At 42.8% G+C, this 144179-nt stretch overlaps 3 protein-coding genes and 1 long non-coding RNA gene across 4 annotated transcripts; 2 read left to right on the top strand and 2 right to left on the bottom strand.

Annotated features, from left to right (window-relative positions):
• Positions 1-31820: 31820 nt before the first annotated feature.
• LOC139833203 (uncharacterized) lies at positions 31821-35038 on the bottom strand. Its single transcript, XR_011748535.1, has 3 exons — positions 34347-35038; positions 33969-34258; positions 31821-32114 (listed from the first exon to the last, which is right to left on the bottom strand). It is a non-coding gene; the product is annotated as an uncharacterized lncRNA (long non-coding RNA).
• A 163-nt stretch (positions 35039-35201) lies between these two features.
• Positions 35202-66895, top strand: LOC139833829 (uncharacterized). Its single transcript, XM_071824181.1, has 5 exons — positions 35202-35387; positions 62420-63097; positions 63269-63476; positions 64762-66217; positions 66706-66895. Exons 1-5 carry the CDS (start codon positions 35202-35204, stop codon positions 66893-66895), a joined length of 2718 nt encoding a protein of 905 aa, XP_071680282.1.
• Positions 66896-70347: 3452 nt separating this feature from the next.
• Positions 70348-72258, bottom strand: LOC127321793 (protein neprosin-like). Its single transcript, XM_051350761.2, has 6 exons — positions 72160-72258; positions 72000-72053; positions 71505-71921; positions 71239-71292; positions 70916-71062; positions 70348-70813 (listed from the first exon to the last, which is right to left on the bottom strand). The coding sequence occupies exons 1-6, from the start codon at positions 72256-72258 to the stop codon at positions 70433-70435; spliced, it is 1152 nt and encodes a 383-aa protein (XP_051206721.1). The 3' UTR covers positions 70348-70432.
• A 14172-nt stretch (positions 72259-86430) lies between these two features.
• On the top strand, positions 86431-90638 carry LOC139833828 (uncharacterized). Its single transcript, XM_071824180.1, has 6 exons — positions 86431-87175; positions 87255-87443; positions 89139-89223; positions 89302-89355; positions 89441-89519; positions 90617-90638. Exons 1-6 carry the CDS (start codon positions 86576-86578, stop codon positions 90636-90638), a joined length of 1029 nt encoding a protein of 342 aa, XP_071680281.1. The 5' UTR covers positions 86431-86575.
• The last annotated feature ends 53541 nt before the right edge of the window (positions 90639-144179 follow it).

Raw genomic sequence — 144179 nt, 5'->3', positions numbered from 1 at the left:
CTACGCCAAGTACTAATACGGATGCACACACTATCACCATTACACCGTGCAGGAGGAATAAAACTACTTTAATAACATCACTAGAGTAGCACATAGATAAATTGTGATACAAAACATATTGCAATCATAAAGAGATATAAATAAGCACTTCACTATGCCATTCATAACAGTGAATAAGTATTCTGTGAAATATAGCCTAAGAGACCCACACGGTGCACACACTGTCACCTTTACACACGTGGGACAAGGAGTCTCCGGAGATCACATAAGTAAAATTCACTTGACTAGCATAATGACATCTAGATTACAAGCATCATCATATGAATCTCAATCATGTAAGGCAGCTCATGAGATTATTGTATTGAAGTACATAGGAGAGAGATGAACCACATAGCTACCGGTACAGCCCCGAGCCTCGATGGAGAACTACTCCCTCCTCATGGGAGCAGCAGCGGTGATGAAGATGGCGGTGGAGATGGCAGCGGTGTCGATGGAGAAGCCTTCCGGGGGCACTTCGCCGTTCCGGCGGCGTGCCGGAACAGAGACTCCTGTCCCCCAGATCTTGGCTTCACGATGGCGGTGGCTCTGGAAGGTTTCTGTGGGTTTCGTCGAACATATCAGGGTTTTCGCGACGGAGGCTTTAAATAGGCGGAAGGGCAAGGTCGGTGGACTTCTGGGGGGCCCACACTATAGGGGGCGCGGTCCCCCCTTTGGCCGTGCCGGCCTAGGGTTTGGTGGCCCTGTGCCCCCTCTCTGGCGGTTCTCGGGTGTTCTGGATGCTTCCGGGCAAAATAGGAACCTGGGCGTTGATTTCGTCCAATTCCGAGAATATTTCTTTACTAGGATTTCTGAAACCAAAAACAGCAGAAAACAGAGCGGCACTTCGGCATCTTGTTAATAGGTTAGTTCCAGAAAATGCACGAATATGACATAAAGTGTGCATAAAACATGTAGATATCATCAATAATGTGGCATGGAACATAAGAAATTATCGATACGTCGGAGACGTATCAGCATCCCCAAGCTTAGTTCTGCTCGTCCCGAGCAGATAAAACGATAACAAAGATAATTTCTGGAGTGACATGCCATCATAACCTTGATCATACTATTTGTAAAGCATATGTAGTGAATGCAGCGATCAAAACAATGTAAATGACATGAGTAAACAAGTGAATCATACAGCAAAGACTTTTCATGAATAGTACTTCAAGACAAGCATCAATAAGTCTTGCATAAGAGTTAACTCATAAAGCAATAATTCAAAGTAAAGGCATTGAAGCAACACAAAGGAAGATTAAGTTTCAGCGGTTGCTTTCAACTTATAACATGTATATCTCATGGATAATTGTCAACATAGAGTAATATAACAAGTGCAATATGCAAGTATGTAGGAATCAATGCATAGTTCACACAAGTGTTTGCTTCTTGAGGTGGAGAGAAATAGGTGAACTGACTCAACATAAAAGTAAAAAGAATGGTCCTTCAAAGAGGAAAGCATCGATTGCTATATTTGTGCTTAGAGCTTTTATTTTGAAAACATGAAACAATTTTGTCAACGGTAGTAATAAAGCATATGTATCATGTAAATTATATCTTACAAGTTGCAAGCCTCATGCATAGTATACTAATAGTGCCCGCACCTTGTCCTAATTAGCTTGGACTACCGGATCATCGCAATACACATGTTTTAACCAAGTGTCACAATGGGGTACCTCCATGCCGCCTGTACAAAGGTCTAAGGAGAAAGCTCGCATTTTGGATTTCTCGCTTTTGATTATTCTCAACTTAGACATCCATACCGGGACAACATGGACAACAGATAATGGACTCCTCTTTTATGCATAAGCATGTAACAACAATTAATTTTCTCATATGAGATTGAGGATATATGTCCAAAACTGAAACTTCCACCATGAATCATGGCTTTAGTTAGCGGCCCAATGTTCTTCTCTAACAATATGCATGCTTAACCATAAGGTGGTAGATCTCTCTTACTTCAGACAAGACGGACATGCATAGCAACTCACATGATATTCAACAAAGAATAGTTGATGGCGTCCCCAGAAACATGGTTATCGCACAACAAGCAACTTAATAAGAGATAAAGTGCATAAGTACATATTCAATACCACAATAGTTTTTAAGCTATTTGTCCCATGAGCTATATATTGCAAAGGCGAATGATGGAATTTTAAAGGTAGCACTCAAGCAATTTACTTTGGAATGGCGGAGAAATACCATGTAGTAGGTAGGTATGGTGGACACAAATGGCATAGTGGTTCGCTCAAGGATTTTGGATGCATGAGAAGTATTCCCTCTCGATACAAGGTTTAGGCTAGCAAGGTTATTTGAAACAAACACAAGGATGAACGGTGCAGCAAAACTCACATAAAAGACACATTGTAAACATTATAAGACTCTACACCGTCTTCCTTGTTGTTCAAACCCAATACTAGAAATTATCTAGACTTTAGAGAGACCAAATATGCAAACCAAATTTTAGCTTGCTCTATGTATTTCTTCATTAATGGGTGCAAAGTATATGATGCAAGAGCTTAAACATGAGCACAACAATTGCCAAGTATCACATTATCCAAGACATTATAGCAATTACTACATGTATCATTTTCCAATTCCAACCATATAACAATTTAACGAAGAAGAAACTTTGCCATGAATACTATGAGTAAAGCCTAAGGACATACTTGTCCATATGCTACAGCGGAGCGTGTCTCTCTCCCATATAATGAATGCTAGGATCCATTTTATTCAAACAAAAACAAAAAACGACAACAAACCGACGCTCCAAGCAAAGCACATAAGATGTGATGGAATAAAAATATAGTTTCAGGGGAGGAACCTGATAATGTTGTCGATGAAGAAGGGGATGCCTTGGGCATCCCCAAGCTTAGACGCTTGAGTCTTCTTAGAATATGCAGGGGTGAACCACCGGGGCATCCCCAAGCTTAGAGCTTTCACTCTCCTTGATCATATTGTATCATCTCCCTCTCTTGATCCTTGAAAACTTCCTCCACACAAAACTCGAAACAACTCATTAGAGGGTTAGTGCACAATAAAAATTAACATGTTCAGAGGTGACACAATCATTCTTAACACTTCTGGACATTGCATAAAGCTACTGGACATTAATGGATCAAAGAAATTCATCCAATATAGCAAAAGAGGCAATGCGAAATAAAAGGCAGAATCTGTCAAAACAGAACAGTTCGTATTGACGAATTTTAAAATGGCACCATACTTGCTCAAATGAAAATGCCCAAATTGAATGAAAGTTGCGTACATATCTGTGGATCACGCACGTAAATTGGCATATTTTTCTGAGCTACCTACAGAGAGGCAGGTCGGAATTCGTGACAGCAAAGAAATCTGAAACTGCGCAGTAATCCAAATCTAGTATGAACTTTACTGTCAACGACTTTACTTGGCACAACAAAACACAAAACTAAGATAAGGAGAGGTTGCTACAGTAGTAAACAACTTCCAAGACACAAAATAAAAACAAAGTACTGTAGCAAAATAACACATGGGTTATCTCCCAAGAAGTTCTTTCTTTATAGCCATTAAGATGGGCTCAGCTGTTTTAATGATGCACTCGCAAGAAATAATATTTGAAGCAAAAGAGAGCATCAAGAGGCAAATTCAAAACACATTTAAGTCTAACATGCTTCCTATGCATAGGAATCTTGTAAATAAACAAGTTCATGAAGAGCAAAGTAACAAGCATAGGAAGATAGAACAAGTGTAGCTTCAAAAATTTCAGCACATAGAGAGGTGTTTTAGTAACATGAAAATTTCTACAACCATATTTTCCTCTCTCATAATAACTTTCAGTAGCATCATGGGCAAACTCAACAATATAACTATCACATAAATCATGAGTCTCATGCATAAAATTATTACTCTCCACATAAGCATAATCAATTTTATTAGTTGTAGTGGGAGCAAATTTAACAAAGTAGCTATGATCAAATATAGGAGGCGTATTGTAATCATAATCAAATTTATCCTCCATAACAGGTGGCAACAAAAGACTACTATCATTATAATCATCATAAATAGGAGGTAAACAATCATCAAAGTAAATTTCCTCCTCAATTCTTGGGGGACTAAAAAGATCATGCTCATCAAAACCAGCTTCCCCAAGCTTAGAATTTTCCATAGCATTAGCAACAATAGTGTTCAAAGCATTTATATCAATAACATTCCCATTAGCATGCATATAAAGTTCCATGGGTTTTTTAATTTTCTCTTCAAACACATCATGTCCTAATTCAAGATAAAGTTCATAAAGATCTCTCATATTTTTGTTGTTTTCCATTATGCCTTACTAGTGTAAACAAGAAACAAAAAGATGCAATTGCAGGATCTAAAGGAAACAGCTTCGAGTACTTACGGCGCCGGAAAATAGCTTAGCAGCCGAGATCCGGAGTGTGAGTACCTTTTACCTTTCCTCCCCGGCAACGGCGCCAGAAAATAGCTTGATGTCTACGCCCCCTCCTTTTCCTGTAGACAGTGTTGGGCCTCCAAGAGCAGAGGTTTGTAGAACAGCAGCAAGTTTCCCTTAAGTGGATCACCCAAGGTTTATCGAACTCAGGGAGGAAGAGGTCAAAGATATCCCTCTCATGCAACCCTGCAACCACAAAGCAAGAAGTCTCTTGTGTCCCCAACACACCTAATAGGTGTACTAGTTCGGCGAAGAGATAGTGAAATACAGGTGGTATGAATATATATGAGCAGTGGCAACGGCACCAGAAAAGTGCTTTGCCCAGGACAGTAAACAAGCAGTAGTAACGCAGCAGTAGTAACGCAGTAACAAGAAACAAGCAGCGATAGCAGTATTTAGGAACAAGGCCTAGGGATTAGACTTTCACTAGTGGACACTCTCAACTTTGATCACATAACAGAATAGATAAATGCATACTCTACACTCTTGTTGGATGATGAACACATTGCGTAGGATTACACGAACCCTCAATGCCGGAGTTAACAAGCTCCACAATTCAATGTTCATATTTAAATAACCTTAGAGTGCATGAAAGATCAATTCGACTAAACCAAGTACTAACATAGTATGCACACTGTCACCTTCACACTATGTAGGAGGAATAGATCACATCAATACCATCATAGCAATAGTTAACTTCATAATCTACAACAGATCATAATCATAGCCTACGCCAAGTACTAACACGGATGCACACACTGTCACCATTACACCGTGCAGGAGGAATAAAACTACTTTAATAACATCACTAGAGTAGCACATAGATAAATTGTGATACAAAACATATTGCAATCATAAAGAGATATAAATAAGCACTTCACTATGCCATTCATAACAGTGAATAAGTATTCTGTGAAATATAGCCTAAGAGACCCACACGGTGCACACACTGTCACCTTTACACACGTGGGACAAGGAGTCTCTGGAGATCACATAAGTAAAATTCACTTGACTAGCATAATGACATCTAGATTACAAGCATCATCATATGAATCTCAATCATGTAAGGCAGCTCATGAGATTATTGTATTGAAGTACATAGGAGAGAGATGAACTACATAGCTACCGGTACAGCCCCGAGCCTCGATGGAGAACTACTCCCTCCTCATGGGAGCAGCAGCGGTGATGAAGATGGCGGTGGAGATGGCAGCGGTGTCGATGGAGAAGTCTTCCGGGGGCACTTCCCCGTTCCGGCGACGTGCCGGAACAGAGACTCCTGTCCCCCAGATCTTGGCTTCGCGATGGCGGCGGCTCTGGAAGGTTTCTGTGGGTTTCGTCGAACATATCAGGGTTTTCGCGACGGAGGCTTTAAATAGGCGGAAGGGCAAGGTCGGTGGACTTCTGGGGGGCCCACACTATAGGGGGGCGTGGCCCCCCCTTTGGCCGTGCCGGCCTAGGGTTTGGTGGCCCTGTGCCCCCTCTCTGGCGGTTCTCGGGTGTTCTGGATGCTTCCGGGCAAAATAGGAACCTGGGCGTTGATTTCGTCCAATTCCGAGAATATTTCTTTACTAGGATTTCTGAAACCAAAAACAGCAGAAAACTGGAACTGGCACTTCGGCATCTTGTTAATAGGTTAGTTCCAGAAAATGCACGAATATGACATAAAGTGTGCATAAAACATGTAGATATCATCAATAATGTGGCATGGAACATAAGAAATTATCGATACGTCGGAGACGTATCAAAGACCACCATCACTTGTTATGAGTGTGGTGTAGTGGGGCACTACTCCAACGAGTGTCCCAAGCGTCTCGCCAAGCTCGCCGGCAACACCGCTGCACCTGCTCAGCAGCAACGCCGTGTCTCCACCGGCAAGAAGTTCGCCCCCAACAACCCCAATAACCGCAACGGCCGCCTCTACCACATGAACGCCGAAGAAGCCCAGGAAGCACCAGATGTTGTACTGGGTATGTTTTCTGTCAACCACATCCCTGCCAGAGTGTTGTTTGATTCCAGAGCATCTCATTCTTTTCTCACTGAAGACTTTTCATCAACAAGTAAAATTCAACCCCTCAGTTTGAAGCATGTTATGATAGTTCAAATTCCCGGATCAACCACCAAAGCCAGAAAATTTTGCAAAAATGTACCTATCAAAATCCATGATGTAGATTTCTATGCCAATCTAATCATTCTAGGAACCAAAGGTTTGGAAGTCGTACTAGGAATGGACTGGATGTCAAAGCACAATGGATTGATAGACTGTGCCAAGAAAGCCATAACCATGACTAGCAGCACTGAAATCGTAGTAGAGCACGTCTCTGAAAAACTACCCAGAAAATTCACCTGCAACCAAAGTGTATCCAAGCCAACTCTGGATCAAATCAGGGTCGTTTGTCGCTACCTTGATGTGTTTCCGGATGATCTACCCGGTATGCCCCCGGATCGGGATATCGAGTTCATCATCGAGTTAATCCGCGGAACTGGACCCATAGCCCAGAGAGCCTACAGCATGAACGCAACAGAGCTTGTGGAGCTGAAGAAACAAATAGATGATATGTTAGCCAAAGGTCTGATTAGACCAAGTGCATCCCCCTGGAGATCACCAGTTTTGTTTGTGGACAAGAAGGATGGTGCAAATCATTTATGTACGGACTATCGTAAACTTAACGATGTCACCATCAAAAACAAATACCCCTTACCCAAGATAGAAGACTTGTTTGATCAACTCACCGGAGCCAGAGTTTTCTCCAAGATAGATCTTAGAACTGGATATCATCAGCTGAAAATCCGAGCCACCGACATTCCAAAAACAGCCTTCACCACCAGATATGGGTTGTATGAGTACAACGTCATGTCGTTTGGACTAACCAATGCCCCCGCTTATTTCATGAATCTCATGAATAAGATCTTCATGAACTTTTTGGACAAGTTTGTCGTTGTTTTCATCGATGACATCCTCGTGTACTCCAAGTCCGAAGAGGAACATGAACAGCATTTGGAGACTGTCCTAGAAACACTTAGGCATCACCAGTTGTATGCCAAGTTCAGCAAGTGTGAGTTCTGGTTGGAAGAAGTTGGATTCCTGGGACACATCTTGTCTGCAGGAGGAATTGCCGTAGATCCCGCCAAAATCAAAACTGTTATTGGAATGGCAAGCCCCAACCACCCAAACCGAGGTCCGCGCTTTTCTTGGATTAGCCGGATATTACCGCAGATTTGTAGAAGGCTTTTCGAGCATCGCTCGACCAATGACCCAATTGTTGAAGAAGGACAGAAAGTTGGAGTGGACCGACAAGTGTGAAGAGAGCTTTCAACAGCTCAAGAGTAGACTGACAACAGCCCCAATCCTGATCATGCCAGATATCACGAAGCCCTTTGACGTATATTGCGACGCTTCCAAGACTGGTCTTGGATGCGTGCTTATGCAAGAAGGCAAGGTTGTATCCTACCTTTCAAGACAGCTAAAGCAGCATGAACAGAACTACCCAACCCATGACCTCGAGCTTGCAGCCGTGGTCTTAGCCTTGAAAGTTTGGTGTCATTACCTCATGGGTAATCGATGCGAGATCTACTCCGACCAGAAGAGCCTGAAATATATCTTCACCCAGAAGGAGCTGAACATGACACAACGCCGATGGATCGAATTGATCAAGGATTACGACATGGAGATTCACTACCACCCCGGCAAGGCCAATGTGGTAGCGGATGCTTTGAGTAGACTGCCGTGTCAGTTGAACTCCATGCTCGCAACCGAACAGCCCAGCTTGCATCAAGAGTTTGAACAATTCAGACTTGAACTTGTTCGTGAAGGATTCTTAGCCAGCATAGAACTGCAACCCACCTTGGTTAGCCAGATCAAGGAAGCCCAGAAGGACAACGCTAGCATTGACGGAATCAAGAAGCAGATTGCCGCAGGAAAAGCCCCCGGATTCACCGTAGACGAAGCCGGAGTTCTTTGGTACAAAGAACGTCTCTGCGTACCATCGGACTCAGACTTGAAGCAAGTCATCCTGCAAGAAGCCCATGACACCCTTTATTCAATCCACCCCGGAGGTACCAAGATGTACCAAGACCTGAAGGAGCAATTCTGGTGGCACGGAATGAAGAGAGAAATCAGCAGCTACATCACCAAGTGTGACATCTGTCAGAGAGTCAAGGCAGAACATCAACGACCCGCCGGACTGCTACAACCACTCCAGATTCCAGAATGGAAATGGGACTCCGTAGGAATGGACTTTATCACCGGACTGCCCAAATCCAGCAAAGGCAATGATTCAATATGGGTAGTTGTCGATAGATTGACCAAAGTCGCCCATTTCATCGCCGTCAAATGCACTTACCAAGGCCCAAAGTTAGCTGAACTATACATCTCCAGAATAGTCGCCCTGCACGGAACCCCGAAATCGATAGTGTCAGATAGAGGATCACAGTTCACCTCAAGATTCTGGCAGAAAGTGCACGAAGGACTAGGAACCCGTCTGAATTTCAGCACCGCCTATCACCCTCAGACCGACGGACAGATGGAGAGAGTCAACCAGATACTGGAGGACATGCTGAGAGCATGTGTACTGGAATACGGATCCAAGTTGGAAGACTGCTTACCTTACGCAGAATTCTCTTACAACAACAGCTACCAAGCTAGCCTACAGATGGCCCCCTTTGAAGCCTTGTACGGAAGGAAATGCCGTACCCCCCTGAACTGGTCAGAAGTCGGAGAAAGCCAAGTCTTTGGCCCAGATGTTCTTCGTGAAGCCGAAGAGAAAGTACACAAGATCCGAGAGTACCTCAAGACGGCGCAATCAAGACAGAAGAGCTACGCCGACAAGAGACGTCGGGAGATGACCTTCGAGATCGGAGACTTCGTCTATCTCAAGGTATCCCCCTTGAAAGGAATGCAGAGATTCCAGCTGTAAGGAAAGCTCGCACCCCGATATGTCGGACCCTTCAAAGTCCTCAGCCGCCGAGGAGAAGTATCTTATCAACTGGAGCTACCGGAAGAGATGTCGGCTGTACACGACGTGTTTCATATCTCACTCCTCTGGAAATGCCTTGATGTTCCTGAGAAGACCGAAGTGTTCAAGAACATCGATCACCGATCGGTGGATATCAACAAGGATCTGACTTACCGCGAAGTGCCAATTCGCATCCTGGAGGAAGCTTACCGAACCACCCGCACCCGAAGCATCAAGTTTCTGAAGATACAGTGGAGCAATCATACCGAGGATGAAGCCACATGGGAACGCGAAGACTTCATGAAGAAGGAGTACCCAGATCTCTTTAATACCTAACTTTCTTTTCGATCTCGGGACGAGATCTTTTGTAAGGGGGAAGGGTTTGTAACATCCCAAATTTCAATAAAAGAAGTTAGAAGAATTCCAGAGAGCAAAATTTCAAATCAACAAAAACTTTTTAAATTGCATATAGTGCCATGCATAGGACTTGTGCATTTGATTGATATGCCATGATGATTCTTATTATGTGTATATGATAAACCCTAAAACCCTAATGTGATCATGAGAAGATCACAAACCAAATAAATTAAAAAGAGGAAGAAAATCAAATAAAAGCAAAACCCTAAAAACCCTCACATATGCCCTATGGCATTTTTATAAATTTTGACCCTAGACCAATTTGGTCTTCACCATTAGTTGAATAATGTTACTAAACACTTATTACAACTTTTGGAATCAAAGAATCAAAATTCAAATGAATTTTCAAATGCAAAACTTGCTCACATATGATAATGGTCAAAACTGCAAATTATAGTCTGATCACTACTTTGAGCCATTGCAATTCAATTTTCTCAAACCAAACCTTGCTAACTCTTTGCACCACATCAAAGTCAACATCAAGGTGAACACTTTTTGTAAAGATCACCATGCCAAATTCATTCTTGATCATTAGCTATGCTCAACCAAAGTTGCAACTTTTTAACATATGTAACAATCTTCCACTTATCAATTTTTGCAAAACTTTGAATTCAACAATTCCACCACCACCTCTCATCATCTCTGATCATTTAGAACTCAACCAAACACACACAATTCAAATTGGTCAACCATTTGAATTCAAACAAATTTGGACAAAATTCCCAAATTCCAAATATGGAACTATTTGACACTATTTGAAATAGTGATCTACCACCATCCTAATCTACCCCAACCTATTCTAAATGGTCCCCCTGCCCCCTCTAACCAATCAAGGATCAATAGAAACCCTAGGAGGGAGGAGGAGCAAGGTAGGGCATGGCCATGCCGGCCATGTCGCCACCCCGACAACCTCCCCCTCTCCTCCTTCACTCTCAGGCCCGGCCCTGGTGTCCAGCGTCGCCACCGTGCGCCTCTACCTCGCCTAGCACCGACCAGCTCGCCGTAGACGCCGTAGCCTCGCCGGAGAAAGTGTGCCACGGTCGCCCCTGGATGCCGCTCGCGTCGCACGTGGGCAAGCACTGGACACGCGCCGTCCCGCTCGCTCGCGCTCGCCCTGGCCCCGCTTGCTAGCCGTTGAGCATCACCACGCCACCTCGACGCCGCCAGACACGCTCGGAACCAGACCCTGGACCGCCGCCGCCGGAGAAGGAGAAGGAAATCCCGTGAACGCCGCAGTCTGACATGGAAACAATGCGAGCTATTCCGACATCGCCCGACCGCGCCGTCACCACCATTAGCTTCGCCTGGACGTGTAGAGCACCGCTGCACCCTCGCCTAGCTCGACCGCTCGCCGGAATCGCCGCGCCCATGTCGACCACCTCACTGCCCCGCAACCCTTACTCGATTCTATAAATAGGGAGTTCCCTGGAAGCAACGGAGCACACCACCTCACTCCCCACTCTTCACTGCCTCTCCTCAACCACTTAGCTCACTCGATCGTCGCCGGAGCAAGCTCAATCGGGAGATCACCGCCGCGGAAGCCCTGCAGCAATCGCCGGCGATCCCGACTACCTCAGGCGACGCCACCTGTACCAGGAGAACCGCCGTCGTCCACAACTTCGTCAAGCATACTGCCAACCCTTGCTGGAGCCGCCGTAAGCCCTCCGACCCCCTACCTGAGCCGTCGGCGAACTCTCTCTCTCGCCGGCGAGACGATGAACCTGAGCCGTTGATCCGTGTTCTAATCCAACGCGCCAGAGTGATCCATACCGCTTCGGGTTTTAAGACTCGCTGACGGGTGGCCCCCTGCTGTCAGGCAGCCCACGCGGGCACAGACACGTGGTGGGCTGGCTTGGGCCGTTTTAAATCATTTCGGCCCGTTAGCTTTTCCCGCCGGCCTGTTTAATTCAAATCCTATTTAAACAATTCCAAACAATTTCAATACTGCCCAAACTTTGAAATTCAATAGATTTAAATTGGCTCAACCAAATTTAATGAACTTTATATTGTTGGAAAGCTAAGAAAAATATCTACACAATTCCACTGGTCCCATGCCAAGATTTTTTGTAGAATTAATTTGATAAAAAGAAGAAGGCAGGGACTTTTCCCTATTCAAACAATTATTAAAAATCAACCAAAATAGATATTAAGTTAATTCCAACTCTAATAGCTCACATTTGACTTACACTAATTGATTATGCAATAAAATGGTGTGGTCACTTTGCATGATCATGCCCTAGTTTAATTAATGGATAATATGGCTAGTTTAACTAGTGGATATTGTCCAAAACTATTAAGAAATTCATATGAAGTCTTATACTTCATTTAAACTTTGTCTCAAATGAATTCATGTGACGTTTGGACCCCTGGTCCAAACTCTCTTATATGAATTACTTAGAGATTTAAATCATATGAAGTATTATTAAATGATATGAGGTGATCTACCTCATTTAAATCATTTTCTCAAATGATAATGATGAATGTTTGACTTAGGTCAATATAAGTTCATCTATGATTGTTGGAGAAATTAAATCTTAAGAAGATTTCAATGAGAGGAAATTATTTCTCAAGAACCCTATGGAAACTATCAATTACAGATTAAATAAAAAGAAGTGAATTATCCTCAAGCAACACAACCCATGCACCCTAATTAGATTAATTGTGTGCATAGAATAGTTTGTGTGTTTATATGTGATGCATGGAATAGCCATTGAATTAGTGAGTAATTATACTCGTATTCAAATTTAGACGCTAGCACCGGAGAGTACACCGAAGAAGAAGCTTGCTACCAAGAGGATGAGGAGGAGAATTTTGAGAACTACCAAGGCAAGCTAATATTCTTGCAAAGTGCAAAGCCCCTTGGGGCAAGGTACCATGAATCTTACCTTTTCTTACATAAGCCTATCCCAAGTTATACATTACAAGTTCTTACTTGTTTTCTCAAAGAGTTACTTTTATAGTTAACTTTGGTCAAAGTAAAGAAGTTTACTAGAGTAGTAAAGTTAGTCTCCATCAAGCAAAGCAAGATAGCACCCCTCATGATTTAGAGCTAGTGCTAATGAATAAAACTTGACTAATCTAGATGGGAACAATGTGAATTGAAATGAATTTGAAACCTTGGAATGATGATGCATTCCATTGAATGATTTTTGAAGGTGAATATGACAAAGAGAAGATGGTGATTTTTGATAAACATGATGTTGGTTTGAATGCGATACCTTTCCAATTAGTAAGTACCCCCACAATACCTGATTATGGGTAGGGCTTAACTGGAAGTTTATGCATCTTAGTATGGGTTCCCTCTGAACACACGTCATAGGGGTTACGCTTGAGGCTGCCTCCGTTGTTGAGCAATGATGTGAAATTGAGGTGAATTGTACGGCCAAGCCCTGTGCAGTTCCCAGGTTGACAGTTGGTCTTCACTGGGAGGCCAAGCTCATGGGGAGAGGTGCTCATACTAGGATTTGTAAGTGAAAGGTTATGGTTGATGATCCGCGTACTGTGTTACGATGATTCGGGGTAATCCCGACGGATGAAATCAAATGTTGTGGCACAAGTGTGCAACCTCTGCAGAGTGTAAATCTATTCGAATAGCCGCGTCCAGGATTACGGACGGTTGGAAAGGCCATACAGTTTCCGATGTCATATCTTTGAAAATGATGTTGAAAGATGAGGATGAAATGACTTGTGGTGAATTGAATTGAAATCACCACTTGAATGGTGGGAATGACACTAATGTTCCCATTTGAGTTAGTTAGCACTTGGATAAGCTTTTCTCAAATACTTGTGAACTAAAATTGGCTTTATGCAAATAAACTAGAGCTTAGCAAACCATACTAGAAATGTCTAGCACTTACTTTAGTATTAGTTTGCGAGTACTTAAAGTACTCACGGCTTTGTCCCTGGCTATTCAAATGGCCAGAGTATGAAGATGAACAAGGAGATGACCAGCATGACGCCTACGACAACTAGGAGTCTTCCGACGTCAAGCGTTGGCCTGTGGACTAGAGAGTCCTTGTATCTTACGCTTCCGCTATGAACTTGTGTTTGTCGTTGATCAATAGATCAACTATTCGTGTAATATGGATCATGTGATTCCAATTTGTAAGACTTATGGTTTGTAATGAATGATGACTATGATACTTAACTATTATGCCTCGCAACAACAATATTCCTGGGATTGCGATGTATGACATAATAGGCATTCGGACTTAAAAACCCGGGTGTTGACAATTGTCATGCCATCTTTATTTGTCAATTGCCCAACTGTAATTTGTTCACCCAACATGCTATTTCTTATGGGAGAGACACCACTAGTGAAATGTGGACCCCGGTCCATTCTTTTACATCGAATACAATCTACTGCAATACTCGTTTTACTGTTTTCTGCAAACATCATCATCCACACTATACATCTAATCCTTTGTTACAGCAAGCCGGTGAGATTGACAACCTCACTGTCACGTTGGGGCAAAGTAATTTGGTTGTGTTGTGCAGGTTCCATGTTGGCGCCGGAATCCCTGGTGTTGCGCCGCACTACCCTCCGCTGCCATCAACCTTCAACGTGCTTCTTGGCTCCTACTAGTTCGATAAACTTGGTTTCTTACTGAGGGAAACTTACTGCTGTACGCATCACACCTTCCACTTGGGGTTCCCAATGGTCGCGTGTTGTACGCGTGTCAAGCTAAATTTCTGGCGCCGTTGCCGGGGAGATCAAGACACGCTACAAGGGGAGTCTCCACTTCCAATCTCTTTACTTTGTTTTTGTCTTGCTTTACTTTATTTTTATTTACTACTTTGTTTGCTGCATTATATCAAAATACAAAAAAATTAGTTACTAGCTTTACTTTATTTACTATCTTGTTTGCGTTCTCCATATTAAAAACACAAAAAAATTAGTTACTTGCATTTACTTTATCTAGTTTGCTTTATTTACTGTTGCTAAAATGGGTACTCTTGAAAATACTAAGTTGTGTGACTTCACTAGCACAAATAATAATGATTTCTTATGCACACCTATTGCTCCACCTGCTACTACAGCAGAATTCTTTGAAATTAAACCTGCTTTACTGAATCTTGTTATGAGAGAGCAATTTTCTGGTGTTAGTTCTGATGATGCTGCCGCCCATCTTAATAATTTTGTTGAACTATGTGAAATGCAAAAGTATAAAGATGTAGATGGTGACATTATAAAATTAAAATTGTTTCCTTTCTCATTAAGAGGAAGAGCTAAAGATTGGTTGCTATCTTTGCCTAAGAATAGTATTGATTCATGGACTAAATGTAAGGATGCTTTCATTGGTAGATATTATCCTCCTGCTAAAATTATATCTTTGAGAAGTAGTATAATGAATTTTAAGCAATTGGATAATGAGCATGTTGCCCAAGCATGGGAAAGAATGAAATATTTGGTTAAAAATTGCCCTACCCATGGACTGACTACTTGGATGATCATCCAAACCGTTTATGCAGGATTGAATTTTTCTTCGCGGAACCTATTGGATTCAGCTGCTGGAGGTACTTTTATGTCCATCACTCTAGGCACCGCAACAAAGCTTCTTGATAATATGATGATTAATTACTCTGAATGGCACACGGAAAGAGCTCCACAAGGTAAGAAGGTAAATTCTGTTGAAGAAACCTCCTCCTTGAGTGATAAGATCGATGCTATTATGTCTATGCTTGTGAATGGTAGGACTAATGTTGATCCTAATAATGTTCCGTTAGCTTCATTGGTTGCTCAAGAAGAACATGTTGATGTGAACTTCATTAAAAATAATAATTTCAACAATAATGCTTATCAGAATAATTCTAGTAACAACTATAGGCCATATCCTTATAATAATGGTAACGGTTATAGTAATTCTTATGGGAATTGTTACAACAATAATAGGAATGTGCCCCCTGGACTTGAAGCCATGCTTAAAGAATTTATTAGTACACAAACTGCTTTTAACAAATCTATTGAAGAAAAGCTTGGGAAAATTGATATACTTGCTTCTAAAGTCGATAGTCTTGCTGCTGATGTTGATCTTTTGAAATCGAAAGTTATGCCTAACGAAAATAAAGATAATCATTCATTTGCTACAGCAAGCTCCATCCAAGTTAGAATTAATGAGAATATAAGATTGATGGCCGAATTGCGTGCTAGGTGGGAGAAAGAAGAAAATGCTAAAGATAATAATGTAGCTAAAGTTTGGACTATTAGCACCACTAGTAATGCTAATGCTTCACATGTTGCTACACCTCCTACTATCAATGGTAAAATAATTGGTGTTGGCAATGTTTCTACTTCTAATGCAAAGCTTGCAAAACCGCCTGAGCCTGCTAAAACTGCTGAAATTGCTTGTGATAAAACTGCTGAATTTTTTTCCAATATTGGGGATAATGATCCCATTGCTTTAGATCATAATGGTTTAGATTTTGATGATTGTCATATCTCTGAAGTTATAAAGTTCTTACAAAAACTTGCTAAAAGTCCTAATGCTAGTGCTATAAATTTGGCCTTTACGAAACATATTACAAATGCTCTCATAAAAGCTAGAGAAGAGAAACTAAATCGTGAAACTTCTATTCCTAGGAAGTTAGAGGATGGTTGGGAGCCCATCATTAAGATGAAGGTCAATGATTTTGATTGTAATGCTTTATGTGATCTTGGTGCAAGTATTTCTGTTATGCCTAGGAAAATCTATAACATGCTTGACTTGCCACCATTGAAAAATTGTTATTTGGATGTTAATCTTGCTGATAATTCTACAAAGAAACCTTTGGGGAGGATTGATAATGTTCGCATTATGGTTAACAATAAACTTTTCCCCGTTGATTTTGTTGTGTTGGATATTGAATGCAATGCATCTTGTCCCATTATATTGGGAAGACCTTTTCTTCGAACTGTTGGTGCTATTATTGATATGAAGGAAGGTAATATTAAATATCAATTTCCTCTCAAGAAAGGTATGGAACACTTACCTAGAAAGAGAATGAAGTTACCTTTTGATTCTATCATTAGAACAAATTATGATGTTGATGCTTCATCTCTTGATAATACTTGATACATACTTTCTGCGCCTAGCTGAAAGGCGTTAAAGAAAAGCGCTTATGGGAGACAACCCATGATTTTACTTCTGCACTTTGTTTTATATTTGAGTCTCGAAAGTTGTTACTACTGTAGCAACCTATCCTTATCTTTATTTTATTGCATTGTTGTGCCAAGTAAAGTCTTTGATAGTACCGTTCATACAAGATTTGGATTACTGCACAGAAACAGATTTCTTGCTGTCACGAATTTGAGCAGTGTTCTCTGTAGGTAACTCAGAAAAATCTGCCAATTTACGTGAGTAATCCTCATATATGTACGCAACTTTCAATCAATTTGAGCATTTTCATTTGAGCAAGTCTGGTGCACCTAAAAAATTCGTCTTTACGGACTATTCTGTTTTGACAGATTCTGCCTTTTATTTCACATTGCATGTTTTGCTATGTTTGATGGATTTCTTTATTTCATTAACTTTCAGTAGCTTTGTGCAATCTCCAGAAGTGTTAAGAATGATTATGTCACCTCTGAACATGTGAATTTTGATTATGCACTAACCCTCTAATGAGTTGTTTTGAGTTTGGTGTGGAGGAAGTTTTCAAGGATCAAGAGAGGAGGATGATACAATATGATCAAGGAGAGTGAAAGCTCTAAGCTTGGGGATGCCCCGGTGGTTCATCCCTGCATATTTCAAGAATACTCAAGCATCTAAGCTTGGGGATGCCCAAGGCATCCCCTTCTTCATCGACAACATTATCAGGTTCCTCTAGTGAAACTATATTTTTATTCTATCACATCTTATGTGCTTTACTTGGAGCGTCTGTATGTTTTTGTTTTTGTTTTGTTTGAATAAAGTTGGATCCTAGCATTCATTGTGTGGGAGAGAGACACGCTCCGCTGTTGCATATGGACAAATATGTCCTTAGCTTTACTCATAATGTTCATGGCGAAGGTTGAAACTGCTTCGTTAATTGTTATATGGTTGGAAACAGGAAATGTTGCATGTGGTAGTGTATAATTAAATACTTGTAGATCATTGAGCTTTGATGATCTGATTCCTTGAAAATGTTTTGAGGTATTTAGATGGTGAGGCTTGCTGGATAAATAAGTTAAAATTAGTAGTGGATTGTTGTCTTTAAGCTTGTGTCGTACTACAAACTCTATTTAAATAGTTGAAGGTGTAGTTGGACTTGATAGCTTTCCATGTCTAAGAGTTCATCGTAATAACTAAGTTGTGCTGAAGGTCGAGGGAGTTAGCGGGGTACTTGTGCCACCGTGAACGGCCCTCCTTGGAGTAAATTTTAATCATGCTCTTAATGTTGAACCTGCTAGATGTTTGCAATAAGCTTGTGAGTTCTTTTTGACTAATGTTAAGCTACGGTTCTTGGCACTTCCACCATCCAAATTTGCTAGCCCCTTCGGTACTGTGCATTGCCTTTGGCTCATGTTGAGAATTGTGCATACTTCGCCAATACATCCAAACCCGTGGGAGGACTTTCTCTTGTTCTCCTACACATAAGCCCATACATCTCCTCAAAACAGCCACCATACCTACCTACCACAGCATTTCCATAGCTGTTCCGAGATATATTGCCATGCAACTTCCATTTTACATTACATGCCATGTTGTCATTTATTATTTATATATTGCTTTGCATGATCATATACAGCTGATGTGTGGTTTACCCATGTTACGCTAGATCATTGCACATCCTGCTACACTGGCATAGGCATACAATTTTATACATCATGTTTCATTCATTATGAGTTATTTGTACCAAAAAGTGTGTTGTCATATTAGGATGTTGCCCATAAAAGTGAAAAGAGCCATGGAGGCCATCAAAAAGAGAAAAAGAAAAGAAAGAAAAAATAGAAAAAAAGAAAAAAAGAAAAAAAGAAGAAGAAAAAAAGAGAATAAAGAAAAAGGGGGCAGCATTACAATCTTTTATCCACACTTGTGCTCATGTTTTAGCACCCGCATTATTCATAGTCATCATTTGTGCTCATGTTTAGCACCTACACTTCATATGAGAGAGTTTTCATGTTTTACTAGTATAACTATGTGGGGAATTTACACTATAGAACTTGGGTTGTATATTCCAATGATGAGCCTCCTAAAAAGTGCTCTAGGTCTTCGTGAGCAACCAAGTTGGATGCACCCCCACTAGTTCCATTGGAGAGCTTTCATACACATATAGCTCTATGTGCATCCGTTGCATGGCAATCACTACTCCTTGCATAGCTTCGATCATAAGGCTTCCTCTTGTCTAATGATCACTTATAGCTTTGTAAGACTTTCTTCCATTTGGCCTTCCAAACCCCCATTAACGTTCTGTATGCCATAACATCCTGGTGCTAATACCAAATGCTTGCGCTCACCGGTTGAGTAGACTTCGAAACAGTTGATTCATGACGTTCATGTTTATGTTTACTTGACTGAATCCTTCTTATGTTGTGAAAATTTACTTGATGCTTGGAATGAAGGATAGAACTTCTACGCTGGATACTTAACACATCTTTAATAAACTTTGTATGGTTTCATGTCTTTAAAGCAATAGTTCATGAAAACTTCCAGCTTGTTTAACTCTTGCATTATCATCTCTTATATCAATATAGATATTTGCTTTGAATGATTTGATCTCAGCACATGTGCTTACAATAGTATTGATCAAGATTATGATAGCATGTCACTTCAGAAATTATCTTTGTTATCGTTTACCTACTCGGGACGAGTAGGAACTAAGCTTGGGGTTGCTGATACGTCTCCAACGTATCGATAATTTCTTATGTTCCATGCTTGTTTTATGATGATACACACATGTTTTATACATACTTTATGTCATATTTATGCATTTTCCGGCACTAACCTATTAACAAGATGCCGAAGAGCCAGTTGTTGTTTTCTGCTATTTTTGGTTTTAGAAATCCTAGTAAGGAAATATTCTCGGAATTGGACGAAATCAACGCCCAGGATCTTATTTTTCCACGAAGCTTCCAGAAGTCTGAAAGGGAAACGAAGTGGGGCGACGAGGCGGCCACACAACAGGGCGGCGCGGCCCAGCCCCTGGCCGCGCGGCCCTAGCGTGTGGGCCCCTCGCGTCGCCCCTAAACCTACTCTTCCGCCTATAAGAATCCTTCGTCGATAATAACTCCAGTACCGAGAGCCACGATACGGAAAACCTTCCAGAGACGCCGCCGCCGCCAATCCCATCTAGGGGGATTCAGGAGATCGCCTCCGGCACCCTGCCGGAGAGGGGAATCATCTCCCGAGAGGACTCTTCACCGCCATGGTCGCCTCCGGAGTGATGTGTGAGTAGTTCACCCCTAGACTATGGGTCCATAGCAGTAGCTAGATGGTTGTCTTCTCCTCATTGTGCTATCATTGTCGGATCTTGTGAGCTGCCTAACATGATCAAGATCATCTATTTGTAATGCTACATGTTGCGTTTGTTGGGATCCGATGAATATAGAATGCTATGTTATGTTGATTATCAATCTATCATCTATGTGTTGTTTATGATCTTGCATGCTCTCCGTTATTAGTAGAGGCTCTGGCCAAGTCGTTACTTTTTTTTGAAACTAACTACTGCAGGGGAGTCCCCCACATCCTTTTATTACTCAAAACAGAAAAAGTATGTACAATATTTACAACAAAAAGAAGAAAACAACTAGAGGCTAACTATTTTCAACAAGTTGTCAATCCATGATGACAAAATGGGTACAGTACTCTCTTTTACTCTATGCTTAAGTAGAGTAACATCAGAAAAGAAGCCCTCCTTCCAATTTCTAAAGTTGGTTGTATATTCTTGAAAATCTTATTATTCCTCTGCTTCCATATATTCCAGCAAGCCAAGATAATAATATCCACAAAACAGGGACCCTTAAATCATTTCTTAGTATTTTTCAGCATTTCTAGTCCAGATCCTGATGCCCAATTGATTTGTAAGTATATCCAAACTCTGACACTAAAAGTGCATTCAAAGAATAAGTGTGACCAATCCTCCAGAGCATCAGCAGAACATAAGACACAACTATGATCAGAGGTAACTTGCCAATGTCTTCTCCTTAACATATCTTTAGTGTTGATTCGATCATGCAATATAAGCCAGGCAAAAAATTTATGCTTAGAGGTACACTTGCTCTTCCATATCCATTGTGATGGAAAGTGTGAATTGATATGATGAAAGCTCAATCTATAGACTTGGCTTGGAATAAAAGCTCCTGATTTGTTACTTGTAATAAGCCATTGATCATCCTGATCTGAGGTGACAACACCTGCTAACATATGCTGAAGTGTTCTTAATTCAGTAGCAGCCTCAGCTGAAATAGGCAGATGAAAAGCCTGTGCAGGATCAGTAATTTGCAATGCCTCTTTGACTGAAATGAATTTGTCTCTTGCAAAAGAGGAGAGTCTAGGAAAAATGTCTTCAATTACCCCATCATTCCAATTATCTGACCAAAAGAGAATAGTCTCTCCAGACCCAATCTTGCAATGTGTCAGTTGTCTGTATAGCTCAAACATTTTCATAATGTTCCTCCACCAAAAGGAACCACAAACAGTGACAACATGTGGTGCCTCTTTGTAGTAATATGAATTCCTTATTAATTTGACCCAAGGAAGATCCACATTATTATAGAATTTATGTAGCTACTTCATCATAAGACACTTATTCTGAATCTTCAGATTAATGATACCTAAACCTCCTTTATTCTTTGGTTTGCATATCATATCCCAGGAGGCCAGAGAGTGTACCTTCTCATCATCCTTTCTTTTCCTCCACAAACAATTCCTTCTGGCTCTATCTATAACATCAATCACTCCATCTGGTATATCCAGTGTGCTAAGAAAATGAATAGGCATAGATGAAAAAACTGAATTAACCAATATTAATCTGTCTCCATAAGACAAGAATAATGCTGAAGCAGTAAGCCTTCTTTCAATTCTATCAGTGAGTGGAGAGAGATCTCTAATTGTTGGTTTAGTTGTGCCCATAGGAATACAAAGATATGGAAATGGCATGGAAGCAATATTACACTGTATCTGTGCTGAGAGTGCCTCAGCTTCCAATTGGGAAATATTAATTGGTATGAGTGATGACTTGTGATAATTAACCTTGAGACCAGTGAATGCTGTATACTCCCCAAGGACTTCTTTCAAAATCTGTAATTGCTCAATCTCAGCAGGTAACATAATAATAGTGTCATCTGCATATTGCACTATAGGATAGTCAGGACTTCCTCTATTTGGAATTGGTGCCTTTAATCTCCCTTCTCTGTATGCATGATTGACATAACTTTGTAATAGATCCCCACCTAGAACATATAAAAGAGGAGATAGAGGATCTCCCTGTCTGACCCCTCTTCTGCATACAAAAGTTTTACCAGGAACACCATTCAACAGAATTGCAGATGAACCAAAAGCAAGAATCTCAATCACCCAATTAATAAATATTGGATCAAACCCTTTAAGCTCCATTATCTTGATGATGGCTTTGTGTTCAATTGTATCAAAGGCCTTCTCAAAATCTAGCTTTAACACAATAACTTTCCTCTTAGATTTGTGGCATTGATATAAGTATTCAAAAGTCCATGCTAAACAGTCTTGAATAGTTCTACCCCTTATGAACCCATACTGGTTTTCATGAATGCATCTTGTAATTTGAATCTGAAGTCTGTTAGCAGCCAACTTTGTCAGAAATTTCAGACAAGTATTTGTCAGTGAGATGGGCCTAAAATCATTCACTGTTTCTGGAGACAAGTTTTTTGGAATCAGAGTTATAAAAGAACTATTAATACTTTCCAGAGGAGCTTGGCCCTTATGAAAATCCTTGCACAGGTTTATGAAGTCATCCTTTATGATATGCCAACACTTCTTGACAAACAACCCATTAAATCCATCTGGACCAGGAGCTCTGTCAGTTTTCATATGTTTAACCACACCCTCAATTTCCTCAACAGTAAACTCTTTTGACAAAATCTCCAATCCTTCAACAGGGGAGATAAGATGAGATATGTCAGCCTGTGTGGCAGAAGCATTTGTTACTCCCATTCTATTTTTATAACATGTCCAAAGAGCATTAGCCTTCTGATTATGATCCACCATAGAGTTCCCTTGCTCATCTTTAATTACTGAGATCACATTATATCTGTATCTTTCAGTAGCCTTGGCATGAAAGAATTTAGTATTTTCTCCTCCAAGTTTAATCCATCTAATGGTACATCTATTCTTCCAATATGCTGACTGTATACCCAATAACTTTTTAAGATGTACCTTCACAATATTTCTGAAATTAAATTCCTCCCTACTTAAATCCCTGGAATCCTCCAAATTATCAAAGAATAATATGACCTTATTGCAGTGCTCAATTATCAACTTCAAATGAGACAGATTTTTCCCCCATTTCTTTAGAGCATATCTGAGATTTTTAAATTTGGCAGCCAAGACAGAAAGCCAAGACAGAAGCAACATTATTTTTGTAAGTTGGTAACTCCCAAGCCTTCTTCACCACATCCATAAACCCTGGTTGATCCAACCAAATATTCTCAAACCTAAAAATCTTTGCCTTTGGAAGAGAGGTAGAGATAGACACCACACAAGGAGTGTGATCAGAGGTAGATTTTGACAAAGGGAAGACCATTGTATTGGGAAATTTTAGAGTCCATTCACATGTTGTGAAAAACCAATCTAATTGCTCCATAAAGGGTGTGGCTTGCATGTTAGACCATGTAAAACGTCTACCTTTCAGAGGTAGTTCCAATAACCCCAGATGGCTGATAATACTATTAAATAGAAAGATATCTGCCATATCAGCCCCTGGCTTATTTCTATTATCAACTGATCTCATAAAATTGAAGTCCCCAAGGAGTAACCAATTATCATGTACAGGGATATCCAAATCATGCAACCATTGAACAAATTCATCTCTCATGATACCTCTACAAGGACCATACACAGTAACCAGAGTCCAACTTTCAGTAGTGTGAGAAGAAGCAAATTGTATCTTAATAGCAGAATGAGTGGTTTCAAGTAGAGTGCCCATGAAAACCCTACTATTCCAAAGGACAATAATCCCCCCAGAAGCACCAATGGAGGGCACAAAAACAAATCTATCAAATCTTTTGGGGCAGAAAGTCCTTATAAAAGAGTGCTCAAAAGATTCACATTTAGTTTCTTGCAGACATATAATGGCACAATTACTTTCATCAATTTTGTTAAACACCAATAATCTCTTATCTTTATCATTTAACCCTCTGACATTCCAACATAGAACATTCCAATCAACCTTCATTGTTATTCTATTCATCAGAACCAAATGTAGCACAACAACAGTGGACCATGCATAACAGGCCACACAAAATAAACATGAACACCATAGTAGCAAATATTATCATTACAATCATTAATGGAGAATAAAAGTCTTGCACTCCCAAAAGCTAGTCCCCTAACTGCCACAAAAACACCACTGACTAGCCTCCTAATTGCCACAAAAGCACCACTGACTGTTTGACATAACAATTTATAATCCATTGGATGACTTCTTTTTCTTGATGTCCACAGGAGCAGCCATAAGCATCTATGTTGTTATTTCTTCCTCAGGGATTTCCAGTTGCCTTCCAATGTTCTGCAAAGTTGAAACATGTATGAAAGGAACAACCTCCTCCTTGTCTTCTTGTTCTGGCTTTGATGACTTTGGTTTTTTCCTAGTTGTACCCTTGTCTGGCATACTCTCAAACTTATAACCATTAGCTTTAGCCATGTGCCTGGTACATCTTCTGACAGAACTATCAGTCCAAGATGAACTGTCCACTTCTTTAGTAAAAAGAGAAACTGCAGTAGTGAGAGAGTTCCTTCTGGATTGTTTCTTCATATCTTGCTTCTGAATATGCACCTGGGCTTTAAGTGCACTTCTTGTAACCCTTGGAGTTGAAGGAACCTTGTTTCTCCTCTTGCTGACTGCTTCTCTCCCAATAACAGACCCAGGAACAACAATAGTCCCCACATTGGTTTGCATATCAATAGGAGCCATTGATTCTTCACTGAAACTTGGTATCTCAGAGAACAAGTTCCTATAGTCAGAGATCCAGGCAAAATTCTGTGTAGGTACTGCCAAAGGAATAGCTTTCATGAAAAGAGAAGGAGCTAAACCATTATAGATTCTGTCCATGACCATGTCCTTGGGCAGAAGAGGTCCAACCATCACATTATTCAAGCAATTTGTATAGCTAGGAAATTGCTTGTCTAAGAAGGAAAGAAAATCCTTGCCTAGCACATCAAACTGCATCTCAATCCTGTTGATTACCAAATGCTGTGGGGCCTGTAGCATGTTAACTGAACCTTCTGAACTTGAGGTATCAATAAAGGCAGACTCATTAAACTGATGAATTTCCTGTTCCATTGGCTGCTCTGGGATATCTTCTTGTTGTTGCTCTTGTATCTGGACCTCCACCTCCATAACTTGATCTTGCTCCTCCTCTACCTCAAACAGGGGATGCTGAACTCCATGGTTATGCTCATGAGGCTGCACCTGTTCTTGCCAAGTCGTTACTTGTAACTCCAAGAGGGAGTATTTATGCTCGATAGTGGCTTCATGCCTCCATTAAATCTGGGACAGTGACAGAAAGATCTAAGGTTGTGGATGTGTTGTTGCCACTAGGGATAAAACATCAATGCTTTGTCTAAGGATATTTGTGTTGATTACATTACGCGCCATACTTAATGCAATTGTCTGTTGTTTGCAACTTAATACTGGAAGGGGTTCAGATGATAACCTGAAGGTGGACTTTTTAGGCATAGATGCATGCTGGATAGCGGTCTATGTACTTTGTCGTAATGCCCAATTGAATTTCACACTACTCATCATAACATGTATGTGCATTGTCATGCCATCTTTATTTGTCAATTTCCCAACTGTAATTTGTTCACCCAACATGCTATTTCTTATGGGAGAGACACCACTAGTGAACTGTGGACCCCGGTCCATTCTTTTACATCGAATACAATCTACTGCAATACTCGTTTTACTGTATTCTGCAAACATCATCATCCACACTATACATCTAATCCTTTGTTACAGCAAGCCGGTGAGATTGACAACCTCACTATCACGTTGGGGCAAAGTAATTTGGTTGTGTTGTGCAGGTCCCACATTGGCACCGGAATCCCTGGTGTTGCGCCGCACTACACTCCGCCGCCATCAACCTTCAACGTGCTTCTTGGCTCCTACTGGTTCGATAAACCTTGGTTTCTTACTGAGGGAAACTTACTGTTGTACGCATCACACCTTCCACTTGGGGTTCCCAACGGTCGCGTGTTGTACGCGTGTCACAAAGGCAATATACTCCGGATCATCACCAGTAATGATCATATCATCAACATAGAGAAGAAGAAGAGTGCGTCCACGAGGAGAAGTGTGAACGAAAAGTGCAGGATAAGGAAAACTAGGAGAGAAACCAGCAGCAGTCACCACCGAGGTGAAGCGCTCAAACCAGGCACAAGGGACCTGTTTCAGACCATAGAGAGAACGTCGAAGACGACAAACCATCCCATCGGGAACAGAATACCCAGGAGGAGGCTGCATGTAAACCTCCTCACTCAACTCACCATTAAAAAAGCGTTCTGAACATCAAGCTGGGACACAGACCAGCGTCGAACAGAAGCAACAGCAAGGAGAGTACACACGGTGGTCATATGAGCCACAGGGGCAAAAGTCTCATCATAGTCACGGTCGTGCTCCTGCTGAAAGCCATGAGCCACAAGACGCGCTTTATAACGCTCAAGAGATCCATCAGAGCGGGTCTTAATTTTATAGACCCACTTACACGTGATAGGACGAACACCAGAAGGGGGAGAAATAAGATCCCAAGTGCCAGTGCGCTCAAGCGCAGCGATCTCCTCAGCCATGGCAAGCTGCCATTCAGGATAACGCTCGGCGTCCCGATAAGAAGTCGGCTCAGAAACGACAGAGAGACCATACTGACTAGGAGAGTAACGGGCTGGAGCACGACACTAACGAACAGGCCGTGAAGGAGGGAGCTCATCAGCAAAAGACAACTCATCAGAAGAAGAGGAAGAAGGGACAGCATCGGAAGGATCCGAAGCCGGAGAACGAGGAGTACTAGGGGAACTAGACGGAGGAGAGGATGGCGCCGAAATCAAAGGGGTCGTATCAGAACTAGGAGGAGGAGGAGAAGGGACAACAGGGGTGCATCCGGAAAAAGAAGAAAAGAGATATCATCCACCGGGTAAGTACCTGAGGTAGGGCGAGGATAGAAGGGACGCGTCTCATCAAACGTGACGTCACGAAAGATGCGCATCCGACGACCAACAGGGTCCCAACAACGATAGCCCTTATGCTCATCACTGTATCCGAGAAAGACACACTCAACAGACTGAGCGGTCAGCTTGGTGCGTTCGCGAGGAGGGAGAAGGACATAGCAAACGCAACCAAATAAACGAAGAATCGAGTAATCGGGAGAGCGACCAGAAAGACGCTCGAGAGGAATGCCACCTTGAAGGGCAGCAGAAGGCTAAATGTTAATGAGGTAAGTCGACGTAGCGACAGACTCAGCCCAGAAATGCGGCGGAAGAGAGGAAGCAGTCATCATAGCACGGGTAGTCTCAAGAATATGACGATGCTTATGCTCGGCGACACCATTTTGAGCATGGTTGCCGGGACACGAGAACTGAGCAAGGGTGCCCTGCTCAGCAAGGATACCACGCAGGTGCTGGGAGATATACTCTCCTGCAGAATCAGCACGAAACACACGAATAGGCGTGGAATACTGAGTACGAACCATGGCTGTAAAGCGCCGATAAATAGAGAGCACCTCACTGAGAGAGTGCATAAGAAACAAACAGGTGTACCGCGAAAAATCATCAATAAAAAAAATATAGTATCGTTGACCCCCTTTCGATGGAAAGGGAGCCGGACCCCAAACATCTGAATGAACTAAATCAAAAGGTCGGTGAGATACAAACGCACTAGTAGGATAGGGAAGCTGAATCTATTTTCCTAACCTACAACCCTGACACGAATGCAAAGACACATCTCCTGAGACAGACCCCAGAAGACCACTACGAACTAATGACGATAAACGGGAGCCACAGAGGTGACCCAGCCGATGATGTCACTGCTGAAAAGATCCAGTGACACAAGCAACAACCGCAGGAGAACTGGCAGATGAAGTGTCAGTAGGAGGAACGCAAAGCCAGTCTAACTCCCAGAGCTCCGGGGACTCAAGGCTGTGAGGGCCAGCTCAACCCAGGGCATGTGTACGGTGGTCCTGAATAGCACAAGAATCAGCGTCAAGAATGACGCGACAACCAGAATCAGTAAGCTGACTAGCAGAAAACGGGTTCATATTAAGACTAGGAACATGAGAAACATCAGGAACAGAGAAAGAGGAAGTAGAAAGGGTGCCTCGACTGGAAATAGGAAGAGAGGTACCATCAGCCGTGATAACACGGATAGGAGAAACAAGTGAAGAGCAGAGAGAATAGAAGACGCAGAAGTCATATGAAAAGAAGCTCCAGAATCCAGATACCACGGGGATGACGTACCTGACTGTGTAGAAGGTGGTGGTCGCGCGGTGCCAGAAGAGCCAGGCACATAACCAGCAGTACCCGTCGAGGAAGAGCCTGTAGCAGCGAGCAGACCACGAAGACCACGAATAATGTCTTGATCAGATAGCACAACAGCAGAAGATCCTGAAGAACTAGCCTGCCGACGAGTATAATGCCGCTGACATAAGCTGGGATCCCTCTGCCAGCAGCTAGAGACAGTGTGACCAGACCTACCACAGTAGGTGCAGGGAGGTGATGTTGTACCACGAGGCTGTTGAGGCTAACTCTGGCCCTGGACTGGAGGAGTAGAGAGTATCGGCGGTGCTGGGGACCGCAATGAAGTCGGCGGCGTAGGAGGTCCACGAGCAGACGGCACAGGAGGGCCACGAGCAGCAAGTACAGAGGGAACCAGCACCACGAAGACGAGTCTCCTCAGCACGAAGCTCAGCCAGTACCTCAGATAACGGAACACGACCACGGGCTAGCAGTTGTGCACGGCGTGGCTCAAACTCCTTACGGAGTCGCGACAAGAACTCAAAAATGCGCTGAAACTCCAGATCCGCGCGCACAGTCAGACAGCAGGGACAGGTGCACACAGCTGTACGAAGAGAATCAAGCTGACGTCAAATAGCAGGACTCTGAGTGTTGAACTCATCAATAGTAGAATCACCCTGCTGAAGGGCATGCTCCTGGCGGACCACGGACAGGTAAAGAGCATCGCCAGACGGCTGATAGCACCGATGAAGAAAAGCCCACTGAGCAGCAGCAGTGGGAAGACCCATGAACTCAGCAGCATACTGAGGCAGAACACTGGAGGTGAGAATAGCAGCAGCACGAGCATCCTCATCTTTCCACTGAGTGTAGTCAGTCAGATCCAGCCGATAAGTCGCAACGGCAGTAGAGTGGTCCTGGACCTTCCGGTCATAATCAGCCAGAGCAATATCATCAGCACTCTTGGCTGCATCCTTATTCGTCTGAGTAGCATTAGGGGCAAGGGCAACGGGGAGCAATGGGGCGCGGCGGACAGGAGACCTCGCCGGAAAGCACACCCCAAAGACGAAGACCGCACATGTGAACGCACATGAAGGCATCAAAATCAGGATAATTCGCGCCATCGAAAATCACCGGGCAGTGAGGAATCGCAACATAGCCCGATGAGGAAGACATAGCTCTCCTTTTTTCTCGTTTTTTTTCTCAGATCAGATCGAAACAAAATAGATCGAAGTCAAACGCGAGCGAGAGTTCGCTGCGGGACTCGACGCGGCGGAAAAGCGGAGGTGGGCAGGGTGGGCGGCAGCGGGCCAGACGAGCAGCCGGGAGGCAGCGGGCGGCGGGCAGCGACCAGTGGGTTGGCGGTGGACAGAGGTGCTGCGGCCGGAGGAGATCGGAAAGACGGAGGAGACCAGCCGGGAAGAAGAGGAGCCGGCCGGGAAGAAGATGAGTCGGCCGGGGACGCGTCGGGAAGAGCCGGGGCGGCGGTCGGAAGAAGAGAGACGGCCGGAACAACGACCGGAACAAGCTTCAAGGACGTCCGTACGGACTAGAGGAGGAGGACCAATTTTTGCTCGGATACCATGTTAGGGCAATATGCTTGTTGTATTACCAGGGGCCAAAGGCCACAATATATAGTACATGTACAGGTGCAAATATGCAGGAAGCCCCCTAACATATGGGGAAACTACAATATACATATATATACATCTAACACCACTGTGCATGGAGTGCTAGTTGCTCTACCTCTTGCTTCTGGCCACACCGGTCGGTATTGTCTTTCTTGAGGGCATCTCTAGCGGCGCGACGCAAACGGACACTGAGCGATCGTTTTCGTCCGTCGTGACCAGAAATGCGTCTGGCACCACCTCCAGCGAGGCGACGCAAAGTGACCGGGCCGTCCGCGGAGACGCAAGCCTGGCACAAATATGGGCCTCGGATGCGTCTCTGCGGACGCGCAAAGTGTCCGCTTGCGTCTGGCGAACGTTTCATTGGGCCCGCCTGGCAGCGACCCTGCGTCGATGCGTCTTCTCAAACGCGCTAGCGACTGCGCCGCTGCGTCGCTTCGGCAGTCCGCGCCATGTTAATGGCGATGCCTCGGCTGCCGAGCGGCCGCAGCCCACCTCCGCTAACCACGTTAATGGCGACGCCACGCGTCCTCTGGCCACCGCACGCCTCCGGCATATATAAAGGGGCTGCACGTTCTTCTTCCTCATCCACTCCTCCAAAGAAACCCTAGCCACCACAAAGCTCGACCGTAGCGCCGCCTAGGTGTTCCTGCGACGCAGCCAGGCCCGCGAGGAAGTCCATGGCCGATCCTGGTGGCCGGCGAGGCGGTCGAGGCCGCGGCCCTGGGCGCCCCCGGGGCCGGGGCAGGGGTCGTCGTGGTGGAGCAGCTACGCCTCCACGCTAGCCATGGCCTGCGCCCTCCTCGTCTTCGCAGCAGGACCGCTGCTTCGAGTTCCTCCTCCGCATCGACGATGACCCACTCAACATCAAGCGGCTCCCGGACAAGTTCGCCGAGTTCGTCGATGGCATCGAGCCGGCGCATTTGCAGCTACGGGAGGCCAGCTGCAACTTCTGCCGCTGGACCGTGGAGGTCTTGTTCGACGGGCAGGAGAAGATGTACCTACACACAGGGTGGGACAAGTTCGCACGCGACCTCGAGCTCGAGCGCGGCTGCCATCTCACCTTCCTCTACGAGGGTGATGGCGAGATGATCGTCAAGGTGTTCGACGACACGGCGTGCCGCAGGCACTACCACACCGGCGAATCCGGCTCGGATACCGATAGTTAGAACTTAGAGTGTTCTTTCTTTGCAGCGAATCTGGCTACGGGCCAGACGAAGCCAGTAGTGGAGGTTTCTGGATGTTCGTCCTCGGTAGAACCAACAAGGGCACCATCTCCCGTTGGATTTTCCAGTTTCACTACAAGAAATATGACAAAAAATGAATCGTCAAAAACGGAGCGTCAGGAATCAACCAACACGACCTTCTACTTGGAATCGTCATGATCGTCTATGACGATATTGCATCGTCATAACATCTATGACAATCTAATATCGTCACTTCGGATCTGGCCATGCCACATCAGATCCTACGTGGCTAGTCTAACAAGCCAAATTATGACAAAATCAAATCGTCGTAATCCAAAATCAGCCAGCCCATTTGAGTGGTCTACATGGGCCAAGCCCATTAATACCAGATTTTTTTTTGTTATATTTCTCTTTTAAGCTTTAGCCTTTTTTCAGTACGTTCATCTCTTGGGTCTTTTTAGCTGTCTTTTTGTCCATTCGGTTTTTGGGCCATAGGCTATTTATATCCACTTTCTTTTTTGGGCCTTGACCTTTTTACTCGCAACTTACCATTTCCTCTTCTCAGATTTTATTTTCCCATGATTTTGCATTGATTAAACAACAAATAGTCAGAACCGAAGAATACATGACATTGTTTTCACAACAGCAACAATTAAGTCTATTACAATATTCACATGGCTTAAATCACATATATGCAGTAAAAACCCAGCAATCAAACACTGCCATCTAAATCTCTCCCAAAGTGAACCCACGGCAGGACAATACTAGTCAAAGCATGAATAAATTAACAACAAAATAACTTCCACACAGCCAGATCTCCAGTTGCTACCAACAAATTAACTTCCACGTAGACCCTTCTTGCAAGTGGCGACCAACACCTGAGAGTTATAAAACAGATTAGTTGGGAACAAAATAAAAAAAACAACTACATCATGCTAATTTCTAGGCAGCCTGTGCACATACATAAATCACAGTAGAACTATCAGTGAATATGTTTTGGTGCAAGATACTGGAAACAGAATCCCCATACAAGGGTAGCTGTACCTAGCTAGATAGTAACAGTTGTGTTTGCACTTGCAAGAAAAAGAAGGAAAATAGGATTACTTCTTCTAGTAACTCCAGGATATAGTAGATTTATATTTTCTATGTTTCCTAGAAACCCAAACTATAAAGGTTTATTAAGCTGATTAGGAATGACAACCAACTAACTTGACAACAAATTAGATAGTAGTTTAAGAAGTTCCATACATAAAAAACTAAACAATGCTAATGAAGCTGCTGAAAAAACTAACGGTTCATTAAATTGGGACAGTGGAAGAAATATTAATAAAGTTAACCCAGTGCATGATAACATAGCTACCATGAAGTAATTCAGTTTATTAATGTATTTTTCACACGATACACATCAAAGCACTAGAATGAATTATGTTAAAAAAAGTAATTGACCATAACTTCTATTTAACACAATTCATTCTCATATAGTTAAGTATCTGAAAGAAGATTGGCATATGATTATTATCTTGCTGAATAATTCATAATCATCTAGCTACTGCAGGGTCATATTGCAAGGACTACTGGACCAATAAGAGCATTTTCTCAAAACTAGGCATGCAAGCAACAGACTGAAATCTGGAATACCCAAATAGCATTGTGTTTTCATTTGTAGATCACAGCATCCTTGTCTCATAAACAACAGAATATATCTCTCGATAGTTTTCATTTGTAGATCACAGAAAACAAGAAATGAAATTAACAAGCATGTCGTAATCAGCATTTCTCAAGATATAATGCAGCTGTGATTCTTCAAGAATACTAAAAGGAAGAACATATCATGTAGTCCGATGACATGTGAGCCCAGATCTGACAAACAACAATACATGCAAGGCAAGATCTGAAGTAATGCTAGATCCTGATCCATACCAAATCAATTAATGTGATTAAAAAATATTAGGTCAGATTAATCATACAAATGCCAGACTTAAGACAGGGCAATGGATAATCTGATAATCTGGCAAGAGCATTTGTTTATGCTACATTTTACTTTATGTATATCATGATGTACACTGTGACAGTAGCCTATATGAACAACACCAAACAGAGGTTTCTAAGACATTGATCCTAGAAAATAGTCAATTAGGGAAGAAAGAATCACAAAATCACAGAAAGGAAAAGACAAACAAGTAGCTTAATCATCCATCTACCTGGGACACTTATGAGCTGTACAGTAGGAAACAAAAGCTATAAATTTGAAATCAACATGACAAGTTACAGGTATTAACTACATACAGAAGAAACTATAGCAAAATGAAACATTCTACTCCTCATTTTCAACTAAAGCAAACAGAAACATTAGGTACTGATTAGCTACACAAATCCGAATAGTATCAAGTTATCTTATATATAACACATGAATACAAATAACTGGAGCAGAAACACGTATTTGACTGGCAGATTCTGGGTAACATCCATCTACTCTACCACCATCTGGGAAATAATGGATGCAGGTTAGCAATCTCCTGGCCCAATTTATCCTAATACCATAAGCTATAGGCAGAGTAGCAAAAAATATCATAAGAAAATGATGTGGGTGGAGCTCGATCAGTATCAGGACTGGATTTGTCCGGAATTGTGTTCACTGCAACTACTCGATACCTGTAGACACATCTCTACAGGTAGACATGATCTTCTCTAGAATATGAATTCGGGTATATGTTGGAGGGAGACGTGCATACCTGACTTAGTGAAGGTTCGGTGGATGGGGTCGTACTTGAAGAAGATCTGGTTCACGTCGTCATCCCAGCTGATGCTGCCCGCGTCCTGGACGGCGGCGAGCCGTCAGGTCGAGGTGTAGCCCGTTCTTCTCGGGAAGGGATACACTCCTGTAGAAACATCTCGAGCGGCTTCAGCCTATAGATCTGGCACCGGAAAAATATGCCACACCGCCGAGCCAGGACGACATCAACGATCGCATCTACTCCCTCCGTTCGGATTAAATTGACGTGAGTTGTACAGAGAAAGTTGCCTACACACGTACATGCCTGGCGTCAATTAATAAAGAACAGAGGTAGTAGATTGTATCTAGATAATGTTTGGTTAGAAGAAGAGGATACCTCTATGGCGGTTCTGGAGAGGCGCCATCGGTCTTCTTCACGGCGGAGGAAGAAGGTCGCGCAACGAGCAAGATCGAGGTCGGGCGCTTCGGCTCCAGATCCGGACCACGCGCAAGGTTGTGGGGCAGCCGGACTTAGGAGCGGTGCCGACGGTATGCTTGACCATGGGTTGGCGTTCGAAGCGACGAGACGGAGCGTGGTGCAGAGAGATGGGCGGCGGCTCGTCTGGAGGAACCGACCGCAATTCTTCCGGATGAGAGTCCATGCCTGGAGTCCGATGAGAGGAGCCGTGCGCCAAGCCGCTTAGAGGGAGGTCGGCGAGGAACTTGAGAAGCCGCGAGAGGCCAGCTTGTTCATTCTCGACGGCGGCCTGTAGGGGGTGCTAGGGTTCGCGCGAGCTACGGTCTCGGGGTCGAGATTGAGAGAAGAGAGTAGCGGATGTAGTAAGGAAAACGCTTCCAATCAGTCGGCCGATCGTGGTCAAAAGATCGGTCGTGGGTCGTGGGTCGCGCAACCCGCACGTGGCTGGGCCCCACCGTCCTTATCCTCTTCATCGTTCTCTCCAACTACCACCGATGGCGCTCCTCCCCCAATCCTCCCGGGGAGCTCCAGATACTCCACCGGCGAGCGCGCCGCCACAACTTCAACCCCGCGAGCGCACCACCCTGCGCCTCCCTCGGCGAGCCCCCGCTCCTCTACCGGCGAGCGCCGCCCCAGCTCCATCCCCGGCGAGCTCTGTGTCCAAGATCCTTCACCGCGAGCGAGCCACCCTGCTCATCCCCCGGCGGTCCCATGCTGCTCCACCGGCGAGTGTGCCGCCCTGCTCCTCCCCAGCGAGCGCGCCGCCCAACGAGCATGCCGCCCTGCTTCTCCCCCGGCGAGCAGCCCCTGCTCCTCCCAGCGAGCGCCCTCCCCATCCCTGACGAGCGTGCTCTCCACCTCCTACTGGCCAGCTACTGCGACCCTCGGTACCACTGTTGTGCTGTCGACGCCGGAGTTCTCGCCGGCGTGGGAGGTACTGGAGGACAGGATATGGGCAAGGTGATATGGGGCGCGGATACCTTTTTTTTGTTGTTTCTGTTATTAATTATTGTTGTAAATATATTATTGATTTATTGTAAATATATTTTTGGTATGAGATTTGTTGTTTTCTGGTTAAAATATGTTGGTGGCTATATTTTGTAAACACCCAGATTACTTGTTGCTTTTCGTTGTTAATTATTGTCGTAAATATGTTTTAAATTTGTTGTAAAGCTATGTTTTGGCATTGGAATATTGTTTTTGCGTTGGAATTGTTGTTTTCCTATTAAACTTGTTGTTAACTTATTTGTTGTAATCATTTATAAATTTAAATAAAATAGTTGTTGATTTTTGTTGTAATCAAATATGTAGCTATCACTTAACCAATTTTTTATAGCGACAAACACATTTTTTTGTTGTTGTAATAGTTTGCAATTTTTGTGGAAATGGATGGCGATTTTTGTTGTAAACCTACATGTAGCAAAATATTTGTTGTTTAAACACTTTATTACTCGTATAATATTACTTTTAAAAAAATTGAACATTTTGTTGTAATACTAAATATTTTTTGTAAACCCTGTAGAGAATAGTTGGTATGACTCGGATCTGCCCTTAGGTGGCACTCTTGGTTTTTGCGTTGGAATTGTTGTTTTCCTATTAAACTTGTTGTTAACTTATTGGGATTTCTATTTTCGTGCCCTCCCTCCCTTAGTTGTGCTCAGTTTTCCCCAGCTCCTTAGTTTTTCCTCAGTTTTCCCCAAGACCTTGTCTGGAACCATCACAGATGTTGTAACGGCCGGTTGCCCGACGGTTGACCGTTATCTTCTGACTAGTGGGGCCACGTAGAGCCCGCAAAGACACGTCAGACCATCCATCTTTGTTTGACCGTAAGCATCGCTGTATCCCTGACCAAAACACGCACGAGTGGGGCTTCGGTATATCGAATGACAAGTGGGTCATGGTGCTGATACAAGGGGCAATACACGGGTAGGAATAGATTTTTAAACGGAGCTCTACAGCTATGACACGGAGGAGGTGGCCTGCGGGGTGCCGAGATGAGATCGACGTTGATACGTCTCCGACGTATCGATAATTTCTTATGTTCCATGCCACATTATTGATGTTATCTACATGTTTTATGCACACTTTATGTCATATTCGTGCATTTTCTGGAACTAACCTATTAACAAGATGCCGAAGTGCCAGTTGCTGTTTTCTGCTGTTTTTTGTTTCAGAAATCCTAGTAAGGAAATATTCTCGGAATTGGACGAAATCAACGCCCAGGGGCCTATTTTTCCACGAAGCTTCCAGAAGTCCGAAGACGAAACGAAGTGGGGCCACAGGGGGGCCAAACCCTAGGGCGGCGCGGCCCCCCCCTTGGCCGCGCCGCCCTGTCATCTGGGGCCCCTGTGCCCCCTCTCGACTTGTCCTTCCGCCTACTTAAAGCCTCCGTGACGAAACCCCCAGTACCGAGAGCCACGATACGGAAAACCTTCCAGAGACGCCGCCAACGCCGATCCCATCTCGGGGGATCCAGGAGATCGCCTCCGGCACCCTGCCGGAGAGGGGAATCATCTCCCGGAGGACTCTACGCCGCCATGGTCGCCTCCGGTGTGATGTGTGAGTAGTCTACCCCTGGACTATGGGTCCATAGCAGTAGCTAGATGGTTGTCTTCTCCCCATTGTGCTATCATTGTCGGATCTTGTGAGCTGCCTATCATGATCAAGATCATCTATATGTAATTCTATATGTTGCGTTTGTTGGGATCCGATGAATAGAGAATACTTGTTATGTTGATTATCAAAGTTATACCTATGTGTTATTTATGATCTTGCATGCTTTCCGTTACTAGTAGATGCTCTGGCCAAGTAGATGCTTGTAACTCCAAGAGGGAGTACTTATGCTCGATAGTGGGTGATGACCCACAAGTATAGGGGGTGTATCGTAGTATCTTCGATAAGTAAGAATGTCGATCCCAACAAGGAGCAGAAGGTGTTGACAAGCAGTTTCGATGAAGGATTCACTGTAAATGCTCACAGACAAGTATTCAGGGGGTTTTGATGTAACAGTTGAATAAAGTACGAGTAAGTAAAGTGCGAGAGTAACAATTGCAGCGAGTGGCCCAATCCTTTTTAGCACAAAGGACAAGCCGGTTTGTTTACTTATAATGACCAAACGTTCTCGAGGACACACGGGATTTTAGTCTAGTGCTTTCGCTACATACGGCTAAATAATCTTCATTGTTATGATAAGTGTTGTGTGGGTGAACCTATGCTAATGTACCGCCCTTCCTAGGACTAATACATACTTGTGATTATACCCCTTGCAAGCATCCGCAACTACAAGAAAGTAATTAAGAATGAATCTAACCACAGCCTTAAACTCTGAGATCCTGCGATCCCTCCTGCATCGATATACCAACGGGGGTTTACGTTTCTGTCACTCCGGCAACCCCGCAATTAGCAAACGAATACAAGATGCATTCCCCTAGGCCCATAAATGGTGAAGTGTCATGTAGTCGACGTTCACATGACACCACTAGAAGAATAACACCACAACTTAAATATCACACCATTGAATATTACTCAACCTAGGGTTGAAAATGAAAGGGAAACTTTCCGTCCGTTTTCGAAGAAAAAGGAAATGGAGAGCAAAAAAGGGAAAAGAAAATGGCATTTTGCGGAAAACGAAAGGAAACGGAAGAATCATAAAAGGAAACGAAAATGAAAACGAGGGAGCTGTTTCCGACGGAAACGAAAACGGCAAAGAAAATTCCGGATAAACAAATATGAAAAGTTTCCGCAAATGTAACCTAGAGAGGCCCATGCTCTTGGTAGGCCTACATTTACACATGAAACTAGGTCTGCAGGCCACCTACTAATTATAGACAGCCGCCTAGAGTCCCGACAACTCATCTCTGTTTGGGACGATTCCACAAGACCTAGTCCCAACTCCCAAGCGATCGTAGCGATCACGGCTTCTTCCTACAAGACGAGCGATCAGGCGGCAAAGCGACTGCCCACGAACAGTTTTCGTGTCGACGCAAAAATATTTATGTGAACTTGTGCTTGTCTAAGTGTTAAGCTATGTCTGTTACGTAGTACTTTATGTTGAATTGCCGCTTGTTGAAGTTGAGTGATATTCCTTGTTTTATTGTCTATTTCGTTATATGTGCCTTTTCGTTATACATACCAAGGTAATATGCCGCTATTTTATTGCGACAAATATTCATTTTCGTAACATATCCGTTCCGTATCCGCTCCATATTCATTTTCGGTGATTTTCGCTTCCATATTCGTTTCCGGGGTTTCCGATTTCGTTTTCGATTCTGTCAAGATAGGTGAAAACAAAAACGATAAGACATATTTCCGTCCATTTCCGTTCCGTTTTCAACCCTAACTCAACCATAGTTCACTACTAACATTTAGACTTCACCCATGTCCTCAAGAACTAAACGAACTACTCACGAGACATCATATGGAACATGATCAGAGGTGATATGATGATGAATAACAATCTGAACATAAACTTGGTTCAATGGTTTCACTCAATAGCATCAACAACAAGTATAGATCGATACCGGGAGAGTTTCCCCTATCAAACAATCAAGATCAAACCCAAATTGCTACGGCGGTGACGGTGTCCAGCGGTGGTGACGGCGGTGATGATGGTGGAGATGATGATGATGGTGATGGTGATGATGTCCAGCTCGATGACGGTGACGATGGCGTCGATTTCCCCCTCCCGGAGGGAATTTCCCCGGCGGATTCCTGCCCGCCGGAGAGCTCTTTTCTCTCTGGTGTTCTCCGCCCCGCAGAGGCGGCTGTAACTCTTCGCGAGGTACCCTCTGTGGCTTAGGTCTTCGGGATGAAAGGGTTTCGCGAAGAAAAGGAGGCGAAAGGGGTCGTGGGCCCCCCAAACCACATGGCGGCGCGGCCAGGGCATGGGCCGCGCCGCCCTAGGGTGTGGGCCCACCCTGGGTCATCCTGGCCCCTCCTTCTGGCTTCCTTCGTCATCTTGAAAAATAGGATTTTTGGTATAATTTCCTTCCACAGTTGATCTTCCGAAATATTGCGTTCTGACGGTGCTTTTTCCAGCAGAATCCTGGCTCCGGTGCTTGATCCTCCAATAATGATGAAACATGCAAAATAGATGAAATAACATAAGTATTGTGTCCCAATATGAAATATATCAATGAATAACAGCAAATTATGATATAAAATAGTGATGCAAATTGGACGTATCAACTCCCCCCAAGCTTAGACTTCGCTTGTCCCCAAGCGAAACTGAGCTCGATAGACAGGACCACATGTTTATGGAGTGAAGAGTCGATAAATAGAATACGGACAAGAAGCATCATATTCATTCACACAAGACATTATAGTAAACAACTTCCTCATATAACTCAACTTGAAACAAGTACAAGGTAATCACAAATAAAGGTGCATAAGAAATCATCATTGGTGATGGCAAACTTCGTTCTTGGTCAGAGAACAATTAACAGATTATATTTATCTCATTGAGCAGCGCTCTCATGTTAAAGTTTATAAGGCACAACTTTCATACTCAATCATAATGGTCTCTTCATGATCATTGATAACTTGCAAAGCTTTATTCATTCAGATAAAACTTGTACTAAACAAGGAAGAATAAAAGACATGATGTAGTAAATCACAATATAATGGTTTGATCACAACTACTCAAATGCTTGCTTGAGATGGAGGGAAATAGGTTTACTGACTCAACATAAAGTAAAAGACAGGCCCTTCGCAGAGGGAAGCAGGGATTAAATCATGTGCTAGAGCTTTTTCAGTTTTGAAATCATATAGAGATAATAAAAGTAACATTTTGAGAGGTGTTTTGTTGTTGTCAACGACTGGTAGCGGGTACTCTAGCCCCCTTGCCAGACAACCTCCTAAGAGCGGCTCCCATATTATTTTCATTTTGTGTGGCACTCCTTCCAACCTTTTCTTTCACAAACCATGGCTAACCGAATCCTTCGGGTGCCTGCCAACAATCTCATACCATGAAGGAGTGCCTTTTTATTTTGGTTTTATTATGATGATGACACTCCCCCCAACCTTTGCTTACACAAGCCATGGCTAACCGAATCCTTCGGGTGCCGTCCATCAATCACATACCATGGAGGAGTGTCTATTTAGTTTGATTAATTTGGGACTGGGAATCCCATTGCCAGCTCTTTTTGCAAAGTTATTGGATAAGCGGATGTAGCCACTAGTCCATTGGTGGAAGTTGCCCAACAAGATTGAAAGATAAAACACCACATACTTCCTCATGAGCTATGAAACATTGACACAAATAAGAGATACTAAGTTTTGAATTGTTTAAAGGTAGCACATGAAGTATTTACTTGGAATGGCAGAAATTACCATGTAGTAGGTAGGTATGGTGGACACAAATGGCATAGGTTTGGGTTAAAGTTTGGATGCACGAGAAGTATTCCCTCTCAGTACAGGTCTTTGGCTAGCAAGGTTAATTAGCAAGCATAAGAGTCGAGGGAAACAAACAAATATACATGTGATAGAAACAATCATGCATCTTCCTTGTAAGCACAAACAATTTTAACTTCAGAATAATAAGCTATGAGCTAATCAAGAAAGAAAGACAATGAAACATCTACATGTATTTCTCTTTTCTACTTAAACCCCAAAGTGTTGTTGCTATTGACCAATGCTAAGTTTGCCAAAACCAAATAGATTTATTCAATGCTCCCAAAGTGATACCAATACTAATGACAAGGTAAATCATATAATAGAGATTGCAAACTAGAATAAGATGTGCAATATGTAAATGATAAGACTTCTCATTAATATTCCATAACGATAACTCACACCAAGGGATACATAGATAACCAACTAAAGGAGAGATACTTCCAAACTGCAACCCATCTTATATGATAACTTCCCTACTCATGATATGACTCTACTTGACAATAAAAATAAAAGGTAGTGATAATTTGATACCGCGGCACTCCCCCAAGCTTGGAACAAACCAAGGGGATGCCAATACCGATGATGAGTTACTCCTCCGAAGATGGTGGTGATGAACTCCTCCCGCGCTTCTTAATAAGCTCCTTCAACTTCAGTTTCTCAGCTTGACAATTCTGCACTAAGATTCGAAGAGATTCATTGTTATCTGAAATTGGCGATGACGACCTTGTGATGCGAATCGAGTGGTATTCAATCATTCTTCGGAGACGGCAATTCTCCTCCTGGAGTATCTCCACTTCCCTTCTTAGAGCCCGATATTGATCACAAAACTCATCGGTAATCCGTAGAACTTCTTCCATCATGGGAAAGGAGTCGAGGCTAAGAGCGGGTGGCAAAGGTCCCTGCAGGTTATGAGAAAAAGAACGTCGAGTGTCAACAGATCCCACCAAGATTTGCTTGCTCCCTCCGGCTTGCTGCTCTTGTCTTGATGGCACCTCCTTCACTTCTTCCTCCGAAAGCCCCTTGCCCTTGTTCTTGGACACCATGGCGCTTCTAAACTGAAAACAGATCCTGGCAGAAACAGCTCGAAACAAAACACGTCGAGAACACGATATACGGACCTCCAGGGGTCCGGGGGATTATATAGCAAAATTTTTCACGACAAACGGAAAGTACCAGATCGAACCAGAGTCGGAAAGGGGCGACGGGGCGGCCAAACCCTAGGGCGGCGCGGGCCCAGGCTTGGCCGCGCCAGCCTATGGTGGCGCCCCCTCGTGCGTCCTTTCCACTCCGTTTCGAACTCGTAATTTCTCATATTTTCCAAAAACAGCAAAAATATAGTTCGGAAAGTAAATTGCGTACTTTTCATTACCAGTACTGTTACCTATTCAAAGTCGAGTTCTGGCGGACTGTCAATTTGCCCTTTGATGAAAGCTTCCGGTGTTTCCACTTGAATAATATCAACATCAACATTATAGGAATCACCTGAGATATAATGCTTAAGTCTTTGTCCATTCACCACTTGCGTAGCATTGCCTTGGAGAGAGCTAATTTTGATTGCTCCTGAACGATACACCTCCTCGACAACATATGGTCCTTCCCATTTCGAGAGTAATTTCCCTGCAAAGAATCTGAGACGAGACCGATACAATAGGACTTTATCCCCAATATTAAATTCTCTTTTGATAATCCTCCTATCATGCCATTTTTTAACTTTCTCTTTAAAGAGTTTAGCATTTTCATAAGCTTCATTTCTCCATTCATCTAGAGAACTCAATTGCAACAACCTCTTATCACCGGCAAGTTTAGGATCTTTATTTAATTCTCTAACAGCCCAATAAGCTTTGTGCTCTAGTTCTAAAGGTAAATGACAAGCTTTCCCATAAACCATTTTATAAGGTGACATTCCCATGGGATTTTTATAAGCAGTTCTATAAGCCCATAGTGCATCCTTCAATTTACTAGCCCAATTCTTTCTAGTTTTATTAACAGTCTTTCCCAAAATAGATTTAATTTCTCTATTCGATAATTCTACTTGACCACTAGTTTGAGGATGATAAGCGGAAGCAATTCTATGATTAATACCATACTTAGCAAGAGTTTTTCTAAAACCTCCATGAATAAAATGAGAACCTCCATCAGTCATAATATATCTAGGTACTCCAAATCTAGGAAAAACAATATCTAAAAGCATTCTTAAAGAGGTCTCACCATCAGCACTTTTTGTAGGTATAGCTTCCACCCATTTAGTAACATAATCAACAGCAACAAGTATGTGAGTGTTACCTTCTGAAGACGGAAAAGGTCCCATGAAGTCAAATCCCCAATAATCAAATGGTTCAATAACAAGAGTATAATTCATAGGCATTTCATTACGTCTGGAGATATTACCAACCCTTTGGCATTCATCACAAGATAGAATAAATTTTCTTGCATCCTTGAAGAGAGTTGGCCAATAAAAACCTGATTGTAGAACCTTTTGCGCGGTTCTTTCTCCGGCGTGATGTCCTCCATAAGCACTACCATGACATTTACTTAATATCTCCTGTTGTTCATATTCGGGAACACATCTTCGCATAATACCATCCACTCCTTCTTTATATAAGTGTGGGTCATCCCAGAAATAATGCCTCAAGTCATAAAAGAATTTCCTCCTTTGCTGAGCTGAAAAGGTTGGAGGCAAGTACTTGGAAACAATAAAGTTAGCATAATCAGCATACCAAGGACTGTCTCGCGAGCTCACCTTTATTACAGCCAATTGTTCATTTGGAAAACTATCATTAACAGGAACAGGATCATAAGCAATATTTTCCAATCTAGACAAATTATCGGCAACAGGATTATCAGCACCTTTCCTATCTACAATATGTAAATCAAATTCTTGCAAAAGAAGTACCCATCTAATAAGCCTCGGCTTAGCATCTTTCTTTGTCATTAGGTATCTAATTGCAGCATGATCAGTATGAATAGTAACTTTTGAATCAACAATATAAGATCTAAATTTATCACAAGCAAAGACTACAGCTAATAATTCCTTTTCAGTTGTAGCATAATTTCTTTAAGCAGCATCAAGAGTTTTACTAGCATAATGAATAACATTCAGCTTTTTATCTACTCGCTGTCCAAGAACAGCGCCTACAGCAAAATCACTAGCATCACACATAATCTCAAATGGTAAGTTCCAATCAGGAGGTTCAACTATAGGAGCAGTTGTTAAGACTTTCTTAAGAGTTTCAAAAGCTTCCTTACAATCATCATCAAAAACAAATGGTACATCTTTTTGAAGAAGATTAGTAAGAGGTTTTGAAATCTTGGAGAAATCTTTAATAAATCTCCTATAAAACCCAGCATGACCAAGAACACTATGAATACCTTTAACGTCCCTAGGATAGGGCATCTTCTCAATTGCTTCAACTTTAGCTCTATCAACTTCAATACCTCTCTCAGAAATTTTATGTCCCAATACAATTCCTTCATTAACCATAAAGTGGCATTTCTCCCAATTAAGAACAAGGTTAGTTTCTTCACATCTCTGCAAAACTTTATCAAGGTTTCGCAAGCAACTATCAAAAGAATTCCCATAGACGGAAAAGTCATCCATGAATACCTCTACAATACTTTCACAAAAACCATGAAAAATAGCAGACATGCATCTTTGAAAAGTAGCAGGAGCATTACATAAACCAAAAGGCATGCGTCTATAAGCATAAGTTCCATAGGGACAAGTAAAAGTGGTTTTCTCTTGATCTTTAGCTTTAACAGCAATTTGTGAAAACCCAGAATAACCATCAAGAAAGCAAAAATGAGTATTTTTAGACAATCTTTCTAGCATTTGATCAATAAATGGTAAAGGATAATGATCTTTCTTAGTAACTTTATTAACTTTTCGAAAATCAATGCACATTCTATACCCTACAACTACTCTTTGAGGAATGAGCTCATCATTATCATTAGGCACAACAGTCATTCCTCCTTTCTTGGGAACGCAATGCACAGGACTAACCCATCTACTATCAGCAATAGGATATATAATACCAGCTTCAAGAAGTCTTAATACCTCATTCCTTACCACTTCCTTCATCTTCGGAATTAGACGACGCTGATGTTCAACAACAGGCTTTGCATCATCTTCCATATTAATAGCATGTTGGCAAATAGAAGGAGAAATCCCCTTCAAATCATCAAGAGTGTAGCCAATAGCGCCTCGGTGCTTCTTCAATATCTCCAATAACCTTTCTTCTTCAATCTCTGAAAGCTTAGAACTAATAATAACAGGATATATTTTCTTATCATCAACATGAGCATATTTAAGATTATCAGGCAAAGGTTTTAAATCAAAGACAGGATCTTCCTTTGGTGGCGGTGTTGTACCCAAATCTTCCACCGGTAAATCATGCTTGAGAATAGGTTGGCGAAGGAAAATTTCCTCCAGCTCATCTCTTTCTTTCCTAAAAACTTCACTCTCGCTATCCTCCAAATGTTGCTGCAAAGGATTGTTAGGAACAAGAACAATAGATGCACACTGCTCCATTTTAAAATCATTACTAGGCAAATCAGCTTTATAAGGAGTTTTAGTAAATTTAGAGAAGTTAAACTCATAAGATTCACCAGCAAATTTAGTCAAAATTTTCTCTTTCTTGCAATCTATAATAGCTCCACAAGTATTTAGAAAAGGTCTACCAAAGATAATAGGACAATAATCACTAGCAGCAGAACCAAGTACCAAAAAGTCAGCAGGATATTTAATCTTACCGCATAGAACTTCCACATCTCGAACAATACCAATTGGAGAAATAGTTTCTCTATTAGCCAGCTGAATAACCACATCAATATCTTCAAGTTCACAAGAATCAATCTCGTGCATAATCTCCGTGTAAAGCTCATAAGGAATAGCACTAACACTTGCACCAATATCACATAATCCATAATAGCAATGATCACCAATTTTAACAGATAACATAGGAACACTAGCTTGTTTGGGTTTATTAGGATGTGAAACAATATTAGAAGCATCTTCACAGAAAATAATATGACCATCCTCCACATTTTCAGTCACAAGATCTTTAACTATTGCTACAGCAGGTTCAACTTTTATTTGTTCTTCAGGTTCTACAGGTTTCTTTTCACTTTTATGAACCGCACTATTTATAACAGAATACTCCTTCATTTTAGCAGGGAAAGGAGTTTTTTCAATATAAGCTTCAGGAATAACATGATCAGCAGTTTCAACTACAACGCATTTATTAATAGATGAATCAATTGTATCTTTATACGGTTCATGATACTTATCAAAATTCTTCTTTGGCAATTCATAATGAGAGGCAAAAGCTTTATAAAGATTTACAGCAACTTGAGAATCAAGACCATATGTAGCACTCATATTACGAAATTTATCAGTATCCATAAAAGCTTCAATGCATTTATAATCATAAATTATACCTGATTCTCTATCCTTGTCGTTCTCCCAACCTTCAGTATTTTCTTGGATCCGATCAAGAAGGTCCCTTTTAAACTCTTCTTTGTTGCGTGTAAATGATCCAGAACAAGAAGTATCCAGCAAGGTCTTGTCTTGAAAAGAAAGTCTTGCATAGAAATTATCAATAATAACATTACCAGGAAGCTCATGAATGGGGCATTTGAGCATTAAAGACTTCAATCTCCCCCAAGCTTGGGCAATACTCTCTCCATCATGAGGCCAAAAATTATATATGCGATTCCGATCCTTGTGAATTTCACTTGGAGGGTAGAACTTAGAATAAAACCGGGGCACAATATCATTCCATTCAATAGAATCCCCATTATCCAGTAATTTATACCAATGCGCCGCCTTACCGGACAGCGATAAAGAGAATAGTTTCTTCCTCACTTCATCCATAGCAATACCTGCACATTTGAATAACCCGCATAATTCATGCAAAAACAGTAAATGATCACCAGGATGGACAGTTCCATCCCCTTCATAGCGGTTATCCATAACACGTTCAATAATTTTCATAGGTATTTTATATGGTATTACTTCCTCACCTGGCGCCTCATCCACTACCGTTGCAGTAGTAGTAGATTTCCCAAATAAAAATTGAAGAGAAGATCTCTCCATAATGACTTATAGCAGCAGCGAGAAATAAAATCAGCACAACAAGAAAGGTTTTCCTTACCAATTCCACTTACCAATAGCGCTCCACTCCCCGGCAACGGCGCCAGAAAATAGTCTTGATGACCCACAAGTATAGGGGGTGTATCGTAGTATCTTCGATAAGTAAGAATGTCGATCCCAACGAGGAGCAGAAGGTGTTGACAAGCAGTTTCGATGAAGGATTCACTGTAAATGCTCACGGACAAGTATTCAGGGGTTTTGATGTAACGGTTGAATAAAGTACGAGTAAGTAAAGTGCGAGAGTAACAATTGCAGCGAGTGGCCCAATCCTTTTTAGCACAAAGGACAAGCCGGTTTGTTTACTTATAATGACCAAACGTTCTCGAGGACACACGGGATTTTAGTCTAGTGCTTTCGCTACATACGGCTAAATAATCTTCATTGTTATGATAAGTGTTGCGTGGGTGAACCTATGCTAATGTACCGCCCTTCCTAGGACTAATACATACTTGTGATTATACCCCTTGCAAGCATCCGCAACTACAAGAAAGTAATTAAGAATGAATCTAACCACAGCCTTAAACTCTGAGATCCTGCGATCCCTCCTGCATCGATATACCAACGGGGGTTTAGGTTTCTGTCACTCCGGCAACCCCGCAATTAGCAAACGAATACAAGATGCATTCCCCTAGGCCCATAAATGGTGAAGTGTCATGTAGTCGACGTTCACATGACACCACTAGAAGAATAACACCACAACTTAAATATCACACCATTGAATATTACTCAACCATAGTTCACTACTAACATTTAGACTTCACCCATGTCCTCAAGAACTAAACGAACTACTCACGAGACATCATATGGAACATGATCAGAGGTGATATGATGATGAATAACAATCTGAACATAAACTTGGTTCAATGGTTTCACTCAATAGCATCAACAACAAGTATAGATCGATACCGGGAGAGTTTCCCCTATCAAACAATCAAGATCAAACCCAAATTGCTACGGCGGTGACGGTGTCCAGCGGTGGTGACGGCGGTGATGATGGTGGAGATGATGATGATGGTGATGGTGATGATGTGCAGCTCGATGACGGTGACGATGGCGTCGATTTCCCCCTCCCGGAGGGAATTTCCCCGGCGGATTCCTGCCCGTCGGAGAGCTCTTTTCTCTCTGGTGTTCTCCGCCCCGCAGAGGCGGCTGTAACTCTTCGCGAGGTACCCTCTGTGGCTTAGGTCTTCGGGACGAAGGGTTTCGCGAAGAAAAGGAGGCGAAAGGGGTCGTGGGCCCCCCAAACCACATGGCGGCGCGGCCAGGGCATGGGCCGCGCCGCCCTAGGGTGTGGGCCCACCCTGGGTCATCCTGGCCCCTCCTTCTGGCTTCCTTCGTCATCTTGAAAAATAGGATTTTTGGTATAATTTCCTTCCACAGTTGATCTTCTGAAATATTGCGTTCTGACGGTGCTTTTTCCAGCAGAATCCTGGCTCCGGTGCTTGATCCTCCAATAATGATGAAACATGCAAAATAGATGAAATAACATAAGTATTGTGTCCCAATATGAAATATATCAATGAATAACAGCAAATTATGATATAAAATAGTGATGCAAATTGGACGTATCAGTGGGTTCATGCCTGCATTGACACCTGGGACAGTGACAGAAAGTTCTAAGGTTGTGTTGTGCTGTTGCCACTAGGGATAAAACATTGATGCTATGTCTAAGGATGTAGTTGTTGATTACATTACGCACCATACTTAATGCAATTGTCTGTTGCTTTGCAACTTAATACTGGAAGGGGTTCGGATGATAACCTGAAGGTGGACTTTTTAGGCATAGATGCAGTTGGATGGCGGTCTATGTACTTTGTCGTAATGCCCAATTAAATCTCACAATACTCATCATGATATGTATGTGCATGGTCATGCTCTCTTTATTTGTCAATTGCCCAACTGTAATTTGTTCACCCAACATGCAGTTTGTCTTATGGGAGAGACACCTCTAGTGAACTGTGGACCCCGGTCCAATTCTCTTTACTGAAATACAATCTACTGCAATACTTGTTCTACTGTTTTCTGCAAACAATCATCTTCCACACAATATGGTTAATCCTTTGTTACAGCAAGCCGGTGAGATTGACAACCTCACTGTTTCGTTGGGGCAAAGTACTTTGGTTGTGTTGTGCAGGTTCCACGTTGGCGCCGGAATCCCTGGTGTTGCGCCGCACTACATCCCGCCGCCATCAACCTTCAACGTGCTTCTTGGCTCCTCCTGGTTCGATAAACCTTGGTTTCTTTCGAGGGAAAACTTGTCACTGTGCGCATCATACCTTCCTCTTGGGGTTCCCAACGAACGTGTGAGTTACACGCCATCAAGCATATTTTCTCGGCGCCGTTGTCGGGAGATCAAGACACGCTGCAAGGGGAGTCTCCACTTCTCAATCTCTTTACTTTGTTTTTGTCTTGCTTAGTTTTATTTACTACTTTGTTTGCTGCACTAAATCAAAATACAAAAAAATTAGTTGCTAGTTTTACTTTATTTGTTATCTTGTTTGCTATATCAAAAACACACAAAAAATTAGTTACTTGCATTTACTTTACTTGATTCATCATGTTCCCTTTTAATTTTACCACAAAAGACATACCGGTAGGACGTGGGTCTATAATTGGGAGAAATAATATAGAAGAATTCTTCAACCATGTTAGTACCGTTGACGATTTTGAGGATAGACACTTGGTAGACCTTGCGCCTACTTATGAAATTGCTGCTGCGCATTTAGTTCGCCTGTTGGAAACTAAATTTGTTAATCTTAATCCTATAATCCAACACATGTTTTTCACACTTGGTGATATGGAAGAAGGGGAAAAGAAAGATTTTGTTTTAGAAACCCTTCTTAGAGAATTTGGTGGTCTAGCAAGAGAAGCTAGAAAGGTCTTTGCTAAATTTAATATGCTTGGTTCTCATACTAATTTTGTTAGTCTCCTTGAAAAGATGGACATGGATAGAATAAGATACACTAATAATATTGATGATGGTGGGGAGATCAAAGCACCAATACCATGTAAACTCTTAGCCATGAATGATGCACTAGAAAATAACTATGCTTGGCTTGTTCCTGAAAATTTGTTTGATGAGAGTAGCACGCCTAAGACTAATGAAAAGGGAGATGCTAAAACTTATGTATCTAATATACTATGCATGGTCGAGAAAACTCCGCACCCCGCTGAGAATGCACCATCCTTTGATAATACTTGATACACACTTTCTGCTCCTAGCTGAAAGGCGTTAAAGAAAAGCGCTTATGGGAGACAACCCATGTTTTTACCTACAGTACTTTGTTTTTATTTTGTGTCTTGGAAGTTGTTTACTACTGTAGCAACCTCTCCTTATCTTAGTTTTGTGTTTTGTTGTGCCAAGTTAAGCCGTTGATAGAAAAGTAAGTACTAGATTTGGATTACTGCACAGTTCCAGATTTCTTTGCTGTCACGAATCTGGGTCCACCTCCCTGTAGGTAACTCAGAAAATTAAGAAAATTTACGTGCATGATCCTCAGATATGTATGCAACTTTCATTCAATTTGAGAATTTTCATTTGAGCAAGTCTGGTGCCATTTTAAAATTCGTCAATACGAACTGTTCTGTTTTGACAGATTCTGCCTTTTATTTCGCATTGCCTCTTTTGCTATGTTGGATGAATTTCTTTGATCCACTAATGTCCAGTAGCATTATGCAATGTCCAGAAGTGTTAAGAATGATTGTGTCACCTCTGAATATGTTAATTTATATTGTGCACTAACCCTCTAATGAGTTGTTTCGAGTTTGGTGTGGAGGAAGTTTTCAAGGATCAAGAGAGGAGTATGATGCAACATGATCAAGGAGAGTGAAAGCTCTAAGCTTGGGGATGCCCCGGTGGTTCACCCCTGCATATATTAAGAAGACTCAAGCGTCTAAGCTTGGGGATGCCCAAGGCATCCCCTTCTTCATCGACAACATTATCAGGTTCCTCCCCTGAAACTATATTTTTATTCCATCACATCTTATGTGCTTTTTCTTGGAGCGTCGGTTTGTTTTTGTTTTTGTTTTGTTTGAATAAAATGGATCCTTGCATTCACTTTATGGGAGAGAGACACGCTCCGCTGTAGCATATGGACAAGTATGTCCTTGGTTTCTACTCATAGTATTCATGGCGAAGTTTCTTCTTCGTTAAATTGTTATATGGTTGGAATTGGAAAATGATACATGTAGTAATTGCTATAATGTCTTGGGTAATGTGATACTTGGCAATTGTTGTGCTCATGATTAAGCTCTTGCATCATATGCTTTGCACCCACTAATGAAGAAATACATAGAGCATGCTAAAATTTGGTTTGCATATTTGGTTTCTCTAAGGTCTAGATAATTTCTAGTATTGAGTTTGAACAACAAGGAAGACGGTGTAGAGTCTTATAATGTTTTCAATATGTCTTTTATGTGAGTTTTGCTGCACCGGTTCATCCTTGTGTTTGTTTCAAATAAGCCTTGCTAGCCTAAACCTTGTATCGAGAGGGAATACTTCTCATGCATCCAAAATACTTGAGCCAACCACTATGCCATTTGTGTCCACCATACCTACCTACTACATGGTATTTTCCGCCATTCCAAAGTAAATTGCTTGAGTGCTACCTTTAAAATTCCATCATTCACCTTTGCAATATATAGCTCATGGGACAAATAGCTTAAAAACTATTGTGGTATTGAATATGTAATTATGCACTTTATCTCTTATTAAGTTGCTTGTTGTGCGATAACCATGATTACTGGGGACGCCATCAACTTTTCATTGTTGAAATTCATGTGAGTTGCTATGCATGTTCGTCTTGTCTGAAGTAAGGGCGATCTACACTGAGTTGAATGGTTTGAGCATGCATATTGTTAGAGAAGAACATTGGGCCGCTAACTAAAGCCATGATCCATGGTGGAAGTTTCAGTTTTGGACAAATATCCTCAAATCTCTAATGAGAAAAGAATTAATTGTTGTTGAATGCTTAAGCATTAAAAGAGGAGTCCATTATCTGTTGTCTATGTTGTCCCGGTATGGATGTCTAAGTTGAGAATAATCAAAAGCGAGAAATCCAAATGCGAGCTTTCTCCTTAGACCTTTGTACAGGCGGCATAGAGGTACCCCTTTGTGATACTTGGTGAAAGAATATGTATTGCGGTGATAATCCAGGTAGTCCAAGCTAATTAGGACAAGGTGCGGGCACTATTGGTACACTATGCATGAGGCTTGCAACTTATAAGATATAATTTACATGATGCATATGCTTTATTACTACCGTTGACAAAATTGTTTCATGTTTTCAAAATCAAAGCTCTAGCACAAATATAGCAATCAATGCTTTTCCTCTATGAGGACCATTCTTTTACTTTCAATGTTGAGTCAGTTCACCTATTTCTCTCCACCTCAAGAAGCAAACACTTGTGTGAACTGTGCATTGATTCCTACATACTTGCTTATTGCACTTATTATATTACTCTATGTTGACAATATCCATGAGATATACATGTTACAAGTTGAAAGCAACCGCTGAAACTTAATCTTCTTTTGTGTTGCTTCAATGCCTTTACTTTGAATTATTGCTTTATGAGTTAACTCTTATGCAAGACTTATTGATGCTTGTCTTGAAGTGCTATTCATGAAAAGTCTTTGCTTTATGATTCACTTGTTTACTCATGTCATATACATTGTTTTGATCGCTGCATTCACTACATATGCTTTACAAATAGTATGATCAAGATTATGATGGCATGTCACTCCAGAAATTATCTGTGTTATCGTTTTACCTGCTCGGGACGAGCAGAACTAAGCTTGGGGATGCTGATACGTCTCCGACGTATCGATAATTTCTTATGTTCCATGCCACATTATTGATGTTATCTACATGTTTTATGCACACTTTATGTCATATTCGTGCATTTTCTGGAACTAACCTATTAACAAGATGCCGAAGTGCTAGTTGTCAAGTTTCTGCTGTTTTTGGTTTCAGAAATCCTAGTAAAGAAATATTCTCGGAATTGGACGAAATCAACGCCCAGGGGCCTATTTTTCCACGAAGCTTCCAGAAGTCCGAAGACGAAACGAAGTGGGGCCACAGGGGGGCCAAACCCTAGGGCGGCGCGGCCCCCCCCCTTGGCCGCGCCGCCCTGTCATCTGGGGCCCCTGTGCCCCCTCTCGACTTGTCCTTCCGCCTACTTAAAGCCTCCGTGACGAAACCCCCAGTACCGAGAGCCACGATACGGAAAACCTTCCAGAGACGCCGCCAACGCCGATCCCATCTCGGGGATCCAGAGATCGCCTCCGGCACCCTGCCGGAGAGGGGAATCATCTCCCGGAGGACTCTACGCCGCCATGGTCGCCTCCGGTGTGATGTGTGAGTAGTCTACCCCTGGACTATGGGTCCATAGCAGTAGCTAGATGGTTGTCTTCTCCCCATTGTGCTATCATTGTCGGATCTTGTGAGCTGCCTATCATGATCAAGATCATCTATATGTAATTCTATATGTTGCGTTTGTTGGGATCCGATGAATAGAGAATACTTGTTATGTTGATTATCAAAGTTATACCTATGTGTTATTTATGATCTTGCATGCTTTCCGTTACTAGTAGATGCTCTGGCCAAGTAGATGCTTGTAACTCCAAGAGGGAGTACTTATGCTCGATAGTGGGTTCATGCCTGCATTGACACAGGACAAAGTGATGAAAGTTCTAAGGTTGTGTTGTGCTGTTGCCACTAGGGATAAAACATTGATGCTATGTCTAAGGATGTAGTTGTTGATTAAATTACGCACCATACTTAATGCAATTGTCTGTTGCTTTGCAACTTAATACTGGAAGGGGTTCGGATGATAACCTGAAGGTGGACTTTTTAGGCATAGATGCAGTTGGATGGCGGTCTATGTACTTTGTCGTAATGCCCAATTAAATCTCACAATACTCATCATGATATGTATGTGCATGGTCATGCTCTCTTTATTTGTCAATTGCCCAACTGTAATTTGTTCACCCAACATGCTGTTTGTCTTATGGGAGAGACACCTCTAGTGAACTGTGGACCCCGGTCCAATTCTCTTTACTGAAATACACCCATCGCAATACTTGTTCTATCGTTTTCGCAAACAATCATCTTCCACACAATACGGTTAATCCTTTGTTACAGCAAGCCGGTGAGATTGACAACCTCACTGTTTCGTTGGGGCAAAGTACTTTGGTTGTGTTGTGCAGGTTCCACGTTGGCGCCGGAATCCCTGGTGTTGCGCCGCACTACATCCCGCCGCCATCAACCTTCAACGTGCTTCTTGGCTCCTCCTGGTTCGATAAACCTTGGTTTCTTTCTGAGGGAAAACTTGCTGCTGTGCGCATCATACCTTCCTCTTGGGGTTCCCAACGAACGTGTGAGTTACACGCCATCAGACGTCCACAAAGAACTGCATGAGGCGAGACCAGACGCATTAGATAGATATGAACTAGACGCGTTTAACCATGCAAAGAAGAGAAGAAATGGTCGACGACATCGACGACTACCTCAAAACTTTGACTAACCGTGTCCGACACGAACGCGAGCAATGTAGAGAAAACTAGTGTCTCTCCTTTCTGGCGTGTATAGATGGGTGCTAGAAGAGTGTGGTGGCAAAGGGAAAGACCTCACGGTGGTCTGTGGCGTCCAGCATAGCGGGGCGGCGTGGCCGTGCCCACATCGGCGTAGATGCATGTTCGGCATTGGCATCAGCATGTACGTTCGGCATTGGCCTGGGAGGTATCTCTGGTGTGTCAGTGATCGAATGAGGGGACGGGATTGAGGGTGCATCCCGACGGTGACCTAGCAGTGGCGTCGAGCATAGCCGTTCCGACCATGCCGATATCGGCATCGGCAAAGTTTGGAGGCTGTGGTGCTCGAATCAAGGAGGAATTTGTTTCTTGTATGCCAAAAGTGATTTGAAACAAGTTTCGTGTTGAAGGTTAGGTAACGAAAGTTTGTAACTAAGCCCAAAATTATACTAGCGCCAAGGTGAGGTTCTTTTTGATAGAGCTATATGGTTGGGCAAACTTTTTTGACACTTTTTAGATAGGGTTCCTTGTTGTTACACGTATGGCATCATGTATGGAAAATTTGGGATCATTTGGAGATGTTCGAAAAAATCACTTTGCTTAAACGCATGCCGTTTCGTCTCACTGAAACCAGCTTTTCTAACAAGGTGATTTATTCTACCTCCTCTAAATGACCTCAAATTTCATACAGCTGATCTTCTATACATAGATAGATAGATTGTTTCGTTTTTATATTTTTTGAACTTTTTATTTCCCTTTATAATATCCAATTGGTTTTCAGGTCAAAACCTCGAAAAACAGCATCATGTATGGCATCATTTTCGCCATAAATTTCAAATTTTGTGAAACTTTCCCTTTTAGATATTCCTTGTTGTTATAGATATGGCATAATGTATGCCAAATTTGGTTAGGTCTCACTGAAACCAGCTTTTGTAACAAGTTAGGTTTTTTCGACCTTCTCAAAAGGGATTTTTTCTACCTTCTCTAAATGACCTCAAAAATCATACAGACGATCTTCTATACAAAGATAGGTAGATTGTTTCGTTTTTACATTTTTTTGAACTTTTATTTCCCTTTATAATACCCATTTGTTTTCAGGTCAAAACCTCAAAAGTTAACATAACTAGATGGTGAACCCTTCCAAACTTCAAATACAGAGATAGATAGATTGGTTCGTTTATCATTTTTATCGTGAATAGTAATGGCTACAAGAAATCGGTGATGGTCTATCATTTTTTGCGTGAAAAGTAATGGATACAACAAATCGGTGATGGTTTATCATTTTTTGCGTGAAAATTAATGGCTACAACAAATCGGTGATGGTTTATCATTTGGGATTTTCGTGAAAATTAATGGCTACAACAAATCGGTGACGGTTTATCATTTTTTGCGTGAAAATTTATGGCTACAACAAATCGGTGATGGTTTATCATTTTTTGCATGAAAAGTAATGCCTAAAAGAGTTTATAATTTTTAGCGCGTGAAAATAAATACAGAAAACCGCCCTTTAGCATACTTAGAGAGTGGAAGGTAACTGCCGACAGAGAGAGAGAGAGAGAGGGGTTATCCTGCCCGTTAGATCATACGATCAACGGTCGGCGGGCACGATCCGCGTGACATGGGCTAGACCAATCAGGGCAATGTTGCACGTGTGAGAGAATTTGTGGAGGGAGAGGGCAAAACTGAGTAGTATCAAGAAACCAAGGGCACCTATGTAATAAACAGACTAAGGGATTCAAATATGAGATTTAAAAAATGGAAAATGCGTGTTTTGTACAATAAAACCCATCTTGGCCTATCTCAAACTATTTGCAATACAAATATACATGAGTGTGAGAATTGTGGCCTCATTTAGACAAAGTATGTTTTGGGGAAAGCTGTTTTGGGAAGGGCTTATTGTGGAAAACCATGCACCTTCATAGCTACTAGGTGATTTGAGAAGGCCTTTGAGAAGTGGCAATTTGTGGTAAAATTTTATTTATCTATGACTTATCTATGTTTTGAGAACTGGCAATTTGTGGTAAAGACTCCATGAGTATGTGCCACTATTTTTTGGAATTTTTTGCACATTAAATGACTCATTTAACTAGTTAATCCCATTTGTTGACTGTCTGTTGACTAGCTACTTGAGGGTAGAACTGAGCATATTGCACTAGCCAGTATTAGCACTCAAGGGGAAAACTGAGCACACAAAAAATGCTAGTATAATGCTCGAGGTTATACCTGAGTATATCTAAATTTCCAGGGTTAGACTCGAGGACACGTGTTGCGGTGCAGAAATGAAAGACGTGCAATTGTTGACGCGTAGACGCCGGTCGCGGTGCAGAAGTCGAAGACGTAAAATCGTGGACGTGTGGCGCATTGCAGAAGTCCAAGACGTGCAGACGTGCAGCGGTGGACGCGTAGGACGCGGGTCGCATTAACCACCCCTTGCCTTTATAGACGCCTCCTCCCACTATATTTGTCACTCTCACTCGCCTACGCAACGTCGCCTCTCTCACGTCCCATCATCTTCTCCAAAGCAAAAAACCCTCTCCCTCTCCCTCTCCTCTGCCGGCGAGATGGACAAGGAGAATGCCAATCCCATCGTCCACGGCGCCGTCGGCTCCAAGCGCGACGCCTCCCTCTTCGACGCCGTCCCCTCAACGGACGTCGCCTCCGTCCTCTCAACGGACGTCGCCGCCACCTCCGCCGGTGCATCGGAGGCTGCTGCCGCCGGTCGCGGTCAGATCCCGCCGGGATGGGACCCCTACGAGCCGGTGCCGTACGTCCCGCCCCCGAACCGCTACGACACCTCCATAGAGAACCCATGGAACGAGGTAACTACGGTTTGCTTCCTTTTTTGTTCCCCATTCCTTTTTGAACCCTATTTGTGCTGGTGTAGATGGATCTGTGGATGGATGAGTATTGGGCTAATATTTGCGACGATTTTATTCCATTTTGCTTTGATCCCTCCTTGATTTCGTTTAAGATTTGGGGTTCAGACATTCGGTTAATTTATGCAAGTAATAATGGGATCTCAATCAGTTAATTTATGCAAGTAATCATAGGATCTCAATCAGTTATTTTATGCACGAATCAAAAGATATCAACCGTTTAATTTTGCAAATAATCTGGAATGTGTTTAAAGTTAAGATCTGGAATCCGTTTCTTTGCCTATGATGAATCGGTGGGCACATATTTTTACAGGGAGGGTTCAGCGAACCATTTCTGTGTACAAATCTGTTGTGCATGAGCTTTGGTTCGCTTACACCGTCCCTGTAGACATATAATCGTGTCCACTCTAACTGAGACTGCCTCTGTTTTTCCTAACTTTGTTATCATGCACGTTTGCAACTCATTCACTAATAAATTCCCGTTTGATATGGATCAGCTGTCTGGCAGCGACATTGGCAGCGACGACGAGCACCATGACGTCAAGACTCGCCAGGTGCTGCGGAGGCTGCAGGTCGGCCCGTACGTCTCCTACCTCGACGTCGCCAAGGGTGTCTACAGGTGCCCCTTCTGCACTAGGAGGCTCGGCGGCACTGACTTCAACTGCGTCCTCACGCATGCCGAGAACATCGGCCACACCAACCCCAAGGTCGGCGCGTCGGTGAACCCCAACTCCTTCCGCGCCAAGCACTTGGCGCTCGGCATGCACCTCCGCAGCATCCAGCGGGTGGAGATCTCCGGCGGGCACATGCCTCTGCTCAAGCCCAAGGCTCCCAAGGGGAGCAACAAGTGGAGGCAGAGGCAGATGGGGTAGGCGGAGTCCTGGACGTGTGCTGCTGCTGCCTCCTCCATTTTGTTGTTGGGATCCCTTTGTTGTTAGCTAGGGATCCCTCGTTGTTATATTGTTAGTATGATGGTGCTGTACTGCTGTGAAGAACCTCGAACCCTACTATGTTTGGCTGCTGAATGCAGCTTATTATCTATATTATCTATCCCTATTCTACTATATGACCTTGTGAATTTATCGTACATTCCCTGTAGATTTGCTTCTAGATTTAACTACATACATATGGACGAGATGGAGTACTAGATTGAGCTCCCTACTAGATTTGCTGCCATATTGGAAAAACAACGAGGACCAAAAGGCACAAATAATAATTGAAGAAAGATAGAAATGCAAGCTTCTCTAGATTTGATACTAATTAGGTGAAAAAGGCAGAGAGAAGGAGGCAGAAAAGGTACTCTTAAAAGGGAAATGCCAATGGCCGAGAGAGACAAAACCCAGCTCCTGCTCACGTGCAACCAAACGCTATCTCGTCCTGTCCCACGCGGTCCCTTTCTACCAGCCCCACGCGACGCGGGCCCACACGACGCGGCCCCACACGTCAGCACGGAGTGGTCAACTTAACGGGAATCCTGCCGTCTGAGCTGCCTTCTGCGGGTTTCAAACAAGCACTTGGGAAAAACTGAGGAAAAACTAAGGAGCTGGGGAAAACTGAGCACAACTAAGGAACGGAGGGCACGAAAATAGAAATTCCTAACTTATTTGTTGTAATCATTTATAAATTTAAATAAAATAGTTGTTGATTTTTGTTGTAATCAAATATGTAGCTATCACTTAACCAATTTTTTATAGCGACAAACACATTTTTTTGTTGTTGTAATAGTTTGCAATTTTGTGGAAATGGATGGCGATTTTTGTTGTAAACCTACATGTAGCAAAATATTTGTTGTTTAAACACTTTATTACTCGTATAATATTACTTTTAAAAAAATTGAACATTTTGTTGTAATACTAAATATTTTTTGTAAACCCTGTAGAGAATACTTGGTATGACTCGGATCTGCCCTTAGGTGGCACTCTTGTCGTAAATATCGGGAAGGTTAGACCCAAAAAGATATACCTTTTCGCTTCAACAGGGGGAAGAATATGACTGCGGGTTAAGTTTTAAGAAAGCATGGGGCAAAATGCAAATATTACGCCATGGTTGATTCCAGACGTCGGATCGCGATCGTACGGAGGGGAGAACGACCGATTTTTGGGGTCCCCATCGGGCGACCGACGCCTAGCGTCCCCCCGAAATGACCGCGCTACGCGTAGGTCGACGGATCCGCGGACCGAAAATCGGTTGCTTTCATGCCCGTCGATTAGCCATCGTACGGTATAGTGATATTTGCTTTTTGCTCACATGGTCTGGCCCTCCTGACTGCTGCGCTGAGTCAGACAGGGCTACGAGAGGTCTTTCATAGTCATGCCTTGGCTGCTGTGCATTGCCTTGGCATGGCATGATCCTCCTAGTTGCGTTTGCTAGTGATTATATGTCAGATGCTGTTCAGACTACTGGAGAGGGTGGCGTGGTGGTTTTGGCCAACTTTGTGGAGCCCACCATATGCTGCCGTGAGCTCTGTCTCCTACTCCCATTTTCAAACAAGCTGCCTTAAATGTACTGCACATAAGTGTTACTAGTTCAACCAAGGTAAAGAGTGTTACAACAATAATATTAAACCTCATGTATAAAAAAATTAAAATATTACAACAAAACCTCTTAATGAATTTTTAAAAATAATGCTACAAAAAGGGTAAACAACAATTTTTATTACAAAAACATATCTCGACTGGTTTATAAAAAATATGTACTATTACAACAAAAATATCCATAACAAAATTTTATAAAAAGTGGTTGAACAACAACTTAGTTTGCTACAGGTGGTTTACAACAAAAATCACCCACAATTCCAACAAAAAATCGCAAACTATTACAACAAAAAAATATGTGTTTGTGCCTATGAAAAATTGGTTAAGCAATAACAAGTTCGCTACATTTCTGTTTACAATAAAAATCACCAACTATTTTAAATAAAAGTTTTAGTCGATTACAACAAAAAGTAATGTGTTAAATCGACTTAGTTATTTTTTCCAACCAGGCATAGACCTTTACAACATCTGGCGTCTGCTTTCCCAACAAAATTTCTACAAGCATATTACATATTTAAATGGCTAATGCTACATCGAATAATCTGCGGTAAACATAAACTTGTGGCAAGTCCAGTTAAATATTACAACATCTCGCATGTTCCTGCCCTACAAAATTCATGTGTGTTTGTTACAAAATTAACACACACAACATCGAGAAAGTTACAGGGAAAACTAAGTTGTACCATCGTCCATTGCGGCCACGTACTCGTCGGAGCGTGTCGGTGCTTGATCCGACCATCCCATATTCCCATGCATCAGGAATGTAGACTCGGAGTAGAATAAGTCGCGGGCGACGAACAGGGCAAACTAACGAATACGTACACATGTTAGCAAAAGCAGCAGAAGCTAGCTAAGCGTCCGAACCTACATGCTAGTTTGCAGCGTACATCGTACATGCATGCTAGTGCTAGCTAAAAGCACCAGCCACCAGGGGAGCGGCAGAAACGTGACACAACACGCTCGAAGGAAGGCCACATGGGCTGCGTCAGCGCGACCGATCTTTCGCGCCGGATCGGTCGGCTGATACCAAGTCTTTTCCAAAGGGAAAACCTGGCGGGAAACGAAAATGCGCTGAAATATTTTCTAGATGCATCTCTAGTAATTTTTTTAATATATATGCACTAGTATTTAGTGCTAAATAAATGTCCTAATAAATGTATTTTTAATGATATTTTTGGCACATGTGCCCTTACCATGCCAAGCAATAATGCCACAATGAGTTCTCTATATTGTAACTCAAAAGAAGGATTTCCTCAGTATGCCACAAAGAATTCTCTATTTTTATTTTCTAAGCATGTGTGCATCTTGTGATGGAAAGCAATGTTGGTGCCGGAGGTTTTCACCATCTTTGCATAGAAAATTCATTGTTTATTTTCTATGCGCCAAATATGGTTTTCGTGAAGCATCTACATTTTTAAGTTCAAAACTATCTACTTTATCATAGATCCAAAAAAATATTTGCAAGATTACCTCTAGGTAACAAAGTTCATGCCCAATATTTTGGTCACATTTTGAATCAAGCAGAAGTAATTCAAAAGAAATCAATATTCAATATTCATGTAGAAACATAAGTGAAATTGATAGTAGACACACACAGGCGAAACAAGTGATGTGGTAGACACTTGGACATGACACGTAGGCAAAACAGTTGTGGTGGCATCTAGTCATTCGACACATATCATAAGAAACAAATACGACGATCTTAATTGGTCGTAATCGCTTAGAAATAACGTCGTAGATCGCGTGGCTTCAACTATGACGATTTCATCCAAGGAAATAACGACGTTTTTGATCTAAATCGTCGTAATTTTCTAGGGTTTTCACACCCCCAAACAGCTATCGACCATTCAGTGCGAAATCGTCATAGATTGATGACGATTTTTCCTACGGTCATTAGGAGAAGGTCGCAAGTCAACACATTTGTTGTAGTATTTGGGTGACTGAGTGTGCCCTCGAATGTTCTTTCTTGGCAGCGAACATACGGAAATCAACACAACTGGTTTCCTCATTTTGCAATGTTTTATTTGTGTCAATCATGGTTCAAACTATGTATTAGTTTGTGTAAACCATGTTTCCAATTATTTATTAGTTTGTGTAAAACCATGTTCCAATATATAATATTTGGAACTAGTATAAATGGAGTGGAGAAAAAAATAAGAAAAAAATGCATCGCCCCGCTGGAGCAACCCCAGACGCAACGGACGCGCGAACAAAAATGGTCATTTTTGTTAAAGTATATGTTATGATACGGTAGTTCATTTTAAACCCTGACGGAAGTTCAGATAGAGACAGATAGAAGTTCAGATGTATTCGGGGTGATCCGATCGTAACTATAAGATCAGGATCATCCCTTCCTTTTCTCTGTTTGTTGTAACCTTCCGTGTACTCATCCTCTGCCGATGTTGGCATATAAATTAACACGCAACCAATGGAAGTCCCCATTGTTAAACCAAAACCCTCTAGCGATCATATGGTATCAGAGCCTACTTCCTAAAACACATCTACAGCCTCACCGCTTCACCACCGTCGCCATGATGAACCCCTTAGCCGGTCTAGCCGTGAGCGAGAAGCTGACCAGATCCAACTACCTTCTCTGGCAATCACAAGTTCTGCCGCCGATCCGTGGAGCTCGTCTGACGAGTTTCATCGACGCCAAGACGGATGCTCCGCCAGAAACCATCACCATCGAAAAAGACGGCAAGCCGTCCCAGGAGGCCAACCCAGCCTATGATGCATGGGTGGCGATGGATCAGCAGGTTATATCGTTCCTGCTAAATACTCTTTCACCTAATATTCTCATCTCTGTTATTGGGATGGAAACAGCGGCAGATGTCAGGAGCGCGATCAAGTCCATGTTCGCCTCTCAGTCCCGAACGCGCATCTCCAATCTGCGCGTCGCACTCACCAAAACGAAGAAAGAGAACATGACCACGGCCCAGTTCTTCACCAAGATGAAGGGCTTCGTTGATGAGCTCGCCGCAGCGGGCCGACCAATCGATGAAGAAGAACTCGTCGAGTACCTTCTCGCCGGCCTCGACGAATCCTACAACCCCCTCTTCGCCGCCATTGGGGTTAACGGAGTAGAAGATCTCACCGTGGGCGACCTGTACGCCCAGGTCTGCGCCTACGACAGCCGCATCGAGCTGCTTGGTGGTGACACCGGCGGAGGTTCCTCCGTCAACTCGGCGCAGCGCGGACGTGGCGGACCGCGTGGACGTGGCGGACGCAGAGGAGGCCGTGGCTACAGCAGCCGTGGCCATGGTCGTTAGCAACGCGGCGGCAATGGTGGCCGTCGTGGAGGAGGCAGGAGCGGCCACAAGGACCGTGACCCTGTCACCTGCCAAATCTGTGGCAAGCCGGGCCATGAGGCCTGGAAGTGCTGGCATCGCTACTCCGAGGATGAAGAAGAAGAGGAGAAGGGCGCCAACATTGCATCATACGGCGTGGACACCAACTGGTATGGTGACACGGGCGCCACCGATCACATCACCGGTGAGCTCAACAAGCTCACCATGAAGGAGAAATACACCGGCCGTGAGCAGATTCATGCGGCCAATGGAAAAGGTATGAACATTAGCCATGTTGGTCATGCAATTGTTAAAACCCCCTCTAAATCCTTGCATCTAAAAAATGTTCTTCATGTTCCACATACCACAAAAAACCTTGTCTCAGTTCATCGCTTTACTAGAGATAATCAAGTATTTATTGAATTTCACCCGTGGTACTTTTATGTCAAGGATCAGGCAACGAAGAAAATTCTTCTTAAAGGACGATGTGTGTGTGGCCTCTACCCGTTGATATCTTCGCCATCCATCAAGAATAAACATGCCTTTAGCATCTCCAAGCCTTCAGCTGTCAGATGGCATAGCCATTTAGGACATCCTTCTTTTCGCATTGTTCAACAAGTTCTTAGCAATTATGAACTCCCTTATTCAAATAAATCTAGCATCGAGTCGGTTTGTGACTCCTGCCAAAGAGCCAAAAGCCACCAACTTCCCTATGAAAAGGTCTACTAGTGCATCTACCTACCCCTTGCAACTTGTGTTCTCCGATGTATGGGGACCAGCACCTATGTCTGTAGGGAAATATGAGTACTATGTAAGCTTCATCGATGATTTTAGCAAATTTTCATGGATTTATCTTCTCAAGAAAAAATTTGATGTCTTCCAAGTGTTTCATAATTTTCAGCAACTTGTTGAACGCCAATTTGATAGGAAAATTCTAGCCATCCAATCTGATTGGGGTGGTGAATATGAGAAATTAAATTCCTTCTTTCGAAAGATAGGCATTGAACATCATGTGTCATGTCCCCATGCACATCAGCAAAACGGTTCTGCTGAGAGAAAGCATCGCCACATTGTTGAAGTAGGTCTTGCTCTTCTCGCAGATGCATCCATGCCACTCAAATTCTGGGATGAAGCCTTCCTAACTGCCACACATCTCATTAACATGTTGCCTAGCAAGGTCACTAATCATGAAACACCCATGGAACGACTACTCCACAAAACACCAGATTATGCTTCTCTTCGTGTCTTTGGTTGTGCATGTTGGCCTAATCTTCGTCCCTTCAATCAAAGAAAATTAGCCTTTCGTTCCAAACAATGTGTCTTCCTTGGCTATAGTCATATGCACAAAGGGGTTAAATGTCTAGACATTGCTTCTGGTCGTGTTTATATTTCACGCGATGTTGTATTTGATGAAACAGTGTTTCCCTTTGCTAACCTCCACTCCAATGCCGTCACTCGTCTTCGTCAAGAAATTTTACTTCTACCAGAATCTCTCTAAAACTCACCCATGTTAGCTCAAGAGGGGGCACAACATTACACTGATCTAACATCTAATGTTTCAGTAATTCCTGGTGTTGCAAGTGCCCTGCAGGAACAGCAAACTACAGGTGAAAATTTCGTGCAAAACAGATCAGAAACGCGGCCAAACGGAGCAGATTTGGGAGCTAGCCAAAATCGCACAAGACACGAGGCTGATTCGCCTCGGATCACGGAAACCTCGGATAGCAGAGAAGAATCTGCATCGGGATCCGGGGAGCCATCAGCAGGGTCCTTGTCATCTGCAGCAGCATGCCAGTCCGCGGGCGACACGTCGCGTAGTCCCGCCACGGAGCCCCATAGGCGCATGCATGTGCCTGACGCGCGCACAGGCCGGTCGCCATCAACCGCGTCGCCACACGCTGGCGACCACCAGAACGACGCCGCGTGGCATGCAGCTAGTCCGTCGCGCGTGAATGCGTCTCCGACAGGATCAAGACCTGCTACAGCCTCGGATCAAGCGCCAGTGAGTGGATCTTCTGTGCATGGTGGATCTGCAGCAAAATCAGCAGCACCTCCAGCCCGGGTAACAAGGTCCAAAACTGGTCATGCCAAACCAAAAATTTATACTGATGGAACTGTGAGGTATGGCTTATCTTGCTCCACAAATGAACCTGAAACTTTGCAACTAGCACTAGCTGATAAAAAATGGAGAGAAGCTATGAATGATGAGTATAAGGCTTTAATAGAAAATAAAACATGGCATTTAGTACCATATAAAAGGGGAACAAATTTGATAGATTGTAAATGGGTCTATAGGATAAAAAGGAAAGCTGATGGTACTATTGATAGATATAAGGCTAGATTAGTGGCAAAAGGTTTTAAACAACGATATGGTATAGACTATGAAGATACATTTAGTCCTGTTGTTAAAGCTGCTACTATTAGACTTGTTCTAGCTGTTTCAGTATCAAGAGGATGGAGCTTGAGGCAACTAGATGTGAAGAATGCGTTTCTTCATGGTGTTCTGGAAGAAGATGTATATATGAAGCAGCCACCTGGTTATGAAAATCCCAATGCACCCTATCACGTGTGCAAACTTGACAAGTCACTTTATGGGTTGAAACAAGCACCAAGAGCATGGTTCTCAAAGTTAAGTTCAAAACTACAAGAACTTGGTTTTCTAGCATCAAAGGCAGATACATCACTTTTTATATATTATAAGTCAGGCATTATTATGTTTGTGCTAGTATATGTTGATGACATTATTGTTACTAGCTCCTCCAACAAAGCAGTCAATGCACTCCTTCCAGATCTTAGCTCGGCATTTGCATTAAAGGACCTTGGAGATTTACACTTCTTCTTGGGTATTGAGGTAAAGAAAATTAATCAGGGTATTATACTAACTCAAGAGAAATATGCTTCAGATTTGCTCAACAGAGTTGGATTGAAAGAGTGCAAGACACTACCTACTCCATTGTCAGCATCAGAGGAGCTTTCTGTCACTGAAGGAGAACTTCTAGGACCAGAAGATAGTACAAGGTATAGAAGTATTGTTGGAGCATTACAATATCTGACTCTCACCGGGCCAGACATAGCTTTTTCTGTCAACAAGGTATGCCAATTTCTTCATGCTCCCACCACGGTACATTGGACAGCAGTAAAAAGAATATTGAGATATGTCAGTGGTACAGTGAGTCTTGGCTTAACCTTTAAGAGATCTTCTTCTACACTAGTTAGTGCCTTCTCAGATGCAGATTGGGCAGGGTGTGTGGATGATAGGAGGTCTACAGGAGGTTTTTCTGTATACTTTGGACCCAACCTAATTTCTTGGAGTGCTAGAAAACAGGCAACAGTGTCAAGATCAAGCACAGAAGCTGAATATAAGTCTCTGGCTAATGCCACAACAGAAGTTATTTGGATTGAGTCTTTAATGAAAGAACTGGGAATCCAAAGAAATGAAATCTCATGCTTGTGGTGTGATAATATGGGTGCTATTATCTTTCAGCTAATCCTATTTTTCATGCTAGGACTAAACATATTGAAATTGATTTCCATTTTGTAAGAGAAAGGGTAGCAAAGAAGCAACTTGAGATTAGATTCATTTCATCAAAGGACCAGGTGGCAGATGGTTTCACAAAAGCTTTACCAGCTCGGCAGTTTGAAGAATTTAAGTACACACTCAACCTTAAGAAGGCTGTGATTGAGGAGGGGTGTTAAAGTATCTGTTATGATACGGTAGTTCATTTTAAACCCTGACGGAAGTTCAGATAGAGACAGATAGAAGTTCAGATGTATTCGGGGTGATCCGATCGTAACTATAAGATCAGGATCATCCCTTCCTTTTCTCTGTTTGTTGTAACCTTCCGTGTACTCATCTTCTGCCGATGTTGGCATATAAATTAACATGCAACCGATGGAAGTGCCCATTGTTAAACCAAAACCCTCTAGCGATCATAATTTTAGCGTCCGCGGCGCGAACAATAAAATGCGCCGCGCCGCTGGAGATGCTCTAAAAGGGGATAACAAGGTTACACCTTTTTTTCTTCCGCTTGGATCCTACTGGGCCACACACCACTCAAGAACTATTTTTAGTCACGTTCTTCTTTTCACAGCCGTCACTTGTGGCACTGCTTCCCGACAACTTCTCGCTCGCCATGGTCGACGAAGGTAATGCATGACGGAAACGCTGGCTATCATGGTTAGGCGGAGGCCCACTTTGTTACTCCCTCCGTCTCTAAATATAAGTGACTTAACCTTGTTTACATATGATTATATTTAGATAGATTTTTAGTGTGTACATACATCCGTATTTAAAAATAATTGTGGTAATTATTTATAGACAGAGGGAGTAGATTTTATGATGGACAATGAGGGCCCAATAGACTATTGGATGGCCCACTTCGGACAAAACCTTGAAACACTGTCGAACACATTTCTTAATTGTGTAGGCCCACTAGTAGAAAAAGGGCCTTTAGTCCCGGTTCATAACGGGTTTTAGTCCCGGTTGTGCAACCGGGACTAAATACCCGAGACTAAAGCCCCCCCTTAGTCCCGGTTGCTTACGAACCGGGACTAAAGGTCCATCCATGTGACCTGCGTGCGTCGGGGCGAAAATGTCTCCAAGTGAATTTTTCTAATTTATTTTTTCTATTCTTTTCCAAAAAAAAATTCACTCCATTTTTCCTATTTTTTCAGAATTTCTATTATTTGAGTTATTTGCATAGTTTAGTCTCTATCTCTAAGTACACTTATCTCTAGTCAAATTACTTACTCGTGGTCAAACTTCCCTCTCGGTCACCCATCCTTCCACAACTCCAGCACTAGCACGCTACCCTAGTGAATTCAGATGTAACTTTTTCCCACGATGATTTTGATATATTATACGTTTTTTTCCGACATCGTATGCAAAAGTTAATGCGGTTTTACCATTTTTCAAACCTTTTTGCAAAAAAAGTGAAAATTAGAATTTCTTAATTTCACCGAATAGTAGGTCGCATAACATACAAGAATCTGAAAACAATTTATTTTTTGAATTTTCTATCATTTTCTTTTGTATTTTACAAAGCAAAAAAGGTGATCCAGGGGGTGGTGAAGGGTGCGTGAGGAGTAAAAAACCAGAAAAAATCTTTAGTCCCGGTTGGGGACACCAACCGGGACTAAAGGGTACCCTTTAGTTCTGGTTGGTAACAGGCATGCGCTGGCCGCAGCCTACCATAGCCCTTCAGTCCCGGTTGGTGTTACCAACCGGGACTAAAGGGTACCCTTTAGTCCCGGCCGAAGCATTAGTCTCGGTTCACTAGCAGAACCGGGACTAAAGACCCCATTAGTCCCGGGTCAAAGTATTGGAGACTAATGGATTGGGATGGAAGGTCTTTTTTCTACTAGTAGCCATCCATCCGTAACCGGTTTTTCTAATTCTAGCGATCCTTCTCCTAGTTTTTTCTTTTGACATACCATGATCATCGCATCCTATCCAGAATTTATAGTAAAGATAGTCTGTTGTGTGGCTTCATTAATTTAAAGTTGAATTCATCTTAAGCCTACCATCTAAAAAAATATCTATAAAAGCATTTCTAGCAGATACCTAAAAGTGCCAAATCCATAAAATAACCATCAGTTTGCGCTTTTGGTTAAAAAAAACATCCATACCATATCCTAGCCTACGCCAAAACCTCCCAAATTCCGGTGACCCCGGCGAGCTAGAGCCACGCCGCTGCGTAGGTCAGTAATTGTGCCGCCGCTCAAAACCGCGGAGCCACCAGGTGAGAAGCTTCAACTGTCTCTAGGAAGAAAGCTCTTGCATAATCGACTTCAACTGTCTCTAGGAAGAAAGCTTTGTAGGAAAAGGGGATGATGAAGAGTTCTTCAATGGCCGTGAGCCTCCAAATATGCTAATCTTCATAGTCATTGAGTGGAGGCTGATCCTGAACAAACGTCCACAAGGTAATGAATTCAGCAATGGCTAGCAGATCTGGAGTTCTCCGTATATCTGTGATCCATGTGTTCTTCTGCAATGTTTCAGCAATAGTTTCACCACTTTGCCCCTCTAGCTGTCACAAAACCAATGAGAGTAGGGGCAATTTTGGTCAGACAGCTGGATTGATGGAAGTACAAAAATAGATCAAGTAGGTAATACTTGAATACTGCTGGTTTTTTAGCAATTGAGCAAAACAAATAAATCAAGTAGGGAAATCTACTAAGTTCAACATATTACTAACTTGCTGAAAGCAAGCATCAGTTGCAGCCACAACATTGAACAAAAAGTAGTCTTTCTGTACCGAGCTCTCAGACATGAAAATGACATGTATTCTGGCTGCAAATGTATCATTGTTTACATTGTCATCTATAAAGAAAATATTTTTAATACTCTTCTCAAGCATAGTTTAGGGAGAGTCTAAACAGAGCAGAAATATCAGAAAGTTGAGAACTTTGCTAGGAGAGCACTCAAAAAAACACGGGCTAGTTGCTTAACAATGGCCACCCAGACATATTATCGTGTGGCCTCTGAACCACAAGGTGAACTAAAAGGAAAATCCCGATAGATTGCACAATCATTTTTTTTTCTTCATCTTGATCTGCTATTTTTCAGGATTTCTCTCTCAAGCATATCAGACTGTCGAACTACGTACATCACTGCTAAAATGTGCTTACTACAATATCATGTTCTTCCACATTCATGGACTATAACTGGTGCTTAAAAATATATGCATACATAATGCCATCGGTTGTACCTCTGCATTCCATGTCCATGGTATATAAAAAGAGAGCAGGAGAGACTTATCATCACTTCTGCTCCGGTGCTCCTCCCCCGGAAAACTTCTAGGCACGTCAAACACAACAACGGTGGAGATCTTCCCGTACCTGTTCGTAAGCGGGGGCACGATCACATTTTCAGCATAGGTCCGCCGTCCGTACAACCCTGTACAGGCCCGTATGGCCTGCGTTGTGTTGTACTTTTTTTTGTACGTATCTATGGTCACGTGCGTGTGCCGAAATAGAAAGGTCCTATAAAGATCTTGCTCACGTGATCCCTTTTTTTTTCTTACGCGATGTACAGATACCGTATCAATATAGACGGATATACATGTACTGGATATGGGTTTCGGCGAGCCCAACACAGAAAAAAAAAACCCAACTATAACCTTTAACTTATCATATACTGTTGAGAAATGTAGTACGTAGTTCGAAAATTAAGCCATAAACATATAAAGAAGACGAGTTTATTTTCAGCCACTTTGTCTCGAAATGAGTCGATCAGAGGTCACAGAACTTCCCCCCAGCACCTCCGTAGGCTGTCTGGTAGCCGGGTTGTTTCTTGCCGAATCCGATATGCCTGGCGTTGTAGCAGCTCGGCACCGTAGCGACGGTCCTGTCTACTTGGTCTAGGAAGAGCTGGCCGAGGGCGCTAACACCGAGGTACCTCTTGATGGAGGCTGCGTAGAGCGTACTGGCACACGACGGTATAGTGCTGCCCATGGGCGTGGTGGTGTGCTTCCCCCCAGGTCTGGTGTTGAGCACCCGTCCTCCCATCTCGACGTAGGAGCCCTCGGGGAACCTCGTGTCGAACACAGTGTCGTTGAAGTAGCCGATGTCCACGTCCATGACCGACACCCACCAGATCAGCTTCGTATCGTCCTGCATATGGATGGATCAGTTGCATTGGTTGCCTTGTCTATATGTATGCATGTATCATGATGTAGTAATCTAGTGATGTCCCAATACGTAAGGTAAACTTACTCTGTGTATGCCTACATATACACCATATTGCTGTCCTCCAAGCTGTGATTCACCTGACCACGCTGTACCGAGCGAATATTTGGTGTTTGTAATTTGGAAGCCTCCACACTCTGTATTGAAGCAATTGTGGTGCACTCCGCTGTCGTTCTGCACGAGCATACGTATAGATGTTGGTAGAGCTGTCGGTCTACATCTTTTTCTATAATCAATGGGTTATACATAAATTACATTGGTACCAAACGAGTACTAGCTACTGTCAAAAATGTTGATAAGGTATTATCATTTGAAACACAAGCAGTCCAGGGAACATTTGGAGCACTTACGGTGTAGTACACGAACAATCTTGAAAGCGAGTCCCCGAAGACAGATGGCCAGGTCTGCGAAATACAAAGGATTTGGACTAAATATTAGTCACCGTATTTATGGGAGTCTAGCCAACAGAAAATTTTAAAAAATACATCCTTTCTGTACACCTGACAAAGAAAACACAACTTGAAATCGATACTCTGACGGCATATGCACATTCCTCAACTGACCGTTAGCAGAAGCGAAATACCAGCGGTAATGGACAGCTAGCCTTATTACTTACCATTACTCCAGCCATAATTTGATTGGGGAGAGAGCTAGGTGGATCGGCCCCGATCCCGGGCAACCAGGATGTATCCAAGGTGCAGCCAATCATGACATAGTTCATGGAGAACTCGTCGGGATGGTTCACGTTCACTCTCCAGACGGGCACCTCCGCCCGAATCCCGTGGTACGGCCCGTTCGTGCCGTAAGCAGCAGCCTTCTCCACCGTGCCAGACAATTCACGAGGCGGTGGGGCGCCTTTGCCGGCAATGGAGAAGGCCTCCGTAGTATTCATGTCGTTGGCCGCCGGCGATCTCCGGATCGGAACGGTTCCCGACGGGCAGCCAGCCCCACCTTTACGCCAGGACTGAGGCCGTTCCTCCGCGGCAACGGCAATGTCGGAGTCGGCTACGATAGCTTTCATGCTTCTCGTCGGCTTCAAATCAACCACCAAAAATAAATTAACACAAGCTATATTCATAAATTATCAAGGAGTATATAGATTAGCGACTACCTGCAGAATTTCAGTGGAGATGGCCACGCAATCAATCGTGTCGCCGTCGTCGCTCTGCAGACAGAAGTAATACGTAAGAAAATCATTACAATCTCACCACCTTAAGAAAAAGAAGTCTTGGTAACTTTATTTTTACCGGGAGGCAATCGACCACACGCACCTCTATGATTTTCTGAATCAACAATGCACTGGCTTCTTCTCCGACTGCAAGCAGCAGCATGATAGCAATGGCTGCTCTGATCATGATTTTCGCTGCCATTTTAACTTGGAGTAGACTCAATTCGGATCGACTCTGATAATCTATCCCAGCCCGGTTCTGCTATGTAAATATATAGAGGGTGAGACCTTGTATATGCAATGAACCTGGACGAAAATGATACTTACCATATGCATCAGCGTGTTCTCAGGGAGCACGCATATATATACTTATTACCATGCATGTATACCAGCGTCTCTGAGTTGTCAAATGCTCAGTGAGGATATCTAGTATTTCTCCTTTCTCAAAATAAACAAAATAACGTGAGGATATAAGTCAGGGCTGTTTGGAAATAATCCTAGCCTGATTAGCGCAACGTGCAATGGATATTTAACTAGTATTGAACAGCTGTCTGTTTTTCTTTTGACCGGAAAATTCATTTCAATTAAATGTGTTGCACTAACGTCCAAATTCCCTAATTGCGGTCCAACTAGGATGGTTTGGTTCAACCTTTCTGTAACTGTTCGGTTTGAAAACTACGTGAACATTCTTACTCATATTTCGTATAGTAAAAGCATCTCAAATCAAAATCATGTAAAAACAAAGTTGTTCGCCTCCAAAAGATGAAGAACTCTTGTTTAGCTCATTTTTTCATCCAAGTCCATGTTCAAGACTCGTTATGACTCAAATTTAAAAGTGTTCGGTTTGAGTCTATAGCTAACTCATTTATATTCCACTCATCCGGATTTGCCGAATAAGAGGGTCTAAACAACCTCAGGTCGAAATTACGCCAAATCAAAGTTGACTCGGAATATCGAAGAACTTTCAATTTAGTCGGTTTTTTATCCAAAGCCATTTTAGATGCCTAATTTTCAGTCGGAAGTGCTCAATATCGTTCCCTCGGTCTCGTTTCAAGCTCCGAGGTTCCCGGGTCGCCTGGATCATCTTACCTTATACATCTCTATGTGGGGCGACCCTTCCGTGTTTGAGGACATGAGCGTCTGCAGTATTTTGGCTCCACGAATTGCATACTAACTCGGATCACGCTGACTAAAAAATAAAAATTGGTTGTCTCGATGAGACACACAACTTCAGTATATATCATTTTTTAAAATTTCAGGTCATATTGAAATTTCCAACTTTTAAGCCAAAAACAACTAGCAACACCTGCCCCCATGTTTTTCGGTAAAATTTGTATGCCGAAAGATAACTTGCAATATATTTTGTCTAAGGATGATATCAACACTACATCAGCCATTGGTTCTTGGGGTGATAACTCTCATGTACGCTAAGGGCATTAATTATATATCGGCTATGTGTATTTAAGCTTCTTGCCACACACTCGGATAGAACATTAGATATATTTTTTTGAGTGCTCGAGGTAATAAATTCCCCTCCATAGACTCCACTAAATATGATTTTGTGGGAACCACTCTCACAAACTTGAAAGGACCCTCCCAACTCGGAGACCATTTGCCAAATTTTCTGTCCTTCGAACCTACTTGTAGGATTACTTTCCACATTGGGCCACCAACTTGGAAACTCTTTAACCTCACATTTTTTTGTTATAAGCTCTTGCTACCAGCAATTTCTCCTTATCTATATCTCTTAGAGAAATCAAACATTTATTGGCAACTTTTTCAATGTTCTCCATCATCAAGTTATGGAAATCCACTGCTGATAAATAATTTTGCTTAGAGAACCTCAAAGCAGCTAGATTCACCTCTACCAATAAAACAACTTCTTGCCCATACATAATATTATTTGGAGTTACCTTTGTTGCACCATGTCTCGAGATTCTACGCACCCAGCGGAGAGCACTTTGTGCCATCTACTGAGATAATCCTCAATCTTCTTCTTGATGAGCTTGATAAAAAACTTATTACTAGATTTAGTCTGTCCGATAACTTGCACATAATATGGAGATGAATTAAGCATATTTATTTTATAATATTCGAAGAATTATTTTATGGTTGTTTAGGGATTTTTTAGATTCCCCAAAATTAAAAAGGAAACAAGACTTTTTCAGCTTTTAGTTTTCAGGCAAAAAATTCAAAAAAAAGGGAGTAGCACACTAAGCCTTGTGATGCGCCACTGATAACCTCCCCGCCTCCAAAATTTGAAATAGCCGGCGCCCCACTACCCTTATCTCCATCCACCTCCTCCCTCGTCCACACATTTCCTCCATCTCTCCACCACCATGTCCTCTTTCTCTCCTCCTCCTCTCATCCATCCTCTCTTCCTCCTCCTCTCCTTCTCTCCTCCATCTTCTCCTTCTCCTCTACTCCAGCCTCTACGGGGCCCAACCTCCTCCTCCTCCTCCTTTCTTCCTCATATCTGGCGCTCGGCCTCCTCGTCCTCATTTCTTCCTTATCTCTGGCCACCCCTCCCTCCTCCTCATCTCCGGCTACCTCCTTCCACTCTCCTCCTCCATCCTCTAGCCTCTCTTCTCCACCATCGTCCAACATCTCCCACTGGCCATCTATTTGAGAGAATAAAACGAGCAAAAAAGGCAAGATAACTGGAGAAATAAAATAACTTGGAAAACAAAAATGGGCAAAAGAAAATGGTGGTAGATCCAGATCTAGATCCATATTTCAAAAATAGCAGTGGCACGCCATGGGGCATAGTAGTTACATACCTATGGGTTAGCAGTGGTGCACCATGTGGTGCGCCACTAGTATTTCGATTACTAGTTATGCACCACATGGTGCGTGATGACCCACAAGTATAGGGGATCGCAATAGTCTTCGCGGGAAGTAAAACCCAATTTATTGATTCGACACAAGGGGAGACAAAGAATACTCTAAAGCGTTAACAGCGGAGTTGTCAATTCAGCTGCACCTGGAAACAGACTTGCTCGCAAGAGTTTATCAGTAGTAACAGTTTTATAGCAGTAGCAGTAGTGAAATAACAGCAGCAGTGTAACAAAAATAGCAGTAGTGATTATAGTAAACAGCAGGATTAAAATACTGTAGGCACAGGGATGGATGAACGGGCGTTGCATGGATGAGAGAAACTCATGTAACAATCAAAGCAGGGCATTTGCAGATAGTAATAAAACGGTATCCAAGTATTAAACAATCCATAGGAATGTGTTCCATATTTAGTCGTACGTGCTCGCAATGAGAAACTTGCACAACATCTTTTGGCCTACCAGCCGGTGGCAGCCGGGCCTCTAGGGAATCTACTGGAAATTAAGGTACTCCTTTTAATAGATCACCGGAGCAAAGCATTGACACTCCGTGAACACATGTGATCCTCACATCACCGCCTTCCCCTCCGGTTGTCCCAATTTCTGTCACTTTGGGGCCTCGGGTTCCGGACAGCGACATGTGTATACAACTTGCAGGTAAGATCATAAAACAATGAATATCATCATGAAACAATAACATGTTCAGATCTGAGATCATGGAACTCGGGCCCTAGTGACAAGCATTAAGCATAACAAGTTGCAACAATATCATCAAAGTACCAATAACGGACACTAGGCAATATGCCCTAACAATCTTATGCTATTACATGACCAATCTCATCCAATCCCTACCATCCCCTTCAGCCTACAGCGGGGGAATTACTCACACATGGATGGGGAAAACATGGCTGGTCGATGGAGAGGCGTCGGTGGTGATGATGGCGATGATCTCCTCCAATTCCCCGTCCCGGCGGAGTGCCAGAACGGAGTTTCTGGTTCCGAGATGGAGTTTCGCGATGGTGGCGGCGTTCTGGATGGTTTCTGGCGACTTCGACTTCTCGTCTCACGTTTTTAGATCGAAACCCTTAAATACTCCAGAGGGGGGCGTCAGAGGCTGGCCAAGGCGGCCTCACCATAGGGCGGCGCGCCCCCCTCCTAGGCCGCGCCGGCCCATGGTGTGGGGGCCGTGGGCCCCTCTGGCCTGCCCTTCTGGCTCCGTGAATCTTCTGGGAAAATAAGCCCTTTGACATTAATTCCGGGGATTTTCCTTAAAGTTGAATTTCTACACAAAAACGAGACACCAGGGCAATTCTGCTGAAAATAGCGTTAGTCCGTGTTAGTTGTATCCAAAATACACAAATTAGAGGCAAAACAATAGCAAAAGTGTTTGGGAAAGTAGATACGTTTTGGATGTATCAGTGCGCCACTGCTAACCCTTAGCAGTGGCGTGTGGTGTGTCACTACTAAGGAAAATAGGTTCGCCACTAATAAGGTTTTTTAGGATAAGACCCCATTTCCATGCAAAAGAAAGAATGCTAAGACTCGATTTATGGAGACATAAGTATAACACATGCTAAGACTCACTGTATACAAGGACATATGCACCCAACTACAATCATATGAGTTGGAGAAACCCAGTTGTCGTTTCCCAATCGATGGTACCTTAGAGGGGGGGTCCTCGCGAAGGGGGGAAGAAGTAGGGGGCATAGGGCAAAGAGCCATTGTGACGGTGGTACGCGGTTTACTCAGCTTCGGAAGACGCTGCTCGGAGGCAGGGCTTACTGCTGCTTGTCTGGAATTATGTGGGCGCTTTCGCATTGTTACAATGAGTTGTGGTTGTCCCTCTAGGGTTCCCGGGATCCGGCTTATAAAGGCGCCAGGATCTAGCATTTCTAAGGAGAGTCCTAGCCAGAATACAATCTTGCCTAACTACTGAATATTACATTGGCGTGCACATCAAGGATCCGCCTACTACCTAAAGTGTCTAACTGGATCTAGCTACCTTGATGAGCCTTGCGGGATCCGACTCTTGGCACAGGTCGGGCAAGATCCAGCTCCTTGTTTCTAGGTTGGAATTCTTCCATCTTGATCAACAACAACTGGGCCGCCCGATGGGTCGTATGCCACCATCACCATCTATGGTTTGTATTTCATCCATCGACCAAATTTTCAAAATGTTTTTCCGGATAGCTTATCTGACAGAAATCACACTAAGTACCTCAAAAATTCCCGGATCCTCCAAGGGGATCAAATGGTTCCACCTAACCAGGCTCCAGTTTCACGTAATTCCAACGGTAACTTAATCCCTTGTCCGAATTTACCGCTAGGGTTTAGGACACGTGTCATTCATCCAACGGCGCGACGCTTGTGTTCTGACCACAAGATGTGGAGCACGAATCTCATTCCCAGGCTATAAATATCACAGCCACAAGGTTAATCCATCCATTCTCCCCCGTAGGTCGCTCTCAGTCAAGCGCCGCCTCCGAGGCTTTCATCGCCGCCGCGCCGGACTTTTGCCGGAGCTTCTCCGCCGCCCCTTGTTTTTCACGTGTTCTTAAGTCCAACGAGCCACCGCGCCGAAACCTCATCACCGGCAGCTCCAACCACCGCCTCCACCATTGACGGTAAGAACTTCGGCTCCAAGATTTTTTTGAATGGAGCTCATAGGCACGAAAAAACCAACCAAATAGTTTCCGGCTAGATTAACTTAGGCTAGCTTCTTCGTGCAGATGTCTTCTTATCCTCCTCCTCAATCGCAGCCGATCATGGCAACGCCTCTGGCCTCCGCCCCTCCACCCTTAATACCAGTCCGGTTGGATCCTTCTCAGGGATGCGGCAAGACCATTGAAGGGACATCCACTGATCCGACTGAGATTTCCGGAACGGAGAGGATGGAGAAGACATTCGACGAAGCTGCCGCCAGGAAATCCAAAGCCCAGGCCCACGAAGGCGAGGTGAAGGGACAGTGGTGGCCTTGTACTGCCACTAAAGAAGAACTGTGGAGCATGGAGGCGGAAGGCTTCCTGCAACCCGAATCCTAGAGGGTGGTTCTGGGAGCTCCATGCTCGGCGCCCGAAGCTGGAGAATGGGTGCCGACAAAGCCGTTGGCGGAGCGGGGCTTTTCGCTTCCGCCAAGCGATTTCTTCTCGGAAATCCTCAAGAGCTACAAGCTCCAACCACACAACATCTCTCCCAACAACATCCTCGCCATCTCCAACCACGTCACGCTCTACGAGGGCCATCTCCGGGTCAAGCCGGATTTGGCTCTCTTCCAATTCTACTTCTCCGTCAAGAAGGAGATGGTCCCCCGATCCTCGGCGCTTGCCAACTGCGGCATCATCACCTTCAAACTCTGCCCATGACGGATATGTCCTCCCACTGACTGCCATGAGTCTGTGAGGTATTGGTCCGGCGGGTTCTTCTATGTGAAGGACACGGGGGTTCCAACAAGCACAAATATGTTGCCTCCCTTCAAGGATGGGCCCGCAGCCGAGACCTCCGCTTGGAACGCCAACCCGCACATCTCCGACTTCCCCGATATTGAGAAGATGGCCAGGCGGATCTCAAAACTGGTGAGCTCTGGGTTGACGAGGAAGGATCTAACAATGTCTTGGTTTACTGAGCGGATCCAACCTCTGCAACACCGTGAGCAGTTGATGTATTCCTACGGTGGTCGTGACGACAACATGCGTGCCACCAAAGACAACTTATCATCTGATGCCCAGGACAAGCGGCTCCGAGTCATGATCAAGATTCCGTGTGACATTCACTCTCACGTGTGCAACCATGATATCTACATGGAGGGCACCGGCCCTTCGGTAAGTGTTTTTCTGACTTGATCATATTTCTGTTTTATGCCTGCAACTTTGTCTAAGGACTTTATCTTTTTCTTCAGTTTGTCTCACTTGAGGAGAAGACCCATTGGTTCTTGCTCCAGACCCTGCACGCCGGGACGTCCAACCCGGAGGCCGCGTCGGACGCGGAAGTGTAGGGATTCGTTGCATAGAAAACAAAAAATTTCCTACCGTGAACACGCAATCCAAGCCAAGATGCAATCTAGAAGACGGTAGCAACGAGGGGATTATCGAGTCTCACCCTTGAAGAGATTCCAAAGCCTACAAGATGAGGCTCTTGTTGCTGCGGTAGACGTTCACTTGCCGCTTGCAAAAGCGCGTAGAAGATCTTGATCACGGCGCCACGAACGGGCAGCACCTCCGTACTCGGTCACACGTTCGGTTGTTGATGAAGACGACGTCCACCTCCCGTTCCAGCGGGCAGCGGAAGTAGTAGCTCCTCTTGAATCAGACAGCACGACGGCGTGGTGTCGGTGGTGGTGGAGAAATCCGGCGGAGCTTCGCTAAGCGTGCGGGATGTGGTGGAGGAGAGAGGCCGCTAGGGTTTGGGAGAGGGGGGCGCCGGCCATCTAGGTGGTGCGGCCACCTTGGTGTTGTTGGGGTGGCCGGCCCCCTCCCCTTGGCCCTCATTATATAGGTGGAACATCCAAGAGTTGGTCTACAAGTCTTCGAATAAGACCCCAAACCAAAACCTTCCATAACACATGAAACCTACCCAAGCTAGGACTCCCACTAGAGGTGAGAATCCCACCTTCCTTGGGAGGGGGTGGCCGGCCCCCCTTGGGGATTCCACTTGGGACTCCTCCCCCTTAGGGTTGGCCGGCCATGGGAGGTGGAGTCCCACCGGGACTCCGCCTTCCTTAGTGGTTTCTTCCGGACTTTTCTAGAACCTTCTAGAACCTTCCATAGAACCTTCCGGATCATTTTAAATCACATAAAATGACTTCCTATATATGAATCTTATTCTCCGGACCATTCTGGAACTCCTCGTGATGTCCGGGATCTCATCCGGGACTCCGAACAAATATTCGAACTCCATTCCATATTCAAGTTCTACCATTTCAACATCCAACTTTAAGTGTGTCACCCTACGGTTTGCGAACTATGCGGACATGGTTGAGTACTCACTCCGACCAATAACCAATAGCGGGATCTGGAGATCCATAATGGCTCCCACATATTCAACGATGACTTAGTGATCGAATGAACCATTCACATACGATACCAATTTCCTTTGTCTCGCGATATTTTACTTGTCCGAGGTTTGATCATCGGTATCACTCTATACCTTGTTCAACCTCGTCTCCTGACAAGTACTCTTTACTCGTACCGTCACTACAAGAAAAGTTGCCATGGCCGACGAAGTTGAAGTCGCGCCGTGGTTGCTGGTGTACCATGGCCGACGATTTTTGGTCCCTCCGTGGTGCATGTCAAAACTTTTTTTTCTCGTTTTTGAGGCCACCTAGCCCGACGAAAGCGGCCAAAACGTCGCGTATGGTGGCCCGGGACGTGGTGCATCTCGAAATCTCGGGTTCGCCGGCCGAGTCAACGCAAATCCGCACCGCCGAGGGATGTAGGGCCCAGATGGCAGCCTCTCTTGCATTGTTTTTTTTTTCGATCGCGCCATCTCGTTCAACGTTCTCCGATCGAGCCGTTTATGATGCAGGATCATGGGTCCCGCATGTCATCCTCTATGAACCAAAATTCTTTCTATTCTTGGATTTTTTTGACCCCCTGATTTCTGGCTACTTCCTTTTTCTTTTGATCCCTTGCCGCCTTGGAAACGTTGAGACCGCTGCTGCTAAATGGGACCCGCATGTCATCCTCTATGTGCAATCAACTTTCTTTTCTTGGAGTTTTTTTGGGCACCTCAAATTTGGTCACTTGCCTTTTTCTTTCGATCCCCTGCCGCCTCTCAAACGGTGATACCGCTGCTGCTAACTGGGACCCGCATGTCATCCTCTATGTACTATAAAACTTTCTTTTCTTGAATTATTTTTGGCACCTCATATTTGGTCACTTACCTTTTTCTTTCGATCCCCTGCCGCCTCTCAAACGGTGATACCGCTGCTGCTAAATGGGACCCGCATGTCATCCTCTATGTACTATAAAACTTTCTTTTCTTGAATTATTTTTGGCTCCTCATATTTTTTCACTTGCCTTTTTCTTTCGATCCCCTGCCGCCTCTCAAACGGTGATACCGCTGCTGCTAAATGGGACCCGCATGTCATCCTCTATGTACTATAAAACTTTCTTTTCTTGAATTATTTTTGGCTCCTGATATTTTTTCACTTGCCTTTTTCTTTCGATCTCATGCCACGTTTGAAACGTTGAGGAACCTGCAGGCTCATGGGACCCGCATGTCATCCTCTATGTACTATAAAAGTTCATTTTCTTGGTTTTTTTCACCCTCTGATTTTTGGCAATTTCTTTTTTCTTTTGATCCCCTGCCGCCTCTCAAACGGTGATACCGCTGCTGCTAACTGGGACCCGCATGTCATCCTCTATGTACTATAAAACTTTCTTTTCTTGAATTATTTTTGGCACCTCATATTTGGTCACTTACCTTTTTCTTTCGATCCCCTGCCGCCTCTCAAACGGTGATACATTCTTGCTAAATGGGACCCGCATGTCATCCTCTATGTACTATAAAACTTTCTTTTCTTGAATTATTTTTGGCTCCTCATATTTGGTCACTTGCCTTTTTCTTTCGATCCCCTGCCGCCTCTCAAACGGTGATACCGCTTCTGCTAAATGGGACCCGCATGTCATCCTCTATGTACTATAAAACTTTCTTTTCTTGAATTATTTTTGGCTCCTGATATTTTTTCACTTGCCTTTTTCTTTCGATCTCATACCACGTTTGAAACGTTGAGGAACCTGCAGGCTCATGGGACCCGCATGTCATCCTCTATGTACTATAAAAGTTCATTTTCTTGGTTTTTTTTCACCCTCTGATTTTTGGCAATTTCTTTTTTCTTTTGATCCCCTGCCGCCTCTCAAACGGTGATACCGCCGTCGTTTAACCGGGACCCGCCTGTCATCCTCTATGTACTATAAAACTTTCTTTTCTTGAATTATTTTTGGCACCTCATATTTGGTCACTTACCTTTTTCTTTCGATCCCCTGCCGCCTCTCAAACGGTGATACCGCTGCTGCTAAATGGGACCCGCATGTCATCCTCTATGTACTATAAAACTTTCTTTTCTTGAATTATTTTTGGCTCCTCATATTTGGTCACTTGCCTTTTTCTTTCGATCCCCTGCCGCCTCTCAAACGGTGATACCGCTGCTGCTAAATGGGACCCGCATGTCATCCTCTATGTACTATAAAACTTTCTTTTCTTGAATTATTTTTGGCTCCTGATATTTTTTCACTTGCCTTTTTCTTTCGATCTCATGCCACGTTTGAAACTTGAGGAACCTGCAGGCTCATGGGACCCGCATGTCATCCTCTATGTACTATAAAAGTTCATTTTCTTGGTTTTTTTTCACCCTCGATTTTTGGCAATTTCTTTTTTCTTTTGATCCTCGCCGCCTCTCAAACGGTGATACCGCCGTCGCTAAATGGGACCCGCATGTCATCCTCTATGTACTATAAAACTTTCTTTTCTTGAATTATTTTTGGCTCCTCATATTTGGTCACTTGCCTTTTTCTTTCGATCTCATGCCACGTTTGAAACGTTGAGGAACCTGCTGGCTCATGGGACCCGCATGTCATCCTCTATGTGCTATAAAAGTTTATTTTCTTTAATTTTTTTTCACCCTCTGATTTTTGGCTATTTCCTTTTTCTTTTGATCCCCTGCCGCCTTGGAAACGTTGGGTAAGCTGCTGACTCATGGGACCCGCATGTCATCCTCTATGTACAATCAACTTTCTTTTTCTTTTGATCTCAAGCCGCATTTGAAACGTTGAGACCGCATTCTTTGCTAAATGGGACCCGCATGTCATCCTCTATGTACAATAAAGTTTCTTTTCTTGGATTATCTTTGGCTCCTGATATTTTGTCACTTGCCTTTTTCTTTCGATCTCATGCCGCCTTTGAAATGTTGAGTAAGCTGCTGGCTCATGGGTCCCGCATGTCATCCTCTACGAACAATAAAAGTTTGCTTTCTTGGAGTTATTTTTGACCCCTAATTTCTGGCTATTTGCCTTTTTCTTTTGATCTCCTGCCCCCTTTGAAACGATGAGGACGCTGTTGGCAGGTCGGTCCCACATGTCATCCTCTGTGAACAATAAAAGTTTCCTTTGATGGATTTATTTTGAACCCCTAATTAATTTCGGGATATTTCCTTTTTTTTTCCTTTGATCCCCTGCCGCCTTGGAATCGTTGAGGATGCTGCTGCCTCATGGGTCCCGCATGTCATTCTCTCAGAATGGTAAATATTTTTTTTCTTGGATTTTGTTTACCAAATGATTTTTGGCTTATTTTTTCTTTCGATCTCCTGCCGCCTTTAAAACGTTGAGGACGCTGCTGGCTCACGGGTCCCACATGTCAGCCTCTATGAACAATAAACGCTGACGATGCTGCTGCCTCATGGGTCCCGCATGTCATCCTCTTAGAACGAAAATGTTTCTTTTCTTGGATTTTGTACCAACAGATTTTTGGTTTATTTTTTCTTTCCATCCCCTGCCGCCTTTAAAGCGTTGACGACGCTGCTGGCTCATGGGTCCCCGATGTCAGCCTCCCCGTACAAGAAACATGTGATATCTTGATTATTTTGCAGACAATAAACATTGTATTTCGCTCTGAGCTATAGCAAACGGATAAATTAAATCTTTATTTTTACATAAACAAACTTATATGTTGAATCTCCTTGTTTTGTGTTTTTGCGAAGCATAGAACTTTCCTGTTTTTTTTAGAAAAATCCGAACTTTCCTGTTTTGGAGTGGGCTGAAATTGTACGAGTCAAAAGGCCCAGCAGGATAGTTCGAAGGCCCAGATGTCCAGATGCAACCCAATTGAAATCTTTCTTTTCTTGGATTTTTTCACCCCCTGATTTCTGGCTACTTCATTTTTCTTTTGGTCATGTGCCGCCTTGGAAATGTTGAGACCGCTGCTGCAAAATGGGACCCGCATGTCATCCTCTATGTACAATAAAATTTCTTTTCTTGGATTATTTTTGGCTCCTGATATTTGGTCACTTGCCTTTTTCTTTCGATCCCGCGCAGCCTCTCAAACGGTGAGACCGCTGCTGCTAAATGGGACCCGCATGTCATCCTCTATGTACAATCAAGTTTCTTTTCTTGAATTATTTTTGGCTCCTGATATTTGGGCACTTGCCTTTTTCTTTCGATCTCATGCCACGTTTGAAACGTTGAGGAACCTGCTGGCTCATGGGACCCGCATGTCATCCTCTATGTACTATAAAACTTTCTTTTCTTGAATTATTTTTGGCTCCTCATATTTGGTCAATTGCCTTTTTCTTTCGATCTCATGCCACGTTTGAAACGTTGAGGAACCTGCTAGCTCATGGGACCCGCATGTCATCCTCTATGTCCATCAACTTTATTTTCTTGGATTTTTTTTACCCCCTAATTTCTGGCTACTTTCTTTTTCTTTTGATCTCAAGCCGCATTTGAAACGTTGGGACCGCTGCTGCAAAATGTGTCGTCGTGGTGAACGAGCAGATGCCATAGGATGGCTTAGATTGGGGCCGAATGGACGCAAGAGGATTCGGGGGAGGGTTTGCGATCAGGTGGGAAGAGATTCCGGATGGTTTCCTCAAGAACTTGGCCAAGGCCAGAGGTTGAAGAAGAAAGACACAAGGAAGAACTCCCTCTAGATCACCATGTTCATAGATTCACACAAGTTACAGGCTCTGCCTTCCTACATACACGCGTACATACTTGCCCGTGAAGATGGGCTGCCCCCTCTCCTTATATAGGGGAGAGGGTGGCTTACACTGCAAGAAACCCTAATGGCATCTTTGACTGGACAAACTACTTTCTGAGTTCTTGTACAAAGCTACTTTAACTGCTCTTTGTACAAAGCTACTTTAATCATAGATGACACCGGGGCCTTCTTTTATCATAGAAGCTGTCGTCCCCCGGCTTCTTTCTCCGTCACCTCTCTCTTTGGCGCCAGGGCTCTGAATAAAGTTACTTGGCTTAGCTCATCCTTGTCTTCTTGCTCTGAAGAGAATCTTTGACCAGTCCTGCCGACAGGCTCTCCTTTCCGGTATCTTTTATACCGGGTCCCGGCATACCCCTTTGGGGATACCGGCTTAGCCTTGCTCTCCCGGATTCCTACTAGGCTTCCGGCAAGAACATTAAACCGGTATCTCGATGGCTCAAACCATCCGGTTTGGCATGCCTTTGGCATACCGGGGGTTATCCCCCCAACATTAGTCCCCGAAGCTGGTATAGCCTGGAGGATTCTATCCTACAGACCATGCCAGGTTTTCATCTTTCTAAGATACCGGTTTAGTCACTCATCTCTTGAGCTTAGTTCCGGCACCTTTACCCTTGTTCCTTTTCTTCTCTTTGCAAGGCTCGTTCCGGCATCTCTTTTTTCCGGCACCACGTGTCTTTGCTCCTCCCTCGGCGAAGTCGAGAATATATCGGGCCCCGCGCACCGTCGCTGACATGCGCATCGTAATCGACGCGCCAGTGTCCGCTGTCACATCGTTTCGACTCCCGCGCACGCATTTAATGCACCGCAGTGGATCCCACTACCTCTTCGGGATCCCGCGTGCGCCTCCGTGTGGCCTCCGTTTTCGCGCGTGTATCCGTTCGCCACGTGGCGGCCCAAGGTGCGAACCGTCGCGGGCCGCGAGGCGAACCGCCGCGGCCCAGCGGTTCGCTGCCCACTTTCTCTCTCTTATATAAGCACAACTGCCCGTTCCCCTTCATCTTCTTCGCATTCTCCTCCTTCGCGCACAGAGCTCCACGCCTCTGCGCCTCCGCCGCTCTCCGTCCGCCGTCGCCCGTTCAAGCTCCGGCGCCCGGCGAACTTACGCCGCCCCTCCGCCGAACTTCGCCGTGCGGAGTTCTTTGGCAGCACCTTCCTCGCGTCCGCCGCATTTGTGCTTCTTCGCGAGCTTTTCCGCTTCGCCATCGACGGAGCTCGCCGGCGACCGCAGAGCCGCTCCACCGCCAGCAAACACTCCCCTCAGCGTCCGCGCCGCTCAAGGTTGGTATCAATTTCGCTTTACTCGCCGTTCGCTTGCTTTCCAGATCTTGAGCCTTTGGTGTTCTTATTTGCTCCTTTTCTTTGGTTTTCTTCTTACTCGTAGATCTTCACACGGGGTTGAAGTTTGGGATTCCTGTTTCTCCGCCCATCCTTGCGATGTCTGACGAGGGATCTTCCTCTGCATCCTCTTCTTCTCTTTCTCTCAAGCGCCATAGACCTTCTCCCGGTGAATCTACGGCCTCAGATCCAATGGAAACCGATTCTGGCAACCAGCAGGAATCCGGTGACCCCCAAGAGTCCGGCGGCCACCTAGAATCCGGTAGCTTTAGCCAAGCTTCCGGTAGCCAAGAGGCCAGTGGCTCTGGTCAAGCCTCTAGCAGCTCCAGCCAATCTTCCGGCGAGGAGCCTTCCCCAACCACCCGCGGAGCCTGGATGGGCTCCTACGTTACTGAGTTTGAGATCGATTGGCTGTACCGGTCTCGGAGGATTCCGGAAGGAGTTGCGTGCCGGATTCCGGATAACGAGATCGAACCGGATCCGAAAGACGACGAGCATGTTGTTTTTCTCGCTCACTTTGAGCGCGGCTTCGGCCTTCCTGCCTCTACTTTTTTCCGGGATTTCCTGGATTTCTACGATCTCCAACCTCACCACCTTCCTGGCAACGCCCTTTTCTATCTTTCTTGTTATGCCACCTTCATGGAGGCTTACATCGGCATTCGTCCCACTCGTGAGACGTTTGCCCGTTTCTTCAACCTGCGGATCAACTCCGTCCAGGGCAAGGAGATCCCCAAGCCCAAGCCGCCCGTGCAGTGCGGCTCCTGCATCGTCGGCTCCCGCCAAGGGAGCACTTTTCTTAAGCTTTCCGGCCTCGAGTCTTGCCGCACCTGGCAAGGAACTTTCTTTTACGTGAAGAACACCGGCCGCGCTGATCGCATCAATCTTCCTCCATATCAAGCGGGGCCCCCCAGTAGAACCAACTGGAGCTACAACCCAAGGACGGAACACGCCGAAACCAACCGGGTAGTGCGTTTCTTGGCCTCTCTGAAGAAGGAGACCAACATCTGTTCTGACGATATCATCCGGACTTTCATATCGCGCCGGGTGCTTCCTCTGAAGCGCCGCGCACATAGGATGAGCGAGATGTATGGCCCAGGCGATCCTACCAAGATCACAGGCCGCGCTCTCAGCAAGAAAGACGTTGTTCTCAAGGCCAAGCAGATTTGTCAAACTGCTATGCCTTTTGCGTGGGAATGGGGCCTCCTTCCCCTCAGTTTCTCTAACCGTCCGACCCAAGAAGTAAGAGATTGCGCAATTTGGGGTTGTCTTTGCCGGTAAGTTTCTGCTTTTGCTAACCATCTTTTTTACCTTGTTTCAGGCCAGGGACCGCTTCCCCTCTATCCAGGCAGAGCCGCGAGGACCTCTCCGGAAGCGTGCCTTTGACTCCTTCGACCCGGATCCCTACATCTTTTGGAAGGATCTGAAGATGGGGAAGACTCCGGCTGCGCGCCTTGGCCGGGACCCGCCGGAGCCCACCGGAAATCCGGAGGAGCTGGTTGTGCTCGAGGTATTTTCTTTTCCGGCTTCTTATACTTTGCCATTATCGCTTTCTTGCGAATTGCTTCTTAGCCATATCCAACTCACAGATCCACGAGCGCGTGCCGCCCCTGCGCGCCGAGGCCGGCACTGAGTTTGTGGACAAACTCATGGCCCAGGGCCAGAAGAACAAGCAGCCGGCATCTACTGCCGGCTCCAGCCATGCTCCTCCCTCCAAGCGCTTCCGGACGGAGCCCGTGGGGGAGAAAGAAGTGGGCGTGCGCCGCTACGGGCGCAAAGCGATGCCAACCGCTTCCGGGTAATTTCATTTTCCGGCTTGCCTCCTTTTTTGCTAAGTTCTTTTCCGGTTGCTTCTTCTCAACCACTTGTCTTTTTTCTTTTTCTCAGTCCCGCTCTCAAGCTTGGCCCAAGGCCATCGGGCTCTGAGGGATCCGCAAGGACCTCAACCCCTCCTCCTCGTTCAAGCCCGGCACCATCTGGTGCCGGCAACACCTCTGCCTCCCTTTCGGGGGGCACAACAAGTCGGGCGTGCGGCCCCTTCAGCATCCGAGATCACCGCACGGAGGAGGATCTTTCCTTCCTCCCGGAACACCAAGACACCGGCGCCAGCAACACCGGCGCCGGAGAAGAAGAAGCTGCCGGGCGGGCGGAGCCTTTTGCTCCTCCCGTCCTCGAAAAGACAACTTCCGCGCCGGAATCTTCCGCGCCGGAAGGCTCCAAGACGGGTGACGCTCCTAGCGCTCCCCCTTCTCCACGCACCATCCTCATGCCTCCGCCTGAGGCTCCTCGCGCCCAGCCCTCCAAGGCCGCTCCTGGCGCGCCGCCGGCTAAGACTTCCGGGGCCTCTTCTACCGCGCCGCCGCCCAAGCCCTCCAAGCTCATCAAGGGGAAGGCGACGGCCTCCAGCGCCCCTTCGGGCGGCCAGCAGCCCTTGGTGCTGCACGTCTCCAAGGCTGCCAAAAGTGCCAGCATGAAGGCCACCGGCCTCCTCGGCCGCATTACGGAGTTCTAGCGCCAAGGCCGGGACCTGGGGCACCTCCTGCCGTATGCCCAAAAGTGGAACGCCGCGGACATCACTCCGGCGACCCGCGGCATGGGCAAGGATCGGCTGCCGGCACCTGATCCTGTCGGGGATCGGTGTTCTGAGGAGCACTTCATGCGGCTCCGGGCTGCCGTAAAAGAGCTTGACAGCGCGTGGTACGATTCCACGAACAATCTGACGGTATGTTCTATTAACTTTCAACCTTTGCCGGTTTCTTTGTTTCCGGTTCTGCTTTATCTTTTCCTTAGTTTCATGCCGGTTTCTCTCTTGTCTATCTTCCCAGTCCCCGAGTTTTGTGGTGAGAGCGCAGCTCTTAGCGCAAAACTTAACTTAAGTTTTTAACGTGAAACCGGCACTGCCAGTCCTCGAGTTTCGGGTTAAACATCTTCTCCTTAACACATAATTTACCTTAGAAACGCGCAAAACCGGCACTGCCAGTCCCCGAGTTTCGGGTTAAGAACTTTGTTCTTAGCGCAAAACTTATCTTAAAAACGCGCAAAACCGGCACTGCCAGTCCCCGAGTTTCGAGTTAAGAACTTTGTTCTTAGCGCAAAACTTTATCTTAAAAACGCGGAAAACCGGCACTTTGCCCGATCCGAGTTTCGGGTTAAGAACTGTGTACCTAGCGCAAAACTTAACTCATTTCTTCTTTTTCTTGAACAGGTCACCGCTGACACTCGGAAGGCCCTCTTCGAGGAGCTTTTATGGGAGCACCGGGAGCTCGCTGAGGCACACGACAAGTGCCAAGGTGAGTTTTTTATTCTACCGGCATCTTTGCTACCGGAAACCTTTTTTCCTTGTGACACTTACAATTTCTGTTCAACAGTGATCCCGGAAGCTTCCATCGATGCTCTCAAGGAGCAGCTCGCCACGGCCCAACGTACTATTTTTTCTTTCTCCTTTGAACTTGGTTTCTTTTCGGTTTACTAGTGTAACCTTGCTAACACTCATTTTTCCGGTTACAGGGGAGAAGGATGAGCTCAGCCGGCAGCACCGGGAGGAGCTAAACGCCCTCAAGACCAGCTACCAGGAGCTCAAGTCTCGGTTGATTCAGGCGGGGCTTGACCACGCCAAGGCCCTCAAGGCCGCTGAAGTGACCGCAGCGGCCAAGTTGGACGAGGCTCGGAGAATGCCTGCAATGCCACCGTGGTGTTGCGGGCAGAGCTGGAGGAGATGACCAAGGCCGGAAGGGTGCCGAGGAGAAGGCCGCGCGGCTGGAGGAGGGGCACAAGGAGTGCGATCAGCTGATCCCGCACCGACACACTTGCCCTCCGTAAGTTGTTTTCTTTTACGCTTTGACTACTGCATACGAGCCTTTTTTCCTTCGACCCCATTTTTGTTTCCGCTATCTTTCCGTCCGGTCTCTCTTCTTCCGGATTCTTTTCTCTCCGGTCTCTTTTTCTTCCGGTCTCTTTTTCTTCCGGTCTCTTTTTCTTCCGGACCCTTTTCCTTAAGCTTTTTCTTTCTTTGCACAGGCCTCTTTCCGGACTCGCAGAGGTATGCCGTCAAGAAGGTCGACGCGCAGCGCAAGGACAAAGGCCAAGCGGATCTTACCGTGCCATGGACGCCCAAGGACCATCTGGTCGCGCTTAACGCGCGGGTGTCCCATATGCGCTGCATAGACCGCAATCTTTCGGACATCCCTGATGTAGCTACCCAGCTATACAGGACTTTATGGCCTGGCGAGGAGGTGCCGGACACCTTCTCCCTCATCAACGACCGTCTGAAAGGTGCCGGCAGGAGGATCCGCGAGTGGCAGTGCTCTGCTGCCCGCGCTGGAGCGGACTCCGCCCTCCGCGTCGCCTGCTCCTGGTACCCGGAGCTCAATCTGGACGCCCTTACCGGCGTGCGCGAAGGCGCAGAAACGGATCTGGACCCGATCCTCTCCGCCAAACGGCAGGATCGCGCGTACCGCATCGCGGAGTATGCCGACATGCGCACCTTCATCCCTCCCCCTCCTGGCGTCACGGATTATCTCGACGAGGAGGAGGGTGAAGCCGAAGAAGAGGTCCTGGGCGATGCTGGTGCCGGCGATGCTCCTCCGGAAGCCCCTGCTGCATGATGATTTCCTTTGAAGTGTTTGCTCATTATATCTGTTGGTCCTGTTGCTTTAAGACAATATCTGTTAAATTCTGCCCCAGGAATGCCGGGCTTATGATGTAAAACTTAAGTTTGCCTGTGGTTGTGCTACAACATTTCCTGCCGGTAAGTTATACCGGTAGCTAAGTACTTATGAGTTTGCCTTAGCATATTTTGCTTTTGGTTCCGCTTTTATCCTGCACTGCAAAGATTTCTCAATTGCTTCCGCATCCAATTTGATGCATACTTGGTTCTTTTGCCTTGGCTCTGCCTGCCTTCTCTGGGCGTTCTTTGGCGTATGAGCACAAGGTTCTTTCACCAAACAAGCATCTTCTTGAACTTAGAAATAACTTTGAAATTTTGCAAAAAACCGGTTTAACCGGGGTTAATTAAATTTTTCAGATTGTTCTTTCCTGCTCTCCCTTTTCGCAGTTCATGTGCTTATCCCCTACCGGTTTATCTTGCTTGCCATGAAGCCGGTTTGCGGACAACAGCAGAGTCGAAGACTCCGGTAGGATTTAGCACACTACTAAACCGGAAAGAAAAAACATTCAATAAGCAACAGGTAAACTGAAAAAATAGACAATTTACATGAAAATTAAGTTGGGGTAGTCCCAGAGATTCACTCAAGGTTCCGGCATCTTTTATTCATAGCATATAAGGTACAAAAAGGAACTTCTTACACCACCACTTCAAGAGTAGAAAGGACGCAACAGAGCTACGTTCCATGGACGCTTGCTCTCCTCGCCGGACCTGTCCGCCTTTCCTTTCTTCCATTCCTGTGCATCTATCAAGTAGTATGCATCATTGTGAAGCACCTTGCTTACAATGAAGGGACCTTCCCACGGTGGCAAAAGCTTATGCCGGCCTTCAGTGCGCTGCACCAGGCGAAGTACAAGATCTCCTTCCCGGAAAACTCTTGGGTTAACCTTCCGGTTATGATAGCGTCTTAGGTTTCTTGGTAAATGGCTGTTCTTGCCAAAGCCAGCTCTCTTGCTTCTTCTAGCAAGTCCACATCGTTTTCTCTGGCCTCTTTGACCTCTTGCTCAGTATAGAGCTGTACCCTTGGTGAATCATGGATGATATCGGTTGGTATCACCGCTTCTGCTCCATAAACCATGAAGAAGGGAGTGTATCCGGTAGACCGGTTTGGAGTTGTTCTTATACTCCACAAGATGCGATGGTAGCTCATCGAGCCAACATCCTGGTGACTTTTCCACCGCATCAATGAGTCTAGGCTTGATACCGGAAAGCACCAAGGCATTCATTCTTTCTACTTGGCCATTGCCCTGTGGATGTGCCACTGAGCACAAATCCAACCGGATGTTCTTTTCTTCACAGAACCTTTTGAACTCACCTTGAGCAAAGTTGGTTCCGTTATCGTTGATGATCTGTGCGGGTATCCATACCGCAAAATGACATCTTTCAAGAATTTCACAGCTGTATGCCCATCACACTTTGCGAGAGGTTTTACGACCAGCCACTTGGTGAACTTAGCCACCATGACCAAGCTGTGAGACATGCCTCTACTTGGAGTTTTGAAGGGTCCAACCAGGTCAACGCACCAAACCGCGAATGCCCATGTTAGCGGTATTGTCTTTAAACCGGATCTTTGGGGGTATGGTTTTGCTTGGCGTACCTCTGGCAGCCGTTGCATTTTCTTACCAAATCCTCAGCGTCCTCCAAAGCAGTGGGCCAATAGAACCCATGCCGGAATACTTTTGCTACCAAAGCCCTTGATGAAGCATGATGCCCACATTCTCCTTGGTGAATTTCCTCAAGCATTTCTTTTCCTTCCTCCGGTTCCACACATCTTTGAAGGACACCGGTAACGCTTCTCTTGTACACCTCACCATTGATGAATGTGTAAGCTTTGGACCTTCTTTGTATCCTCCTTGATTCATTTTCGTCGGTAGGCAAGGTGCCGCTGATCAGGAATTCCTTAATAGGTTTAACCCATGATGGTATTTCTCGAACCAAAAACACCGGTGCATCTATCTCCATGCTATCTACCAGCATCGTTTCTTCCGGTATGGGTACAAAGTCCCGAGCCTACCGGAGCAGTCCCGAGCTTGCCGGAGCAGTCCCCGGGTTCCCTTCATCGATATCCATGGGTACTACGTGTGACTACTGGTACAAAAATTGATTCGATTCCGGGCTCGGCTTGATCGATGGCACTCTTAGGTGAGCCAAAGCTATTCCGGGAGGAATTTCTTGCCTAGATGAGCCCAACTTGGACAAAGCATCCGCGGCTTCATTTTCTGCTCGCGGCACATGGTGAAACTCACATCCTTCGAAGAATCCGGCAATCTTTTGCACGTGAAACCGGTACGAGGCCATGTTGGCGTCTTTTGCATCCCAATCTCCTGAGCACTGCTGTACCACAAGGTCTGAATCGCCATAGCAAATGATCCGGTGTGCACCGATTTCTTTTGCGACCTTAAGCCCATGGATCAAAGCTTCATATTCAGCGACATTGTTCGATGCCCTGAAATGTACTTGCAAAACATACCGGAGGTGGTCTCCTTTTGGTGAAGTAAGCACCACACCGGCACCTAGACCTTCCTTGAGCTTAGATCCATCAAAGTGCATCTTCCGGTATTCTATCCTACGATGCGGCGGTTTGTATTGCATCTCCGCCCAATCAACAAGGAAATCAGCCAAAGCCTGTGATTTTATGGCATCTCTTCTTTCATATACCGGCACGTACGGTGATATCTGGATCGCCCATTTTGCAATCCGGCCGCTGGCATCTTTGTTGCACATGATGTCGGAAATTGGTGCTTCACTCACCACCTTCATGGGGTGCTCCTCAAAGTAGTGCTTGAGTTTTGTGGCGGCCATGTACACGCCATAAGTCATTTTCGGAAGTGAGGGTAGTTTTGTTTTGAGAGGGAGAGCACCTCGCTCAAGTAGTATACCGGCCTCTGGACGGTTTTTTCTTCCTCTTCTCTTTCAACCACAACCACTACACTCACAACCCGGTTTGTTGCTGCTATGTATAACAACATAGGCTCCCTTTCTAGAGGTGAAGCCAGTATGGGTGCTGTGGCTAGCATCGTTTTTAGCTCCTTAAACGCTGCGTCTGCCTGAGGGGTCCAGACGAACGTGTCAGATTTCTTCATGAGAGCATAGAGTGGCAGAGCTTTTTCTCCCAACCTGGTTACAAACCGGCTCAGCGATGCCAAGCTTCCGGTAAACTTTTGCACATCTTTTAACTCTCGAGCGATAGCCATTCTTTCTATCGCCCGGATCTTTACCGGATTAACCTCTATGCCCCGGCTTGAAACCAGGAAACCGAGCAGCTTGCCGGCGGGGACACCAAAGGTACATTTTGCCGGATTGAGTTTCATCCGGAACCGCCTTAGGTTATCGAATGTTTGCCGGATGTCATCGATTAAAGTGTTTTTTACCTTAGTTTTTATCACGATGTCATCCACATAGACTTGCACATTTTTTCCAATTTGATCAAACAAGCATTTTTGCATACAGCGCTGGTACGTTGCACCAGCGTTGCGTAACCCAAAAGGCATAGTGACATAGCAATAAGCCCGTGCGGGGTAATGAACGCAGTTTTTATTTGATCTTCCTTTTTTAAGGGAATTTGGTGGAAACCGGAATAGGCATCCAGGAAGGACAACAACTCACACCCAGCAGTTGAATCAATCACTTGATCGATTCGTGGCAAAGGAAAAGGATCTCTTGGGCAAGCCTTGTTCAGGTTGGTGTAGTCGATGCACATGCGCCACACCTTCGGAGCTTTTGCCTCCAGGTTCTCATCTTTCTTCTTTTCAACCATTACCGGATTGGCCAGCCACTCTGTGTGCGTGACCTCCACAATGAATCCGGCAACAAGCAGCTTGGTTACTTCTTCTCCTATGATCTTTCTTCTGTCTTCAGCGAACCGACGCAGTGGTTGCCGCACCGGCTTGGCATCTTTCCGGACGTTTAGAGAGTGCTCAGCCAGCTCCCTCGGAACACCTACCAAATCATCGATTGACCAGGCAAAGATATTCCGATTCTCACGGAGGAAGCTGACGAGCGCGCTTTCCTATGCTTGATCAAGGCCGGGCGCCGAGCACGAACGGTGCGCTGCGGGTAAGCCGGATCCAGCACAATGTTCTTTGTTTCATTGGTTGGCTTGAATGCCGGTGTGCCCATGTTTTCACTCATTGCCGCCAAACTCATTTGTGAGGATTGAGCCAGCGCAACAGCTGTCTGCATTCTTTTCTTTTCCTCCGCGATCACCAGCGATTCTCGCTAGGTTTGATCCGGCAGATGCGATTTCCGGTGAGATCTTATAGTTTACAACCACAGTCAATGGCCCACGATGACAAGGCATCTTAATATTGATGTAAGCAGTATGATTGGTGGACATGAAAGCAGCCAACGCCGGTCTCCCCAAAGAATGCATGATAGGGACTGTCCCGGATCCACCACCTCAAACTCCAGATTTTCCACCCGGCAATTGTCACGTCCTCCAAATGCCACGTCCACCCGAACTTTTCCTATCGGGGCACAGGACAAGCCAGGGACGATCCCATGGAACGTTGTGCGCGTTGGCTGAAGCATGTTTTCTGTTATGACCCGCGTTTGCATGGTGTGCTGGGACAAGATTTTGATGCAACTGCCAATGTCTATCAGCACCTTGCTGAACTTCACCTTTCGAGTTTGCGGCCCTGTCATCATCGGGTCCACAACCAGAGCATATCCACCCGGATTCGGCATGATCTTTGGGTGATCCTTGGATGACCAGGTAATTTCCTGATTGGACCACATCATGTACTTGGGACCTGCCGGCATCACGGCATTGACCTCCAGGGAGCGCCGGTGTACTCTTTGCCGGTCTGTTGGCTCGGTGACAAAGACAACACAGCACAGATGCGGATCTTCGTAAACATTCCGGCCTAAAGGTGCCGGTGGAGGTGGCTGGTTATCATTTTGCTCCACCCGGTTAACTTGCTGGTACTGCTGCCGGTTTGGCTGCACCGGTAAGGCGTTTGCCCCGGTAAGTGGTGGTGGTGGCGGTAGCTGTTGTTGCTGCCGCGGCATGTCTTGCGGTGGCCGCGCATCTTTCACTGTTCCTTTTTGCATCAAGTACTTGGTCCAGGTACAATCCTTCGTCAGATGGTTTGACGGATGTGCCGGATTCGGCGTGTGCCACCGGCAAGGTTGATCCATGGCAGCTTCCATGGTGTATTTCGCGGGTTCTTGCCAGTTCTTCTTCTGGACCCAGGGTTTCTTTTCCACCCATTGTTTCTTAGGACCCGCCCATGGCTGCGATCCGGTTTTTTGCCTCTGGCTGTCGCTGGCCTCAAAGTTTTCCCGCACAGCAAAGAACTTGCTGCGGACCGTACCTTCGATCCGGAAAATCTTCCCTTCTTTTGTTATTCCGGTTGTCCGGTGTTGTTCGTGGCGCAGCTGTTCCGGCTCCGGTTGCACTGCCGGTTGCGTTGGGTCTCCCAACGCATAGCTATCCGCCACACGTATCATCTCTGCCAACGTTGTCGGCATGTTGCGCTGCAACTTTTGCCACAACGGTGAACCTCTTCTGCATCCACTGCTAAACCAAGCAATGGCTTGTGCCTCGATCACCCCCTCACAGGAGTTCCTTGTGGTGTTCCACCGGGCTAGATAATCCCGGTCTGTTTCGTTCGGGCGCTGCACGCACAGAGCAAGTTGCTGCGGCCTGTTTGGCCTCTGATAGGTGCTGCTGAAATTGCTCACAAAGGCCTCCTCAAAATCCAGCCAGCCATTTATGCTTCCTGCCGGCAAGTTGTTTAGCCAGATTCTTGCCGGTCCAACCCAAACGATGGTATGATCCTCACGGCCCAACGCCGGTTTCCTCCTGCTACGGTTCCTCCACCGCCTGCAACGTATACCGCGGTCACGTAATCCGCGAGCCAGTCTTCCGGCTTCGTGGTGCCGTCATACGTCTTTGTGTCACGGGGCAACATAAAGTTGCGAACTGGTGGTTTTTCTTTCATGATCCTTGGGCCAAAACACTTTGGACCTGGAGGACCTTCCTCCTCGATCATTTCTGACAAGTATACTCTATCCAGACGGTGCCTCGCATCCCGTTCCGGTAAGTATCTCTCTCCTGTGCGTTCTCCCAATGGGTTCCGGTATGCTGCCGGTCTCGTGGAATCGGCTTCATCGTGACATTCCGGTACCGCGGCCCTTGCCTGCCGATACCTTGGGGGATCTATTTCCTCCTCCTCGTACGCTGCCCTTGCAGCTCGATAGTTTTGCCCGGTCTCATATCTACCGGCATGATTGTTTCCGGCATAGCCTGCGGCGTAGCCTCGCTCTGCCCCTTGGCTTTTTCTACCGGCATCGTGTTGCCCGGCTTGTTGCTTTCCGGCAAGAACCGGATCGTACACGATCATCTGCTGCGCATTCACTTCTTTTTCTCTCCTTCTATCCGGATGGGGGACGAAGCCTGCCCATGGGATTTGCTACCGGCATTCTTTGTTGAACGCGCGGATTTTGAGGCCGCTGCCTTGTTCAGCTTAGCCAGCTGCTCAGCATTTTGCTGCTCAATGGTTTCCAGCAGCTCTCTAACACGCTCTTGCTGCTTTACCAAAGCCTCTCCGGAAAGCGACTCGCACAGCTCTACAGCGGCCTTAGCAGCTTTTATAGTTTTATCCGGGCTGCTATACTTAGGCTTTTCCACGATGCTAACAGATGCAGAGGCGCTCTTGCCGGTAAGAATCTCTTTGCGCAAATCTTGATCTAGGTTGCGAGCTTTTAGCCGGTTTTCCGGCATCCTAGCAGCATGCGCGCTAACAGAAGCAAAGCCATGGGCAGCGTTATACTCACGTACGGTTAGGTTCAGCTCGCGCTGCGCCCTGACGATGTCCTTGCCGCTCTCCAGCATCTTCTGGCGCTGCGCCTCCAGCTCCGCCTGAGCCGCCGCCGGATCGATGTTCTGCGCGATGGGGGTGGCGAGGACGTTCATCGCCGCCTGGAGCGGTGTCTCCGGTGGCGCGGATGATGCTCCCGCTGCGCCTGCGCCGCGCTCCAGCGGTGGCTTAGCCGCACGGGTCGAAACCGCGCGACCGGCACCTTCAGCCGCAACCTCCTTTCCTGCACCAGCCACACCGGTCATCATTACCTCGACGCTGCCGGCGGCGCGGCCAGCACAGAGCCATCTTGGCGGGTCCGGTGCCACCAGCACCGGCGAGAGGCGCTTGCGCAAGGGTACGGTGCCGAAGTAGACGCGATGGCTGCCGAACTCGATGATGCGGCCGTTCTTGGGGAAGACGCCGCCGTTGGCGAAGCAGCCCGCGTTGTCGTTGATGAAGTCCATGGCGTAGATGCTCTGCACCAACGCGGACACCGTACGCTCGCCGGAGATCTCGAGAACGCCCGCCCGAATGTGAACTCCATCAAGCGCCACTTCATGCCCCACGGTGGGCGCCAACTGTCGTTGTGGTGAACGAGCAGATGCCATAGGATGGCTTAGATTGGGGCCGAATGGACGCAAGAGGATTCGGGGGAGGGTTTGCGATCAGGTGGGAAGAGATTCCGGATGGTTTCCTCAAGAACTTGGCCAAGGCCAGAGGTTGAAGAAGAAAGACACAAGGAAGAACTCCCTCTAGATCACCATGTTCATAGATTCACACAAGTTACTGTGCTCTCGCCTTCCTACATACACGCGTACATACTTGCCCGTGAAGATGGGCTGCCCCCTCTCCTTATATAGGGGAGAGGGTGGCTTACACTGCAAGAAACCCTAATGGCATCTTTGACTGGACAAACTACTTTACAGAGTTACTGTACAAAGCTACTTTAACTGGCTACTGTACAAAGCTACTTTAATCATAGATGACACCGGGGCCTTCTTTTATCATAGAAGCTGTCGTCCCCCGGCTTCTTTCTCCGTCACCTCTCTCTTTGGCGCCAGGGCTCTGAATAAAGTTACTTGGCTTAGCTCATCCTTGTCTTCTTGCTCTGAAGAGAATCTTTGACCAGTCCTGCCGACAGGCTCTCCTTTCCGGTATCTTTTATACCGGGTCCCGGCATACCCCTTTGGGGATACCGGCTTAGCCTTGCTCTCCCGGATTCCTACTAGGCTTCCGGCAAGAACATTAAACCGGTATCTCGATGGCTCAAACCATCCGGTTTGGCATGCCTTTGGCATACCGGGGGTTATCCCCCCAACAAAATGGGACCCGCATGTCATCCTCTATGTAAATAAAGTTTCTTTTCTTGGGTTATCTTTGGCTCCTGATATTTTGTCACTTGCCTTTTTTTTCGATCTCATGCCGCCTTTGAAACTTTAAGTAAGCTGCTGGCTCATGGGTCCCGCATGTCATTATCTACGAACAATAAAAGTTTCCTTTCTTGGAGTTATTTTTTACCCCTAATTTCTGGCTACTTGCCTTTTTCTTTTGATCTCATGCCCCCTTTGAAACGATGAGAACGCTGTTGGCAGGTTGGTCCCACATGTCATCCTCTATGAGCAATAAAACTTTCCTTTGATGGATTTATTTTGAACCCCTAATTAATTTCTGGATATTTCCTTTTTTTCTTTTGATCCCCTGCCGCCTTGGAATCGTTGAGGATGCTGCTGCCTCATGGGTCCCGCATGTCATCCTCTCAGAACGATAAATGTTTATTTTTTTATTTTTTTACCAACTGATTTTTGGTTTATTTTTTCTTTCGATCCTCTGCCGTCTTTAAAACGTTGATGACGCTGCTGGCTCATGGGTCCCCGATGTCAGCCTCCCCGTACAAAAACATGTGATATCTTGATTATTTTGCAGACAATAAACAGTGTATTTCGCTCTGAGCTATTGCAAACAGAAAAAAAAATCTTTATTTTTAAATAAACAAACTTATATGTTGAATCTCCTTGTTTTTTGTTTTTGCGAAGCATAGGACTTTCCTGTTTTGGAGTGGGCTGAAACTGTATGAGTCCAAAGGCGTCAGCAGGATAGTTCGAAGGCCCAGACGGCCAGATGCAGCCCAATTGAAACCTTTCTTTTCTTGGATTTTTTTGACCCCCTGATTTCTGGCTACTTTCTTTTTTTTTGGTCCTGTGCCGCATTGGAAACGTTGAGAACTCTGCTGCTAAATGGGACCCGCATGTCATCCTCTATGTACAATAATTTCTTTTCTTGGATTATTTTTGGCTCCAGATATTTGTCACTTGCGTTTTTCTTTCCATCTTATGCCGACTTCGAAACACTGAGACCGCTGCGGCAAAATGGGACCCACATATCATCCTCTATATACAATAAAAATTACTTTTCTTGGATTATTATTTTTGGCTCCTGATATTTGGTCACTTGCCTTTTTCTTTCGATCTCATGCCACCTTTGAAACGTTGAGGAACCTGCTGGCTCATGGGATCCGCATGTCATCCTCTATGTACTATAAAACTTTCTTTTCTTCGATTTTTTTCACCCTCTGATTTTCTTTTGATCCCCTGCTGCCTTGGAAACGTTGAGTAAGCTGCTGACTCATGGGACCCGCATGTCATCCTCTATGTACAATCAACTTTCTTTTTTTGGAGTTTATTTTTGACCCCCTAATTTCTGCCTACTTCCTTTTTCTTTTGGTCCTATGCCGCCTTGGCAACGTCGAGACCGCTGCTGCATGATGGGACCCACATGTCATCCTCTATGCACAATAAAAGTTTCTTTCGTGGATTATTTTTGGCTCCTGATATTTGTCACTTGCCTTTTCCTTTCGATCTCATGCCAACTTTGAAACGTTGAGAACGCTGCTGCAAAATGGGACCCGCATGTCATCCTCTATGTACAATAAACGTTTTTTCTTGGATTATTTTTGGGACCTGATATTTGTCACTTGCCTTTTTCTTTCGGTATCATGACGCTTCTGAAACGTTGAGGAAGCTGCTGGCTCGTGGGTCCCGCAAGTCATCCTCTATGTAGAATAAAAGTTTCCTTTCTTGGAATTATTTTTACCCCTGATTTCTGGCTACTTCCTTTTTCTTTTGATCCCGTGCCGCCTTGGAAACGTTGAGACCACTGCTGCAAAATGGGACCCGCATGTCATCCTCTATGTACAATAAAGTTTCTTTTCTTGGATTATTTTTGGCTCCTGATATTTGGTCACTTCCTTTTTATTTCGATCCCGTGCCCCTTGGAAACGTTAAGACCACTGCTGAAAAATGGGACCCGCATGTCATACTCTATGTACAATAAAGTTTCTTTTCTTGGATTATTTTTTGCTACTGATGTTTTGGCACTTGCATTTTTCTTTCGATCTCATGCCGCCTTTGAAACGTTGAGACCGCTGCTGCAAAATGGGACTCACATGTCATCCTCTATGTACAATAAAAGTTTCTTTTCTTGGATTATTTTTTGCTCCTGATATTTGGTCACTTTCCTTTTTCTTTCGATCTCATGCCGCCTCTGAAACGTTGAGTAAGTAGCTACCTCATGGGACCCGCATTTCATCCTCTATGTACAATAAAGTTTCTTTTCTTGGATTTTTTTTACCCCCTGATTTTTGGTCACTTGCCTTTTTCTTTCGATCTCATACCACCTTTGAAACGTTGAGGAACCTGCTGGTTCATGAGACCCGCATGTCATCCTCTATGTACTATAAAACTTTCTTTTCTTGGATTTTTTGGCACCTCGTATTTGGTCACTTGCCTTTTTCTTTCGATCCCGTGCAGCCTCTCAAACGGTGATACCGCTGCTGCTAAATGGGACCCGCATGTCATCCTCTATGTACACTCAAGTTTCTTTTCTTGAATTATTTTTGGCTCCTGATATTTGATCACTTTAAAAACAACTTGTACGTAGAATGTCCCTGTTTTTTTGTGGTGAATCATAGTATCCGTGTTGTATTAGAAGAGGGGCCGAAAGTGTTTGAGTTGCCCGTTTGTAGTTATTGGGCATTATAGTCCTAGTAAGTAGGCCCACATCAATTACCATGTAGACGGCAACCCAAAAGGGGAAATTTTGGCCCAAGCGGGGGAAGTTGTACTTTTTTTTCTATTGGTAAGGTTAGCCTCACACACAAAAAATGTCTGGTTACATGGGGCAGTGCTGGAAGCCTGATCGTTACTGAAGGTTGCACATTTGCGCCTAATATGCTTGTCAGCAGGAGGTTTGCTATTTGTTGGAAAACTATGGAAGGGGAGTTTGTTGGTGCATGCATACGTTTGCGAGGAACCAAATGCAGCATTTTGACTTCACTGCATTAACCGAACAACATGTGTTCTTCACAATACAGCCAACACAAGCATTAACTAATGTAACTAGAGACATTGAGTCTGATTGAGCCTTCATGTTTAACATAACATTGTGTGTGGAGGAGCCACGCACATAGTATATAAGAGTACCATCATGTTGACCACAAATGCATCATCGAAGAGAGTGGTAAATATACTTATTGACCACCTCTCTACAAAAAAGTGGTAATTAGAACCGAACATGCACCACCTTATTTGAGCTGTGATCCATATTGTTCCTCCAGTGGTGCATGATTGCCTTTACACTTGATGACCTTCTCGCAGTTTTCGTGATCAAATACGAGCACCTTCAAGGATCTGGTGTCAATCCTCTTGAATAACCATGAAGTATCCTATCTTCAAGTCATGTGCTTTGACAAACGCTGACCAGCGTAAGCGTCCATAACAATCTTGCCATCTTCCTCCTTCGTGCCGACCTCCCAGATGCAATCGGTGGAGATCTTCAGCTTGATGGTCTCTGGCCACAAACCTTCAAACCAGGGCTTAAAAGCACTGGGGATGAGCCCATCCAGTAACTTGCAGAAGCTGCCAGGGCGGGTCTGCTCACTGGCGTTTGGTGGCCTGATCATCAGGGCAGCTCCCTTTTTTTCGAAGATGAGCTCTCTACAAGCTTGATCTTGTTGCCTGAACAATGCAACAACAAAAATGGACCCAAATGGTATACTTATGAAGCCCACAATCTGAACATTATGCCTCTGGATCTAGTTTGGCTATTTCGTAGGAACGGTATATCAGCTTCAACTCATATAACTGGGAAAAAACTAAGCAACAGGAATAGAACTATAGATAGCATGGCATGGTGGATGCATAGCCCGTGTTTGCAAATAGTTTGTGGGTAGCCCACACTTGCAAGTTCATATCAACATATATTTTCCCCAGAAATTATTGTATTGCAATTTCGACGATTCGCACTTGATCATACTTTTCATCGGCTGCCCAGTTTGGCTGACCGGTTTGTTTATTCGCTAGTGTCCTCCTTCCTATTCCTAGACACCCAAGTCCATCATCATGGGCACTGACAAGGTGTAATATAAGATATATGCCACAAAAATAATACGTAGGATTGATAATGAAAATAAGTTTCCAATGGTCCGTGTCCAACAAGGGACGAGTAGTTTCTCTCCACTTCATCCTGACGTGTGTGGTGAGCAAGCCCTCCCATCAGTATCAGAGGAATTTAATTTGACAAGGGCTACAGGAAGACATCACCAAGAAAGGGTGATGCATGTCTCCTTCAACAAACATAGTAGTACTTGTCTGAAGCAAGTACATGAACACAAGTACACCACCATAATAATACTACATGAACACAAGTGATGCCGTCGGTTGGGGAGGCCTAAATAAAACTTAAACTTAATCCTAATCTAATGGACGTCGGTTGGGGCGCGCGACGGGTCTGCCTCGTCCTCGTTCTTCGCCTATGCCGCCTACGTCCGTGCCCGCTTCTGGTCCCATGCTTCGCGATAGGGGCGGCCCCAGGGGTATTCTTGCGTATGCAGCTGAATACCCAAGATTTTGACAAAACCTTAGAATTTCCTCACAAATCAGGGAAAAATTTGGCAAATACATGAGGATTTTGGCAAAATGAATACACATGTTGAAAATGAATACCCAGCACTTCATCACTGGCACAGCCACTGTTCGCGCTTCAGGCGGTCGAGCATGGCGGACGCCGTCAAAAGACCTTGTCGGCGGCGCTGTCCCAGCGGTTCAGTCCTTAGCCGAGAAATCTCCTTCTGGAAGAAGAGTATCGCTTGCTGGCGGGCGAACGCCTCATAATGGCGATGAGCCCTGTCCTCGCAGAACTTCCGTTGGGAAGCCTCCAAGATCCGGAGGTCGTGCTCGCTGTACTCCTCCTTCAACCGTGGGTCCTCGTCGTTATCGGAGCTGTACTCCGCGTCGGACTGCGGCTCCGGCTCCGGCTCCGGCTGCGATGGTGGTGGAGGCTGCGCGCGGACTTTGAGGCCAAGCCTACAGAACCTCGTTTTCCGATGGCGCGGCATTTTTGAGGTGGAGAGGAGAGAATGGAGCGTAAGCGGTGGTGGAAATGAGAGGATAGCACCGCGGGGGTGGACGGCGTAGTAGGTACTTTATGCTGGTGGTAGGCAACTACCCTCATTTACGGCGGGGTAGGCGACTGGACGCCGCGTGTCCGGCCGCTGCCCTCGTGGCCGCCTAGGTTTAGGCGCGGGAGACCATTAAACGCCGGGGACTACCAACCTTCCCGCGTCGCCTTTGATGCGAACAGTCGCGTCCTCCCGCTGACAAGGCGGCCCCACACGCGAAAACCGTCGTGCCGCGAGGCGCCGACGCGCCCGATTCGCGCCCTTCGCCGGTGTGAGCCCAAAAAATGCAACTACTACTACTGTACTAGCGTATAGGGTGAGCAGGCCCTCCCATCAGTATCAGAGGAATTTGACAAGGGCTACAGGACTAGTTACATCACCAAAAAAGGTGATGCATGTCTCCTTCACATGGTCTTCTTATGTCATATAGTAAGGCACTAGCAATGATCGGCGCGGCGTGTCTAACTAATATACTCCCTCTATCTCAGAGCTTAAGGCGTAAAAATAAATTCGATTTTTGATCAAAGCATAAGGCGTAGGGTGAACTCTATCCTATTTCTACCGAAGATGCCCCTCTCAGCCGTTTCTCGTTTGCTAAAAACAGGGAGACGATTGACCCAGCTATGGCATGCACACGGTATTCACGCTGAATTAACTGCTCCTCCAGTCAATCTCCTCTAAAACCGGTGCCTCATTGGTTGTATACGGTGCATGCATGAGATGGTAGTTAACGAGGAGTCTGATGCGGCTACTTTAGGGAAGAGAGAGAAATACGGAGTAAAAGGAGTGAGTTATTAGAGATTTATGAGGGGCAAGTATGGAAGCTAATTTCCACGCCAACCCTACTTAATCCTAGCGCCAATTTATTTACACCTTAAGCTGTGAGATGGAGTAAATGTTTAGCAGTTGTAAATATTTATGGGCTTTTCATCAGCAATGATGATGGCACAACATGAAGTGAAGTTTAGCAGTTGTAGCATGATTTTTTTTGAATAAATGATGCTCAAACTCACCGATTCTCAAACTGCCCTTACAACGTTAAGGGAGCTGATATTAGGCACATACCCACTTTCCCTAAGCCCTGAGACAACGCAATCAAACATCATGCTATCCGGAAGTCTGAAACAATCTCAACTGTGAAGAGATCAACATTTAATTTAACAAAACTGTCTAATCCTGATGTGTAGAGAACGAATCCGTTGCACATATTGCTGCAACTCATAAATAGATCACAACACAACTTCAGGATTATTTTTTACAGAACACAATTTTGTGATGCCATTTGTTATCACTCCTTGGTGTGTATCTTGTGCAGTATCGGTTAAATTGCTAGGCCATCTACTAATACTGATGGTTCATGTCTCCAGTTGTGAAAGTAAGAGTTCATATACTTAGCCAAATGCTCAGCTAGCTACCCCATGTAGGAAACTGACCGTGGGAAGGTAATTGCATCCTTCTCAGAATTTGATCTATTAAAAGACATCTGAAAACAAAAGACGGCTACCCTGAAGTAATTGAGTGTAAGATGAAATACTAAAATTGCTACACCAGCAAAAGTGGACAATTGCCTCATCTAAGCTGGTCTAGTGTACATCCATGTTTAACATGTGAAGATGTGAGCGTATGAATTAGTAGCCAAAAACAACAGACTATTTTCATGGAAAGCACGGCAAAGTAAATGCAGATAATTCTACTTTAGCAATCGTCTCACCTTGACACATGTAATATGAACTATAGTTTCATGAACAGTAATTAGTAAGAACAGAGAAAAGTAACAGCTGCCTTAGTTGATATAATCTAAAAAATGTAGCTGCCCATTTCAGCTAATGATTTGTCCAGATGAAAAGCCCAACAGGAAACTAAGCATCAGAAACGTCTCAATAATATATAGAAAATAACTCTACATCAGGATAAGAATGAATTCAGTATAGCTAACTCTATTTGAGTCTTTACATTACTTGATCGATGTTTACATACTAAAGTGGTAATGCAAATAATGTTTCTGACTCGACATCGAGCATTCTTGCAGCTTTTAGCATTTGTGTCATCTAGGTTATTATTGATGCCAAAACTAGACACTAGTTAGTGTATACACAGTTATATACTACCTCTGTCCCACCGAAAGTGTCTGAGATTTGTCCAAATTCAGATGTATCTAGACAGTGAAAGCATATAGATAGATTCAAATTTTGACAAATATATATCATCTTAAGTTTAAGTCTGTCTTGTAGTTAATTCCCTTTGTCTTAAGTGATCTATTAGAGAGCTTCCCTGTGACCACCCGAAGGGTAAGAAATGTTTAACTGTATAAGTGGATTGCCTAGACCTTTCCATCAGTTCGGACTTTTGGTTGCGTTGGCTAGTCGATGAAGCTTGACATGGTGTCAGAGCCAGGGTCTCAAGTTCGAGTCCTGGCTTTCGCAATTTATCCTAAAATTGCCGCCCTTGCGATCAGTTCGGACTTTTGGTTGTGTTGGTAGTGCATTAAGCTTGACAAGAAAGAAATGCCTTTTTATAGCTAACCCCAAGTCTGGTAACATTTGCAAAATAGGTATCAGATGCAGCTATCCATTCAGTAGAAGAATTTGCATTTTAGAGTTGAAGGTTCATAATCTCTTCTCTACTATTGATAGTTAAGGGTACACAGGGTATTTCTTTACCTCATTTTCGCGTTCTAAAAAAGGTACGCCATATGGTTGTGCTAAGTTAAACTGATTTAAGTCTGTTCAAGTTTATCGAAAGTTATACTACCAACATCTAAAACATCAATATAGGCTCATATATTACAAAAGATATTTAGATTTTCTTTTCTAACACACATGCCTAGTCGTGCATCATTATATATTAGAGCATACAGGGTTGTAGCAAGGCTACGAAAAACTAAGAAAGCAAAAAGAAAGAACTATACAGGGGACTACAGGCAGCTAACTTTGCTAGGCCTGCAGGTGCTAAATCTTATATATATATGAGGTTGTAGATATTAGTCGTAAACTTACTCAAACTTAAATAACACTTGATTAGGAAAAAGATAACCTGAGTTATTTTGAATGAGGGGACGTCACAATCACTAATCAAAGATAATTGTGGGAAACTGAAATCTATTCAAGAAAATGGGAGAAATAATGTATCAAACACAAAATTAATTATACCATTTTGCAGATTGTTCACCGATATAAACAAAGAACTGTTTGATCTGCATGTAGGTACATCCAATCAACGCTTTTCCCCGATCTCTAGAAAATATAAGCTACGCATGTAATTACAAACGATTTTCTTCTATTTTTCTGTTTCTACGTTAACATTTGAGATACTTGTTAATTACATCCATATTCTGCAGTTGCATAGAGTTACTAATTCAGGAATGCATTCACATACGGAGTATACTATGTTTGCTGATGACTGACTAGTACTAATTCATTGCAAGCAACGGTTCATTCATATTCAGATAAAGGATGTGATCGTTAAGTCATATACTTATGAAAGTCCTTATGCATCTCTCAGATCCAGATGGCGGGTCTCTCGTCCTCCTTTTGGAGGCAAAATCAATTAGTTATATATGAAACAATGGGTGTAAAAGGTTATCAAAAAGGGTGCCTTCATAGTGCTACGTTATCTTTTGAGATCTCGGTTAATTACATCCATATTCTGCATTGGCGTAGAGTTACTAATTCAGGAATGCAATCACATACTGAGCATACTATGTTTGTTGGTGGCTAATTAGTACTACTAATTCATTGCAAGCAACGGTTCATTCATATTCAGCAAAAGGGGGTGTGATCATTAAGTCATTTAAGAAAGGTAAAATATAAACAAGGTAGTTCATTAATAACTTCATTGGTTAAGGCAGTGTATCATGCAATGCAAAAGGACTGAAAAATACCATTTGCGGTGTCCCAGAAGTACGTGGAGCCGTCAGTTTCGTCCACCGAAAAAACGTGGCCACCGAGTTCAATGGCATCACAGTAATTTGGATAATCAGGTGCAGGTGTAAGGGCCTCCAGCATGGGCATTCTCCAGTCGCCACCCCCTTCAAGGTAGAAAATCGTTTTGTCGAACAAGGCGATGAGCTTGTAATCTGCGTACCTCCCACCTTTTGTGGGCACTTGGCAGATTACAATCTTCAACAAATCAATTGCTGGACCCCAGTTAAAAGAATATGCAGGTTGATATGAAAAACTACTATGATCGATCTTCGAAGCAGGTAGGGATGGAAGGGGGATATGTCGCTCGGTGTAGACGTTCACGAGGCACCACTGGTACCCATGATGATCGGCGGCGGCGATCCAGTCGCCGTTCGCGCCAAGCCATTTTCTGTCGTGCATGAACGGCAGGGCGACAGAACGGCGAGGATGGTCGAGGGGCACCAGGTCGTACACGGTATCATGCAGACGAGATCTTGTCGCCCAATCCTGTTCATCGAACCAATAAGCGAGGCGGAGGCATCGAGGCAGGTGGTTCACCCCAATGGTGCATCTTACCTTCATCCTTGTTGATCCGGTCGTAGAGCTCCCTGGAACATGCGGTAAGTCGGACGGTGTAGGTAACGTCCAGATGCGCAGCGATGAGGTCGGTGTTGTCGCCGGTGAGAGCCTCCCAGTGGCCTTCCCCGCCGCCCCGGCAAAGCCTAGAATAATTCATCACGTGAAGATGGATTTAGGTGGATGGCGGATGCAACCGCGCTTGGGGATTTCGGAGGAGAGGGCGAGCGGAACGATGCGGCGTGGTGGGGATCGAGATACTGCGCGTGCGCGTGATTCTGGGAGGGTGAAGAAGAATATGATAGACATGCAAGGGGCAAAAACTAGGTAGTACTCTAGGCTGCTGCTGCGACTGGGCGCCGATTTGACTGTTGGTATACTAGCACGCCACCCATCTATAAATTTGCGACGACGTTTGGTGCAGTGATGTCTCGTCACATCGGGTTGACGAGAGGTTTTTTTTTACAGTTTCCATTTCGATATATTTTTCGCCAATAATCGTAGTTCTCTACATGCCAGAGACACGTACCTTAACACGTGGGCAGCATGCAACTGCGCGAGCACCAAAATGGAATGAGAGATGTTTTAGAGCAGAACTTCATTTTCAATGCCTTTCTTAGCTTGGTTTGGAAACCGGACAGAGCTTCAGTGACTTGATGCTTCCAAGATACATTGTGACTATGTGCCACCATCTACCATCCATTTGAGATCCAACGTTCCAAACTATTTCTTATTTGAAGCTAAAAAACTATTCTGAAAATTTTGAAAAAATCCAGTAATATGTAGATGCCTTGTTTTAAAATCTATGAAGCTTGTGATTAAATAGCTTCTTACGTACTCGAGCACTAGTTCAAACTAAATATATATTTGCTCACAAACCTATAATTCAAATCGAATGAAACTATGTGTGTATATATATAGTAATAATATTAACTTTCGCCATAACTTGTGTCCCATTTATCTTGTGAAGTTTCCCACTATGTATGATGAACTGAACCTTAGCATTAAGATGGGACCAACATGTATATGCTATTGGTGTACCCACATGCACGACAGAGGAATGAGAGATAAATTATTTTTGATTGCTAGTTGTTTGATTCTACGGGATTTTTTCCTACACCAGCTAGTTGTTTGATTCATGGGAACATATCCTATAGGAAATAATCCTATAGAAAATAAACATGAGGTCATATCTCATTGATTCATTTATTTTTTATTTTATGCTCATTTGAATATTGGTCAAATCCTAGGTTTGACCAAGATTTAAACAAGATTAAAACATCAAAATGAAAGGGTAAGCCTGGATCCTTCTTATGCACTCTAAAATGAAGCTTTTGGGTTTTTTTTTTAAAATGATCCTTCTTAGTCCATGTTTGAAACCCGAAACCACTTCTCTTCATGCTTGACTTCATAAGACAGAGTTTAATTAGGGTTAGGGGTATAGATACATGATTTGTCTGGTTTGAATATGTCTAGACCTTGTTTAACAACTTGAATGCTTACTATATGACATAAGAAGACTATGAACTTTGGTTTTTCATTTTTTGATTTTTTGTAATTTTCTGCCCATTTGAATCTTGGTCAAATCCTAGGTTTGAACAAGATTTAAACAAGTTTAAAACATGAAAATAAAATGGTAAGCATGGATCCTTCTTATTCTCCCTAAAATGAAGCTTTTGGGGTTTTTTGAAATTTCCATGTTTCAAACCCAAAACCGCCACTTCTCTTTCATGCTTGACTTCATAAGACAGAGTTTAGGGTTAGGGGTAGATATATACATGATTTTTCTGGTTTGAATATGTCTAGACCTTGTTTATCATCTTGAATGCTTACTATATGATATAAGAATGCTATGTGCTTTAGTTTTTCATTATTTTGATTTTTTCTGAAGAATCTTGGTCAAATCCTAGGTTTGACCAAGATTTAAACAAGTTTAAAACATGAAAATGGGAAGAGAAGCCTGTATCATCCTTCTTAGTCACTCTAAAATGAAGCTTTTGGGAGGTTTTTGAAATTTCCATGTTTGAAACCCAAAACCACCTCTCTTCATGCTTGACTACATAAGACAAAGTTTAGGGGTTACGGGGTAGATACATGATTTGCATAGTTTGAATTTGTCTAGACCTTGTTTCTCAACTTTAATGCTTACTATATGACATAAGAAGCTTTTGGGATGTTCTTGAAATTTCCATGTTTGAAACCCAAAACGACTTCTCTTCATGCTAGACTTCATAAGATCGACCGAGTTTAGGGTTAGGGGGTAGATACATTATTTGTCTGGTTTGAATATGTCCAAACCTTGTTTATCAACTTTTGAATGCTTACTATATGACATAAGATGATTATGTGCTTTCGTTTTTTATTTTTTTATTTTTTATTTTATGCTCATTTGAATATTGGTCAAATCCTAGGTTTGACCAAGATTTAAACAAGATTAAAACATGAAAATGAAAGGGTAAGCCTGGATCCTTCTTATGCACTCTAAAATGAAGCTTTTGGGGTTTTTAAAATGATCCTTCTTAGTCCATGTTTGAAACCCGAAACCACTTCTCTTCATGCTTGACTTCATAAGACAGAGTTTAATTAGGGGTTAGGGGTATAGATACATGATTTGTCTGGTTTGAATATGTCTAGATCGACCTTGTTTAACAACTTGAATGCTTATTATATGACATAATAAGACTATGTACTTTGGTGTCATTTTTTTCATTTTTTTAATTTTCTGCCCATTTGAATCTTGGTCAAATCCTAGGTTTGAACAGGATTTAAACAAGTTTAAAACATGAAAATAAAATGGTAAGCATGGATCCTTCTTATTCTCCCTAAAATGAAGCTTTTGGGGTTTTTTGAAATTTCCATGTTTCAAACCCAAAACCGCCACTTCTCTTTCATGCTTGACTTCATAAGACAGAGTTTAGGGTTAGGGGTAGATATATACATGATTTTTCTGGTTTGAATATGTCTAGACCTTGTTTATCATCTTGAATGCTAGCTTACTATATGGCATAAGAATGCTATGTGCTTTGGTTTTTCATTCTTTTTATTTTTTCTGAAGAATCTTGGTCAAATCCTAGGTTTGACCAAGATTTAAACAAGTTTAAAACATGAAAATGAGAAGGGAAGCCTGTATCATCCTTCTTATTAATTAGTCACTCTAAAATGAAGCTTTTGGGAGGTTTTTGAAACTTCCATGTTTGAAACCCAAAACCACCTCTCTTCATGCTTGACTACATAAGACAAAGTTTAGGGGTTAGGGGGTAGATACATGATTTGCATAGGTTGAATATGTCTAGACCTTGTTTCTCAACTTTAATGCTTAGTACTATATGACATAAGAAGCTTTTGAGATGTTCTTGAAATTTCCATGTTTGAAACCCAAAACGACTTCTCTTCATGCTAGACTTCATAAGATCGACCAAGTTTAGGGTTAGGGGGTAGAGATACATTATTTGTTTGGTTTGAATATGTCCAAACCTTGTTTATCAACTTGAATGCTTACTATATGACATAAGAAGACTATATGCTTTTGTTTTTCCTTTTTCTGAGTTTTTTTTGAATTTAATGCCGATTTGAATCTCTTTGTCAGATCCTAGGTTTGACAAATTAAGATTTAAACAAGTTTAAAATATCAAAATGAAAAGGTAAGCATGGATCCTTCTTAGTCACTCTAAAATGAAGCTTTTGGGAGGTTTTTGAAATTTCCATGTTTCAAACCGAAAACCACTTCTCTTCATGCTTGACTTCATATGACAGAGTTTAGGCCGGGTTAGGGGGGTAGATACATGATTTGTCTGGTTTGGATATATCTAGACCTTGTTTATCAACTTTAATGCTTACTATATGACATAAGAAGACTATGTGATTTAGTTTTTCATTTTTTGTTTTTATTTTATTTTTCTGCCCATTTGAATCTTGTTGGTCAAATCCTAGGTTTGACCAAGATTTAGACAAGTTTAACACGTGAAAACGAATAAGTAAGCCTGGATCCTTCTTAGTCACTCCAAAATGTACCAATTGATAGATGTGTTAACTTTGCTTCATGGAAAAAATAATGTCATGTAATTAAATGAGTTAACTTGGATTTCCTACGCTTGAATCCATAGGAAACTTTGTTCTAATGCACTATAATAATCAACCGAGTTTTTACACCAACAGGTCTGTCACTTACGTGTGGTGCCCACGCGTGAGGTCCCACACTTCAGTGAGCACAAGTCACGTGCAATAGGTACGCAAACTCCCAGCCATCTTCTTTGTCAAGAGAAGACGCATCAGGATGCGTATTGGAAGTCTCTGGGTCCTTCAGGATCCTTCGGTTGTCCCTCTCACACACAAAAAAAAATCTCTCTCATTCTCGGCCTCGCTCGACTCGCTCGCTCGCACCTCCCTGCTCACTGACAAACCCTGCACAATAGTCAACATCGTCACCCGAAAAAGGGGAGACACCATAATGCTCTCCCTTCTTCTGACCTTCCGAGTGAATGAGTGATCCCTCTTCCTCCGAGTTTCACTAGCTAGACGGGAAAACACACATGTGCTGCATAGTAATAATAAAAAGGTAGAAAAATCGATATATGAATCTATAATTAAATAGGTTAAACTAGGGTTTTGCCCAGTACTACAGATCAAGGTTCAAAAAAATCCAACTACGGGGTTCGAACAACACGATTCTAATCCAAGAATTTTTTCTACCTCATCCAAATGGCCTCAAACTATAGGGTTAGCATCTATCTAGTGCAGTATGTGTGAAAATGTATGCACTATGTGTGCTATAACTTGTATGTCTTTCAAATTTGAACCAAATTTGAATAAGTTTGAAATATTTGAAAAGGGGCTTTTGGCTTAAACGTTTGAAACCCAAAACGACTTCTCTTTATGCTAGACTTCATAAGACCGAGTTTAGGGTTAGGGGGTAGATACATGATCTGTCTGGTTTGAATATGTCTAAACCTTGTTTATCAACTTTAATGCTAACTATATGACACAAGAAGACTATGTGCTTGGGTTTTTCATTTTTCTATTTTTTTTAATTTTATGCCCATATATTTGAATCTTGGCCAAATCCTAGGTTTGACAAAGATTTAAACAAGTTTAAAACATGAAAATGAAAAGGGAAGCCTCTATCCTTCTTAATTAGTCACTCTAATATGAAGTTTTTGGGAGGTTTTTGAAATTTCCATGTTTGAAACCCAAAACCACTTCTCTTCATGCTTGACTTCATAAGAAAGAGTTTAGGGTTAGGGGGTAGATACATGATTTGTATGGTTTGAATATGTCCAAACCTTGTTTATCAACTTGAATATGCTTACTATATGACGTACATAAGAAGACTATGTACTTTGGTTTTTTAGTTTTCTATTTTTTTAAATTTTCTGCCCACTTGAATCTTGGTCAAATTAATCCTAGGGTTGACCATGATTTAAACAAGTCTATAACATGAAATGAAAAGGTAAGCATGGATCCTTCTTAGTCACTCTAAAATGAAGCTTTTGGGATGTGTTCTTGAAATTTCCATGTTTGAAACCCAAAACGACACTTCTTTTCATGCTTTGGTTTTTCATTCTTTTGATTTTTTTTCTGAATTTTTATGCCCATTTGAATCTTGGTCAAATATATCCTAGGTTTGACCAAGATTTAAACAAGTTTAAAACATGACAATGAAAAGGTAATTAATCATGGATCCTTCTTAATTAATCAGTCAGTCTAATTAAAATGAAGCTTTTGGGAGGTTTTTCAAATTTCCATGTTTGAAACCCAAAACCACACTTCTTTTCATGCTTGACTTCATTTATAAGACACAGTGTAGGGTTAGGGGTAGATGACTTGTTTGATTTGAATGTGTCTAGACCTTCTTCATGAACTTTTGAATGCTTACTATATGACATAAGAAGATTATGTGCTTTCATTTTTTTATTTTTTTATTTCTTATTTTATGCTCATTTGAATATTGGTCAAATCCTAGGTTTGACCAAGATTTAAACAAGATTAAAACAACAAAATGAAAGGGTAAGCCTGGATCCTTCTTATGCACTCTAAAATGAAGCTTTTGGGGTTTTTAAAAATGATCCTTCTTAGTCCATGTTTGAAACCCGAAACCACTTCTCTTCATGCTTGACTTCATAAGATAGAGTTTAATTAGGGGTTAGGTGTATAGATACATGATTTGTCTGGTTTGAATATGTCTAGATCGACCTTGTTTAACAACTTGAATGCTTACTATATGACATAAGAAGACTATGTACTTTGGTTTTTCATTTTTTTCACTTTTTTAATTTTCTACCCATTTGAATCTTGGTCAAATCCTAGGTTTGAACAAGATTTAAACAAGTTTAAAACATGAAAATAAAATGGTAAGCATGGATCCTTCTTAGTCTCCCTAAAATGAAGCTTTTTTTTTTAAATTTCCATGTTTCAAACCCAAAACCGCCACTTCTCTTTCATGCTTGACTTCATAAGACAGAGTTTAGGGTTAGGGGTAGATATATATACATGATTTTTCTGGTTTGAATATGTCTAGACCTTGTTTATCATCTTGAAAGCTAGCTTACTATATGGCATAAGAATGCTATGTGCTTTGGTTTTTCATTCTTTTGATTTTTTCTGAAGAATCTTGGTCAAATCCTAGGTTTGACCAAGATTTAAACAAGTTTAAAACATGAAAATGAGAAGGGAAGTCTGTATCATCCTTCTTATTAATTAGTCACTCTAAAATGAAGCTTTTGGGAGGTTTTTGAAATTTCCATGTTTGAAACCCAAAACCACCTCTCTTCATGCTTGACTACATAAGACAAAGTTTAGGGGTTAATTAGGGGGTAGATACATGATTTGCATAGGTTGAATATGTCTAGACCTTGTTCCTCAAATTTAATGCTTAGTACTATATGACATAAGAAGCTTTTGAGATGTTCTTGAAATTTCCATGTTTGAAACCCAAAACGACTTCTCTTCATGCTAGACTTCAGAAGATCGACCAAGTTTAGGGTTAGGGGGTAGAGATACATTATTTCTCTGGTTTGAATATGTCCAAACCTTGTTTATCAACTTGAATGCTTACTATATGACATAAGAAGACTATATGCTTTTGTTTTTCCTTTTTCTGAGTTTTTTTTGAATTTAATGCCGATTTGAATCTCTTTGTCAGATCCTAGGTTTGACAAATTAAGATTTAAACAAGTTTAAAATATGAAAATGAAAAGGTAAGCATGGATCCTTCTTAGTCACTCTAAAATGAAGCTTTTGGGAGGTTTTTGAAATTTCCATGTTTCAAACCGAAAACCACTTCTCTTCATGCTTGACTTCATAAGACAGAGTTTAGGGTTAGGGGGTAGATACATGATTTGTCTGGTTTGGATATATCTAGACCTTGTTTATCAACTTGAATGCTTACGATATGACATAAGAAGACTATGTGATTTGGTTTTTCATTTTTTCTGATTTTTCTGAATTTTGTGCCCACCCATTTGTATCTTGGTCAAATCCTAGGTTTGACCAAGATTTAAACAAGTTTAAATCATGAAAATGAAAAGGTAAGCATGGATCCTTCTTACTCACTCTAAAATGAAACTTTTGGGAGGTTTTTGAAATTTCCATGTTTGAATCTTTTGGTCAAATCCTAGGTTTGACCAAGATTTAAACAAGTTTAAAACATGAAAATGAAAAGCGAAGCGTGTATCCTTCTTAGTCACTCTAAAATGAAGCTTCTGGGAGGTTTTTGAAATTTCCAAGTTTGAAACCCAAAACCACTTCTCTTCATGCTTGACTTCATAAGACATAGTTTAGGGGTTACGGGGTATAGATACATGATTTGTCTGGTTTGAATATGTCTTGAACTTGTTTATCAACTTTAATGCTTACTATATGACATAAGAAGACTATGTGCTTTGGTTTTTCATTTTTCTGTTTTTTTTTAATTTTCCGCCCATTTGAATCTCTGTCAAATCCTAGGTTTGACCAAGATTTAGACAAGTTTAACACGTGAAAACGAATAAGTAAGCCTGGATCCTTCTTAGTCACTCCAAAATGTACCAATTGATAGATGTGTTAACTTTGCTTAATGGAAAAAATAATGTCATGTAAATGAGTTAACTTGGATTTCCTACCCTTGAATCCATAGGAAACTTTTCTCTAATGCACTATACTAATCAACCGAGTTTTTACACCAACAGGTCTGTCACTTACATGTGGTGCCCATGCGTGGGGTCCCACACTTCAGTGAGCACAGGTCACGTGCAATAGGTACGCAAACTCCCAGCCATTTTCTTTGTCAAGAGAAGACGCATCAGGATGCGTATTGGAAGTCTCTGGGTCCTTCAGGATCCTTCGGTTGTCCCTCTCACAAAAAAACAAATCTCTCTCATTCTCGGCCTCGCTCGACTCGCTCGCTCGCTCGCACCTCCTGCTCACTGACAAACCCTGCACAAAAGTCAACATCATCACCCGAAAAAGGGGAGACACCATAATGCTCTCCCTTCTTCTCTCCTTCCGAGTGATCCCTCTTCCTCCGAGTTTCACTCGACGGGCAAACACACATGTGCTGCATAGTAATAATAAAAATGTAGAAAAATCAACCTACGAATCTATAATTAAATAGGTTAAACTAGGGTTTTGCCCAGTACTACAGATCAAGTTCAAAAAAATCCAACTACGGGGTTCGAACAACCCCATTTCTAATCCAAGAATTTTTTCGACCTCATCCAAATGGCCTCAAACTATAGGGTTAATTAGAATCTAGTGCAATATGTGTGAACATGTATGCACTATGTGTGCTATAACTTGTATGTCTTTCAAATTTGAACCAAATTTGAATAAGTTTGAAATATTTGAAATGGGGCTTTTGGCTTAAACGTTTGAAACCCAAAACGACTTCTCTTCATGCTAGACTTCATTAGACCGAGTTTAGGGTTAGGGGGTAGATATATGATTTGTCTGGTTTGAATATGTCTAAACCTTGTTTATCAACTTGAAGGCTTACTATATGACATAAGAAGACTATGTGCTTTTGTTTTTCATTTTTCTAATTTTTTTGAATTTTATGCCCATTTGAATCTTGGTCAAATCCTAGGTTTGACCAAGATTTAAACAAGTTTCAAACATGAAAATGAAAACGTAAGCCTGGATCCTTCTTAGTCACTCTAAAATGAAGCTTCTGGGAGGTTTTTGAAATTTCCATGTTTGAAACCCAAAACCACTTCTCTTCATGCTTGACTTCATAAGACAGAGTTTAATTAGGGGTTAGGGGTATAGATACATGATTTGTCTGGTTTGAATATGTCTAAATCGACCTTGTTTAACAACTTGAATGCTTATTATATGACATAATAAGACTATGTACTTTGGTGTCATTTTTTTCATTTTTTTAATTTTCTGCCCATTTGAATCTTGGTCAAATCCTAGGTTTGAACAAGATTTAAACAAGTTTGAAACATGAAAATAAAATGGTAAGCATGGATCCTTCTTATTCTCCCTAAAATGAAGCTTTTGGGGTTTTTTGAAATTTCCATGTTTCAAACCCAAAACCGCCACTTCTCTTTCATGCTTGACTTCATAAGACAGAGTTTAGGGTTAGGGGTAGATATATACATGATTTTTCTGGTTTGAATATGTCTAGACCTTGTTTATCATCTTGAATGCTAGCTTACTATATGGCATAAGAATGCTATGTGCTTTGGTTTTTCATTCTTTTGATTTTTTCTGAAGAATCTTGGTCAAATCCTAGGTTTGACCAAGATTTAAACAAGTTTAAAACATGAAAATGAGAAGGGAAGCCTGTATCATCCTTCTTATTAATTAGTCACTCTAAAATGAAGCTTTTGGGAGGTTTTTGAAACTTCCATGTTTGAAACCCAAAACCACCTCTCTTCATGCTTGACTACATAAGACAAAGTTTAGGGGTTAGGGGGTAGATACATGATTTGCATAGGTTGAATATGTCTAGACCTTGTTTCTCAACTTTAATGCTTAGTACTATATGATATAAGAAGCTTTTGAGATGTTCTTGAAATTTCCATGTTTGAAACCCAAAACGACTTCTCTTCATGCTAGACTTCATAAGATCGACCAACTTTAGGGTTAGGGGGTAGAGATACATTATTTGTCTGGTTTGAATATGTCCAAACCTTGTTTATCAACTTGAATGCTTACTATATGACATAAGAAGACTATATGCTTTTGTTTTTCCCTTTTCTGAGTTTTTTTTTTGAATTTAATGCCGATTTGAATCTCTTTGTCAGATCCTAGGTTTGACAAATTAAGATTTAAACAAGTTTAAAATATGAAAATGAAAAGGTAAGCATGGATCCTTCTTAGTCACTCTAAAATGAAGCTTTTGGGAGGTTTTTGAAATTTCCATGTTTCAAACCGAAAACCACTTCTCTTCATGCTTGACTTCATAAGACAGAGTTTAGGCCGGGTTAGGGGGGTAGATACATGATTTGTCTGGTTTGGATATATCTAGACCTTGTTTATAAACTTTAATGCTTACTATATGACATAAGAAGACTATGTGATTTAGTTTTTCATTTTTTAGTTTTTATTTTATTTTTCTGCCCATTTGAATCTTGTTGGTCAAATCCTAGGTTTGACCAAGATTTAGACAAGTTTAACACGTGAAAACGAATAAGTAAGCCTGGATCCTTCTTAGTCACTCCAAAATGTACCAATTGATAGATGTGTTAACTTTGCTTCATGGAAAAAATAATGTCATCTAATTAAATGAGTTAACTTGGATTTCCTACGCTTGAATCCATAGGAAACTTTGTTCTAATGCACTATAATAATCAACCGAGTTTTTACACCAACAGGTCTGTCATTTACGTGTGGTGCCCACGCGTGAGGTCCCACACTTCAGTGAGCACAAGTCACGTGCAATAGGTACGCAAACTCCCAGCCATCTTCTTTGTCAAGAGAAGACGCATCAGGATGCGTATTGGAAGTCTCTGGATCCTTCAGGATCCTTCGATTGTCCCTCTCACACACAAAAAAAAACAAATCTCTCTCATTCTCGGCCTCGCTCGACTCGCTCGCTCGCACCTCCCTGCTCACTGACAAACCCTGCACAATAGTCAACATCGTCACCCGAAAAAGGGGAGACACCATAATGCTCTCCCTTCTTCTGACCTTCCGAGTGAATGAGTGATCCCTCTTCCTCCGAGTTTCACTAGCTAGACGGGCAAACACACATGTGCTGCATAGTAATAATAAAAAGGTAGAAAAATCGATATACGAATCTATAATTAAATAGGTTAAACTAGGGTTTTGCCCAGTACTACAGATCAAGGTTCAAAAAAATCCAACTACGGGGTTCGAACAACACGATTCTAATCCAAGAATTTTTTCGACCTCATCCAAATGGCCTCAAACTATAGGGTTAGCATCTATCTAGTGCAGTATGTGTGAAAATGTATGCACTATGTGTGCTATAACTTGTATGTCTTTCAAATTTGAACCAAACTTGAATAAGTTTGAAATATTTGAAAAGGGGCTTTTGGCTTAAACGTTTGAAACCCAAAACGACTTCTCTTCATGCTACACTTCATAAGACCGAGTTTAGGGTTAGGGGGTAGATACATGATCTGTCTGGTTTGAATATGTCTAAACCTTGTTTATCAACTTTAATGCTAACTATATGACACAAGAAGACTATGTGCTTGGGTTTTTCATTTTTCTATTTTTTTTTTAATTTTATGCCCATATATTTGAATCTTGGCCAAATCCTAGGTTTGACAAAGATTTAAACAAGTTTAAAACATGAAAATGAAAAGGGAAGCCTCTATCCTTCTTAATTAGTCACTCTAATATGAAGTTTTTGGGAGGTTTTTGAAATTTCCATGTTTGAAACCCAAAACCACTTCTCTTCATGCTTGACTTCATAAGAAAGAGTTTAGGGTTAGGGGGTAGATACATGATTTGTATGGTTTGAATATGTCCAAACCTTGTTTATCAACTTGAATATGCTTACTATATGACGTACATAAGAAGACTATGTACTTTGGTTTTTCAGTTTTCTATTTTTTTAAATTTTCTGCCCACTTGAATCTTGGTCAAATTAATCCTAGGGTTGACCATGATTTAAACAAGTCTATAACATGAAATGAAAAGGTAAGCATGGATCCTTCTTAGTCACTCTAAAATGAAGCTTTTGGGATGTGTTCTTGAAATTTCCATGTTTGAAACCCAAAACGACACTTGTTTTCATGCTTTGGTTTTTCATTCTTTTGATTTTTTTCTGAATTTTTATGCCCATTTGAATCTTGGTCAAATATATCCTAGGTTTGACCAAGATTTAAACAAGTTTAAAACATGACAATGAAAAGGTAATTAATCATGGATCCTTCTTAATTAATCAGTCAGTCTAATTAAAATGAAGCTTTTGGGAGGTTTTTCAAATTTCCATGTTTGAAACCCAAAACCACACTTCTTTTCATGCTTGACTTCATTTATAAGACACACTGTAGGGTTAGGGGTAGATGACTTGTTTGATTTGAATGTGTCTAGACCTTCTTCATGAACTTTTGAATGCTTACTATATGACATAAGAAGATTATGTGCTTTCGTTTTTTTATTTTTTTATTTCTTATTTTATGCTCATTTGAATATTGGTCAAATCCTAGGTTTGACCAAGATTTAAACAAGATTAAAACATCAAAATGAAAGGGTAAGCCTGGATCCTTCTTATGCACTCTAAAATGAAGCTTTTGGGGTTTTTAAAAATGATCCTTCTTAGTCCATGTTTGAAACCCGAAACCACTTCTCTTCATGCTTGACTTCATAAGATAGAGTTTAATTAGGGGTTAGGTGTATAGATACATGATTTGTCTGGTTTGAATATGTCTAGATCGACCTTGTTTAACAACTTGAATGCTTACTATATGACATAAGAAGACTATGTGCTTTGGTTTTTCATTTTTCTGTTTTTTTTGAATTTTCCGCCCATTTGAATCTCTGTCAAATCCTAGGTTTGACCAAGATTTAGACAAGTTTAACACGTGAAAACGAATAAGTAAGCCTGGATCCTTCTTAGTCACTCCAAAATGTACCAATTGATAGATGTGTTAACTTTGCTTAATGGAAAAAATAATGTCATGTAAATGAGTTAACTTGGATTTCCTACCCTTGAATCCATAGGAAACTTTGCTCTAATGCACTATACTAATCAACCGAGTTTTTACACCAACAGGTCTGTCACTTACGTGTGGTGCCCATGCGTGGGGTCCCACACTTCAGTGAGCACAGGTCACGTGCAATAGGTACGCAAACTCCCAGCCATTTTCTTTGTCAAGAGAAGACGCATCAGGATGCGTATTGGAAGTCTCTGGGTCCTTCAGGATCCTTCGGTTGTCCCTCTCACACAAAAAAACAAATCTCTCTCATTCTTGGCCTCGCTCGACTCGCTCGCTCGCTCGCACCTCCTGCTCACTGACAAACCCTGCACAAAAGTCAACATCATCACCCGAAAAAGGGGAGACACCATAATGCTCTCCCTTCTTCTCTCCTTCCGAGTGATCCCTCTTCCTCCGAGTTTCACTCGACGGGCAAACACACATGTGCTGCATAGTAATAATAAAAATGTAGAAAAATCAACCTACGAATCTATAATTAAATAGGTTAAACTAGGGTTTTGCCCAGTACTACAGATCAAGTTCAAAAAAATCCAACTACGGGGTTCGAACAACCCCATTTCTAATCCAAGAATTTTTTCGACCTCATCCAAATGGCCTCAAACTATAGGGTTAATTAGCATCTAGTGCAATATGTGTGAACATGTATGCACTATGTGTGCTATAACTTGTATGTCTTTCAAATTTGAACCAAATTTGAATAAGTTTGAAATATTTGAAATGGGGCTTTTGGCTTAAACGTTTGAAACCCAAAACGACTTCTTTTCATGCTAGACTTCATAAGACCGAGTTTAGGGTTAGGGGGTAGATATATGATTTGTCTGGTTTGAATATGTCTAAACCTTGTTTATCAACTTGAATGCTTACTATATGACATAAGAAGACTATGTGCTTTTGTTTTTCATTTTTCTAATTTTTTTGAATTTTATGCCCATTTGAATCTTGGTCAAATCCTAGGTTTGACCAAGATTTAAACAAGTTTCAAACATGAAAATGAAAACGTAAGCCTGGATCCTTCTTAGTCACTCTAAATTGAAGCTTCTGGGAGGTTTTTGAAATTTCCATGTTTGAAACCCAAAACCACTTCTCTTCATGCTTGACTTCATAAGACATAGTTTAGGGGTTAGGGGTAGATACATGATTTTCCTGGTTTGAATATGTCTAGACCTTGTTTATCAACTTAATTGAATGCTTACTATATGACATAAGAAGACATTGGTTTTTCAATTTTTTTTGATTTTTTTGAATTTTTATGCCCATTTGAATCTTGGTCAAATCCTAGGGTTGACCAAGATTTGAACAAGTTTAAATCATGAATATGAAAAATTAAGCATCTATCCTTCTTAGTCACTCCAAAATGTAGCACTTGGGAGGGTTTTTGAAATTTCCATGTTTGAAACCCAAAACCACTTCTCTTCATGATTGACTTCATAAGACATAGTTTAGGGTTAGGGGTAGATACATGATTTGTATGGTTTGAATATGTCTAGACCTTGTTTATCAACTTGAATATGCTTACTATATGACGTACATAAGAAGACTATGTACTTTGGTTTTTCAGTTTTCTATTTTTTAAAATTTTCTGCCCACTTGAATCTTGGTCAAATTAATCCTAGGGTTGACCATGATTTAAACAAGTCTATTACATGAAATGAAAAGGTAAGCATGGATCCTTCTTAGTCACTCTAAAATGAAGCTTTTGGGATGTGTTCTTGAAATTTCCATGTTTGAAACCCAAAACGACACTTCTTTTCATGCTTTGGTTTTTCATTCTTTTGATTTTTTTCTGAATTTTTATGCCCATTTGAATCTTGGTCAAATATATCCTAGGTTTGACCAAGATTTAAACAAGTTTAAAACATGACAATGAAAAGGTAATTAATCATGGATCCTTCTTAATTAATCAGTCAGTCTAATTAAAATGAAGCTTTTGGGAGGTTTTTCAAATTTCCATGTTTGAAACCCAAAACCACACTTCTTTTCATGCTTGACTTCATTTATAAGACACAGTGTAGGGTTAGGGGTAGATGACTTGTTTGATTTGAATGTGTCTAGACCTTCTTCATGAACTTTTGAATGCTTACTATATGACATAAGAAGATTATGTGCTTTCGTTTTTTTATTTTTTTATTTCTTATTTTATGCTCATTTGAATATTGGTCAAATCCTAGGTTTGACCAAGATTTAAACAAGATTAAAACATCAAAATGAAAGGGTAAGCCTGGATCCTACTTATGCACTCTAAAATGAAGCTTTTGGGGTTTTTAAAAATGATCCTTCTTAGTCCATGTTTGAAACCCGAAACCACTTCTCTTCATGATTGACTTCATAAGACAGAGTTTAATTAGGGGTTAGGGGTATAGATACATGATTTGTCTGGTTTGAATATGTCTAGATCGACCTTGTTTAACAACTTGAATGCTCACTATATGACATAAGAAGACTATGTACTTTGGTTTTTCATTTTTTTCACTTTTTTAATTTTCTACCCATTTGAATCTTGGTCAAATCCTAGGTTTGAACAAGATTTAAACAAGTTTAAAACATGAAAATAAAATGGTAAGCATGGATCCTTCTTAGTCTCCCTAAAATGAAGCTTTTTTTAAAAAAAAATTCCATGTTTCAAACCCAAAACCGCCACTTCTCTTTCATGCTTGACTTCATAAGACAGAGTTTAGGGTTAGGGGTAGATATATATACATGATTTTTCTGGTTTGAATATGTCTAGACCTTGTTTATCATCTTGAATGCTAGCTTACTATATGGCATAAGAATGCTATGTGCTTTGGTTTTTCATTCTTTTGATTTTTTCTGAAGAATCTTGGTCAAATCCTAGGTTTGACCAAGATTTAAACAAGTTTAAAACATGAAAATGAGAAGGGAAGCCTGTATCTATCATCCTTCTTATTAATTAGTCACTCTAAAATGAAGCTTTTGGGAGGTTTTTGAAATTTCCATGTTTGAAACCCAAAACCACCTCTCTTCATGCTTGACTACATAAGACAAAGTTTAGGGGTTAATTAGGGGGTAGATACATGATTTGCATAGGTTGAATATGTCTAGATACATGATTTGCCTGGATCCTTCTTAGTCACTCTAAAATGAAGCTTCTGGGAGGTTTTTGAAATTTCCATGTTTGAAACCCAAAACCACTTCTCTTCATGCTTGACTTCATAAGACATAGTTTAGGGGTTAGGGGTAGATACATGATTTTCCTGGTTTGAATATGTCTAGACCTTGTTTATCAACTTAATTGACTGCTTACTATATGACATAAGAAGACATTGGTTTTTCAATTTTTTTGATTTTTTTGAATTTTTATGCCCATTTGAATCTTGGTCAAATCCTAGGGTTGACCAAGATTTGAACAAGTTTAAATCATGAATATGAAAAATTAAGCATCTATCCTTCTTAGTCACTCCAAAATGTAGCACTTGGGAGGGTTTTTGAAATTTCCATGTTTGAAACCCAAAACCACTTCTCTTCATGATTGACTTCATAAGACATAGTTTAGGGTTAGGGGTAGATACATGATTTGTATGGTTTAAATATGTCTAGACCTTGTTTATCAACTTTAATGCTTACTATATGACATAAGAAGATTATGTGCTTTGGTTTTTCATTTTTTCTATTTTTTTTGAATTTTATGCCCATATATTTGAATCTTTGTCAAATCCTAGGGTTTTTGAAATTTCCATGTTTGAAACCCAAAACCACTTCTCTTCATGCTTGACTTCATATATAAGACAGAGTTTAGGGGTTAGGGGGTATAGATACATGATTTGTCTGGTTTGAATATGTCTAGAACCTTGTTTATCAACTTGAATGCTTACTATATGACATAAGAATGCTATGTGCTTTGGTTTTTATTTTTCTATTTTTTTGAATTTTATACCCATATATTTGAATCTTTGTGAAATCCTAGGTTTGACCGGGATTTAAACAAGTTTAGAACATGAAAATGAAAAGGTAAGCCTGGATCCTTCTTAGTCACACTCTAAAATGAAGCTTTTGGGAGGTTCTTGAAATTTCCATGTTTGAAACCCAAAACCACTTCTCTTCATGATTGACTTAATAAGACAGAGTTTAGGGTTAGGGGTAGATACATGATTTTCCTTGTTTGAATATGTCTAGACCTTGTTTATCAACTTAATTAATTGAATGCTTACTATATGACATAAGAAGACCTTGATTTTTCAATTTTTTTGAATTTTTTGATTTTTGATGCCCATTTGAATCTTGGTCAAATCATAGGTTTGACCAAGATTTGAACAAGTTTAAATCATGAATATGAAAAATTAACCATCTATCCTTCTTAGTCACTCCAAAATGTAGCTCTTGGGAGGGTTTTTGAAATTTCCATGTTTGAAACAAAAAACCACTTCTCTTCATGCATGCTTGACTTCATAAAGATAGAGTTTAGGGTTAGGGGTAGATATATACATGATTTTCTGGTTTGAATATGTCTAGACCTTGTTTATCAACTTGAATGCTTACTATATGACATGCAAAGACTTGCTTTGGTTTTTGATTTTGTTTAATTTTGAATTTTTATGCCCATTTAAATCTTGGTCAAATCCTAGGTTTGACCATGACTTAAACAAGTTTAAAACATGAATATGTAAAAGTAAGCATGTATCCTTCTTAGTCACTCCAAAATGAAGCTCTTAATTAAGAGGGTTTTTGAAATTTCCATGTTTGAAACCAAAAACCACTTATCTTCACATGCATGCTTGACTTTATAAGACAGAGTTTAGGGTTAGGGGTAGATACATGATTTATCAGGTTTAATATGTCTAGACCTTGTTTATCAACTTAATTGAATGCGCGCATACTATATGACATAAGAAGACCTTGGTATTCATTTTATTTGAATTTTTATGCCCATTTGAATCTTGGTCAAATCCTAGGTTTGACCAAGATTTGAACAAGTTTAAAACATGAATATGAAAAGGTAAGCATGCATGTATGCTTCTCAGTCACTCCAAAATGAAGCTCTTGGAAGGGTTTTTGAAATTTCCATGTTTGAAACCAAAAACCACATCTCTTCATGCTTGACTTCATAAGACAGAGTTTAGGGTTAGGGGTAGCCACATACATGATTTTTCTGGTTTGAATATGTCTAGACCTTGTTTATCAACTTAATTGTATGCTTATTATATGACATAAGAAGACTATGTGCATTGGGTTTTCATTTTTTTATCCCCATTTGTTGAATCTTGGTCAAATCCTAGGTTTGACCAAGATTTAAACAAGTTTAAAACATGAATAATATGAAAAGTAACCTGCATCGATCGTTCTTAGCCACTCCAAAATGAAGCTCGTGGGAGGTTTTTGAAATTTCCATGATTTTTCTGGTTTGAATATGTCTAGACCTTGTTTATCAACTTGAATGCTTACTATATGACATACACAGACTATGTGCTTTGGTTTTTTATTTTTTTTTGAATTCTTATGCCCATTTGAATCTTCGTCAAATCCTAGGTTTGACCATGACTTAAACAAGTTTAAGACATGAATATGACAAAGTAATCATGTATCCTTCTTAGTCCCCCCAAAATGAAGCTCTTGGGAGGGTTTTTAAAATTTCCATGTTTGAAACGAAAAACCACTTCTCTTCACCATGCATGCTTGACTTCATAAGACAGAGTTTAGGGTTAGGGGGTAGATACATGATTTTTCAGGTTTAATACGTCTAGACCTTGTTTATCAACTTAATTGAATGCTTACTATATGACATAAGAAGACCTTGGTTTTTCAATTTTTTTTTGAATTTTTATGCCCATTTGAATCTTGGTCAAATCCTAAGTTTGACCAAGATTTGAACAAGTTTAAAACATGAATATAAAAAAGTAAGCATGTATGCTTCTTAGTCACTCCAAAATGAAGCTCTTGGGAGGGTTTTCGAAATTTCCATGTTTGAAACCAAAAACCACATCTCTTCATGCTTGACTTCATAAGACAGAGTTTAGGGTTAGGGGTCGATACATGATTTTTCTGGTTTGAGTATGTCTAGACCTTGTTTATCAACTTAATTGAATGCTTACTATATGACATAAGAAGACTATGTGCCTTGGTGTTTCATTTATTTTGATTTATTTTGAATTTTATGCCCATTTTTATGCCCATTTAAACAAGTTTAAATCATGAATATGAAAAATTAGTCACTCCAAAATGTAGCTCTTGAGAGGGTTTTTGAAATTTCCATATTTGAAACCAAAAACCACTTCTCTTCATGCATGCTTTGACTTCATAAGACAGAGTTTAGGGTTTGGGGTAGACAGCACGCGCCGACGCGTGGACGAAATTTATTCTCTGTCCCCCTGACATGCACTTGCCAGTGTCTTCAACAGTCTGACACGAGCAGTGAAGCTTTTATGGAGCCCAGCGGAGAGGGGCTCCATTTCTCGAGCGGTAGCGAGGTGACATGGTGACATGCACCATGTCACCGTGTGACATGTGGCCTAAATCCAAATTTAAACATTGCGAAAAAATCTGAAAAAAATCATGCACGTTCACAGCTCATATTAAGATAACCCCTAAAAATTTCAGATCAAAATTCGAAACATACATCGAGAAACAAAAAAGAGAAACTCAGATGTGAATAGTCTACAGAGAAACTCAGATTTGAATTCGGGAACTATTCATGATAGATTTCTCTTTTTTGTTTCTCGATGTATGTTTCGAATTTTGACTTGAATTTTTTAGGGGTTATCTTAATATCTATGAACATGCATGATTTTTTTCAGATTTGTTCGCAGTGTTCAAATTTGAATTTAAACCGCATGTCACACGGTGACATGCAATAGGTGCATGTCACCTGATCTGCGGTGACGCTGGGGCTAAAAAGAAGACCTTTCCACCTCATTTCCTCCACTGTTTCACATATTTTAGCTTCTATTTATGCGGTGCCGTGGAGGTGGGGGTCTGGTCGTCACCCTCCTCCTCCCCACCTCATTTCCTCCAATGTCTCGCAACTCCTTGATCTACTACTCCTATCCATATACATGCCACTCAAATGGATGTATTTGTAGATACATCCATTTTAGTGGCAGTTAATATGGACCGGAGGAAGTACTAATAATATGAGGCATGTTTTTGAGCTGGCCCTGTTTAGTAGAGTTTACATTTGAGAGTTACATCTTTCTACCACCATTATTTTTGATTTAGCTTGTCTTTTGTGCCCACCATTTTATCGAGCAGGGTTAATGCAAGATCCATAGCAAACTAGCTTCTCATGACATTTTTTTGGCGGAGTGCATCTTCTCATGGCGAGCTAGCGACTTTGCCACTAGAGTTTTTTTTTGTTGAACTAGTACATTTTTTGGATTTTCCCATTTTATTTGTGCACAAACTATGAGCCGCCCGCAATTCAGCACCATATATTGGCGGGATTTTCTAGTTCAATTGTTTTGTACTATGATATTAGCAGGATGCTATCTTCTAGGGCTTTCATTTCCCCTATATCCAGCCCCACCCACGGACAAGCAAGGGCCTCTCTCCCTACCTCGCACCTAGTCCGTCTCGCTCCCTCTCAGTCCTCCATCCGTAGCCGACATCCACCGCGCCGGAGCGCCTCGGCCGACGCCATCAACCACACTCCGTCCGCTTCGTCGGATCTGCTTCCCCGACTCACTGGTTCATCTTACCGGCTAGTGAGATCGGTACACAAAGCGCCACCATGATCCACCGAACCAAAACGAACGGCCAACGCGCCACCTCCCCAGTCGACCAAGATTGAACACTTTGTCCGGCAGCTTTTGTTATGTATTTGATTTCCGAGACTAGTTTATTGCTTGCTTCCACTGCTTGTTATTAGCATCTGTTTTTTTTGTAATGCCTGCTAGATATTCCCCTTGAGAATGCCTACGAAGAATCTCGGAGGCAAAATATCTTGCAGAATAAGATAATTGCAGCCAAGCTCGGCATACTGTGGAATGGGACAAAATCACCGCACCCCAAGTCGTTGCCGAGATTTTTCACCCATGTGATGTGCCGCCAAAAGGACGATTCCGTGGGGCAGCTGCTGAAGAAGGTATTTAGCCGCACTGCTCAAATTTCATATGTGTTGTTTGCTGATTGATTTGATGAACTTTTATTTGCAGCAGCTAGCCACTGCTCATGTTCCTAACAAAGACAGTGAGTGCGCCAGTGATGCAGACATTGGTAGAAAGGAGGCGGGATTTGGTCCTATTGTTCTAGCAAGCAATCATTTGAGGGGCCGCCTAGGATCAGCACATCTGGATCCTCCTGAGCTCAACATTAAGGAGGTAATTTTATAATAGTGTTTTAAACATGACATAATCTAATGTACTGAAAGAGATCAAACTGTCAACTGGAGTGGAGTGGTATAGATGGTAGAGATATAGATATAGATTTCAGATTTCCTAATTTTTTCTTGAAAATAGGGTCGCCCCGGCCTCTGCATCCAAATGATGCACCCACCCTTTTATTGCAATGTTTTAGACTCCATTTAAGGTTTAGAAACTCATGGGTTGCTCAAAGTGGTGACATGAATCAACCAACATATTTCCTTTTAATCTGCTGATTGATTTTATGCATGGCAAATCGCAGAAGCAAGTGACTGCTCATGTCCCTGCCAAGCAGCATTGTAGCACAGATGTCCAGAGTTCCAGTGATGCAAACGTTTGTAGGAACAAAACAGAAGGATGTGGCAATGGGGAAGCTAAGATTAGGCGTCTTCAAAAGGACTTGGATGTGGCCACTTGGCGAAACAAAGAAATGAACCGAGGATGGAATTCTACAATTCAAGATGGCCTACATCTTTGTTGCTGATCTGCAGAAGCTAGTGGTCGGCAACTTGGTTACCGCTTTGGCTGATGCGAGATGTCCATGAGATCAATCGGACGATCTTGGAACAGGTGAAAGCACGAGCAGAAACTCGCACTCATCTTTGCAGGTAGATGATTTTCAAAGGGTGATGCAAGAGCCGCTATATGAATAGATTGTTGTTTTCAGTTGATGATGTCCCTGGTTCTTTTGTTTACTTATGTCTTTGGTAGTACTTAGGGGAACTAGCTTGTACAAGTAATTTTTTTCCGATAAAGTTGTACAAGTAAATGGCACATGCTTCGCATGTTTGACCAATTAAGTTAAAAAGCTTCACAAAATCCTGCGTCGAAGTTGTTTCACTAAAAAAAAGAGCTCTCACGTGCAAGGCACGTGTAATTTACTAGTATATACTAGTACTAGTAGAGATGGTACACCTAGACATTAGAGATTTGTTTGTTTTAAAGATATTTTTAATTGTGTACAAGATGGAAAATATAACTTTAGGGCATCCACAATGTTGCTATTGCCAAATCTGATACGATGGTGAATTTGGCTTTGGTGTGAAATATAGCAATAGCTCCACAATGTAGTGGTTCCAAATATTTATAACGTGGGACCCGCCATCAAGCTAAAACAACACATAAAGCCAATATGGAACTACTCTCACAATGTAGGGAACTAGTTCCAAATGCCAAAAGTGAAATTTGGCATCGGAGCACCTACTTGCTCCGGTTCCTTGTTTTTCTGGTTTTGGAACTACCTCTACAATGTATGGAACTAGTTCCAAAAGCCAAAAATCAAATATGGAACCACTTTTGGCTACACGTTGTGGATGCTCTTAGCAAATTCCTAGTATTTTTCATGGTCGATGTAAAAAAAAGTATTTTTCATGGTTGATGTAAAAAAACAAGTTTTTTTCATGGTCGATGTAAAAAAAGAGAGAAAACATGTCTCATAAAAAGCCTTATGGTTAGCACATTTTTTTTACGGAGTAACTCTTTTTTACATAGCCCAAATTACTATTCGATTTTCCATTGAAATACTTTATGTGTATAAAGCAAGCGAAGAAGTACACATGCATTTTTCGTTTTATTCTTTTTTGACATTTCAAAATGTATAGAAGATGAATTTCGAAATAAAGAGATCATATGCACCCAAGAACCAACAAGCATATCCCCTTGACCCCGAACATACTCAGGGCCCTTTTGTTGTAGCTTTTTTTTGCCTTTTTGGCTTTTGGATTTTGGAAGCCAAAAACAAATATTATATTCTTTTGGCTTCCAAAATCCAAAAGCCAAAAAGCCACACCAAAAGGACCCTCAGCTTCAGACCTGGGATTTCGTAGGCTAGGGTTCCACAGTTTTCCACCAACCAGTAATAATTTCAACTCTGCCCCAAAATTCCCGCCGAAATCCCCCCCCCCCTCCCGCTTCCAAAATTCAAAGCGATGTGAAATAAGTACAGTGTCGATCTTATCCCCCCGGACCGCTCAATTCAGACCTATCACCGGCGGCGCCGAACCCCGCATCTCTCTCTCACGCTTCCACCCTGCATGACCCACCGGATCATCTCACACGCCGGCGCCGGCCCACTGTCCCACTCCCACACCAGCACTACTGCCTTCTCATCGGCCACCGTAGTGACCGACGACGTTCCGCCGTCTCCCTTGCTTTTTAGCAAGCCGGAGTAGCTTCCACCTCCCCCACCCCCACCGACGACCACTGTACCATACGAGCTCCTCCATAGCTGACTTCCACCGCCGCCTTGTCAGCGACAGTCACCATCGCCGGGTTCTCGTATCTTAATCCCCTACTCCTTCCGTCCACCGGACTGGAGAGATGGGCACCTCCATGGTCCACGGTAGGAAACCAAAGCGTACATGCGCCCACTTCCAAGAAGGTTGATATGGCCGCATTCGTTATGCATGTGATTTCGAAAAGTATTTTTTTGCTTACTTGCACCGCCATCTCATTAGCATTTTTTTGTAATGCATGCTAGATATTATTGCAATACAGAAGAATGAATTAAAAGAGAAACGGATACGGAATATATGTAGAAGATATGCAAGCCGTGTGGGCACAAGCATTTGTAACGCTATTGCCTCTAGTGCAAACCTGAACAAAATCGGAGAAGAACCCTTTCCCCTTGATACGTCCAATTTGGATCACTATTTTATATCATAATTTGCTGTTATTCATTGATATATTTCATATTGGGACACAATACTTATGTTATTTCATCTATTTTGCATGTTTCATCATTATTGGAGGATCAAGCACCGGAGCCAGGATTCTGCGGGAAAAAGCACCGTCAGAATGCAATATTTCGGAAGATCAACTGTGGAAGGAAATTATACCAAAAATCCTATTTTTCAAGATGACGAAGGAAGCCAGAAGGAGGAGCCAGGAGGACCCAGGGTGGGCCCACACCCTAGGGCGGCGCGGCCCATGGCCTGGCCGCGCCGCCATGTAGTGTGGGGGGCCCACGGCCCCTTTCGCCTCCTTTTCTTTGCGAAACCCTTCGTCCCGAAGACCTAAGCCACAGAGGGTTCCTCACGGAGAGTTACAGCCGCCTCTGCGGGGCGGAGAACACCAGAGAGAAAAGAGCTCTCCGGCGGGCAGGAATCCGCCGGGGAAATTCCCTCCGGGAGGGGGAAATCGACGCCATCGTCACCGTCATCGAGCTGGATGATGGCGTGTAACTCACACGTTCGTTGGGAACCCCAAGAGGAAGGTATGATGCGCACAGCAGCAAGTTTTCCCTCAGAAAGAAACCAAGGTTTATCGAACCAGGAGGAGCCAAGAAGCACGTTGAAGGTTGATGGCGGCAGGATGTAGTGCGGCGCAACACCAGGGATTCCGGCGCCAACGTGGAACCTGCACAACACAACCAAAGTACTTTGCCCCAACGAAACAGTGAGGTTGTCAATCTCACCGGCTTGCTGTAACAAAGGATTAACCGTATTGTGTGGAAGATGATTGTTTGCAGTAAAACAAAGAGAACAAGTATTGCAGTAGATTGTATTTCAAAGAAAGAGAATTGGACCGGGGTCCACAGTTCACTAGAGGTGTCTCTCCCATAAGACAAATAGCATGTTGGGTGAACAAATTACAGTTGGGCAATTGACAAATAAAGAGAGCATGACCATGCACATACATATCATGATGAGTATAGTGAGATTTAATTGGGCATTACGACAAAGTACATAGACCGCCATCCAACTGCATCTATGCCTAAAAAGTCCACCTTCAGGTTATCATCCGAACCCCTTCCAGTATTAAGTTGCAAAGCAACAGACAATTGCATTAAGTATGGTGCGTAATGTAATCAACAACTACATCCTTAGACATAGCATCAATGTTTTATCCCTAGTGGCACAAAGACAACACAACCTTAGAACTTTCGTCACATCGTCCCAGTGTCAATGCAGGCATGAACCCACTATCGAGCATAAGTACTCCCTCTTGGAGTTACAAGCATCTACTTGGCCAGAGCATCTACTAGTAACGGAAAGCATGCAAGATCATAAATAACACATAGGTATAACTTTGATAATCAACATAACAAGTATTCTCTATTCATCGGATCCCAACAAACGCAACATATAGAATTACGTATAGATGATCTTGATCATGTTAGGCAGCTCACAAGATCCGACAATGATAGCACAATGGGGAGAAGACAACCATCTAGCTACTGCTATGGACCCATAGTCCAGGGGTAGACTACTCACACATCACACCGGAGGTGACCATGGCGGTGTAGAGTCCTCCGGGAGATGATTCCCCTCTCAGCAGGGTGCCGGAGGCGATCTCTGGATCCCGAGATGGGATCGGCGTTGGCGGCGTCTCTCGGAAGGTTTTCCATATCGTGGCTCTCGTGACCGGGGGTTTCGTCACGGAGGCTTTAAGTAGGCGGAAGGACAAGTCGAGAGGGGGCACAGGGCCCAGATGACAGGCGGCGCGGCCAAGGGGGCCGCGCCGCCCTAGGGTTTGGCTCCCGTGGCCCCACTTCGTTTCGTCTTCGGACTTCCGGAAGCTTCGTGGAAAAATAGGCCCTGGGCGTTGATTTCGTCCAATTCCGAGAATATTTCCTTACTAGGATTTCTGAAACCAAAAACAGCAGAAACAAAGAATCGGCACTTCGGCATCTTGTTAATAGGTTAGTTCCAGAAAATGCACGAATATGACATAAAGTGTGCATAAAACATGTAGATAACATCAATAATGTGGCATGGAACATAAGAAATTATCGATACGTCGGAGACGTATCAGCATCCCCAAGCTTAGTTCTGCTCGTCCCGAGCAGGTAAAACGATAACACAGATAATTTCTGGAGTGACATGCCATCATAATCTTGATCATACTATTTGTAAAGCATATGTAGTGAATGCAGCGATCAAAACAATATATATGACATGAGTAAACAAGTGAATCATATAACAAAGACTTTTCATGAATAGCACTTCAAGACAAGCATCAATAAGTCTTGCATAAGAGTTAACTCATAAAGCAATAATTCAAAGTAAAGGTATTGAAGCAACACAAAAGAAGATTAAGTTTCAGCGGTTGCTTTCAACTTGTAACATGTATATCTCATGGATATTGTCAACATAGAGTAATATAATAAGTGCAATAAGCAAGTATGTAGGAATCAATGCACAGTTCACACAAGTGTTTGCTTCTTGAGGTGGAGAGAAATAGGTGAACTGACTCAACATTGAAAGTAAAAGAATGGTCCTCATAGAGGAAAAGCATTGATTGCTATATTTGTGCTAGAGCTTTGATTTTGAAAACATGAAATAATTTTGTCAACGGTAGTAATAAAGCATATGCATCATGTAAATTATATCTTATAAGTTGCAAGCCTCATGCATAGTGTACCAATAGTGCCCGCACCTTGTCCTAATTAGCTTGGACTACCTGGATTATCACCGCAATACATATGCTTTCACCAAGTATCACAAAGGGGTACCTCTATGCCGCCTGTACAAAGGTCTAAGGAGAAAGCTCGCATTTGGATTTCTCGCTTTTGATTATTCTCAACTTAGACATCCATACCGGGACAACATAGACAACAGATAATGGACTCCTCTTTTAATGCTTAAGCATTCAACAACAATTAATTCTTTTCTCATTAGAGATTTGAGGATATTTGTCCAAAACTGAAACTTCCACCATGGATCATGGCTTTAGTTAGCGGCCCAATGTTCTTCTCTAACAATATGCATGCTCAAACCATTCAACTCAGTGTAGATCGCCCTTACTTCAGACAAGACGAACATGCATAGCAACTCACATGAATTTCAACAATGAAAAGTTGATGGCGTCCCCAGTAAACATGGTTATCGCACAACAAGCAACTTAATAAGAGATAAAGTGCATAATTACATATTCAATACCACAATAGTTTTTAAGCTATTTGTCCCATGAGCTATATATTGCAAAGGTGAATGATGGAATTTTAAAGGTAGCACTCAAGCAATTTACTTTGGAATGGCGGAAAATACCATGTAGTAGGTAGGTATGGTGGACACAAATGGCATAGTGGTTGGCTCAAGTATTTTGGATGCATGAGAAGTATTCCCTCTCGATACAAGGTTTAGGCTAGCAAGGCTTATTTGAAACAAACACAAGGATGAACCGGTGCAGCAAAACTCACATAAAAGACATATTGAAAACATTATAAGACTCTACACCGTCTTCCTTGTTGTTCGAACTCAATACTAGAAATTATCTAGACCTTAGAGAAACCAAATATGCAAACCAAATTATAGTATGCTCTATGTATTTCTTCATTAATGGGTGCAAAGCATATGATGCAAGAGCTTAATCATGAGCACAACAATTGCCAAGTATCACATTACCCAAGACATTATAGCAATTACTACATGTATCATTTTCCAATTCCAACCATATAACAATTTAACGAAGGAGAAACTTCGCCATGAATACTATGAGTAGAAACCAAGGACATACTTGTCCATATGCTATAGCGGAGCGTGTGTCTCTCCCATAAAGTGAATGCTAGGATCCATTTTATTCAAACAAAACAAAAACAAAAACAAACCGACGCTCCAAGAAAAAGCACATAAGATGTGATGGAATAAAAATATAGTTTCAGGGGAAGAACCTGATAATGTTGTCGATGAAGAAGGGGATGCCTTGGGCATCCCCAAGCTTAGACGCTTGAGTCTTCTTAATATATGCAGGGGTGAACCACCGGGGCATCCCCAAGCTTAGAGCTTTCACTCTCCTTGATCATGTTGCATCATACTCCTCTCTTGATCCTTGAAAACTTCCTCCACACCAAACTCGAAACAACTCAATAGAGGGTTAGTGCACAATAAAAATTAACATATTCAGAGGTGACACAATCATTCTTAACACTTCTGGACATTGCATAATGCTACTGGACATTAGTGGATCAAAGAAATTCATCCAACATAGCAAAAGAGGCAATGCGAAATAAAAGGCAGAATCTGTCAAAACAGAACAGTTCGTATTGACGAATTTTAAAATGGCACCAGACTTACTCAAATGAAAATGCTCAAATTGAATGAAAGTTGCATACATATCTGAGGATCATGCACGTAAATTGGCTTAATTTTCTGAGCTACCTACAGGGAGGTGGACCCAGATTCGTGACAGCAAAGAAATCTGGAACTGTGCAGTAATCCAAATCTAGTACTTACTTTTCTATCAACGGCTTAACTTGGCACAACAAAACACAAAACTAAGATAAGGAGAGTTTGCTACAGTAGTAAACAACTTCCAAGACACAAAATAAAAACAAAGTACTGTAGGTAAAAACATGGGTTGTCTCCCATAAGCGATTTTCTTTAACGCCTTTCAGCTAGGCGCAGAAAGTGTGCATCAAGTATTATCAAGAGATGAAGTGTCAACATCATAATTTGTTCTCATAATAGAATCAAAAGGTACCTTCATTCTCTTTCTAGGGAAGTGTTCCATACCTTTCTTGAGAGGAAATTGATATTTTATATTACCTTCCTTCATATCAATAATAGCACCAACAGTTCGAAGAAAAGGTCTTCCCAATATAATGGGACAAGATGCATTGCATTCAATATCCAAGACAACAAAATCAACGGGAACAAGATTATTGTTAACGGTAATGCGAACATTATCAACTTTACCCAAAGGTTTCTTTGTAGAATGATCAGCTAGATTAACATCCAAATAACAATTTTTCAGCGGTGGCAAGTCAAGCATATTATAAATTTTCTTAGGCATAACAGAAATACTTGCACCAAGATCACATAAAGCATTACAATCAAAATCTTTAACCTTCATCTTAATGATGGGCTCCCAACCATCTTCTAGCTTTTTAGGAATAGAGGCTTCACGCTCTAGTTTCTCTTCTCTAGCTTTTATGAGAGCATTTGTAATATGATGCGTGAAAGCCAAATTAATAGCACTAGCATTAGGACTTTTAGCAAGTTTTTGCAAGAACTTTATAACTTCAGAGATGTGGCAATCATCAAAATTCAAACCATTATAATCTAAAGCAATGGGATCATCATCCCCAATGTTGGAAAAAATTTCAGCAGCTTTATCACAGGCAGTTTCAGCAGTTTTAGCAGTTTCAGGCAGTTTCTCGCGCTTTGCATTAGAAGTGGAAACATTGCTAACACCAATTCTTTTATTAGTATTAGTAGGAGGTGCAGCAACATGTGTAGCATTAGCATTGCAAGTGGTGGTAATAGTCCAAACTTTAGCTATATTCTTCTCTTTAGCTAGTTTTTCATTTTCTTCTCTATCCCACCTAGCACGCAGTTCAGCCATTAATCTTATATTCTCATTAATTCTAACTTGGATGGCATTTGCTGTAGTAACAATTTTATTATGATGATTTTCATTAGGCAAAACTTTCGATTTCAAAAGATCAACATCAGCAGCAAGACTATCAACTTTAGAAGCAAGTATATCAATTTTCCCAAGCTTTTCTTCAACAGATTTGTTAAAAGCAGTTTGTGTACTAATAAATTCTTTAAGCATGGCTTCAAGTCCAGGGGGTGTGTTCCTATTATTGTTGTAAGAATTCCCATAAGAATTACCATAGCCGTTGCCATTATTATAAGGATATGGCCTATAGTTGTTACTAGAATTGTTCCGGTAAGCATTGTTGTTGAAATTATTATTTTTAATGAAGTTTACATCAACATGTTCTTCTTGTGCAACCAATGAAGCTAATGGAACATTATTAGGATCAGTATTAGTCCTATCATTCACAAGCATAGACATAATAGCATCAATCTTATCACTCAAGGAAGAGGTTTCTTCGACAGAATTTACCTTCTTACCTTGTGGAGCCCTTTCCGTGTGCCATTCAGAGTAGTTGATCATCATATTATCAAGAAGCTTTGTTGCTTCACCAAGAGTGGTGGACATAAAGGTACCTCCAGCAGCTGAATCCAATAAATTCCGCGAAGAAAAATTTAGTCCTGCATAGAAGGTTTGGATGATCATCCAAGTAGTCAGTCCATGGGTTGGGCAGTTTTTAACCAGAGATTTCATTCTTTCCCATGCTTGAGCAACATGTTCAGTATCTAATTGTTTAAAATTCATTATGCTACTCCTCAAAGATATAATTTTAGCTGGGGGATAATATCTACCAATAAAAGCATCCTTGCATTTAGTCCATGAATCAATACTATTCTTAGGCAGAGATAGCAACCAATCTTTAGCTCTTCCTCTTAATGAGAAAGGGAACAATTTTAGTTTAATAATATCACCATCTACATCTTTATATTTTTGCATTTCACATAGTTCAACAAAATTATTAAGATGGGCAGCAGCATCATCAGAACTAACACCAGAAAATTGCTCTCGCATAACAAGATTCAGTAAAGCAGGTTTAATTTCAAAGAATTCTGCTGTAGTAGCAGGTGGAGCAATAGGTGTGCATAAGAAATCATTATTATTTGTGGTTGTGAAGTCACACAACTTAGTATTTTCAGCGTTGGCCATTTTAGCAACAGTAAATTAAGCAAACTAGATAAAGTAAATGCAAGTAAACTAATTTTTTTGTGTTTTTGATATAGCAAACAAGATAGCAAATAAAGTAAAACTAGCAACTAATTTTTTTGTATTTTGATTTAGTGCAGCAAACAAAGTAGTAAATAAAACTAAGCAAGACAAAAACAAAGTAAAGAGATTGAGAAGTGGAGACTCCCCTTGCAGCGTGTCTTGATCTCCCCGGCAACGGCGCCAGAAAATGTGCTTGATGGCGTGTAACTCACACGTTCGTTGGGAACCCCAAGAGGAAGGTATGATGCGCACAGCAGCAAGTTTTCCCTCAGAAAGAAACCAAGGTTTATCGAACCAGGAGGAGCCAAGAAGCACGTTGAAGGTTGATGGCGGCGGGATGTAGTGCGGCGCAACACCAGGGATTCCGGCGCCAACGTGGAACCTGCACAACACAACCAAAGTACTTTGCCCCAACGAAACAGTGAGGTTGTCAATCTCACCGGCTTGCTGTAACAAAGGATTAACCGTATTGTGTGGAAGATGATTGTTTGCAGAAAACAGTAGAACAAGTATTGCAGTAGATTGTATTTCAGTAAAGAGAATTGGACCGGGGTCCACAGTTCACTAGAGGTGTCTCTCCCATAAGACAAATAGCATGTTGGGTGAACAAATTACAGTTGGGCAATTGACAAATAAAGAGAGCATGACCATGCACATACATATCATGATGAGTATAGTGAGATTTAATTGGGCATTACGACAAAGTACATAGACCGCCATCCAACTGCATCTATGCCTAAAAAGTCCACCTTCAGGTTATCATCCGAACCCCTTCCAGTATTAAGTTGCAAAGCAACAGACAATTGCATTAAGTATGGTGCGTAATGTAATCAACAACTACATCCTTAGACATAGCATCAATGTTTTATCCCTAGTGGCAACAGCACAACACAACCTTAGAACTTTCATCACTGTCCTGTGTGTCAATGCAGGCATGAACCCACTATCGAGCATAAGTACTCCCTCTTGGAGTTACAAGCATCTACTTGGCCAGAGCATCTACTAGTAACGGAAAGCATGCAAGATCATAAATAACACATAGGTATAACTTTGATAATCAACATAACAAGTATTCTCTATTCATCGGATCCCAACAAACGCAACATATAGAATTACAGATAGATGATCTTGATCATGTTAGGCAGCTCACAAGATCCGACAATGATGGCACAATGGGGAGAAGACAACCATCTAGCTACTGCTATGGACCCATAGTCCAGGGGTAGACTACTCACACATCACACCGGAGGCAACCATGGCGGTGTAGAGTCCTCCGGGAGATGATTCCCCTCTCCGGCAGGGTGCCGGAGGCGATCTCCTGGATCCCCCGAGATGGGATCGGCGTTGGCGGCGTCTCTGGAAGGTTTTCCGTATCGTGGCTCTCGGTACTGGGGGTTTCGTCACGGAGGCTTTAAGTAGGCGGAAGGACAAGTCGAGAGGGGGCACAGGGGCCCCAGATGACAGGGCGGCGCGGCCAAGGGGGGGGCCGCGCCGCCCTAGGGTTTGGCTCCCCTGTGGCCCCACTTCGTTTCGTCTTCGGACTTCTGGAAGCTTCGTGGAAAAATAGGCCCCTGGGCGTTGATTTCGTCCAATTCCGAGAATATTTCCTTACTAGGATTTCTGAAACCAAAAACAGCAGAAAACAAAGAATCGGCACTTCGGCATCTTGTTAATAGGTTAGTTCCAGAAAATGCACGAATATGACATAAAGTGTGCATAAAACATGTAGATAACATCAATAATGTGGCATGGAACATAAGAAATTATCGATACGTCGGAGACGTATCACTGGACATCATCTCCATCACCATCATCATCATCTCCACCATCATCACCGCCGTCTCCACTGCTGGACATCGTCACCGCCGTAGCAATTTGGGTTTGATCTTGATTGTTTGATAGGGGAAACTCTCCCGGTATCGATCTCTACTTGTTGTTGATGCTATTGAGTGAAACCATTGAACCAAGTTTATGTTCAGATTGTTATTCATCATCATATCACCTCTGATCATGTTCCATATGATGTCTCGTGAGTAGTTCATTTAGTTCTTGAGGACATGGGTGAAGTCTAAATGTTAGTAGTGAACTATGGATGAGTAATATTCAATGGTATGATACTTAAGTTGTGGTGTTATTCTTCTAGTGGTGTCATGTGAACGTCGACTACATGACACTTCACCATTTATGGGCCTAGGGGAATGCATCTTGTATTCGTTTGCTAATTGCGGGGTTGCCGGAGTGACAGAAACCTAAACCCCCGTTGGTATATCGATGCAGGAGGGATCGCAGGATCTCAGAGTTTAAGGCTGTGGTTAGATTTATTCTTAATTACTTTCTTGTAGTTGCGGATGCTTGCAAGGGGTATAATCACAAGTATGTATTAGTCCTAGGAAGGGCGGTACATTAGCATAGGTTCACCCACACAACACTTATCATAACAATGAAGATTATTTAGCCGTATGTAGCGAAAGCACTAGACTAAAATCCCGTGTGTCCTCGAGAACGTTTGGTCATTATAAGTAAACAAACCGGCTTGTCCTTTGTGCTAAAAAGGATTGGGCCACTCGCTGCAATTGTTACTCTCGCACTTTACTTACTCGTACTTTATTCAACTGTTACATCAAAACCCCCTGAATACTTGTCTGTGAGCATTTACAGTGAATCCTTCATCGAAACTGCTTGTCAACACCTTCTGCTCCTCGTTGGGATCGACATTCTTACTTATCGAAGATACTACAATACACCCCCTATACTTGTGGGTCATCAAGACTATTTTCTGGCGCCGTTGCCGGGGAGTGAAGCGCTATTGGTAAGAGTAATTGGTAAGGAAAACCTTTACTGTTTGTGCTGATTTTATTTCTGCCTGCTGCTATAAGTCATTATGGAGAGATCTTCTCTTCAATTTTTATTTGGGAAATCTACTACTACTGCAACGGTAGTGGATGAGGTGCCAGGTGAGGAAGTGATACCATATAAAATACCTATGAAAATTATTGAACGTGTTATGGATAACCGCTATGAAGGGGATGGAACTGTCCATCCTGGTGATCATTTACTGTTTTTGCATGAATTATGTGGGTTATTCAAATGTGCAGGTATTGCTATGGATGAAGTGAGGAAGAAACTATTCTCTTTATCGCTGTCTGGTAAAGCGGCGCATTGGTACAAATTACTGGATAATGGGGATTCTCTTGAATGGAATGATATTGTGCCCCGGTTTTATTCTAAGTTCTATCCTCCAAGTGAAATTCATAAGGATCGGAATCGCATATATAATTTTTGGCCTCATGATGGAGAGAGTATTGCCCAAGCTTGGGGGAGATTGAAGTCTTTAATGCTCAAATGCCCCATTCATGAGCTTCCTGGTAATGTTATTATTGATAATTTCTATGCAAGACTTTCTTTTCAAGACAAGACCTTGCTGGATACTTCTTGTTCTGGATCATTTACACGCAACAAAGAAGAGTTTAAAAGGGACCTTCTTGATCGGATCCAAGAAAATACTGAAGGATGGGAGAACGACAAGGATAGAGAATCAGGTATAATTTATGATTATAAATGCATTGAAGCTTTTATGGATACTGATAAATTTTGTAATATGAGTGCTACATATGGTCTTGATTCTCAAGTTGCTGCAAATCTTTATAAAGCTTTTGCCTCACATTATGAATTGCCAAAGAAGAATTTTGATAAGTATCATGAACCTTATAAAGATAAAATTGATTCATCTATTAATAAATACGTTGTAGTTGAAACTGCTGATCATGTTATTCCTGAAGCTTATATTGAAAAAACTCCTTTCCCTGCTAAAATGAAGGAGTACTCTGTTATAAATAGTGCGGTTCATAAAAGTGAAAAGAAACCTGTAGAACCTGAAGAACAAATAAAAGTTGAACCTCTTTGTTGCAATAGTTAAAGATCTTGTGACTGAAAATGTGGAGGATGGTCATATTATTTTCTGTGAAGATGCTTCTAATATTGTTTCGCATCCTAATAAACCCAAACAAGCTAGTGTTCCTATGCTATCTGTTAGAATTGGTGATCATTGCTATTATGGATTATGTGATATTGGTGCAAGTGTTAGTGCTATTCCTTATGAGCTTTACACGGAGATTATGCACGAAATTGATTCTTGTGAACTTGAAGATATTGATGTGGTTATTCAGCTGGCTAATAGAGAAACTATTTCTCCGATTGGTATTGTTCGAGATGTGGAAGTTCTTTGCGGTAAGATTAAATATCCTGCTGACTTTTTGGTACTTGGTTCTGCTGCTAGTGATTATTGTCCTATTATTTTTGGTAGACCTTTTCTAAATACTTGTGGAGCTATTATAGATTGCAAGAAAGAGAAAATTTTGACTAAATTTGCTGGTGAATCTTATGAGTTTAACTTCTCTAAATTTACCAAAACTCCTTATAAAGCTGATTTGCCTAGTAATGATTTTAAAATGGAGCAATGTGCATCTATTGTTCTTGTTCCTAATAATCCTTTGCAGCAACATTTGGAGGATAGCGAGAGTGAACTTTTTAGGAAAGAAAGAGATGAGCTTGAGGAAATTTTTCTTCGCCAACCTATTCTCAAGCATGATTTACCGGTGGAAGATCTGGGTACAACACCGCCACCAAAGGAAGATCCTGTTTTTGAATTAAAGCCTTTGCCTGATAATCTTAAATATGCTCATATTGATGATAAGAAAATATATCCTGTTATTATTAGTTCTAAGCTTTCAGAGATTGAGGAAGAAAGGTTATTGGAAATATTGAAGAAGCACCGAGGAGCTATTGGCTATACTCTTGATGATTTGAAAGGGATTTCTCCTTCTATTTGCCAACATGCTATTAATATGGAAGATGATGCAAAGCCTGTTGTTGAACATCAGCGTCGTCTAA

The sequence above is a fragment of the Lolium perenne genome, chromosome 7, assembly GCF_019359855.2.
Source record: "Lolium perenne isolate Kyuss_39 chromosome 7, Kyuss_2.0, whole genome shotgun sequence".
NCBI lineage: Eukaryota > Viridiplantae > Streptophyta > Magnoliopsida > Poales > Poaceae > Lolium > Lolium perenne.
The sequence above is the reverse complement of the archived record's forward strand: the minus strand, read 5'-3'. Positions and strand labels throughout refer to the sequence as shown.

Excerpts from the sequence above, each read along its gene's own strand:
- LOC139833829 (XM_071824181.1), top strand. The coding sequence starts at position 35,202 with ATGCCGCCCTGCTTCTCCCCCGGCGAGCAGCCCCTGCTCCTCCCAGCG. Across the intron at positions 63,098-63,268 it reads GAGGTTCCTCCGTCAACTCG|CCGGGCCATGAGGCCTGGAA; the intron begins GCGCAGCGCGGA and ends ATCTGTGGCAAG. Across the intron at positions 66,218-66,705 it reads GGACCAGAAGATAGTACAAG|GACTAAACATATTGAAATTG; the intron begins GTATAGAAGTAT and ends TTTTCATGCTAG.
- LOC127321793 (XM_051350761.2), bottom strand. The coding sequence starts at position 72,258 with ATGGCAGCGAAAATCATGATCAGAGCAGCCATTGCTATCATGCTGCTG. Across the intron at positions 71,063-71,238 it reads GATTGTTCGTGTACTACACC|AACGACAGCGGAGTGCACCA; the intron begins GTAAGTGCTCCA and ends ATGCTCGTGCAG. Across the intron at positions 70,814-70,915 it reads TATATGTAGGCATACACAGA|GACGATACGAAGCTGATCTG; the intron begins GTAAGTTTACCT and ends ATCCATATGCAG.
- LOC139833828 (XM_071824180.1), top strand. The coding sequence starts at position 86,576 with ATGGAGGCTTACATCGGCATTCGTCCCACTCGTGAGACGTTTGCCCGT. Across the intron at positions 89,224-89,301 it reads GGCACACGACAAGTGCCAAG|TGATCCCGGAAGCTTCCATC; the intron begins GTGAGTTTTTTA and ends TCTGTTCAACAG. Across the intron at positions 89,356-89,440 it reads GCAGCTCGCCACGGCCCAAC|GGGAGAAGGATGAGCTCAGC; the intron begins GTACTATTTTTT and ends TTCCGGTTACAG.